We start from the raw sequence: 144,179 nt of genomic DNA on the forward strand, positions 1-144,179 counted from the left end.
CCATGAATTTCTGGTTTTGCCACAAGTAGTGCAAGATGAAGATTCTAGCTGTCCTCTACTGTCTCCATAATAGAAATCACTTAATATTCCTCCATGGCATCCATTTTTACCTCTTTACTCCTCAAAATAAAAACATAGTGTAATTAAATAATTCTATTCATAAATCATGCTCTTAGATCTTTCCTTTCAAAACCATAATAACCCAGATAGGTCTGATCTATCTCTTTTCAACTGGAATGAAAGCACCACATGAGGACACAGCAATAATAGTAATGACAACAGTTTGCTCTTTGTAACTATACCTGACCATAGTGTTACACAAGTTCCTCTTGAATTAGCAGTATTGACTGGCAGTTTTGCATGTCTGAAGGCTGCATGGTGTTTCATTTCCAGCTGGGCTTAAAACCACGACATAATCTCATTCAGAGAAGCAGAAGTAGCTGCATGAGCGGGTCATTGCAGTATTTTCAGAATTGGTAGTACAGGTATAAGCACTACTGCAAAGTACACGGGGAAATATGCAGTGAGTGGAGGACATCCGTGTCACTTTGAGCCCTCTGAGAGCTGGAGGATCAGCCTCTCTTCTTCACTGTCGTGCTCGGGCAATTATCAGCAGAGACTTTCCTTGCACATCTCTGTGAGGCTGTGTGACTGCAGTATCCTAAACACTGAAGGGATGTCAGAAGCACTTCCAGTGAGTCTTTCCACACCATAAATATATAATTGCTGGTCTCAGATTTCCCCAGGTTGAAATCCATTAACTGGAAGAGATATCACTTGAATATATACTTCTGAGGAAAAAAAAAAGTGTGCTTTGTGGACAAGGTCTGGGAATATTTTTCCAGTAAAAAGAAAGCTTTTTAAAGCTTGTTTATCCAAATTATTTCCTTTTGTTTAGAAGGGAAAAGAAAAAAAATGGAAAGAAAGTTCCCAATATATAGTTTTGGTTCTTTTTATTACACAGGTTCGATGGGAAACCAGAAAGCACCAATTCTACCTTTCAAAAGGAGGAAAAAAATAAGGTCAGCACTGCAGATTTTCTTGACGTATTGGGCGAGGAAAAACACATGAAGCTTTAGGGGTAGGAGGCACAGTGAAGCCCCATAGGGAATAGAAGTCAGTGGGGTGCACGGATGCTTCCTTTCAGAATGATCCCAAGGGGGTTAATGTCTGGCCTGGTGATAAAAACCTGGCATCTGTTACAGAAACACAATGAGCATTGTTGTCATTGAGAGAATGGCTCTGTTTTTCCTGGCATGAGTTGCTGTTTGGAAGCTGGTTTAAAATAGAAAAGAAAAAAAATCTCACTCCCCAAACTTAAAAATAAAGGGCTATGCCAGAATTGCGTTCTCCACTGTGTTTCTAGGAAGTGTTATTGGTTCATCATTCTGATAATATTATTTACATACCTTAAATGCAAACGCTGCTGAAATACACAGCAAACTGTCCAGGCTTTGACATAGGCACCAACTACTGTGCTGACTGTGCATATGCTCAGAAATACAGGCTAAGTCTTCCCAAAGGTTGGCTTCAGGCACAGGGCACGAGTGCTGCTGGGCTTTCTCCTTTGCCAGAGGAGAGACTGACTTCCCTCACGCAGGATTCAGAGCATCCAAATTAAGAGCCTCTTCTGATTATCCCCAGATAAGATTCTCTTTTGTTCTACTGGAGATTAGTCCATAAATAAAGTTGATCTCTCTAGATTTTCCTTTCAAATCATGCCAAGTAATGACATGTGAAATGGGATCATACCCTACCCTCTTCACTGAACTCTCATTTTTATGTGATTTTTTTTCTCCAAAGATGAAGAGACTTTCTTTCCACCTTCTTGTCCATATACATTAACAAGATATAAAATATATCCTTCTGCTATGACATAGCATCTTAGTTTACACCCAACCAGACCCTGCACTCACCGGTTTTGGTACCAAATGCAGGGGAAGTAGACAACAGACTTTTAATTTTTTCCTGCTCCATCTCTGTTCTGTTGCTCTATGCTATACATTGTCTATTAGATAAATAAACACAAGCAGGGGGAAAAGGTAAAACCAAACAGTTCTTAACCCTTGGCTTTGTTGTCATTGATTTCCATGGTATGAAACTTCAGACCTAATAATAAGAAAATAATCTCTGCAGGTGATGAGCAGAAAAGACAGCATCTGTTATTCCCAGGCTGCATCACTTGCCTCAGAACAATGCAGAGGATCCTGCTAGCTATGACCACAGTGTGCAATTAAAACATCTTTTTTCCTTTTCATTTCAGACAATGCTGCTAGTCTGACCCAACTACAGAAAGCCTAAGCTGTTCAAAAGATGCATCAAACTGCACCCTGTAGATTTGGTCAATAGCCAAGAACGCAGCAGCAGCCAGTGCTGTCCATGCTCTTTTTACTTCCTGGGAGGTGACAAAGGAACAGAGATGATAACTGAGCTCATGGTAGGATTCAGAGTACCAGAGAGCCTCTGCTACCACTCCTGGGTGCCACAGTGAGGAAAGTGTTGATGCAGGAAAGAGCACTACATAGAATCATAGAAGAATGGAATTGTTAAAGTTAGAAAAGATCTCTAAGGTCATCAAGGCCGAATGTTTACCCATCATCATCTGGTTATCACTAGACCTTGTCCCCAGATGCCATATCAACAAGTTTTTTTGAACACTTTATCACGCACAACCTCTCCAGCTGTAGCTAAGATATGCCCATGCCTCTGGTAAATCTGTGTCTGATTCAGTCAGTTCCTCAGCTCACACTGTTTACTTTACAGAAAGCTGAGACCCATTCCACAGTTTGTTGAAGCCCTCCTCAAAAGCTTTATCCAGCTTCTATATTGTCTCATATGAGAAGTAATACAGTAGGCCTGATGGGTAAGTCAAGAAAAGTTCAATGAATCTCTTTGCAACTGCAAAATGTTCTTTTAATTTTCTGTAGAGTTAAAACTGGAATTTTAATTAAAGAAATTGTGGGAGAAAACAAACAAAAAATACATTGACTAAACCAATTTAAAAACAAAGTAAGCCAAAAAAAAAGAACCACAAAGATACCCAAATGTTATTTTAAATTTCCTACAATGATTAATATTGTAGATAACAAATTTCATTAAGTTGTAATGCACAACAGCACAAAGATGTAACACAGTGGCAAAAAGCCTAGTTCAAATTGGTCTAGTTCTTCCAAAGTAATTTTTAAAGCCAGGAAGTTCAGAGTTATGATTAAATATATGGGAAATTTCAAATGTCATCTGCTTCATCCATTTTTACATGGGCAGAATGCATAAAAGGCTCTGGTAACCTTGAGCCACTATGGTTTCACCAGCACAGTGCCACAGGAGGCATACTTCAATCCTTTATCTGAAGTGTACAGAGATAACTAAATGTGCTTTGAACAGTTGGGATTCATCTGCAGATTCTCATCTCTGGGCACCCTAACTTGCCTCTGGAAACCTGGAGTCCCTCCCACCCCATGCACCCCATAACCTCTGCCAGAAAGGCCAGTCCTCATTTCAGTTCTGGCAGAGAACTGCCAGAAAAATCTTACACTGCAGCACTCGTTGGTTTCACAATAGTGCAGAGGGGATCACAAAGCCTTTATTGGTAGCTGTGGAGTATTGGAAGAAAGACATTGGCATCAGAAATGTGACAGACTGAGTTATGCTGTCAGCTAAGGCAAGGAGCTCTGCCAGGCAAGAAGCAGCCTCAGCACAAAGGTCTGTCTACTCATGACCCAGCATGAGTCATTTTCACAGAGACTACTTTGAACAAGATTTTGCCAGAGGTATCCCCACATGAACGTTTGTGGATATATTTCAAGCCATTCCCTGCCACCTGATCCTGTCTAGCAATGTGGAGCTTTGGATTGCTGCTGACAGCAGGTTCTCCAAAGCTAGTACAGCATGGTGGAGTTCTCCAGGTAAATAATCCCCAACTGATGATCCCCAGTCAAAGAATTTACTGCATCCTCTGTGTAAATGACAAGAAACTGCCAGTGAGCTTAGTGTGAGTAATCAGCTAACCAGTGTTGATTGGTTCAAGGTGTCAGAGGACTGTAACTTGCCCAAGGACATTTGCTAGTCAAACATCTTTCTTGTTTATTTGATCCATGAAAGTCTCTGATTTTGGTTCTGTAAGCCCTCTGTCAGCATAACAAAAGGTTATTGGTACCTACAGGCCATTACACGTGAGTTTCTCTTCACATGAGTGTTTATGGTCCATCAGAGAAAATGCATTAAACTGCATCCTTCTCTGGCAGCATCCACGGCTACACTGGGTCTGCCAGACCAAGAACACTCTTCTTGGCTGTGGCAATGTGCATTATCAAACAGCCATCAAGTACTCTCTTGGGCTGTAACTAACCTTTCCTATGAAGCCAAAAATCAGCTTGAAGCCATATTGGCATTCCTATAATGGGTCCTACACACTGGGAAGCTCCTTGTTTGAACACAGCCTCCCAGATGTGATGGTGTTAAATTTTGCCTCTGGTGAGATGACCTGGAGGGAATTGTTTAGAAGTGTTCCTGTGTTTGTTTGATGCTGTTCTCCTTTATTTCTCTTTTTTTTCCGTGTACTTTGTTTACTCTTGAGGAGCTCTTGTGTGACTCTGTACAAGACTGAAGCACCCACCATTTCCTCAGTTTTACCCGATCACTTCTTTGTGCAGTGTTCCATCCTTTTTTCCTGTGACTCTTCCCTCTGTGACAAAACCACTGTTAATTGCACAGCTTAGCTTCAAAGGTTTGGTGTTCAGATTTTTTCTCTTCAGGCATCTTTTTTTCTTTTTCTAATTATGATAAATTTGCAAAACCACTAACTACCGGATTGAATTGATTTTTTTCTTCTGTAAGTTGAGGGACAAAGGCTAATTGGGGAAATTCTTAATTGACTTTATCTCATGTTTTGGGAGGTTGATACATTTCATTGTATCATTAAAAATACAGTGATGGTTTTGAAGAGTGTTTACAGAGACCTACAGCTGGAAGCCTCACTGCTGAGAAAGGAAAGGCTGCCACTGTGTCACTTTTACCATTCATGAGTGATGAAACTGAACCACTCCAGGCACACAGTCTGTTTATACACATTTGCTGGGTTAAATGAAAAGACATGTTGTGTTCCTTGTCTATCAAAAATCTGTACATGCAGTCAGAGTGGACAGCTGGCATTTTGAAAAGCAGTTCTGGGCTTTTAAGAAAAAAAAATTATACTTAACTGGCAGGAGAGACTTCCATTTCAAACATTGATAAAGACAATGCTTGTGATGCTTGTGAGAATGCTTTGTTCCTCAAGGCAGCAAGGGCTGGGAGGTCCATGTGCACTTCCCAACCAAGTTCAGCCCTATTTTCTCATCTTTTATTAGATAACAAAAACAAGCAAAAAAAAAAAAAAAACGGGGGGGGGAGGGGAGAGGGAGCTGAGGGATATATTTTCCTATTTTAAACATGGTTTTACTCTTTTTCTTCCTTCAGAAATAAATTTCATCCATGATTCAGTTTTAGCAAGAAAAACTTCACAAATTGATTACAATTTGAGCAACTGTTTAACATTACACCTTGCCATGCTGGGCTAAAATAACCCCAGATTATTCCTGGAATTACAGAGTTACACTGAGTCACCTATGAAGTAAAAACTGTGTACATGAAAGTAGATATTACTAATGATGTATTTAAAACTTTCAGCCAAGGTAAAGAACTTAATGACACGGGGGTGGCAAAGATGAAGCTAGATAAAAGAATACCTTTTCACAGCATTATATTGATGTTATTTTTCTTATGTACAACCACTACAGAGCTTTCCTTGCCCTTAGGAGTATCCAATCAAAAAAGTGCAAAAATGGCAGATGACTAAGGCATCCTTAAAAACAAGCAGCATACCATGTGCTCGGTGTCTGCATCAGCTAATTAAAACAAAAGCTGACAGAATCAGCAACAGAAACATTACATGGCTTGCTTTTATGTAAGTTGGATTTATTTGTTGTTCAAGCTTACAGATAAACAGTTCATGATACAAGATACTGACTGTGTGTTGTCTGTTCATGCGATATTTTGCTTCTTGAAAGCTTCTCATGAATAAAAGAAAAAAAAAACAGAAAAAAAAAAAAAGAAAAGCCCTTCCTATAGCTACATCTTATCATCAAAGACAATTGGAGTGAAGAATTATGGCTTACTCACCCACACACTAAAGAAAATTGCATGTCATTCCTGCACCCTGATTGGCTGAAGATTACAAGGGATAGATATATTTTGTTTCTCCTTTTTTGTTGTTTCTTGTTCTTAGGAAAATTGAGCAAGCTCTTTTTTTGGTTTTCCTACTTGTCCATCCAAAACTTCTAATGCGATTTTACCAGAGGTGCTTGGGAACACTCCCAGACCATGTGAATTATTTTTTTGGTAATATTTCTGTTACCCAGATTTTTTTTGGTAATATTTCTGTTAACCAGATATTTTTTTAAATATAAAAGAAGCATCTTTTTCTGATTTTGTTTTTTGAGGCAGTGAGGAAGAAAGGCATTGAACAAACACATGGCATTAAAGTAATAAAATAACAAGTGAATTTCCTCTATATTTTAAGCTTATTATTTTTTCTACTTTGGTCACACACAGCTAAGAAGTATTTAAAGTGATGCAAATTATTAAAAAGTGTTATTACACAAATGACAGTTTCATCTGCCACTCTTCCACCAGACAATCATTTTTCCCCCTCAACCATCACTTTCAAGTTCTATAGCTTAGTTTAACCATTTTAACTTTTTTCTTTCTGGAAGGCATAAAGATAAACCATGCATGAATCAATACATGAATGAATCAGCCTCTGGTCTAGCTTACTGATGTACATATCATTTATATCCTTGCATAATTTACAGAAATTGAAACTGTACCTGGGCTTTGCATTAAGCTGAAGGTGGTTTGTTTACACAGTCCAGTACAGTTTCATGTTCTAAAAAAGCTAATTTTCAGGAATTGCTCAAGCAGGATGAAAACACCTAAAGCTTTGTGCTGAATAGATGCAGTTAAGAACCAAGATACCCCAGTACCTTAAGACAAAGTTTGGTAGGATCACCAGTCTCTTGGCTTCACTACGTGGTCTGACTAATCAAAGGGAGTTTTGGCTCCAGGATCCTGCAAGGCACTGACACCTCCCACATTCAGCTGCTCCCCAGCTCCTGGGCTTGTCCCTCAGATAGCCACGATTTAGTTTCTGGGACCACCACTGCCTAAGTAGCTGACTTTGGATCCTAAACTCAATTGTCCTCTGTCACCAACCTTAAAGAGAATAAGAATTGACGCCACAAAACAGTCACAGTAACTATTCTGAACCTTTTTTTTAAAAAAACTTCCTTACTATCAGCATGTTCCCTTTTCCTTTCTGTATCCTCTCCTGACATATATCATAGGGACAAGAACTAATGGGAGCACAATGACTGCCAAATTCCCCCAGAAAACTCCATGGGGAATGGTATTCTTCCTCCATTCACTCCCCTTCCTCACAAACACACCCTACAGTACTCCCAGGCACCAGTGGAAACAAGGAGCCCTTACAGACTCCACAGTCTCTTATTTTGGATTTCACTGGCCTTTGATAGGGCAACTCTGTTTCTATTGTCTCTCTTGGTTGCATTCTCCCAGGGATATATCTTTTATATTCTGAATTTTAAGTTTCCAGGGAAGAATTTGTGTCTCTCTCGAGTATTTGTTTGTTGTGCTCAGATTTAGGAGTTACAATTACAAAACAGTAGAAGCAGAGGAAAGACTTTTCTGGATTGGAAGGATATTTTCACTTTGATTGTTACTATCAAAGGGGATTTCACAGATATCCACATTACATCTCACCCATGCAGCTGACATCAGAGCAACCTTTGCTGCTCAAGTAAAAGGAGACTCGGGGAGATACTTTATTCAGTTTTACACAGAGAAGAAACAGAAAATGTATTTTCAGAAGCAGTCAAGAGCTCCACATTTAATAACATCTGTATTTAAAAAGAAACGCTGGAGCGTGGCCTTAATGAGTTATTGTTATTTCCTAAAGGCACAGATTAAATGTTTTGTTTTGGGAAAGTCAGAAATCTCAAAACAGCTGTGTCCCTTTAACACAGCACATCAAACATCACGAGCTGATCTTTAGTTCAGCTGAAGGCTGAGGATTTACATCCCTGACAACAGCCACGCATATGGTCACATACAGTCAGGAAATGAATAACTCTGCTTGAACCAAAGTGAGCAAGGGTGCAATAAAAACATATCCTGAAAAGGGATCTGAGAAGGGAAATGGGAGGAAAGCTGAGCTCACACGAGAATAACAAAGCCTGTCTCACTCTAGATCCCACTCCTCTGAAAAACACAGCACAGGAAAGGGCCTGAAGTTCAAAATACTACCAGGGAAACATTTCCAGGCCAGTAACTCAGCTTGCATGACAGTCTGTACCCAGGGTGCCAAAAGGACACCAAAAGGTCCTCCTTGTTCTGAGAAGCCTGACTTCTGAGCAGAGCCCAGTCCTGGAGTGCAGGATGCTGATGAATATGTTTGGGCTGTCACTGATGAATAAGTTTAGCTTGCCAGTAACGCAAATGGCCATGGTAACTAAGAGGTCAAGACTGCTTGCTCTATATCTGCTTGTGAAGTAAGAAACTGCATGTTTTATTTGGCTATGTCAAGCACAATTTTAATATTTGTTTCTATAACCACAGATGGATTTTGGAAACAGTTAAACAACAACCATGCACAGATAGTCTGGGAGAAAGTACAAGAGCATGCACTCTCAGTATTTCTGAAATTCCCAGAGACAAACAAGCACAGGAAAAAAAAAAAAAGTGTGAGTCCTTTATAATACACTATAATGCAGTGAGAAGAAGCTTAAATTCTGATTTAGTTTGGTGTGTGTCATGTGGTACTTTGCCCTCAGTGACTTCAATCTGTGACCTCAGGCACAAAGAAACTCCATTGACCTGCCTGGAAAGTGTTTCCAGAAAGGAACTAGTACCAGTCAGTCATTAAGAGGTTAAAAAGAAAATATACCTACTCTTGCTTAAACATTAAACAGCTTTGCATCATTACACTTTGGTGACTTTGGCTGTTTCAGTGACACAGAATGTCCAGTGATAACATGAGCATGCCCCACCTGTTTGCAGGGAGATGTTTGTGTTGTACAGACATATGCCTCGTTTATATCTTTGGCCACCTACCTTCTTGCATTGTCTGGTTAGTATTTTATCGATTTTTTGCATAATTAACATATCCATTCATATAGTAATTAAAATCAGAAGTATTTTATTGTGTGGATATCTGTACTGAGTTGTGACACCTGACCTAGGCAGTACACACGAACATCTCTTATTCATAAATTTTGTGACCTGGAAGTAGAATTCTTTTGAGTAATTAGCCACCACAGATGAGAACTAAATCAGATGAAAATTAAATGAAATAAAAAATAAAATTAATTCTTTCTTCTCTCAGACTGCCATTAAATGGCAAGAAACTTCAGTATGTTTGGCAGAGTACTCCACTTCCTTTTCTGAATATTTGTGTAAAATGAAAGGTACATTTTGTATTAATGTAGCTATATGATATCTAAAAATTAATACCTTGTGATCTCACCTTCATCCAGAATTAAAAGAGAGCAAATCTAAACTTGCATCTTCAGAAGAATGTAGATGGATGCTGAAGGCATGCAAACAGAAGAGATGCTTTGGCCACTCGGGCTAATGGTGCTATTTGCAGCACCAACTCAAAGTGCTCCGAAGTCAAGCACATAATTGGCCTTGATGTACTTCAAACCTTTGGTTCCTGTGACAAAAGTAAAAATTTGCTTGAACTAATCTGAGAATTTCAGTTTGCACTTGAATTTCAGTAAAGCAAATTATGTAATCTATATTTTCTTTAGTTTATAATAATGTATTTGTTGACAGCTGAGGAAGATGTAGATGAGATGTATAGTTGTATATTTTTGTTGAAGAAATCAGATGTCAGAGTAGAATTAAATGCTTGAAGACTGCTGACAGCAAAAGACAAATGGAGGCAAGACACACTGCACATTGCAGCAAAACCAGGCTGGGTATATTAAAAGCTTTTTATTGTACCTGTTCAAGAAGAAATCCTTGAAATAACTTTCAAGAAGCTAAGCCTCACAGCTAAATTAATGGCTCACATTATTTCAGCTAACTTTGGGATCCTAGATAACCATGTTAAATGAACATTTGCTTTTTGTATTTGGAGTTACCCATTTTGTGTGTCACCACACTTGTTGGGTGGTCCTACCTGCTGATCTTAGCTTCCTTCCCAAAGGATGTATAATTCTGGCTGCCAGCCACCATCAGGACATGCTGTTTCTCAGCTTGGAGCTTTGGTTGCAGAATCTGGAAAGAGGGGAACTGCCAGTCTGAGCCACAACTTTGCACTGCTACTCAGGGTCACACTGCAACAGGGACCCTGTGCCAGCCTTGGGTCTGCTGCCTCCACACAGCCCCTGTCTTCCCAAGGAGTGCATGGGGGCTGCCCACATATCCCTGAGATGCACGCAGGTAGGACTCCTGGGCCAGCCAGAGTTTCCACAGCCCAAATGGTGGTGGCAGCTCCCCAAGGTGGCCATGACCAAAGTCATGGATGCAGGAAGGAGCAGCCTCCCAGAGCATCTCCCTGCTGTGGGCAATGGTGCCTACAGCACTTCCCACACTTTGAAAAGTACAGCAGACAGTGGTTGTCTCATCCAGCCTCTCTGACCTTGCAACGACAAGAATATGGAGTAGTCACATGGCCATGCCAGGGGCAAAGAGGTTTAAAATCTGCTCCCAACTGTTTCCCAGAGGGTGTTTATTTCCTCCCAGCTGACAGGCATGACTGACTGTACAAACACTCCTTGCCCCTGTGAAGACAAAATAAAAAAAGTAAACCTTCAGCGGCAATTTAAGTTTGTGTGACTTTACTCTCAGACGCACTAGGCGTGATTATATGGCAGGCAGCTGCCTTTTAGCTGGGAGATGGTAACAAACAGCTGCGAGTTCAAAGACCAGCCAGAGTCACCTCTACAGTTATGATAATAACTAGGGTACAAATGATAACAGACTGTGGAACAGAATTGCCATTAGACTTAACAACAGATGGGCAATTGCTCCCAAATCCCTTCAATATTGAAACGTGCAAATCAATGATTTTAGCCCCATGTTAAGTAAACAGACTTGGGCTCTTCCAGGCAGGGAGCAGGTATGGGTTCAGAGAGAAGAGCAGCAAAACAGGGACCCACCCTGAGCAAAGATCCTACAGGGTAGCAGCAGCATCTGTCTGGTGCTCATTCCCCTCAGCAGGTCCTTTGCCTACATGAATAATGAACCCTAACTGGAGAATCACGGGAAGAAAATGAGATTAGCCATGAAAAAGGGATCACAAAACCTTAAAGAGGGAAAAAACCAAAAGAACAGAAAAGAGAAGACAAGTGGTATGTGGAAAAGAAAATCGTCCAGAAGAAGAAATACTGGTGATTGTCAGAGCATGGACATCTCACTCCTGCCAGCCTGTTCCCCACAGGAGGCAGGAATGCTGCAGGAAGGAGCAGGGTGACTCTGAGCACCACATCCTGTCCCTGAGCCAGGACTGAAGAAAGAACATGATGGAGGACTGACTGTATGGCATGAAGTGTTGGTACCTGGGTGAGACAAAAAGCCAAAGCCTTCTTTACTGTCTATGCATCAAAGCTCTTCTCCTGTTCGCGTCAGCAGAGCAGGATGTGACACCTGCTTTTCTGCCCAAATTTGAACCAGGTCATTTATTTTTTTCCCCTTCAGTGTACACAGTGTTTTGCTTTGTGGTGGCATTCACTGCTGCTGAGTGTCTCTAAATGCTACACCGTTGTTCTCCCTGATAGAAATAATGACTGAGGAAAATAATTTTACAGAAACCAACTATTTTTTCAATAATATTTTGGTTGAAAATGCTTATCTATCCTTATAGATTTACTACCTATGTCTCAGCTTCAATTCTGCAGCAAGACTTCCAGTAATCTCTCCAGTGAAACTTTGCTACACACAAATCAAATAAAATCAAATCAAGAGAAGCTTTTATTGATGTGAAATACAACAGAGAGAGCATTTCCCATGCCATATATCCTAATCAAATGGATTTTCCTTTCAAATTTCCAGCATGATTTAGATTTTTCACATGTTACTCTGCTGCAAAAATTGTTGTCATGCATGACCAAACTGCATTATGCTTTCAAAATGGTCACCATGTTGAAAGGAATATGGAATACCAATATCAGAGGTAATTCAGCTGCAGATCATTCTCCCTTGTGGGAAGAATTGGGTTTTGGCCAGCAGGACCAATCATCCATCTCTGCAATAAGATGCAAAGCAGCACATTAATGTATTTGGAGGATTTTGAACAACCAGTTCCACTTCATAGCAGCTGTTGGTAGTCTGGTGTTCTTAGACCTGTTATTCCACATTTATTAGCCATAAATTTATAGGCCAGATCTTTATCTGGCTTATGTGTGAACGGCTCTGTTGAGGTTGCTCCCGTGTATTACACAAGTTGCAATCCAACCTTAATATACTGATCATTTCCTAATGCTTCCACACTTATAAATAAGGTATTTGGAACAGAGAAGAGCACTCTTTAATGCTTTGCTTAGAAAGAAGAACACTGTATTTTTTTTTTACATGAGTGCATGAGAGGGGAAGGAATTGAGGACAGATAGTCACCAGTGGAAAATATAGCATTTGATTCTCTTGCATCCGTGAATAACTGATCCAAGGATTTTAGATATTTGAACCCAGTACTGTAGTGCTAGTGTAGTGCAGTGTAGCATAGTTAAGCACTACTTAGCACTGACAAAAGACCCCTGACAAAAAGGGATTGATTCAGAGCTGCAGAAACAAGACATATCAAATTCCTTTAGGTGTTCTCCCTTGAAAGAAACCTATTATGGGATACCGAGATTGACAAAATAATAAAATAACTAATTGAAGAAAATGCTTTTTGAACCAGAACATCTTAGTCCTCTGTCTGAGGACAGCCTTATCATCCAGCACTCCCAATGCAGGAATGAGCCACACAGACACCTGACATGAGTCAGTCCTGGATGACTCTGCTTGTGACTTTAGCTTAAATTTTCACAGACATCCCATTTAGGACCTGGGGCTAATCACTGGTACCCCTTAGCTGAGTACAGATTGCAGAGCAGGACTTGATAGGCCTGATGGACCAGCCTTGGTGCTGGTGAAACACCACAAATGATGCTGGTTGTGCACAGAGGCAATGGAGGAGCTGCCTGCCAGAGGGCTCTGATTTGAGCCAGAAAGGCATTCAGCAGGAATCCTAAGAAAACAAGCAAGGGCTGACTATGCTCCAAGCAAAAGAAAAGGAAGGAAAATTAATGCAGCTGTAATTGTTTTGGTTTAAAAATACATGTCATTAAATGCAAATTCAGTTATGCCTCTTTTTTTTTCCCCCCAGAGAAATCGGTTTTTAAATAAACCACAGTCCTCCCCCCCATCACAGCACTGTCGGATCATTTGTCACACACTGTGCTGGTCAGCTGGTCCACTTCCAGCCCCTATGCATGCTATTTTACCTCACTTTTTTGGATGGCCTGTCAGATCAGACGTCAGGAAAGGAGCATAACAGTATTTCCTGGCTTTGCACCAGGTCAGTGGTTTGCTAATGTTTCAGCCATGCCAGTGTGTGCCAAAATATTCTGTACCTTCTTTGAAAGAAACCTCATCATAAATTCAAATTAGCATGAAAAATGAATCATGGCATAATATTTTATAATCATCTACAAAGACCCTTTGGTTATAAACCAAACACTGAGCTTCTTTGCAGGAGAGTGTAAGTGGTCTGAGCAGACACAGATACCTCCATGGCTCCTGTTGCCACTTGCTCTCCAGCTTTGGAGGGGGCAAGAATGCACATTCCTTCACGCTCCCATTTGCTGGGTGATAACAGCACCAATGACAGCAGTGTTGACAAGGCAAGGCCATTTCTCAGTCTCTTGCCTGACCTCATTCAGAGCTCAGCTAGAGAGGAGCCTGATGTCACCAGGCACTGTCACCTGCCCACAGGGCTGCCAGCTCAGCTTCAATCCCACTTAGTCTCCACTTCAGAATGGGAAGCCTACCCTCCTTGGTTAGCTAAAAGGAACTGAGGTCCCTGTGCTGCTGCTTACATGGTCTTACCTCTCGCAGCACACATCAAATGTGGTCTTCAGAGATCTCTGTAAAGTAAATTAAACTAAAGGAGAAAATGCAGGTGGACCTACAAGTGCCATCAAGGAATGTGGCAATACCTGATCCTTCTCATCATAAAACCCTTTTTTTCAGCTGGCTAGAAATTCATCAGGCTCTGGGAAAGGCAAGAGAAAGTTTCTGATGCTATTTGTCTCCCCACAACTGAATTTTTTATTTAATTACTTGATAGAGTTTCAGCAAAGTGGTTTAGCCATTTCCAAGAATGAAACTGGGGGCAGGGAAAAGAGAGAGAAATGTTGTCAAGACAACAGTAATCCCATTATTTTTTACCTTTTGAGTGCCTGAGTAGGCAACCTTTATCCTCTTTTTATGTCTTCTTTATACATAATAGTAATAATGGTGGAGACAATTATTCTCATCTCTTAAAAAAAGAGCATGCCAGGGTAGTAAAGGGACAGTAAGACACACATTTGCAAACAGAACAAGCTGGCACCATCATATTGTTGGTTGCTGCATTTGCTGCTGCTGCTATTTTGAAAGCAAGCTTTCAGGGACTAAGTACTCTGTTAGCAACATCTCTTTAAATTGCCCTCTACCTGGACAAGGTCAAGACTCTCCTTTCCCTGGCCTGAACTGCAGTTGACAGCCTCCACGTGTTTGGGGCATATGTCAGTGCTCAGAAATCATTTCCCTCCAGATTTTAAGGCTCATTGTCATTTCTCACACAACAAAATGCTTTAATTGTGGAGAAAGGCTCTGTTTTATTCTTTGAGCAATGTCCCTGGAGAGAGGGTTTTAATTACTACAAGATGGGGGAGACTTTTAAATCATATTGCATCAGTTACTATTTGTCAGATAAGACGTGTTCTTACTATGAACTGGGCCTACAGCACATTTGTAAAGTGCATTAAGTGAAAGGAAAACAACAATAACAAAAAAAGAAAATAAAACCCCCAAAACAACTGGCCTCTCAGGAGTTCTGTTGTATTTTCATGTTTTTCTTTCATTCTCCTAGAGCAAGTGAAGTTAGTAAAAAATTTCAAGGGTTTGGTTTTGTTTTTTTTATTTGGTTGGGTTTTTTTAGTTGGAAAAATAGAGTCTGTCAACACTGGAAGTACACACAAGAATGTAGGTCAGATATTGTTTTAGGAAAAACAAGTGTAGTGCAAAGTGACAGTAACAACTGAATAGGTAATTTTGTGTGATAATACTTGTGTAATTTTTTTGTGTTACTAGAATAACATTTTGTGTTTCTAATACTTAGAAAATATTTTACTTCCAATTTTAGTTTACATTTGTCTATTTTTTTGTTATTTCCAGTATTTTAATATCGTTTCCCTGTATTTTTTACATTTTCACACTGCAAAATATGGACGCAACAATTCCTAGCATGCAGACTACTGAACTACAGCAAATAATACTTAATTCTGTGCAGCGTTTTGCCTCTGAACCTCTGGCCTCTATGTCAAGCCATTTTATTTCTGCTTCTCCATTCCCCAGGCCATGAAATGGGAATGATGTATAATCTCACTGATTAAGTAAATTGTTATCTATTACAAAGGCATTGTGGAAAAACTGGGGTATACTATTTGTATGTTATATATAAAATATATGTTTTATATATAACATATAACGTATTTATGTATTTTATATATAACATATATTTTATATATAAGTGTTTACCCATGCATAAGAAATCGGATAGGCACGAGAAGACACCAAACAAGTTATAGGAGACGTCAATACTATTGATTTTGTTCTTACTCAGACTGAATGGTCTCCAAAAGCAGGACTCTTTCCACTGCAAAGAAGTCTTCCCTGGCTTCTGCCCATGTTTTGCAGCACTCAGCAGGGCCTGTGTGTTTGGCTTGCCCTGCTGTGCTCCCTCCCACATCAGCAGAGCTTGTCACCTTTCTGCGATAGGAAGCTGATCACCCATTTCTTTTTCAAGGATGTTCTGACAACCTGTGCAGCTTTGTACCTTGCTAATAGATGCGTAGGGTATGAAATCCAATCCAGCAATGTACACCAATTAAGTAAGTGCACTTTGAGAACAGATGTGACATTTAAAAAAAGAATCACAGCAAAACCAATTCCAGCAAAACATCAATCAAAACATTAACAGTGCTATGAAGAATTTCTGAGAATATCAGGGACAATTTTACTACTGCAACAGCAACAACAACAAAAAAAAAAGCCATTGCAGGAAGAGGAAAATAAGCTTGTTAAATAACAGCCAAATCAGCCAGTGTGAAAATCTGTCGAGAAGTTACTGGCTGCAAAGGAGTACGTGTGCACACATCACACCAGCACAGAGATACAGGATGTTATCAATACAATGCAAACTCAGCTGTCATTAAACCACAGGCTGTGCTTGTCTTGGGTTGTTAAACTAATTTTGAGATGCATTTCACGGAATCAGCTGTTCTGCTGTATAACTTACACCACCTGCTCTCCACCTGACAGGATAAACTAAGCCATTTCTTGTCATGTGGCAGGGCAGAAGAAACAAAGCCACCTGTGCTTTCTCCTCTTCCCAGCCCTCTCAAAAACAGGGTGTTTCACTAGTGCTCTGAAAACTTAAACCCCACACCTGAAAATGCTTAAATGTGTATTGAATTTCACAGTTGGATTTCAGAGTTTGAGCTAGTGCAAGGTCTAACGCTGACTGTAATTCTAAAAATGTCAGGATTCCCACCATGAGGAAACCATGTTCTTGTGCTTTTGAAGGAATAGGAACGGGATTTTATCCCAGCAGATGTACACATGACTTTTCTCAATAACCATGCATTGATCAAACCCTCTGTTCCAAATAATAATAAAGTACACTGCATTCCCAAGTGGTGCAGGCAATGGTCAGCAGAGTTCATGCACTTATAAAATGATCGGTACAGAGTTTACTCTATATCTGTCATTGTAATTATTACCACAGTTTTGGCATGGTGGAGAAATTCACAGCTGTGAAACAGCAGCTGGCAGCTGCAGTATTCCTACTGTCAAAGAGGTGTACCACCTGATAGTGTTTTAGCTCTTCCAGATAAAGGAAGAAATATAAAATTTCTTTGCAAAGAGTGATTTAAGTCTTGTGATAGATATACACACGTATACAGGGACATCTCTTTAATTAAGGAGAAACTGAAGGTCAGACACAAGGAAATTAGAGGTCTTTCAAAACGATACAGTAACCAAAGCCAGAAATGGGTTACAGATCTCCTCTCTCACAGCCTTCCTTAGGACATTAGGACACAGTTTAAACAACAAAAAACAGCAAGTATGGCAGTATCAAGTAAGCATTAAATGGGCTTGATGAGCTGGGCTCCCAGGAATCCTGTGCAGTTTTTGGTCTGGTCTGCAACGTGCTGGAATGCCCCAGAGTTGCTCTCTTCTCAGCTCTGCAATATATCTGACCTTTCCATATCAATTCTTGTGCAATGTGGATAGCACGAGAGCTTTAACCAGGCAAGATAAATGCCAACATACATGATTGCAGTCACGTCATCTGTCTTGGATGCTTTTGCTCAGGGATTGCTCCAGCCTCATTTGCTGTATAGTGAATGAATGACACTTTTGCAGATTTAACCTTTGCTTTATGTTACTTCTCATTTCTCTGAGTCACAAGGAGTTTATTCTCTGTTCTTGGGCTCACTTGCAAAGAGCACAATTTCCTTTCTCTGCCACAACATGCACACACAGCATAGAGACACAAGAAACACTCTTATGGTTTCTCCTTGGGTGATTTTCAAGAGATCAAGCTGCTAAAAAGAGCAGTGTCTCTGTCTTGTTTACATTCCTGCTGAGCAGGTACAGGCAGGGCACAGATCCATATGTGTCTACCAGAGCACCACTGTGCACACACAAAAACTCCTCTAGAAACTGAAGCACTGCCAAAGGGAAGCTCAAGGGTCTTTTCAGTGTCTAAGGGGGGATTAAGACTTGCAATTGTGTGCAGCTTTTAATTTCCTTAGGGCAACACTTCTCATGCCATAGAGGCATAATTCTATGGTTTATTTTGCTTTTAGCTACTCATCATACCTCTCCTAAAAAGTGATATAGAGTGTTATCTTGATTTGCTCTTGCTGCTTTACGGGTCACTCTTTATCAGTAATGCCTTGTCCAGTCTGAGGACACTTTCAAAGCATTAGTCAAAAAGGACTGATTTCCACACTTCTGTACATCTGACAACAAGATTGATTTTTTCAGAGGCAGAATATAAGGACTTTTGCAAAATCAGGACTCTTAAGCCATTGCTTACACTAGACATTAGATTTAGACAGAACTCTGAAATCACAAATAAGTAGGTATTTTTGAAAATATTAGCAAAATTTTTAGTCTTTCTAGGGAGGCTTTTCAATGTCAAATGCTTAAAAAGTTAATTTTTTGCCCACCAATGGATCAGTGGAGCCACATGCAGTAAGTTTCAAAAGAACTCTGGTCTTTGTCCTTGTTCATAGAGATCTCCTTACATATAAATTTTCACATACTCATTTGTGGAGTCATTTGGAATCCATTAAAGGAAAGTGGCCCTCAAAATTGAGATGTTAGAAATATTTTGTTAGCTATGAATCCTCACTCCTTCCCTCCACCAAAAGTTTTCAAACCAAGATGTTGCTTTATATCTTATGTATTTTCCCCTAGATCAGCCTTCTGTGGGTCAGAAAAAATCACCATGGTCCGAACCCTCTAAGTCCCACATGTTGACAAAAAGGCTTGAGTGAGATGAGCCCTGTCTTCTTTCCAGAAAGGCCAGAGATTGACCTGCTGCTGCTGTTCATGAGCAGGATTTTGCACTGCACCCACACAAACAGCACCAGGGCCCAAAGGTGTAGTTAACAGGCAGGGATTTTTGAGCCAGGACAGTGACTTGAAGTCCCTATCCTGGTCATGCACAGTTGATTGCTCCACACACGAAGTGTGCACTTTGCTGCAGATGCTAAAAGGATGATGCACTTTGGATGGCTTTGCTGAGAACCAAAAATTTCCATGTCACCATCTGCAGAGGGACAAACCACCTCTGACTCGTGGGCAGCGTGTGCCAAGAGTGTGGACTTCACTGCTGGAAGGGAAGAGACAGGGAGAGCCAGGTCCATCCAGCAGGGAAGAAAGTAAACAAAGTGAGAAGGAAATAGGGCATCTTGGCAAACTGCAAACATCTTATCTAACAGGTTCAACACCACCAGTTTGGCACATTGCCACAGACATTTCTTCCAGTGGCCCCCGGTGTCATATGGCCCAGAATGCTTGCCTTCTCCTACCACACTGCCACATGCCTGCATTGCCATGGCACTTAAAAAAGCCCCAGCTGCATCTGTGCAATTCTCGTGAACTCCTGATTAGTGCCAACATGTTAATTCTCTTGGAAATGTTTGCGACATTTGAATCTAATTGGTCTTGGCAAGGAGGGACAGACACATTATTGCTATTCTGTCAGCAGCTTGCATTGCATCGCAGTGACTGGTTCAAACTTCTAGGGTTTAACGGGGAAAGAGGCTGAGGAACAAACACACTGGAGCTGTAACAGTTTCCAGTGATGCAATTAGTGTTTGCACAAAGCCTGTACCTAAAACTGCACTCTGGCCTTTGCTGGTCAATTGCTTGAAATTTTACACAGCCTTTACTGAGAACATTATTTTTCAAATAGTAATTTGAGTAACCAGAGGGTCATGACTTCTGCTGTTACATATTCACATCTAAGTTGAGATGCTGTTGCAATCTCCACTGAAGTGGAAAGCTACATGCAAGTGGGGAAGTGATGCCTGGATGAGCTGAAGTAACTTCCTAAATTTATGCATAAAATCTGTTGCTTCATCTAGGAAATGAGCTCAGAAATTGCAAGTTGTGATACAGTCCTTGTACGCACGCAGACAGTGGTCATGAATCATTTTGCCAAATGACAAACCTAAAGAGAAAAGAACTCTTCTGAGAAACAATGAAAACCAAGCTCAAAAAGGCAAACAAATCTTAGTGCCATAAAAACTTTCCATGGATGATGTGGAATGAGCACCTGTACATAGCCAGGATTAAGCAGACCCTAAAAAGAATTTTTGTCTCTAAACCAGAGCACTCCAGTGAATTCTGACTATGAACAAAGCCTCACAATACTGTGGGCAGCAACAAAACATCCTTGGCAGCTTCAGCTGTGCCAGAGACAGCTGTGCCTGCTCTCCTTGCAAATCAAGGAAGGAAGACTGGGAGGATGTCTACCTAGAAGCAGGTACAGTCATCCCCTGTCCTCCTGGAAGAAGTGAGAGAAGCAAACTGACTCTCCACAGGACTCCCCACCTCTCTCCATTCCATGCCCATTCTGCCTCTAATTTTACTTTCTGTCAGGAAGCAATTTTTTTGCATTATTGTTATTATATTTTAGGCATCACTGCCAAGAAGCCTTAAGCTGGCTCTGCAAAGCCAGTGAAATTTCAAAGAAAGGCATAATTCTGAGATTTCTGTTAGCTTTGGCTCAGGGATAAATCTCACCTGAAGCATCCAGATGGCCAGTTTCTGCATTCATTGGATCTACTGCAGCTTAAGAGAGCGTGTCCAAAGATATGTCTCAAGGTAGGTGTTGTCCAAACAGAAAACAAGTTCATGCACAAGCAGAGACCGTATCACATTCTCAACTACGTCTGTGTGACATGAGAAGCATTCTGTGCCTGGAAAGCAAAGGGCTGCAGCAGATGCCCCACTTCAACCCAGAGATCTTTCCTCTGAGGCCCCTGTCTTGCATTGCTCCAAGAATCACAGATTTATCCCCTCAGTGCACCAGCTCTTGGCAGACCTACCTAGTAAATATGCAAAACACAGTATGACCCCTTGACAGCTGCTCTGCACGGACATACCTTAAAGTCCTGTTACTATTCTTTTCAGCAGTAGCAGGGAAGCCTGAAGAACAGTTTCAGTAATGTTGGTGGGCACAAGCTCTGCTGACAGACTCCAGAAGGGCTCTACTTCCCCACACCACTGACAGAGTAACTATGTCTATTAATCTGTCAACATTTAATATATTACAAAAAACCCAAATGATTTAATGGTTTATTTAGCGGCAACTAAAACAATGGAAAAAATCAAACCAAACCAAAAAACCAGCCAAACGGAAAGAGCACTCTAATGGTTTGTACTCCACATGATTTTAACTTGTAGGTCACCTGCTGTCTTCCACTAGAGTGAATATTTTGAGAAATTTTATAAATGAAGGTCTAGCCTTTATGAATATGACTTTTATTTTTGGGACAGCTTTGGGACAGAAATGTGAAATGTTTTATTTTGTACTTAATTTCTCAAATATTTCTTTACCCCATAGACATAGACTACAACTTCTACATCAGTGAACCATAGACTATGTAAGAATATTTGCAACTGGGAGTAAGAGCATGCAGATTCATAGCTCTGAGTTTCTGCTGCAAGAGAAAAGGTTGAATAGTAGCTGTCACTGGAAATAGACTGGAAATAGAAAGTTGAAAAACCAAGGGTTCTTTGGCAAAAGTCTGAGAAAACATAGCAAATGTTAAGAATTCAGGTCACCTGCACTAGTATCTCACTGTCTTGCCTTCAGCTGATTTCTGTCAGCAAACCCACATGCATCCCACGTGAAATGAGCTTAGTGTTCCCCACATACATGTGAACAAACACAGAGTAGCCAACAAGACAACCATAAAATCTACCTGGCAAAATGCACAACAACTGGCAGGAGATATCTGGTTGCTGCTTGAAAGATAAATGGCAAACCACCGATATCCTTCATGCCTAGCCTCACACATCTTTGTTTATTATATACTATTTATGGGGCAGCACAGAGAAAATTCTACAATGATCATCCTCCATTTAATGTGGTAAAGTGTGCATGAAAGGAAAAAATGGAAATGACTATGTGAACCTCTTGCACCAAAAAGAGCCTGTGAGCAAATAATTCACACTCTAGAAGCTCTCATGCTGCCTACAGCCCTCACACAACAGGATAGTGTGAATTTATTTGTCCAGAAAGAAAGACTTATTGTCTCTTCAATTTTGACAGTGTGAAATTCAAGGATAAAAGTGTCTGGAAATGCTATCAGGAGGCATATTTGAGTAATGAAGATTTTAACGGGTACTTGTGTGCTGGGCTTCTCCACTCTTCATCTCATATCAAGGGTAGGCAACAACCTCCCAGCAAGCTGCTTTGAGACTCAGGGAGATCAGTCTGGATGGCTTTTACAAAAGATGGCAAATAAAAACTAAGGACTTACAGAGTACTGTGAATCTACTAAAACTGAGACAAATGCATGAAATGCTGGAAGAGAACAGGAAGGAAAAATATCCATCAAGGACTTGTCTATTCATATAGGTAACACTTTTATCTGCATTTTATGGACATATATGATATTGTGACACTTCTTTCCTTACGTTTGGAGGTATTGCTCCTTATGTTTGTGTATCACTCCTTATTGTTTCAAAACAATGGTGAGAAAATGAGGGAAAATATGTTGCTAGTAAAAATTTCTAAGCGTTTCCAGGAATGTTCGCTTTTCCTGGAGGGAAAAGTTCCAGTTACTATTTCAGTAACCCATCCTGTCACACTGTCAGCTTGTTTGCTCTCGTTTTTAGGAAAGCATTGTACAACAAGCACTAAAATCCTCTCCAGCACAGGGAGCAGCTATACAGCATAAAACTGCAACTAGTGCCTACTGAGTCAGACCACTGGCCCATGCTGCATGGTATTCTTTTTCAGTAGTGAGAAAACAGATGTGATTTGGGAAGTGCCTGTGAGCAAGGACACATTCTTCACCCCTTTACCTTGCTGGGGGTGCTAGAGGGCACCTCCTTGCCTATTACCTCTACTATTCACAGATGTGTCTTACCCCTCTCTGATCTGCTGGAAACATCTGCAGAAAGTTCCAGAAGTTTGATGCCCAGTGGAAAAAGAAATATTTCCTTGAATCTCTTGAACATTGTAGCTGCCCTTTTTCACCCTCACTAAATCCTCCTTAAGTTGAGAGACCAGGACTTCAGACAATACTCAAGATGAAGACACATGAGATTTCAAATAGCAGAAAATAAAGCATCTCCTGTTCTCAACATCCTTCCTGATGATGTCCAAGACGTTTTGAACTTATTTGTCTGTGCTGCACACTGAGTTGATTTTGGCAACAGCATCTCCAAGAGTTTTCCTGAGTTAGAATGACTATTTTCTAGGTCAGCATCATGTAAGGATGATTTAGATTATTAAATTACTCGTGCAAATACAGAACTCAAGCATATTTTGATATCTTGCCTAAAATTAAAATGCAAACCAGCCCTTTTTCCAGCCTTTGGAATATGGATTTATTTTATTATTTGAGAACTTTTACAGACTAAAATCCCGTAACAGTTTTCAGGTGAAAAGGTTCACAAAGTGTCTTAGAAAACTTAATTTTGTAGCATATTCTTGGTTGTCTGAAGCACAGCACGTTACTTTAAAAAAGGTCTGCTTACTTCTCAAGATTAAAATTTAGAGCAGACATCCTTCTAAGCTTGGTGAACACTTAGTCTTATGTTTTTATGTCTATTTGCATAAAGATTATAAATTGATTATAAAATTAAACTTATTAATTTGTTGAGAATTGATCGCATTAGGCATTGCACTTCTTGGAACTCATGTTACTCTTGTAACCCCACACAATATATAAATAAGTTATATACAATATAACTGCTTCCAAATATATTCCGTCGAAATATTGGATGTTATAGCTAAATTTAGCAGATAGTTTTAAGGGATAAAGGCAAAACCAAAGCAGGTCATAGGATCAAATTTCCTTATGTGCTGAAGATTGCTGTCAATGTAAAATACGTTCCAATTTTAAATGCTGTATTGGAGAAAATTCCAACTGTTGTAAACTGGAGTTATATATTTGTTTTGCAGATATTTTTAGCAGTTCCCTGGACTACTTTACATGTATATGGAAATCACCTGCCTCAGATGACTGCTTTTGCTCTACGTGGACTTAACTGTTTTGCTAAATCTGTTCCTTGTTTTCTATCAGGATGTTTTGGAAGTGGACTAGACAGCAGTCCCAACGATTGCTACAAAAACAGCATTTGCCAGACAGAGGAACTGATGCTTATGGATTTGTGCCAAAAACAATTGACCTGGTTATCCTGACTGGGTAAATACCAGTATATCACTTGTAAGGGTCTGAGAGAAGTGTATTCATGCCTGTGTCTAAAATTCTGTTCATTGATACTTTTGCTAAAGGGAATGAAAATAAACACACAGGATACTCACTGAAAAAAGCCCCCTAAAACACTGGATGCTTGTTCTACACTGTGTAAACTCCTGGGATATTTTTGGTCCTTGCCTCTTTATATGACTTCAGTCTACTAAAGCTTGTATGAGCTAAAGTCACCTGTTTAAAAGTGCTATACAGGCTGGAGAGAAGATTACCCACTTCAAATCAGCACAGTTCTGTCTCATAGTCCCAAAAAGAAACACCTAATCATTTTAGGTTTGTTATTTCCTTTCCTACCTTCTTCTCACATAACAGCCTGCCTGCTGCCTTCCCTACTGAGACCCTGAGCAAGCCCAAGATATGTAAACGAAATATTTTTTTCCCTCTTCTGTGCTGGGACCTTGAACCTTTTTGTTTCAATATTCAATGCTCTACGTCTGACAGAGAACTCTTGCCAGTTCTCATGCTAGAGGACTGTGTCTTTTCACATGAAGACAGCAGTGAGAAAAAAAAAAGCATAGGGAGATGGTGTCTCCCAGTTTGGTTTATAAGTTTGCCTGGGCCAGCAGGTCTGTGCTTTGCCCCTTCTTGTGGCTCAGACAAGGCCACTCATTACCTGTCTACTGTGTAAACGTTACAAGTTTTGGCTTGTGTTGTGTAAAAGTAAAGAGAAACTCTGCCAGAATATTCGTAAAATCCATTTGAAAAATCCCATTTTTGGGAACAATGCAGACAAGTCCATTGCCAAGATAATGCTTGATGAAGGAATATCCTTCACCTCAAGTACAAAGTTGTACAAGTGTCTCTCTTGGGTGAGACTGCTGCTGAAAGGGTTGGATGTGAGGGTGACAAGGAGATAGAATTATAAAATCAGAAAATCATAGAATTGCTTATGTTGGAAAATACCTTAAAACCATGAGGGACAACTGTTAAACCCTCACTGCCAAGTGCACCAACAAGCCATGTTCCTAAGCACCACATCTACCACGTCTTCTAAGTCACGTCTCCAGAGATGGTGACTCAACCACTTCCCTGGGCAGCCTGTTCCAGTGCTTGGCAACCCTTTTCATGAAGAGATTTTTCCTAATCTCCAATCCAAACCTCCTCTGCTGCAATTTGAGGCCACTTCCTCTTATTCTGTTGCTTGTCCCTTGCAAGAAGGGACTGACACCCCCCTGGCTATGACCCTCTTTCAGAGAGCAATTGTAGAGAGCAATAAGGTCTCTCCTGATCCTCCCCTTCTCCAGGATAAACATCCCCAGCTCCCTCACCCACTCCTCACAGGATTTGTGCTCTACATCTTCACCAGATCATTCTGATTCCCCTCGTCTCTAAACATGGATGGAGGATTTCAGCAGGGTTATCCAATGGTTTTATCCAACCCAGCAGTCTGTGGGGGCACCTCTGTGGTGGGAGGAAAGCACAGCTCTTTTAAGTTAGGATGTGACGCTGCCGGGAATCCAGAAGGTCATGTTCTATAACTGAAAACAAATTTCAAAAGCAGACTGATTCCTGCTTGATGTTTTCAGACATGTCAGCTTAAAGCTAATCAAGCAAAGTAATTTTTTCTAGTCCTCTGAGTTTTGAGCTAATGTATTTTTCTGGATAAAGGATTTGATATTAGCCCTACTGTAAACAGCCATGAAATCTGAGGTGTCTTTTGTCTCTTTGTGATTCATGCAGAGACCTGTAACATTTTAAGCCCAGCAATCAGTACAAAAACTTGACTTGATCAAGGTAAAAATCATGTTTTATTTATTGAAAATTAACTAGCTGTCAAAGAGCTGAGTAAAGTTGAAGAGTTAAAGAAAAGCTGTGCTAAAAAAAATGAAAAGAACAAAATGTAATTGCCATTCTCTCTTGTGTAAGAAGAGAAAATGTGACTTCTTCCTGATTTCTGTATCATCACCTGATGAGAAGCAGCCAGCCTCACTGCTGCTTTCATAGCAACATCAATCCCATTGATTCTGCTGGGAGCAACTCTGAGCACGAATGCCCTGAAACAACACTATGTGCACTTTCTCCCCACTCAGAACCTGGGACAAATAGTTGCCCCAGTGCTAGCAGGAGGACTGGCATGAGTGAAGGGGAAAAGATTTTGCTGGCTATTCACATACTTGAAATGAGCTTTTTTCCCCACATCTATGTGTATAGAAATGTAGAGCTCCTCCCTCTTTCCCAGGAAATTAGCATCTGTGTTCATCGGTTTCCACTTTCTCGGTTTCCAGGAAGAACCATAATCCAGGTACATTCATAGCCCCTCAGCCTTTAGTTTCCAGAGCAGTGCAGACTTCCAGACCCTCACAGCATTCCTTCTAACACATTGTCACTGCCCATGAGCACAGATCTACCATATCAGCCTGGCATCGCTCTCTGTAGCTGCACACTTGGCAGGAGGGGAGGAAGAGGAGGGCTGAGCAGACTGAACCAATAAAAAAACCCTGAGATACTCATCTCTCCTAGACTATGATGGGAAAGTTATTTGTCTCTTTTGAGCTCAGAGATGTCTTTGTCCTGAATTTAAAATTTAGAAAACATAATATCTGATCAGTTTAGGAAACCAGTTAAAATCTGAAATGTCATATGTATTTTAAATATCATGAAAGTACATCTGCTATTCTCCTCTCTGCCCAGCCCCAAGCTAACATCTGAGGGTGATTTCTATGGATTGCATCATGCCAGGTTACCTGGTTGTTACTGCTCCAGTTGATGTTTCATTGTCAGACTGCTGACTGTCAGCTTGTGTTTCTACCCTGCACAACAATGAAGGCAGACAGTTTGTGGGAATAAACCACTGGGAAGGGCACTGTTAGGAAAACAGCTGTTTAAACATTAAGAATCTCAATAGTTCCTGGCTGGAAGTTGATTTTTAAAAATCATATGGGTGTGGGGAGACACAAGCAAAATGTTGGAGCTATCCATTTATTATCATTCCAGTCTGCAAGTAGAAGTGTTAGCCAGAAAATGTCTTCTGATAGGAAAAGGTCTTTGAGTCAAAGAACAAGTCTAAAAAGTGTTGACCCACTCCTGAGTAAGGGTCAAGTCCTGCTTCATCCAAGGAAATTTTAGAAGGGGCTGAAAAAGTAACAGCCACGTGTGCTGGTCCAGGGCAAAGAGAAATAAATATTTCTCCTCAGGATCAGGTAAGGAGTATTTCCAAGAGGGCATGGTGAATGTTCATTCAGCAGCCAAAAAGAAAAAGAGGCATTAAGCAGCATCTCCCCTTCTCAGCAACAGCATTTTCAGGAAAATGGTAGACTTCTCACACGAAGGTGTGCAGCAGATGATTTTGTGGAGTTAAACATTAACTCTCTTCTTTTGGGCAAACCATCCTTCCCCTCCTCCTCTTCTCTTCTGCCACCAGCACCTGCCTGGTCAGGATTTGAGAGCAAAGGGCAGCCCCGAGCAAGCACAGCTGTTGCCAAGGAGAGACAGAGCACACTCCAGCCCTACAGCACGCAGGGGATGCCCCAGGGGCAGCACAGCCAAATCACACATCGTGGAGATATCTCTTTTTTTCCTAAGTAATCTGAAATCATGGATTAATTCGGTTCCATCTTTCAAACAGAGCTAAAATAATTCATTCAGAAAGATTCCTGCATAGCAGTGTGGGTATTACACCAATCCAAAAGAAGAGAAAATTACTGGTCACAGAGAGTAGGAATTAAAGGAGAAAGGAATGAGAGCAGGGAAATCTTAGATCAGCCTGCTCCCTCCCTCCTCAACCTACTGCTGCTTCTGAGTGTCTATAGTCCCAACTCCAGCTTAGATGTTACCCTGCAACCTTCTTTCTGTCGATGGTGGTTTCCTGCTGCAGGAAGTTACAGTTCCCCTTTGACTTCACCAAAATAAATCACCTCTTGCCCTTCACCTGCATTTTCAACAAAACAGATGAGTTATAATCTTCTGGGTATTTTGCTTAACAAAATGGTAGATAAAAATGCTGCCCTTTCATTGGGCTGTTTTATCTCCCATGCCATGCAAATAGCAGAAAGAAGAAAGCCCAGAAACTCACCAAAAGCAGAGCAGAGTTTTCACCATCTGTTGTGCTCTACAGTGAGATGGCAGCTGCTGCCCCACTGCTGCAGAGAACAAACCCTCGAAGTATGGGGACATGCCATAAGGGACTGAAACAGCTTATTCCACCCCCAAGTGCACGATCCCACATTTTTGTGTGTGTTTGGTTAGTTTTGTTTTAATTTCATAATTTCACAATCCACAAGTTTAAGTTTCACATTCAGATAATCTCTCAGATCCTTTTCATGAAATTTGCTGTTAGATGACAAAATTTATACACTTTCTTCTCATCCAGTTTTATTAGTCACTCCATGCCTCCCATTTTATCAAAATGTCTTGCAAGATTTCAGAAAATCTGGATTTTTTTTTTATGTCTAGTGAACAGGCCTGGCTTTCAGTTTGATGAGGGGAGATACACATACTGCAAGCTGAGATTCCTCACTGCTGTGCCCAGGACAAATTTGCAGCCCTGAGAATGGCACCCAAGGGCAGGTCCCAAGCTCACGCTTGTTGACAGTGGGAGAAGGAAATTTTTAATTCAATAGAATAGCCCAGTCTGAAGCATCAGATTTCCCCTACAAAACTGAAAGCAAGAGCAGTCATAAGAACTAGAAAAAGAACCAGTACCATGTTTTGTCCACTTTAGCCTTATTATACACCAAAATGAATATCTTAAGACCAATCAAGTGCCCCAAACATGACCAAGTAAAATTATGGCAAATATCAGAGGTCTTCTTAGCCTGATGTTGCCTCAAAATCATTCAGAGAGCCCAAAAGAGGAAACCCCTTTCAAAAGCACCAAAGTTTACTGGTCAGCCATGTCTTCTGTCAGAAACACTGGCATGAGCAGATAAGTAATGCCCTTGGTGTCCCTTTGTACAGCAGTTTTGTCCTGGTGCAAAGTGGTTCTCAGCTGTTTGTCATCAGTAGACCAACGTCAGTCTATGCCAGGAGTCCCCAACCACACTCCAGGTATGCCAGTGTAAGGGAATGTAACATCTAGGGTAGGGAGAGAAGAAAGGGAAAGTATTGCACAGCACCACAATATTGTGGCTATTCAGTTGAAAACACATGACAGCTATGGCAGTTTCATTCAGCTGTTTAAAGAGAGGGGAGGAAAAAAGGAAGAAAAAGAAATAAAAATACAAATGCTATTGATGCCTGTATGATGGACATTGTGTAAGAAAACTATTTGATGTAAAACACTGTAAAACACTGTGTTCTGAAGAGTATCAAGCAATGGCAATCACATCAAACTAGAGTGCTCTAAGGGCAGCAAAGATGCCAAGCAGACAAGAACAAGACAACTCCTCCACAGCCATGCATATAAAGAGCTGTTAGCAAAAGTGCAGGGATGTTTCCTTGGAAAAACAAATTACAAATATTGCCCAAACTGAAAGCATCATCCCATACCATGACAGTATTTTTCACTCTCAAAAGAATGAAAACAAAGGGGCTGGGAATGGGACAGTCAAGGACATGGAGATGCTTCACATCTCTGTGGTAGAGCAGGGGCTGGAAAGAGGTGGAAGTCCTGGATAAAACAAGCACAACACTTGGATTTCTGCTCTGCCCTCAGACTGTTCTCAGTACGTTGTGAGGAGCTGATGTCTTTATACTGCATGCATTTGGCAGGATGCAAGCATAAATGTTTGGCTTCCAAAAGGAGATAGACAATAATTTTGATACAGATTTCTAGGTTCTAGACAGTATGAGGTGTGTATTGGTTTTATGGGGACACTAAGGAGAGTGCTAAAGCCACTGGTCCCATTTTTAGATTGTTAAATTTCAATTTGGCGAATCCACCTGTAAATCATATATCTGTCCTATTACATCGCTGTACATACCTGCAACCTGTTAACATACCCTCAGGGCATCTAACACAAGGTTTTCAGCTCAGACATGGGGTACTTCAGCTCATGCATTTCTTTGAAGTGCCCTTCTCCACAGCTGTCCACGGCCTTGAAAAGCTCAAATTAAACATTGTCTTGGGCCTGGCACAAACAAGTGATAGTTTCAGCAAGCAAACTTACATGAATTCACAAGACTAGGAGGAACCTACACCAAGCTTATCACTGTTTCTGTGCACCCTAAATGCTATGAGCTGCCAGGTGCTGTGTTGCCAGCCCTCCCTTTGCTGCACCTCTCACTGACTGCTCTTCCTGCAGCAGGAGCTGCCAAGCCCTGTGTGGAGCACATGAGGAACGCAGGCAAGAAGAGAGTCCACTGCACATGGAGCCCTCAGCAAGGACAGTATGGTGCATGAAATTCCGTTATTCCCTAAATATGTGATGTAATCATATCAGCATGTATCCCACTGCAACAATCTCTTCCTGTTCTTACAGCTCTTAACGCTGCCAGCACTGAATGCTGGTTTACGGTTGCTGTGATAAACACCTGAGGAAGGACTTGTGATAGAACAGTGGTGTTCACCCACCAGAAATAGGAAGAAGACTTGCTCCCTTTTAAACTGTAGTTATTGCTTCACCATTGTCTACCCTATTGTTCCTTGTCAGTTGAATAGGAATTTAAAAGCAGAACTGAATTTTTTTATACATAAACATTTGCGGAAAGCAATGAGCCACAATAGTGTCGCAACCAAAACACAGTTGCTCAACGGCACCTGCTAGTGCAATTACTTTGACACAAAATGTGTTCTTTGCTGTTGTCTACAGGGAAATCCAGCAGCAGTCTGTTATCCTGCAGCTCCAGCTAGCAAAAAAAATTGTTACCTTGATCTTTCATCTTATTGCGGCTGAAAATAACAGAATTCCAGTGATTAAACTTGTTTTTCACTTATTATGAAGTGCATGCTATAGCCTGCAAGCAAATAAGCTTGAGAGACAAGACTAAAACAAGCTGCTAATTTATAGATAAATATTTTCATGGGACATGAGTATATGCATAAGGGAAAGCCTGCCTGAGGACATAGTTTTCCTTTATTTTTCTCTATGGCTGAATTAGTTCTACAGAGAAGGCAGTCTTAACAACAGTCATCTGTTTCTTTAAATGTTCTCACAAACCTTTCCACAATCCTAAGTCGGGGAAACTTCAAAAAAATGGCTAAAGTCAAAAGAATAATCATAAAATTAGAATCTGATCAGAAGTTCTGACAAGTTTCACCTAAAATAACTGTCACTGTAGAATTCTCAGTGGAGATGTTACCTATATATGTAGGGTTAAGCATTATTTTAAAGAGGTTTGTGAAAAATAACTGAAGTAAGAAAGAGCATTCCAGGCAGGTTTTAATTCACTGCAATGGGGAATGTAGCTCTTGTGGGAAAGGTGTACCGGACCATAAATTTACAAAATCGACAGTTTTGTGTTGGCCAGTGTGGAAGATCAAAAACACCCATCTTCTTAGCATATCTACAGGGAGCTTGATCCATAGGGACCATGTGAAATTGGGACATTTCTTCACATGGGCTATTGGAGCAGATTTTTATATATGTACAGGAAGCAACACAAGGAAATAGTTTAGTAGGCATGGGCTGTCCATCTTCTATGTAGAAATGCAGCACAAGTATAATAATTTGGCTCTGAAGGTGTCTCCACAGTTTTGACACCATTACAGCAATGTACAGTGCCTTACAGTCTATACAGCCATGCTAAAGCCAACTTTGTTGGAATAAAAACAGAAAAAAGTTGGGAAGCAAGCAGGCGGAGGGATAAAAAACGACTTCAGAGTGATGCACCAAATACTGAAAGTCAACATCCAAAATAAGCATGGTGTAAGTGTTCTTCTCATGGACATGCTCAATAGCCCACAAGATAAGGTCTTATTGTATGAATTATGATGGAGTGAGGTCTGCAGAGAAAGGCCTCATCCTACCATCTAACAGAAATGTTGGGGCTGGTACAATTTAGGCTGTGTCCCACAAAACCAAGGAGAATAGCATGAAAGCAATGTGCTGTAACAGATCTAAAGGAGGCTCAAATGAATGGCATCTGAGAAGCCTGAAAGTGGACACACAAATCTATGTTTGACATCTATTCACAGCAGTGAGTAGCAGACTAGGAAAGGCCTCTAAGCTTGTTAATTTTTCTATTTTTGTCTATTCTTTAAACGTGGAAAAGAATCTTTTTAAAAAAAGAGCAAAATGCAGAAAAAATGACACCTGAGTGGAAAAGATTGATCTTTGCAACTTGCAAAGCTAACATTGTCTAACAACAGGAGGGATAAATGTCAAAAAACCCAAAAACATTGTGTACAATGCTAGCAAAAGGGCATTACTCACAGCCTGATATAAACAAGTAACAACTCCCATCTGGCAACAAAAGTCTTTGCAAAGGGAAAGACACTGTAAGTCCTGCCGTTGATAACTGAGGTTTGTTATGGGAAGTGCCTGCAGGATCCAATTGTGATTGCTGCAGAAGGAAGGGAAGTGACATGTGCACGTCCAAAATAGCTTGGAGTCTGAGAGTATTTGAGGCACTTCAAAATAGCACACACTCAGAAATGAAAAGTGAGTAAAAGTGGACAATGGGTACCGAGCAGGCCAGCCAGTTGGACTCGGAGATTGCTCCTTACCCCTGACTTTTCATGATGAAATATCCACGTTACCATCAAGCCAAACACCCCTTTCAGAGGAGGGAAGAGCAGAACCAGGCAGTGGTGGTTCAAATTGAAAAAAACACAGGTAAAACACTTTGGCAAAATGAAGTCAGAAACTAAAAATCTTAAGGTTTTTTGATAATTCCAGAAAAGAAACTGTCATTCATGCAGAGCTTAAGCCACAGCCTACTGAGGCCAAAAACAGCCTTGCTGTGAGATTCAGTGGGCTTTGGCTCTTGTCCATCAGCTAAACACTTTCTCTGGCAAGTCTACAGAGTGATTCAGCCCCAAACTGCTCAGCACAGCCAATTTCAAACGTCCTATTCATATTCTAAAAAAGGCAACTGGACGTCATTCCACAGTCCCAGTTGCACAATTGTCTCCAAACAGGTGGCAGAAACAACATCCGTCACTGGCCAGAAAAGCAGAGAAAGTCTGGAGTCTGTGCTAGAGCAAGATTTTACATCTAACATTCGTACTATAGAACCAATTTGATATTTTCCATTGAGATTACTCTTTTTAAAGCACTGGTCAGGCTTTTTTCTTTTTTTTTTTTCCCCGATTTCACCGCAAAGCTAATATATTCATCTCCTCTTACAGGAAATCACATTAGCATGTGGAACTGATACAGCAAACAGTAGCAGGCATGGCAATATACTTGAGGGGCTTTCCATTACAGCAGGAAGAAAGATTCACAGAAATTAAACTAGCATTTTTAGACAAAGGCATTAGTAATAGCATTTTGGATAAAGGAGATTGGAGTACATCTCATAGAATAGGAATTTCTGGGGGAAAAAAAAAAAGCAGCTATTTTTACAGCTTTCCCAGGAAGGACACAAGTCAATAGACATAAAAATACATTATTTGGCCCATCTTTTGCAAACAGAGCTTTTTAAAATGATTCTGTCTCCCCACAATGCCCAGTCAATTTAAGAGAAGGAGAGAAATTCAAATTTTGCCAATCTGACAGCAGAAGCGATCATAAATTAACAGGAAAACATTTAAATAGTGACTACTGACATTACTATTATGATATTCTTAAAATTGAAAGGCTTGTTTAGACAAGGTGTTTATTTCAATATTTTCCTAAATGAAATTTTTACTGTTCCTTTCAAAATAACATTTTTATGCTGTAAACCAATCCAGCTGACAAGGAAAAGATATTGCAGATCCCACAAATTTAACTCTAGGTTTTGAATTTAGTTTAAAATTTGAGTAGCTTCACTTCTGCTGGACTGACTTCTCACCTCCCCTCTAGCTTTTCAGATTTGGGCCAATGAACACAATTATCTGTTGCTCAGGCATGTTGTTTGAGCAATGACATAGGGTGAGTCTGCAATGTGGTGGTACTGCAAGACAACAGGCAATATCTTGGCAAAGGAAAAGCTCTACTTATGAAAACAACACTGCTGAATTCCCTGTTGCCTTGTGCTTGTTGGAAGCAGTCCATGCAGGGTCAAAGCACACCTTCTCTCTCTTAGGGCAATGTTCCTTAGCCATTTGCAGCTGCTGAAAATACTACAGGACAAAACATCATCAGGGTTCACAGGTGCACATCATAAGAAAATGCTGGATAATATTGCAGCACACCGTTGTTCTAGAAGCCCCTTGATGAGATTCAGCAAAGAATAGAACTGACTTTCCAAAGAAATAAAAAGCCGGGTTTCCATCATCAGTGAAGAAAATTTGGCCATGCTTTATAGCATCAAAAACTTCAGAGAGACTTCAGACTCAGGAACAGAATTTTAAGAGAGTCTGCACCAGTCTCCCTATAGACAACTTATTTGCTTTTGTCTTGAACTTAATGTGGGAAGTTTTTTTTTTGCTTGCCGTTTTTTTGGTCTTTTTTTTTTTTTTTTTAAGTTTTGGGCAAAGACATGAGAAGGAAATCTCCATTCTGTAGTAATAGGTGCATGTAGGAACTTGCTGAGGAAGAAGAAATGAAGTGCATTCCTACTGAAATATTGCAGTATTTCTCAGCTGCAATTTCACTGTTCACATACTTCAAGCAGGAAAACATGAAGGATCATATAAGTATTCCCATTGGCACTCTGTCATTTCTTACCAAGAAAAGCATCTTGAAGAACTTGCCTCATGTTTGATGAAAAAAATCCAAAATTCATGATGTGATAAACATTCATATGTAATAGAGTTTACTACAACCCTTTGCAAAGGAAGAGAGGGAAAAAAACTAAAAAAAACCCCAAACCAAAAATTAAACCAAAACGAAACCAAAACCAAACTAATCCCCTCACAAAACAAAACAAAACAAACAGGCAGGGAACATGTCACTCAGCAATGCTCCAAATATTCCCAATGAGTTCTGCTACAGCTTGGCTCAATTAAAACAATTGGTTAAATCTGAGAATTGCTTCCCTTTTCCATTCCTCTTCCCTCCTCTTTGCCTGGGAGGAGAACAGGCAAACAGAAAAATTTCCCCTGGTGAACTGTAACCTGTGTTTGATAGCGAGGCCAAATTATACAACTGAATCAACATACTTTGATCTCTAACTATCACTTTTTTATCTTTTCACCACACATAACCCATTCAGCTTTCCTCACTGATTTTCTCCCATTCCCCTTGAAACACACCCATTTGCAAGCTGCTGCAGAGTGCTGACCTTGTCTTCAAGATCCCCCAACATGACAAAAGGCAAAAGAGCCTTGCCAAGGAAGAAGGACAAGGGCAGGTTGTGCAGGTTTGCTTTCCCAGGAGAATCTAGGTGTACAAGATATTTATAACTGAGAAGTTTAAACATGTTGTAAGAATATAAATATGCTGTATATATATAATGTAGTATATATGCTCACGTAATATGTCCTAACAGGAACGCTTGCAAAATGTTGCAAAATGTTTGGCAAACAACCAAATGGTATTAAAAGGCTGTCTTTCCTCACTCCACATTGTAATGTTTCAGTTCCTTGTTGTTAAATGAAATGAATACACCAAATAACAAAGGTTGAAAGGGTAAGGTGTACTGCAGAGCCTCCCTAAGCAGGAGTTATATCTGTAGAAAATTAATATCTGAGTAAGAGAATGTTTTGATTTTTTTAATCAAAGCAGATTATTCATTTTTGCTCCAAAATGAGTATGTTTCCTGTGTTTTTTTCACAAGTGAGAACTTTTTTTTTCCTCTTGAAAATTCAGTTATTGGAAAAGACAAATTCACTGTAAAGCACTTTTTATATAAATAAAATCATGAGTATCCATCACAATCCTGATACTCGGGAATAACAGAGAAATCTGAGGATGATGAACTTCAAGCAAGTCTAAACAAAATGGTTTGGAAATCTTCCCTGATTCCTCCTGCAGTTTACTTGGGCTGGTGTGAAAAAAAAAAATACACACCTTTTTCATGCAGAGATTGATCTACATGCTTAAGTTTACCATTTGTAAAGTCAGAAGATTAAATATGTGCACAAATCTTTGAAGAGGTTAGGCCTAACAATCTTTTGATAGAAAAACAGAGGAATATGCGTGATGGTGGATTACATCTTTTTCTCTCTAGATGCTATGAAAGCTAAGTGGAGTCTGCAGCACCTTACAGATTAATTATCAACTACCCACTAAGTTGTTCATTCCTTTCCTCATTTATTCATTCTAGCTGACAGCTGGTAGTTTTACTTTGTTCTTGCTTTGAGAGTGCCTACATTTTGCTGGTAATAAGTCCTTTCAAAGAACTATGCTTGGAGTTGCTTGCAGAACAGAGTGTCTTCCAATCAATCCCTTTTCATCTGTCAGAGAGTCTACAGATTTTAAGCAACTCACTCTGAGTGGATTAGAATAACAGAAATACTCTTGAAGACTTCTTTTGGAGAGGGCAGGTCTACTCTAGAGCACTTATAGCTCAAAGGCAATTACCACATATTTCCAGAAGGAATTCTGACTTGGCAGTGCAAAGGTACACTATCACACTGGTGTGAAAAGACATTCAGGATAATTTAAAAGGAAAAAAAAAAAAAGCAACAAAACCAACAACAACAAAAAAACATTCTATGTTGTTGCATTGGGTTTGGATTGGATTTTTTTAATGGACACTAGAAGTTATAGTTTTCAGATTTTTTTTTCCTTTGGAAATGAACCACCTAAGTGTGTTGTTTGTGAAGAAGACTATAAACTGCTTTGTGGACTCCAACAGATAAGATACTGTAATATAGTGATTCATAGATCCCCTGGTAAGTAGGCTAAATTCCCATGGAGGCTGCACTTTGAGGTCAGTACTACAGTGGATGTTGAGTCTTACTCCTGAGAGAAAGAAAACACATATCAAATGCCATGCACTTCTGACTGACTCAGGCTGGGAGACAAAACTCAAAATGCATGTAGAGAATAGGGCCTGATCCATTGAAGCAAGTCAGTGCACATCTCAGGAAACTAACTTTATTTAAGGTATGCACATTAAAACAACACAAAATCCTAAAGTAGAATTAGCATCGAGAGCACACAAAGGACCAAACAACCACCTATGCTTATAATCCAGTTATTAATATAACAGCTTCAATGGTTCAAAGAAACCTGCAGCAGAATGAAAGGGAGCTTGGAACGAGCTCAGGCCTCAAGAGACCATCGCTACATCACCCTAAAAAGAGTTTGACTCGCTCTGTGCATCACTTCAGCAACCCCAAACATCAAAATAATCACTTAAAACATTATAAAAGGTAAAGATGGTTGAGAGGACTAATAAAAGTGCAAATGGAAATGGCCAAAAATTCACAAAATATGAACAATGGAAATGAATCCACAAAGCCATTCAGTCAGAAGGTTAGAAAGCATGAGTCAGGAGAATTATGAATGTTGACATGCCATTGAAAAATGTGAGACAAATACTTTTATACTCAACTGGACAGAAATGACGCTAAAAAAGTCCATGTAGAACCGAGGGAACAAGTTTAGCTCTCACTGCAAAAAAAAAAAAAAAAGAAGTTAATCTACTGCTGGCAGCTGAAATGTGAAGAAGCAAGAGTAATTGTAACCTGAATTAGTTTATCAGGGATTACTCAGGAGATGAACACAATCACCACACACATATACTGTCTGTTATGAAAGATGTCATAATTAGAAAAACAAAATTTAATAACCAGGATCCCACCAGGGGGTACTTAACCATTCAAAATGGTATACAAAGAAGGGCAATAGTTAACAAGAAAATCAGTTTATTTATCTTCTTTATCAGCCTCAACACACATTATGTGGACACAGACTTGGGCAAATTCAATATTGGCTAGCATATCATAATGTTAGCATTCTTTGCCAAGAAATACATTTTTAAAATAACCCACTAAGTATGCATCAGTTAATTTGGGATCCCATAATTTAGACACTTAAGCTTTTATGTCAGCAGTGTTCTGCACTTAAACCTTTCCCCACTGGAGCTCCTGTTTTGAACACCCTGTCCTATTCCCAAAAAATTAAAATGCTTGCAGAGACCATTGGCTTTAGCTGTCTCTGTGGCCACTCAGCTTCTTGTGTGGCCAAGGTCCTGAAGCCTCAAGTATGAGAAATTGAAATGCAGTAACCTAAACTTTGCAAAATAACTGAAATTTGCTATGAATAATTGGTCTTTGGGGAATTTAGCTTAATCTGTGGCATATTCCAACCCTTCTCCTTCCTTCCCACTGACCCCTTAGCCCTAAAGAGAAATAAAACATATATTTGAAATGTATTAATAGGAAGAAAGTCCCATATCAGAGATTATTATGTGTAAATTGTAGGAAAGCTAACCCCCATTAAGGTTAAGGCATTGACAAAGCAAGTAAATGTAAACAGGCAGAATGCTCAATAACTGAAAAATAGTAAAACTTTGTTAATCACCCAAATCAAGACAGAAACCACTTTATTAACAGATATGAAAAGGACCAAAGTACATTTTGTGTAAATAAAATGTAACGAATCAGAGAGCTAAGAACAACAATGCCTTGGAAAGCAGTATATATTCAGGAAATACTGCTTATATCTTAAATATAACTTAATCTCATGCTCTAACTCTTGCAAAATAATGTTAGACAAATAGTCAGAAAGGTCGAGCTAGTTTCATATGTTCTGATACTTTAACTTATTTTATCCTTTTAGCAGATATATCTACACACACGCACACACACAAAAGGCTTGTAAGACATCACAGCCAAAGAATTAAAATGTTTTTTCTGAACTGTGAAGGCAAAAGTTCTATTGTAATTCACTTGAGGTTTTGGGGGAGCAGTTCACGAGTGGTTAATATTTTGCCTGACTCACTGAGAAGAACTAATAAAAGTAAAAGCTGTGCAGCTGCTCCTTCTAATCTGAAAATAAATCACAAAGGCAGGCACAAACAAAAGGCAGGTGAGTTCTCAACTGAACGATTAGGAGGCGAAAAAACGAGAGGGGAAAATAGGTCAAGTAATCCACCAACTTCTTCAACAAAAATTTAATCAGAAAAGTGGTTTAGAAAGGGGCGGTGAATCTACTGAAAACAAAGTTTCAAATAACAAACACCAATAAAAGTACAAAATAAATAATAGCCTCAAGGCCAAAGTCTAGAGATTAGCAGAGCAATCAAAATGAGCCAGAAACAAACAATCATAAGTCTGCGAAGCAGTCTGTCAAGCAAACAGCTCTCAAAACCAGATTTAGAAAACAAGCTCTGTGGAGGGAATGGTCGAAGGCTGACTGATAGAGCCAATATTTCCACCCTGGCTGGGATTTCTCAGTGAGTGCCAACTTAACGAAACAAAAAGAGTTTTCCTAAAAAGCAAGTACAGTTTGTGAGCATAAGGGATCATAAGGAACAGATCAAAAGTTTGCTGCCATAATCTTAGCATTAAAAAGAGCTATTCCCTCTTGACAGTGAAAAATTTTGGTGATAGTGACTTACATTTACTCTTAGGAAATATAGTGGAGCTTACTGCAGGATACAGTGTACATTAGCCCAAGTGCCAATAGTTAATACACCTTTGGCATACAGTCAATCAAAATACACATTGAGATTCAGCAGCCTTGCCCTGACTCTGGATCTGGGTACTTGTCTGGGTACTTTATATATAAGTATATAAAATGTCCCCTTTTTAATCTTCTGCATCCTCCTAAACAAATGAGATTTGGAAGCTACTACAGCTCTCAGACAATTGCGGACTTCTATATTGAGGGTTGAAGTGTCACAATGTGATCAGTTGGTCATACAAGAGCTTTGCCTGCAAGATCATAACACCCAAAAGAGTAATAGTTCAGAATATTTCCAGCCCTTGAATCTAGACTGTTGGCAAGTTGAATTTTATAATTGTGCATGCATGTTCCAAAATTTAACTATAAAAAAATAACAATTTTCTCCCAAATATTAAAAGTAAAAAAATTTTCTCTTTTTTTTGCCTAAATATTTATTCTGGTAAATTTTACTTTCACCACTTACTCTTTTATAGTGAGACTTTATTGCAAATCTCCTGTTGCACTCCTCCTGCTGAGACAGGCTGTTGCCCCATTTGGCAGGGGCAAGCCCCAAACTTGCAAAATCTGTGCATATTCTGAACTTTCTGGTGACAAACCTTGGCACTGAGGTCAGCAGAGCTAATGACATGCATGAAGATGAGTGCACATCTAATCAAGGATTTGCAGGGTCAGATCCCATTATAATATTATTAACACAGGATCATTTAACAGAGAGACCAGAAACTTTTCTTTGTGTCGGAGGAATAAATCCCCTACTGTTTTAAAGCTCCTGAACAAATAGGGTTTTCATATTTGTCCGTGTCTGCTGTCTATTTTGGATCTTTGTCATTTACCCTGGCCCACATTTAGGCCTGGAGCAGCTGAGAGAAAAGTCTGGATGTGTTTATTTTTTCATTGCCCATGGAACCGAGCCACGAGATAGTCCTGCCTGAAAGGAAACTAACCCTGATTGCATGACTGATGGGATTGTAGTGTAAAAAAAGTCCATTTTAAAGTTTGCCCAAGAGCAGTGTCTCTTCAAGTAGTGTGACCCTGTGGCTTCATTTAACGTTTCTAGGACAGAGTCTGCAAGGTTAATGTGTTAAGACAGTAAAAACTTTCCCTTTGCCTTGGGCACATCACTTCTATTCAGCAAGGCAAATAACACCCCACCTACAGCAGCCTGCCCAGAAGCCCAAATGCTGCACAGCAACAAGCCTCTGTTTCTTCCCGTCTCCTTGTCTCCTTGAGACTGACATTGCCTGGGTGCTGAATAGCCTGGTGGGAAGAGTTCAATGCAGGGTTTGCACTTTCCCAGCCATTAGCCAGCTGCCACCGCATTTCATTATCTTAGGGGGGGCTTTTATACATCAAAGGCACTTCCAAACAGTGAGATGAAGTGGAAGTAACTGAGCTTGGTCCACGTTGTAAGTTGTAGTATTATTTATTGTCGTTATTTTTTGCGCCCGTCTCATGCCATCTGGCCCGCTAACTGTAAAGGCTGGTAATGGAAAAAAGACTCAACACACCCCTCTCAATTTCTTGGAGTGAATCCTGCTGAACAACTAGGCCTTGGAGCAACTGCCTGTTGTTATCAGGACTTTTCATTGTTTTGCACAAGGAGCCCTCTAAAAAGCAGGAGGGAAAAAAAACAAAGGTAGCAGACAGGATCTCATGTGAAAACAAAGTAAGCAGAGCATGAAAAGCGTCACTGAGATGGCTTTTACTTTTCTTTCTTTCTGATGTAGCCAAGAAATAAAGAGTTGAAAAAGATTTTCTTTCAGTCTTCTAAAGAAGTTTCCTGTGAATAAACTAAGGTAGTGAGTTTTGCATAAGATCGCCTAAAATCATTGTTCAGCTGCTTTAACTTACTTCAGCTTTTGTCTTATTATGGCTTTCTTTTAATGACAAAAGCCCATATGGCTGGTGATTTATTGTACTTCTCCAGCATTTAAAACCTGCTTTCCATTACTGGAAACCTCTAATTGATATATTCATAAAATCTTTAGAATTACATTAAAAGGTGAGAAAAAGTGAAATCTCTCTATGTGTCACAGACTGCTTGTGAGTGGCTTAAACAAGAGTTGTCAGTGGATGTAGGATTAAGGTGCACTCTTACATAGTGGCTTGGTTTTACAGACCACAGAATAAACTACAGCAGATTTCTACTTTGTGCCTGCCTGCCACCCAAATGTCCTGCTGCCAGAAAAATAAGCTCAACAAGAAATGCTCAAACTTTCACACTGACATTTTATGACCTAGATATTTTGCCTAATGATTTCTTTTACTCTCCTTTAACCATTAACTTGAGACTTTAGAAACACAGTAGTTTGACTGTGAATGAGTAAGGGCAATTGACTGTGCAATGTCAAGGTACTATGGCTTAAAAAATATCGACTTGCTGACCATTATTTCTCTTTCTTATAAAATCACAATACTGTTTTCTGTTTTTATTTGCTTACCATGAAAATAAGCATTTGCTATAGTGAATTCTTGTGTGAAAGGCTCTGAAACCAAGTCACGGAGGTAAAGCTTTTGCTCACACAGTTTCTAAAGGTGAGTGTCCATAGAGTTTGCAGCATCAGGGTCACAAATTTGTGTGTCCTTTAGTAGGCTTGATTAACTTAATTTGATATTGGCAAGAATAGAAGCTGGGACAAGACATTTAATTTGGAACTCAAATCTCTTTCGAGTTTGCACTCACTGCAGATGACCTGTAGCTGTGAAATATCTCCCTGTAAGCCAGCAACTAGATTGCTATCCAAACTGACTTGGAAACAGTAGTCAGAGAAAGCAAGCTACTGGCAGCCAACATCAAAAACAAAAATCCCTGACCTTGACTGTTCTTAACACAAAAGCCCTTTTCCTGCTGTTTTTCAATGAATGAACGAACGAGAGCCAGCAAATTATATAGCAGACACTTTCTTCTGAAAAGATAAAGTAAATCTGCTTCACAAGCACAAAGACAGGAAGCAATATTGGGAAATTCTTAAAAATATGATTTGTGCTGGATAGAGTCTCTTCCTTCTCCTTTATATCACTTAGAACAAATAGTGAGCCAAGAATTTCCTGAACTTTTTGCAATTTGCTTGGAAAACATATTCTCCCATCCCTGCTACTGCTTTATGAAGAAAGAGTTTATTCCTAGTGGTACGTTATGAATTTAATTTAAAATAAAACTGCATTTTATATACTTTGCTCCAGCTCTCTCCTGCCATCCTGGCTTTTATTGCAATGGGATTGAACAGGTGCTGCAACACAGCTTTATTTTCAAGCTGTACACAGATAGTTGTCCCCATTTTAGAGCGTGGCCAGCATGCCTTCTTGAGCAACCAACCCTGCACCACACAAATGGAGAGAACAGTCACAAATAAATAAGTCCTTTGCTCAGTTTTAGAAATATGAGCAAGCCAGATGTATCCAGTAAGTCTTCACCAGGCAGATTTGTGTAGTACCCCAAATGAGCTGCCCACAGGAGGTCTAAGGCTCGTGGGACAGACATTTTTATGCGGCTGAACTAGGAACTGCTCAAAAGCAATATGGCCAATGCATGTAGGCTTCCCATCTGTTTCAGGCAATAGGATGGCACCTCCTTTGTCATTTCAATGAACATTTATTCCCCATTCAGGACCAAATGGGTAAAACAGGGTCCCCTGATAGGCTGGATGGGCAGCATTTTACCCCAGTGGCCCCACAAGCTGTCGTTTGGGCTATGGCACCTGGACAAGACACTGCTCGGGGAGGCATGCAGTGTCTTCTGCAGGGAGACGGGCAGGCTGCACAGCCCCACTCTTCCAGGGTTTGGGGGAGGGAAACAGTGGAGCAGCACAAAGTTACAGGGCACTGAGCAGCCCAGGGAGCAGAGGGAAAGGCTCCAGGAGAGGCTTGATCTCTGGAGACGTGAGTAGTTGGTCTTGGCATTACATTCATGTGGGGGGAGAGGCTAATTTCACCCTCTGATAAACTGGATTAGGGAAAAACTCCCTTAATTAGCCTTCAGGCTCCGTTCCTCAGCTGATGAAAGCAGGACCATGTTTCAGTGACCCAATGGAGCAGAGCAGCAGCTGAGGATGTGGCCCCCAGTGCTCTCTGCCCTCCTGCAGGGTGTGCCCTGGCAGCAAAGCCCTCAGACTCTGACTGCAGGCAGGTGCACTCGGAGGGCAGACTGCAGCTTGCCCAAAAACAGCTTCCCTGGAGAGTGTGCTCGTCTCCAGCCTCCACCTCCCCTTTGCCATTCTGCCCAGCTGTCAAATGGATGCTTTTCTTTGCCAGCTGGTTTGGAGCTGAACCCAAACTGCAACTACAGCAAGGCTCTGGAGCGGCAGGAAGGAGAAAGGTAGCTGGATCTGGTACTTCCTTGCTGCTATCGGGAAAACAGGAAAAATTAGAAAAAGAAAATGCAAATGGTACTGAATTCACAGGTTACCTATAGACCTTCCCTTGCAGGAGAAAGGGGAATGTGCAAACATGCTGCAGCTGTCAGGATTCCCTGTCAAAGCATGCAGCAGCACTTGCTGAGAACTGGTCAACTAGATCCTAAACCTGATGGTCAGAGGAAAATGGGAGTTTAAATTATGTATCCCATTCACCAAAACAATAATAGTAGGATCCCATGAGAAAACGTATTTCCTCTGCTTCAGAGTATCTTTAAATACCATGACAGCAAAGACTAAAGATAATAATAATTCTCACTTTGTTTCAGATACAGTAAAGTAAAATCAGCTTTCTTCAGATTTATATTTTATTAAAGGTCACCGTGAATTATGACTCTCTTCTGAACCACTCAGCTGTTACTATGCAAGGTCACTGTCTGGAAAACCCTTCCAACAAACCAACAGCTAATGAGCAATGACAATAAGTTATGAGGCACAATTCAAGGAAACAAAAAACAAAAATGGAAGGATATGAATTCTACAGAGCACACAAAGAAAAAATGGGTGGGATGCTCGTTTCCTCAAATTGTGTACCAACTTCATAAGTTAGCTACAAATTATCCCCCATTAAAGGATAAGGGTATCATCTTACATTCCACCTTTGTATTCTTTTTCCAGCACTCCACTGTTGATCCAGATCTTTGCTTCTTTTGTTTGAAGAACTGTAATGTTTTTACATGTTTTTGAAACATGGAGTATAGTTGCTGACATGATTCACATGCTGGTCTTGCAGTACAGAAATTCAACAGATGACTTCAAAATATCTGAAAAAAGAAAAAAGAATCACAGTGCAGACGTACACTAACTTATGCTCAAATGATAGTGCCTGAGCTATATTTAGCAAGACAACAAATAAAGGATGATTACAACATCATGAAAACAAAACAGATTTTTTCATACAAAATCTTGCAGCAGCTTTCAGACAGGATTAATCTGCATTTCTGAATGAGATATTTTTAACATATATTTTTTGAAAGCTCTGGGTTTAGTTTCTTATTACTTCATTGTCTCGTTTCCCACAAAAAAGCAACACTTCTTTTTTCTTTCTATGTTTTTTTATATAACATTTTAATCCAGTTGTTTAGTTTCTGTATTATCATTGCTGTCTTCTGCTTTCAATATGATACACACAGTAGCTAAAAATGCTGTTGTACTGTTACACTGTATGCAGTACACAGTGTACCAAGTGCATGTTTATTCTTAATCTTTAGCAGTTCTCAGTCATGAGCTAACAAAACAGAGCTCTTCTTTTTCCTTTTTTTCTTTTTTTTTTTTTTTTGGTTGTTTTGTTTGTTTTTATGGGGTTTTTTAAGGGAGAAATATGGAAAATCCTGTATCTATTTTAAGAAAGTATTTTCTCCTCTGGTATCAAGAGATTGGAAACTGTAAATCAGTATTTTTACATGGAATCAGTGATTCCATGTAAAAATACTGATTTACAGATCAAATTTATGCATCTTTTGCTTCACAAGTATGGAATTATAAAATAATTCCAAAATAAATGTGTTATATTTGTAAGGTGGCTTTTTCTAAGGAAATATTTATGTGCTTAGGAGACACTATATTTATGTTACTGTAAAACAGATTACTTAAATATCTCCTGACCCTTACAGCAAAGAATATGTTTGTTTATTTTTTTACATCAAATACACACTCTTTATATGAGGAAGAGTTGCACAGTATATATATACCGTGCACAAGCATGGGTCTATGTTAAAAGACAAAATAGCAAAACATGTAGTATAGTATTTTTCAAGACAAAGCAAAATAAACGAATATTTTTCCCATTGTTAGAATTTTACAGATTAGATGCACATTCAGAGTTAATAAAATCTAAAAAGAAACAAAACTGAAAGAGGATGTTCTTTAGCAAAGAAAACTTAGTTTGACAGTGTTAAATAGATAGCTGGGTTCTGCTGGGAATACCTACCTTGGTTTCATCTAATTGACCTCATATCATTGCTATGGTGCATAACTACACCTGACAGGTCATTGATTGTCAGTATGTAAAGCAGATCCTTGGGGAAATAACTTGGCAGAGAGCAGCTTCCCGTGTGTTTCACATTCCCACAGCAAAAATTCAAGTCCCTGCTCCAGCATTCACCATAAACAGAGAAGAAAGAAAAACAATGCCCTTACAAAAGGCTTTATAAATGACAAAGATGGTTAGCAACTGCCTCACATGTCAATTAACAGATTTCAAGCTCAGATCACAAATATGACAGAATAATGTTGATTTCAAACTTCAGAATGAAAAAAGCAATACATTTTTTCTCTCTTCAGCCCAGCTTTCACTCCACAACTCCAATAACTTTAACACTTTTCATGTTCAATCCTGCTTGATAATTTTGCCACAAGTATGCAGTGCACACACACGTGCACAATAAAAAAACCCCACAGATTAGAATGCTGTTTATTCTGCTGCCACAAAAGCAATTTTACTCTACTTTGTGTGACCAAATGTACCATAATGTTTTCATCACCAAGTTAAAGAGAGTACGCCTAATGGCTTATACAGTCCTACTACACAAGAGCCCTATTCAAACATTTGCTCAAGTCATGCATGGCTTTAGTCACATGCATAATAGCCTACAGACAAAAGACAAGAGACAAGGAGGGCTTTATGTATCAAAACCGAAAGTAGTATTTCCCTGTGCTGATACTATGTAAACATCAGAGAATCTGCAGGATGTCATATTAGTATGATTCTTTTGTCAGAGATAAAGAAAGATAAATCAATGCCTATAAATACAATACCTGTGTCTGGAAAGAATGAACACAAAGTCAAAAATTATAATGAGAAATTTAGATGTCAACCAAAAAAAAAAAAAAAAAAAAAGAAACAAAACCGCCCAAAAAACAACAACAAACCAAACCAATGGTTTTTACATGCATATATGTTTACAGCAAACTAAACTATAATACTTAATATAGATTAATCAAAAAGCCTTTTTGTCAGAATATAAAAGAGCCATTCTTTGAGGGTTTTATCAGCTAGATGGACATGCTCACAAATTCAGGAAGAGACATAAATAGGTAAAAACTCTTTATCTATGAGAGTGATAGCAGTGCTTGCATAAACATAAAGCCCTGCACATCAGAGTGGGGCTGCTGCTCTGCAGTCAACACCACCCATAGGGTGTCATCCCAAGAGACAAGGGTAGGGAGAGGGAAACTGTTGGACAAAATCATCAATTAATGTAAACTGATGGGACAACCCCTCACCTTCACAGCAGCCAAAGCTGCACTTCACAGGAGCAAACAAATACAACTACAAAACTGTGAGTGAAATCAGAGCAATCCGATCACAGATCACACATACAGACATACAGACATACAGACATACAGACATACAATTCTTCTATGAGTCTGGACAGTCAGCAGAGTCTCAAATCAGATGCTTATTCTGTAACACAGGATTATGATAAGCAATCAAGATAAGCTATGCCATTTTCCAAGCAAAACCAAAGGACCTGTAAGGGATGCAGTCCTATGGATCAAGTTCTTGTTTCCAGCAAGACAGCTAAATATACCTCTTCTACATGGTTCAATTATTTAAGAATGCCAATAAAATGAAATATTTAGAAAGATTCAATCTTTGAATCTCTTTAATAGACAATCTTGCCTTATAATATGCAGTGCATATAAATAGAATGCACCTGTAGAATTTCCATCTTACATTCTGAAGTAGGTTATGAAAGAGATCAGTATCAATATTCCCATTTTCAAATAGAAATCAAGATATAAGAAAAAGAGAAGCGAACTAGCCCCAGTCAGACACTTGAAAATGAATCAAATGCTTTCTAGACCAAAAATTTCTGAGTCCATGTCTCAAATCTACAAGAATGTGCTGTCTTCCCTAATACTGGGGCACCATTTGACAAAGACCTCACTATGGCTAAGAGTTGCATAATCCTATAAGTAAGTGTGAAATGGAAGTTCATTCCACAATGGGAAAAAAAATGGTAATTGATAGTAATGGAAACTTTTATAAGAATGGTTTTACTTTTGCTAAAATATTGAGGAAAAAAACAGTTGCTCAGGTCCAGAATAAAACTTTTAGACAAAAGGAATAAGAGAGCTGTCTGAAATAGTTTTGTAGTATAATCCCCAGGTACAGTGTATTTCCAAATTAATATTTTGTACTCAGTCAACCCGAAAAGACTGGTGATGTGAGGTTAATGGAAGAACTGTTTTGGCATATTTATATCTGGTGTGCTTGCGGCCCAGTGTCAGGAGAACTGAATTTCTGAGGTGATGTTTGTCAAATATTCTTCCAAATGTTAATTCCAGGTGATCTTATTCACTTCATGGTAATAAGAGGTGAACAAAATCCTTCCTCCAAAAAGAAGTCAAATAAGCAACAAAGCACACAAAAAAGCCATAAGGCCTTGCTGGGTAGACTGCAGGACGATGCACCCTGGGGAGGAAGCAGAGCTGCTGATCTGGCAGTTAGATACAGGCACTGCCCTTTGCAGTGTTTTGCAGGATAGTTATCTGGCTGCTGCACACACTGATACACCCACAGCTGTGGGAACATAGCTGTTCCTACACAATACATATTTTGCTTCTCATATCTTGTACATATGGCTACAAAACCTGAGCCTTGTTAAGAGACTATCTCCATTTACCACTGCAATGTAGCAGGCTATATTGCCAACATGTTTTTTCAGATTGTGTACACTAACATTTCTAAAATTAGAGAAAAACACAGGTGCAATGGCAGTACCTACAGACCAACTACACCCTCAGGAATTTAAAATATTAAAAAAGATTGAGCAATATTTGTCTGTGATCTCAAATAATTACTGCTCCCATCCTGAGACCCACCTTGTCAATATTACCTGCAAGACACTCCCAACAGTCTGCACTGGGTCACAGCTCAGGCACTGTGGTTGGGTTGAGACAGGTTTAAGCTCACACCAGAGCCACAAAGAAAATCTGGCACTCTCCAGTGCCCGTCAAGCCCATAATATTTTTCCTTTTTAGTTTCTAATTGGGAACAGTTGATAAGTGATGCACTGGCCAGGCATCAGGAGTAGATCTGAAGAAAAGGAAGGAAACTTTGACAGAATTCCAGATTTCTTCTCTTTTGTCCTGTGTCAGTTTGAACAAGGGTTATACCATGTGTAGACCTGAATCCTAACTCACTCACCAGGACTGATCCTTGGATGAACCTCACGCCACCATTTGGAGGATATAAGCCCATATAGAGTATTTGAATAAGGCAAATGGAAATGTGTTAAGGCTCAAAATTAAGATTTTGACCTTGACTTAAGATTTGTGACAACATATGCAGATACAGCAGGCAGTTCCTTTATTTAACACCATACAAGCTGTGCAGGTATATTAACATTAAATTTGCTCTTTTAGTACTGACAGAAGCAAACCACTTATGAATAAGTGAAATTTCCCATTAGTTTTTAACATTAAGGTCTATTGAGTGAAAATAGAGTCTCTTAAGGCCAGCAAAGAATCTGTCATAAGCTTTACAGGACTGATCTTTAGGTTATAAGAACTATGAAGTACTAGAAAAAGCTTTTTATTTTCTTAAGGGACTATGAAAAAAAGAGAGAACATAGATAAAATACAACTGAGGTTTTGTTGTTGCGATTCTTTTTCCCTGATTTGTTTGCAAAAGAAAATATAAACCACTTAGAAGTATCTTCCAGAGATAACAAAAATCTTTTGCAAATTTGGATTAAATTGAGTGGATGAATTTGACAGGTGGAAATGAGGGGGAAAAATCAGAAGTATTGAAAACTTTGTTTTCTATATTTGCTCGTCAAATCATGTAGGTTTCTGATTGTAGGATGTTTTCATCCAAAATGTTGCTAAAGCTTTGTACAAGCAGCAAGAATTTTAATGGGTTTTGTTTTTGAGCAATTTGAACAATTTTCTTCCATTGTGTGGTTTGATCCCTAAATATGTAATTTCCATAACTTTGATTCTTTAGATTATTTGTTATGACATAACATGTGTGCAACCCTGAGTAGCCAGCAAATCCATCTCTAATGTGAGCCTAACGCAGGAGCAGAATGGACAGGCTGGTTCCTCTCTCTGGCATTCACAGCCCTTTCAGAGGTTCCTCACCACTACCCAAAAGCTGTGCAGAACTCCAAAGTCCTGCATAGAAGGAGCATTCTAATGAGCCCGGGCTCTCTGGTGATGCAAATCTGGTGCAATACTTGTGCTGTTGCTCCTCAGGGCTGCTCCCAAGGCACATTTCTGTGGAAAGAGCCAGAATAAGGCACAAGATCATGGTTTCTAAGAGGACAAAGCTGCTGCTTCTTTCCCCACCAGCATGACAGTGCACCAGGCCTCAGGTCCCTAAAGTCCCTTTAATCAAGCATGTCAAACGTTTTCGGTATTACACTTATAATGCAATTTTTATTTGTAAATGGATATTTTCAGTATCACAGCAGTAGGACAGACACCAGCATAGGCATCAAGGAGCAGGACAGGACGTCCAGGACCTTTAGCTTCAACCCCTTTTCCCTCACAGGCTTGCAGGAACTATTTAATACAGTTTCTTTCACAAAAATTGTTGGAAATCTCTATGAGTGTTTTATTTAAGAAAAATAATAAAAATAAATATTCCTGGCAAAAAAAAATAAGGTAATTCTGAGCCACCTAAAGGCTTAAATATAATGTCAATGCTAAACCAAAATGCAGCTGTAAGCTTCCAAAATAACTGCTTCCCAATCATAACAATAAAATGCAGGGAAAACCATCCTTTGTTTATTAATGCAGTACCTGCATGTCTGACCACAGGGATCACTTCCATGGATCTGACTGACTCACAAAAATTTCTTGTAGAGGTTGAAAGAAATTAGGCTTGTTTAATAATGATTGACCAAGTATACAGCAAAATACAAAAATTCCTTATTCATTTAGGCTTCTTGTCTGAACCTGTGTTTAAGCAAAAAGAAATAAAAGATGAGTTCTGTAGCTGTTTAAGAAACACACCCCACAGTCAGATAGATGGATAACCTGTGTTCTCTTGTCCCCTACAGCACATCATACTATCATATTCTGGTCAACATATGCAGCATGCTACTGCTTTTCAATCACATTTATCAAGCTTTTATATTCCTTACTTGAGGGGCTCTCTCCTCATGGAATCTGGAGTACAATCTGTGTTTTAATTTCTAGTCACTGGTGTACTTATGAAAATAAAAGACAAGATCAATTAAACTTCTGTATTCCAGTACTGTGGCCCATCCTGAAATATTGTACTTCACATAGAAACAGCTCAAAGCCATGAGGAATCTGATGCAGGTAACTAATTTCCCACTAGGAAATGGCAACTGATGCTCTGCACTTCTGAGAGGTATTTGGGAGTCTAATACATGATTAAACATGCATTGAAATATCTGCTTAATTTAGTCATTCAGTCACTTTTTTCCTATAAACTTTGTCTATGCTTTTCTTTCCCTTTTTTTTATTTCCCTTATCCTCTACCCACTAAACTGTGAGCTCAAAATTATAACATAACCTAAGCAAAAAACAGGCACTGAAGCCACTAAAATATTACTTTTGAAAGGTCACAATTTCAACAGTATAGAAAGAGCAGTAAAAAAAAAAACGCCTTTGCCTTTCAAGATTCTTTGAGAAACTCTCCCCTTCCTCCAGGCTTCATATACCTGTTCAGGTGAACATACAGTGCTTCATTTCCAGTGCTTGTGCATATACTCCTCTATATCTCCCAGAGCAGAAGTTTTCTTACATTTCTTCACCTTCACAGTGACAGAAGTGTTGAGTGCACTCAGAAAAGTGGAGTACAACCAAGTATTTGAAAAGGCATTGTTTATTGGTACATACAAACTGTTTAATCATGCAAGTCTTTTAAAGAATCAGAGCTTAAACCAATTTAGTGAGCCTTGAAAACAAAAGAAGTGTCTCTAAAAGTGTATGTATAATTGATACTACTGGAAGGAGGGTCCTTCCTCTCTAAGAAAAAGCTGATCTCTAAATACTCATATGAAATATTTATGAGGGGTTTTTCTTTTTTGTTGTCAGGACAGCTGCATCAGGCTGAGCTTGGGAAGAAAGTACAAAAAACCTGCATACCTTTAATGAACCTTATATCCAAATGCAAAGAATAACTAACTACACAGCATGGTATGGCCAGTTACTGTTCAAGGAATGCAGGGAAAATGAGAAAATGGCCAAAATATAAAAGCTTAGATATTTGTAAACTCAGTCTAAGGATGGGGAAAAAATATATATAATTAAATATGTTATTAATTTTTCTATTGTTTCAACCTCTCTGGATATCCAGGTCTTCACGTTTCACACATTTTCAAATAACAAACTTACTAACTCATGTTTAACTTAGATATATTTCCCAGAAAATCACATGGCCTTGATACGCAGCCATCAGGAAATAGGGGTCTGATTCCTTTGGTGGGCTGCTCAAAGGATTAAACTCATTGTGAAAAATGTCTCTTCTACTTCCCAAAAGTGCCTCGATTCAGACATTTCCCAGACTTTCCATTATCTCCTTTCCATAAGGATGTAGGCTTCTTGGTCACCTAGTAATTGATATAGGAAGGGTTCTTACAGGTTGTTAAGTGGCTTCTCAGACCGGTCCTTTTGATATGCTAACCAGGACAGAGGGCTCTTTCAACCCTGATGTCACTCTGGTGGCACTGCTCAGCCCCCTCCCCAGTTTCTGAAGTCCTTACAAAAACATTGACACCAACACGAGAAGCAGCTTCCCAGCATCTGTCATGTCACATTTCAAAGTAAAATCACACCTTTCCTTTGCCCAATTGTTATACACCCAAGGGTCTCTCACTTTCTGCCCTAAAATTGTGTTGTTAGCTGCTACTCCTGCTCATCTGCCAAGCTGCAAATTCATGCCGGCCACTGCACAGCTTCCCATTGCACAGAGAGAGGACCTGTATTTCTTACTCCTAAGAGACTTTGAATAAGTTTTAATCAGGTCAACTATAACATAAACAGACTGTATAGATCACTCAGTATCAGCACTTTATTGCCCTTGTTTGTATTCCTCCAAACGGTGGCACACGGGCATTTTAAGAGCAGAGATTTTATATGAATTTTCAAAACGCTATTGAAAATCCTTAACAGCACTTTTACAGTGCTGGTCCCTGTAGAACATGACTGGAAGCATTTCCATTCAGTGATGAGTCTCCATTGACAGTCTTTCTGAGAACAGGCAGTTCTGCTCCATTTATTGTGTCCTATGATACATTATACAGTTCTTAACAAAGCTATTAAGATTGGAAAAAATACCCAAACAAATGAAAACTCTGCATGTTGGAGCACCAAGGGACAAATCCTCTTCTCTCTGAAATCAAGTAGAGCCTGAGAATGTTTTTTGTTGAGAGAGCAGACTTAAAAAACTTAAACCACAACGCACTCCTACATTGCCACATTCACAGAAGAAATTAATTTGCAGCAATCAACATCTTTCCCTCTAATCCAAGGAAACAATAATCTGTGTTATCTATGTAAAATATTTGCAATCTGAATATTTATCAAATATAAAAATATATATATTAGAATCTATCTAATGTGAACAAAAATCTACATAATATGAATAACATTAGTCAGCTGAGAAAGTTTTTAGTGGATTTAACTAAAACAACTATTAGTATTCACAGGTATAGACAAAAAAACCAAGGCTGAATAGCAACTTACTTTGAAAAATCAAACTAAGCAAAAGAAAGTGAGCTGTTATTATTTATTTCTAAGCCTATTATATTAAAGGTGTGATAAATTCATTCCATGACCATATCAACACATCATCGTGCAAAACCTGTGATATTCAGCTGACAGTGGATGTTTAAATATTATTGTGCAATAAAACACACAGCACAGGATAAAAACAAAGAGACTGCCTCCTACCTTTTAAAGGAAACACAAGTGAAAATCTAATGAGAAACAATGAAAGTCAAAGGGCTCATGTGCTGCTGTGAAGATGAGCCCACTTCCTGGCCCTTCTCACCATCACTCAGCTCAGAAGCTTTAGCTGAACAGGGAAACGGGAGTAGGAGGCAGCTTTATTTACAACACATTCAATAAAAGATCAGGTGGAGCTCAGTGGACCTAAAACAAGGAACATCTAAGAGGCTATCTACTGCTCTCTGCTCCTCTAGTGACCTTGGTTACTCTTCCTTCTGATGTCCAAGCATCCTCCAAGCCATGAGAAAGCCCTGTTTCACATGCCAATTCAACATGAACCTCACCCTAGACTCATGGAGAAAAAAAAAACCAAATAAACACTTTGGAGTGTGCTAGCAGTCTCCTAAAGTAAGAGAAGAGGGCAGCCACTGTTGTTACCAAAATTTATATCATATTTCATAATGATGATGTTAGAGTTGTCCCGGCTCCCTAGCCACTCTTCTGGACTTCAGAGCCCCAAAGCTTGGCAGCAGCACACCCCTCTTGTGCAAAAATGGACATGTGAGAAGACAAAGATAGTAATAATCCAGACCTATGTAAGAAAAATCAGTTTTTATCTTATTCTAATTCTTTATAGTTAACTGTTGATACCTCCCTTAGTGGGTTAGAAAAAAAGAGGTGAACAAGTATGTGACCTCTAGCTATTATACAAAAGTAGTGCCATTTAAGTCCCTTAAGATCCCCCAAGAAAGCAGCAGCAGTACTGGGAATGGCAGACACAATTTTTGCAAGACTGCAGAGCACTACAGGCAGCATCTATCACCCAGTGGGGTTTAACTCAACAAAACAACCATGTTAAACTGTCAGGAGAGTCCCTTCACCAGGCATGTTCCAGGATGCAATGAGCATACATCTCATGCACTTTGGTAGCCACTATCACACTATGCTTTTCTATTCCTCTGGGCTTGCAATGCCACCTGATAAAAGTAAAGAGCCCTGTCCTACCTGTGAAGCTTCAAGCTGTTTATTGCCAGCCTGCTATTCCTGTCACAACCCCACACAACTGAACTGAGGGTTCAATTTATCTGACAGGGCTACAGCTCCAACAGCCACCACCCATGAGCAGGAGCCCAGCTAAATTCCCTGTACACGACACAGGACTGCTGCCTGGCAGCTGGAATAAAAACAGGCCAGTCCAGTGTATTTTACATGTAAAGTCAGTGTAGCTTATGTAAAAAAAAAACAAAAAAAAAAAAAAAAAAAAAAACAGGAGTGTGTTTAAGTTGTATTAGAGTACTCTTTTCTCAAGGAAGCTTTACATAAAATGTCCAAAGAGCTTAACTTGATTAGCAATTAACTTTAACATCAATCTAAAGTTAATCCAATAATTTCCAGTTTACTTTGAAACAAAAAACAGCAGAATTTGTCCTCTTGTGTTCGGTAACTGACTTTTTAAAATCAAAAGAAACATGAGACGAGGACTAAAATAAATACTTATTTCTTCCCGACATCAAGAAAATAATACATATATGTTAGAGCATATACACTATTCCCTGGCAAAACGTGTGCATGCCCACAGTCACAGAGCACAGGAAGATGCCATGGGGTGAGCCAAACCCTGCAACTTCTCAGAAATAAATTTCCACTGTTCCAATTACTCGGGAACATGTTCCCGAAATTCAGGAAACACACTGCTAATTATTTCCTCTAAGGTACTGCAGTTCCAATGCATTTCAAAACGAACATGGGAGCAGAGTTAGCTATTCTTCACTTGGGGCACTAACAGCTAGCCAAATAGGTAGAGGTGTCTAAATCAATATACTGCAAGTTAAGGTACATTACATGTGGGACCATCAGAAGGAGAGGGTGAGACTCACCTAATGAGATACAGTCAGTGATATCTGAGCCAGCCCTCGCTCACTTCATATGAAGAGAATCCAGTGCTCACTCTAGAGCACATCCCTTCTAGCCTGGGACACTGACATCCATTTGAGGATTTTCCTGTGAAGGGTTTGTTTCTTCTCTTCATTGACCATCAGGAGAGTCTAGGGAACAGGTCTCGGGCTCAGGCATGGAAATTACCAGAGAGATTAATATTGTGAGAGAGGAGACAACAGGCCACAGAGAGGCATTCTCAGCTGGATACTGAGCACTAATAAGAGAGGTGAAAAGCCTCACTGAAATTATTTTCTTGCCCTGTGGATCACTCTCTCCAACTCCTGATAAAAAAACAACCAAATTACGTCAATTCAAACAACATGTATGTCACAGATAGTTCATAAAGGGGCATTGGTTCATGGCTCAAGCACTTTGCAATGACATTTAACACATCCTAACTTTAGACTTTCATTTGACTTTCCATCCTCCAGTTTCTCCCGTTCTCTCCTCTCACTGCCATTTCTCCAAAAGAAAGAACATCAGATAAAAAAACTTATGTATAATAACTCTCACCACATTTCCAGGGAGAAAAAGACAGGGGGTTTTCTCGCCCTTGGTTGAGCTCACCACTTTTTTTTATAAATATTTTTCAACAATAATTGCTTAACCATATCACGGTATTTACAGAAGCTTCTCTCACATTTTATGCCATTCCAGTATCTTCTTTCATAGAAATAATTTATGTTCTTGCATACTTGCATAGGTGCACCTCTACATACATGCAGCTTGTAAGTGACTGAACTGTTAAATATTTTAAGTCATGTGACCATACTTGAAAACGGAAGGTGGTGTGCAGACCCACCACAGGAACAGCCACTCAACCACAATTACCTCCCTCTGAATAACTTCTACTTTAAAGGGTCCTTTCTCTAGGAATCATTAGCCAAAAAAATATTTTTGTAGTTTATATTATATCCCACGACCACTACGAGCAGAATAACTGCCTTCTACATCACTGCAGCTGCCCTGGCTGCTGACTGTGTGTATCTGCAACACGGGCAGGATCCATACTGCCCACAGCTATGTCCAGAAAGCAACCTGCAGAGAAAACAATCACTTGAGACCTAATTCCAGCAAATCAGCACTGCCATTTATCTTGGACTGTAGTAACAACAGAGGCAGTCAAACACATACCAAACTCAAGGACCATGGGATGAAGGACAGGTTTATCCACCAAGTAGTGAATGTGCAATGCCAGCTCGCCAAAGCAGGGCTGCTGTGTTATTTGGAGAGCAGCACCCCACGTTCCCGTAGGTGTCTTTGTCTTAAAAACTGCTCTATAATGCTTGTAAGGTCTCTAGCAAGCACACTTATTCGTTCACAAGCAAAATTTGCCAAGCTTATTAGCAAAGCAGCCTGGGGCAATGAGAGTTAGAATAAATGGAAACTTTCAAATGCACACAAGAAAGAAGAGGTTAGCTAAAACTGAAAGCTGGCTGGATTTTTTTTCCCCTGTAAATTCCCTCGTTTGTCCTCAAGGACAGCATACAAATGTGTACATTGCAGCCCATGTGATCAGACACTCTCCCAAGAACTATATTAGTGTAGCTATGAATCATTATTAGGCTGGAATAGCATTCAGTTCTTTCCCACTGACTCACCATATGGATCATTTGTCTGGTCTTTCACCTTCCCCACTTCTCTCCACCCCCCACAGATCACACATGACCCCTTCCTGAAATTCCAGCATGGGAGCTTTGCTCAGCACATGCCAGCTCTCCAGGCAGGTGACAAGAGCAGCTCTCACGTACAGGTGCTGAGCTCATCCCGCTTCCAACACCCCCAGCTGTCTGCTGGGGCTGGCAGCTCCCCAGCACTGGGCTCCCACTGCGGCTCAGGCATTTCAGTCTGACGTGACACAAGTCTAGCGACCCTAACAACTTCAGCTAATTTTGAGCAAGAGTCAGAAAAGCCATTTCTGCCACCCCACCTACCAGAAGGGTAATTTCTCACAAAGTGGAGGAAGAAGTGGGTTTGGATAGTTACACACCTTAACCCACTGCAGCTAGGTCAGACTGAGCAATACATCAATCAAATCTTTCATCTTTCATTTAAAAGAGAAAGGTAAAGCCAGTTCCTAGCCTTCATGGTTGTAGAAAAAAAAAATGTGTTGAAGTTATGACTTCCAAATCTTCAAAGGCTGATCGTAAATAAAAGTGCTGACATTTATTGCTTTTAAGCAAATCACATACTGGAGTGTGACTCATGAACATTGGAACTGGCAAGCACCGAGGCAATCATGTTGAGAATGAGATCATGATGCAGTAGGTGTGCAGCATTCTCCTTTCAGCCTATTCACTATCTCCATTCCACAGTAATATAGAAGAAAGTTTCTTTTCAGTCAATAATAAAGATCTTAATGTGCCTTCCAGGGCCTATAGAAATAATAAAAAGTACATTTCTGCTACACTAAGAAAGCTTTTGACACATACATGATCTCATAAAGTACTGAAGGGCACATGAATAAGTCAAAAGGCTTGGTACTCATACCAGTAAAATTAAGAATGTGCAAAGGCTGAGGTCTTATATTTTAAAACATTGGAACGCCAATCATCATTTTATTGTTTGTAAACCACTTGCAAAGAGATGTTCCTGTAGAGAGAAGGGTGTAACAAAAGGGGCAAGAAAAAGAAATTAAATGTCTGTACTGCAGAATTAGTCATGGGGTTACATCAGTTTAATAATTCAGGAGACATTTTGTACACATATCAGGTTGGCTTGGAATTAGCTTCAACTTCAGTAAACTCTATGAATAGTGATTTCAAATTTGAATGACATGCACGTATTTTTCTACTGAATAATTGCAGAAACTATCACTTTCAGTATTCAGAGCCAGGGTTCTGCTGTTCACGATGCAGAGCTTGTCAATTCTGCAAGCAACAAGCTTTGAAGATAGTCACAGGAACATTTGGATAAACAATCAAGCAGATATATTTGTTCAGCTGTCCCTTCTAAAAAGTACTTACATATCTGAACATGATTTCCCTCAGTTGTATTACAAAAGCCTCACCTATGTTAAATGTATCCAGACAACAAAGAAAGTATGATAAATACCATCAAAATTCAGAGTCTGGTACCTTCATCACACAGACATAGGTCCTTTACAAACACAGAACTAAATTTATCGGTTTCTTTAATGTCATCATGATTCAGGCTGATACTGCCATTTCCACTGCCTCCTTTTTTTCCCTGCTGATCCACAAACAGAATGACCTCATGCTGCCTGCAAGTGAGGGAGTTAGACAATAGGCTGCAATGACAAAGGAAACGGGAAGAGAGGAGCTAAAAATTAAATTATAACAACAAAGGCTACATCTAGAGGTGGAACTACAAAGTTGGTAAATATCACTAGTACAACTTTATAGCATTGGATATGCCACAGGAACACTTTGATTTTATTTTGTAGTGAGGATATAGAATTTTTCACACCTGTAAACAAATACCTAACTCACACACTATAGTATGCAAATGTTACCATACAGAAGCAACTGTTCTGTTGCACCCATCTAGGGAAGAGCACCAGGCTCAACTAAACCGGACCTTTGGTTGATTGTTCAGCCACCTGCTTGCCAGAAACCAGAGAACTCTCTCTCCTATGTTACAAACTACTGGTATGAATATACAAAGTAAAAAAAAAGTATCTTTTCTCTTTTTCCTGTTAGCCCAGTATCACACTGACTAAAATGTTGCAAACATTCCTCTAGACAACTACAATTTGCCGTGGAACACAGAAAATTCTGAAAATCTATTCAACTGAGTAGCAAATTGAGTCAAACTGCAAATTCACATACCAAAAAAAGAGAAAAATAAGAATATATGTACCTGTTAATACCAATGTCTTAAGGCATAAAAAGAGAATAAGGATGATAATTGCCCCCCACCTGTGCAAAATTACAATCTTCAGAACACCTGCAGTGACTTGAATTAAATCACAGCCAGCAGGGACTTCAGGATGACCCAGTGAAAAAACAGTCTAATAATTAAATGTGCGTGTATATATACATTTATACAAGAAATTTATATATGTACCCCTATATACATATAAATAGATCTTTGTTTAAACTTCAGTGCAGAGAAGAAATATTGTGCTTTGATACTCTTTTTAACATACAAGAAACTCATTAAATTGTGCCCAGCAAAACCCACCAATTATTACATGTTCTTACGTTACAAAAAGCAATAATTGAACTTTACAGAACATAGAAAAGCAAGGACACACTGTTGGAAACACCTAATTACAGGCAATGTCATCAGACGATATCACTGGTAGTAGAAATCTGTCTTTAAGCTGACCTCTGAGTTAGAAGATGTACCCAAGCCTTAGCTCCATGTTAGAGCTCCTTAGGTAAGTGTTGCTCCCTGGAACTCAACTGGGAATGCTGGGCAGCAACGCCAGCCCTGACATCCTGACATTGTCCTTGGGCATTCCAGACACTGCTGCTCTTTGCATACATTCAAGGCTGCTCCAAGACTGAAGTTCTCCCTTGCATCCTTACCGTGCTAACAGGTTCATGTTTATCACTTTATTCAGTTATATAATCGGCATATAAAACAATCACACTGGATTTTGCAGTGTCCCAGAGAATCTAAAAGCTAGAAGTTTCCTGATATCTAAAAGGTAAAGCTACACCTCTCAAGAAAACATGAGAAGACTGTTGCAAGCCACGATGAGAGCCTGAGCAGCTGATCACAGGAATCACTTTGCTCTGCAAAAACATAATCAACATTCCCTCAGCCTGGGATTTTTCTCATCCAGTATCATCCTATTTCCTTTCCTCATATGTTGTCAGTGGTCGTTTTCAGTAAAGAAAACCTGAAAACTTGAAGATGCAGCATTTTACTTGTTTTCCTTAGTTGCGAGTCAATTCTCCTTGCCAGCTTTGCAGTCACAGAATTGCAATACTACAAGGGCAAACATCTGCTGTCAGGCATGCAGCACTACTGCTTCTGTGGATTTCTTCCCAGCAGCTGGGAGGAAATGCTCCTTCTTGTTTAGACAAAAATATCAAATGGTTAGGAAATAAGGAGTTAGGAAAAGCTGTATACAAGGTTCACGCTTGAGAAACACAAAAGCACAGCCTTAGCCACTAAGAAAATTCCACTAGACATGAAGTTAACAATAATTTAGATCTGTTCATTTATGGTAAGTCAGCCATTTTACTGTTGACCTACTTTGTATCAGCAATAATTTGTCACATTCTCCAACTGCTACTGAAAGAAAGGTTGAAACCATACATTAAGAGCATAGTGTCAAAGCAACTGATGTTAATTATAGCCCGCAATTCCTATGTTGATGAAATTGTCACTGCTAACTATTAATACAGCATTTATTGTCTAAGCCCAGCTTGCTCTACCAACCCCTGAAAGCCACTGAATTAACATCCTGCTTCTCAGTGTTCACATTGGAATGTAAATCTGAAACGTGTAAAAATAACCTCTGCTATTACACCAAGAATGTGTAAATACACATTCCTTTTTTGGGAGAACTATTTATCTCCAGTCTATACATGTTTCACTCTTTAAACTAAAAACAGCTTTAAAGTTCTTCAGTCAAGTGGCAGCTTTTGCCAATATAAACTATTTTCCCTTAAAATTATGGCATTAAGTAGAGGAAACTTTGTAAAATGTAGAGTACTACTTGATTTATGGAAATTCAGAAATAAGCTTTACACACACAAAAAAAAGAAAAGCAGCAATGTTCTTTGTTGTATTCATTGGTAACCTGCACAATGACAAGAGATCATATTCTCCCAGCATAAACAAACAAGGTTAATTAGTAAGGACACCTTATGCGTATTGAGTGTCCATGTTCTGTGACATCTGCTTAATTTGGTGACAAGCATAAGCACAAACCAACAGCTCCAGGAGCATTAACTGGATTCTTTATGGTTTGCACATCAGTAAACTGTTTTGTAAAGTTCTGCTGTTGCAGTACAGTTCCCCCTGCTTCTAAATCATCTCTCAAGCTTTTCCTTTATCCATTTAAATTGAAGGCAGTCAGAAACATACAGGCTTAATAATATCTAGCTTTCAAAAGTGTCATCTCTAAGCTACAGCATGAGACATACAGCTTGGTATGATCCAAGAAGTCTCATTTTGTGATGAATACAGAAGACTTTCTTATCCTATGAACTGATCCAATATAAGATACAACAAAAGTAAAAGCCAGGGATGGTATTTTCACATCAGAAAAGCACACCATGTTATTTCCAAATTCTCGTGTAGATTGATAGAACAAACCAATAAGAAAATCCTGTGGCATAGAGACGTGCCATATACAGACTTACTCATAAATATTTGCAGCAGAAAAGTGGAAAATTAAAATCAGCATTATTAGCAATCGAGTGAGAATCCTCCCATCTCTATTCAAATCTAAGAATGACACTAAGATCTACAGAAGGAAAAAAATTATGGTCCAAAGGGCTGCTAAAGCCAGATGTACATCTCCAGAACAAGCAAGAGAAAAACAGAACTGGAAAGAGAACAGAACAACAGAGCTTCTTACAGGATACATCTAATACAGCTCTCTATAGGAGGAGTATTATTACCAAACATAAAATACAAAAGTAGTATTGAGTGGTAGGATCTGATACCACACAGTAAGCAGCACAGTGGGAGAATATGCTGTCAGGAAAAAAAAAAAAAAAAGAAAAAAAAAAGAAAGAAAAAAAAAAGAAAAAAAAAAAGAGAAAAAAAAAGAACAAAAACCACATTGCTCACCTGGCATAAACTAGAAAGCAACTGTACACTTTATAAAAAGACATTCACTGAATGGTCAACAAGTCTGAGCAGACTGGCCCATCACTCTGAGAAGAGCTGTAACATCACAGCCACGTACAGCTGAGACTGCCCTCGGAACAACTACAGGACTATTCAGGGCTACTCAAGGAAAGTCAACTAATTTAACTAACGTGCACTGATCAAGCAGGTCTTGAATGTGTTCTCATCTTAACATTTGCATTAAAATAACAGCCTAGCCGGTTTCATAATGGCACCTTAAATGAAATTCAAAAGTGACAAGCGTTTAGCTTAGTGTGCTGTTTGTTCTACCTGCAGCAAAATACAGGATTGGCAACAGCCTACTCTTACAGACATACTCCACTTTTCTCAGGAGTCCTTATGCCCTGCTGCCACAGTATGCTAAGTACTTTCAAAATCAGACAAGGGCACATTGTGTGCACATTGGGGTATATTTAAATTCCAGTTGGAATAAATCCCAGCAACTCTGAGGACATGGGTAGTACAAATTACTTGTTACAGCTGCAGTTAAAAATTATGCCATGAATGAAAGCACCTTACCGTAAAAGGACTAAAATGTTAACCATCTAAAGGAGCAGGCTCACTCTTGGTTCAGTGTCACATGCCAGTCTCACAGATGGAACACTTGCTGCCTCACAAAGCTATGCTTAATTTACCAAAAAGAAAGTACTGACAGCTGATGCTTTCATAATGTGCACAGCTCACGTCCAACTATACAGCTACCCCTTCTGATGCTGTTCTTGCTGTGCAGCAGAAAAGACTGCAGGCAGCATCACAATACACCAAGCATAGTTCAGTCAGCAGTGAGCTTCATGAAAGTTTAATATAGCTTTAAAGCCAAGCTCAATGTTTTCTTTCTTTTCTCAGATACACTTCTGCTGTCTGCAGACATATAACACAACAGAAATGTCTTTGAGTACTACTACCAGTAGAATAAATTTCTTGCAGATTTAACAATTTAAAATGTCATCTTAAAAGTAAGAATTTTTACAGGTATCAAAATGTGAGCCTAAACTTTGACTCTAAGCATGAGTTACACCTGTACTTTACTATAACACAGGCACATTCTGAAGCTTTGGTAATACATCTTTTGTCAGATGCCTACAGAGTAAGGCCTTTAAAGTTCACTGATTCAGGAGCACTTATGCTTCCACCAGTTTATGCCAGAAAGCCATAGTGTCAGAGAAACCCTAGCAATACTTTGAAGTGCTGAATATTGCCATATGTATGTAGATCACGGTAAAAATCTTATCTGTAAAGCTGAACTTTCAAAAAACAGAGGGAAAGAAATTGGTAAAAAAAAAAAAAAAAAAGCTAGACAGGTCAGTCTTATGTTTTGCTTATATATAACTAGCTATATTACAGATCAGCTATATTACACAGACATGAACTGGAGATACAACACATTACTACTGTCTAATTGTAAAGGCTCATTCATAGTTGAGCAGGAGCTGCAACAACTGCTGGCAAGTCTGATGCTCAGTTCTCCCATAGCTTGAAAGCTTGGCTGGCAAGTACGGATGGCTTTTTTTCACTTAGAGCATCAACAGCAGTTCTTGTGACTGAAGTGACCAACGTGGGTAGGCCTTTTATTAAACACTCGCAGAACAAAGTACACAGGAGATAAGGAACAGAAAAGTCTTGAGTTTTACTCCAGCACTTAGTAAGTGTAAAGAGAGTGGTAAGGAATTTCTCTCAAGTGTATCTGCTGTGCTGTATACAAATGACAGTAGTGTGGTGCTTAAGTGAATCACATCTCTACATCATCCATTAACTATGAATACACATATAAATATGGGCTTCTCACTTCGCCTCAGCCAACCTTTTAAGTTTGGGAAAAAAGATCAACATACCTTTTGTTGAATCCAATCTTAATGATTTCTAAAGTGAAAGTCTTGCATCTGAAGAAAGCAAAAGGCAGCAAGCTGCTCTTAAGGCTAAGGGACACTTGTCCCAACTCTTATTGTGCAGGGAATCCATCAGGTAAGAACTGTGAACTCGTGAGCAAGTAGGTCAAAATGGACATTTAGGTTCGCTATATCCTTCATCAGGAAGCCAAGTAAACTTTAATCCTCTGGATTTATTCAAGTCATGTTTGGTGGATGTTATTTCTGTACCTTTTCCTCATATCCTGGAATTATTTGCCCTGGAGTTATTTCCACATTGACTGATTTTACAAGGTTTAAAGTGACATATACATCGTGTTCCCCTAAACTTCCCAAGCATTTATATGTGAGGTCTTCATTAATCCAGGTCTGTACCAAGTGTTTCCTAGCATCAGGGTGCCACTGATGTTCTTAAGCCTTTATAGTACCTATTTTATTTCTACTGTAAGACAAAAATAATTTAACTGATCCTACGTAATCACGACAAGAGATTAATTAAAATGCCAAGATAGGAAACAATTTATTATAGAGAGAAGAAAAATTTCTCATCCAAAATATAGAAATCTGTACAACTTTGCCACAATCAATATACATGAACTGTACAAATTTACACCAGTTCATAATTTACCAAATAAAAGATGACTAACAAAGTTCACAAAATAGATGGTGGTTTGTGGAAAAGACTTTTACCCAATTAAGAACAAGGAAATTACAAACCAGACCTCCACTTTCTAAAAATAAGAAGTTTACTCAGTCTTAGAAAACTACAAGCTAGCAAATGTACAGATAGCTGGCTGGTGCTAACACCACAGTTCAGACAGTGTCTTTATAAGGTCTTTTTAAAGCCTGTTGCCATGGCAGATTCTGATCACTTGCTACTTTTGAGGCCAATGTAAAGATCTGACCATTTCCCCAGGTCATTCTTACTTCTTTATCTTATGTACATTTATACATATTTGTAAGTGCTAGGTAAAAGTCTGAAAATTAAAATTTCCAGTACTATGGTGTTCATAAGTCTTGTTACTGAGCTGCCAAAAATGCTAACAATTAATAAATGTAATAGTGCAAATTTACTCTGCAAGACCTACTGCAGAGAATCACTTTATAAATACAGATCGGGGTTGAAAATTGGTGTAGAAATTAAGTCTTGGAGAAACTGACACTTCCTAGATCTTCTTACTCCCTAGCAAGCTGCAATCATTTTGACTCACAGGCTATTAAATCACTGAAAGGTACTGTCCAAACTATGGCACTGTCACTTTAAAGTATACCACTCTAACGTGTGCCAGATCTTCACAGCTGTGACATGGTTTAAATTCCATAATCCATCCCCAGAGGTGCCCACCCAAAGTAAAAACCAAATTTATCCATCCATTTTAAGGTGATCCATCCACAGACTATATCTTAACCTGATACAGTCATCATATTGTAGCTTTTGGAAGGGCTAGTTCTGCCCAAGAGAAGTTCCTCCTTACAGCTTATTCTGCTGTCTACCATTTGCATGTTGGTGTTACTTTGGCTACCTCCTGCTGGTGCAGCTTCGTACAGCACACAGATGGAGCCATCCTCTCCAATGCGATAGGACACTTCGTACGGGTCAACCCAGAGAGTGAGTTCGCTCGGAAGAAGCTGAAACAGTTCCTGACTGCTCAATCCAATCCGCTGTGCTGCCTGTCCAATGAGAGGATCCATTTTGTGGTTGATCCGGATACATCGGTAACCTGATCCCTTGCATGGCTTTTCTGGGAACCAGTGGTGTTTATAATGTTCTATAAAATAAAAAAAAAAAAGCAAAACACACATTATCCTCCTTGATTCCGTGTTGAAAGATACATTCAACTCTTATTGGTCTCTTGCAAATTTCACACCTCAAAATCTTAAAAAGCTTATTATTTGAGCATCAAATCACTTAAAAATCATTATAGGCTTTCTTTCTGCTGATGATTTACATAAGTGCAATGTCCCTTGGGAAGCACTCACACAAAGTTACTATTTTGTGCTGGAGAAGAACATCCACCACCAGAAAGGAGCGAAAAGCAACTTCCTGGCATTCAGAAAAACAAGTATAAACACAGAAATTATTACATACATAAAAGAAAAACTCAAGAACTTCAAAACATCATAAACCAGATAGGAAAAAAAGACTTTTTCCAGGATCCTTTTGAGATCACACCCATGCGTAGCTTCTCACATTCGAAGAACACCCAAAAATAACTAGGGAGGAAGCTGGGCAGCATTTACCGACTGACTCAGGCTGTATTTCACCACTGTTCTTCCCAGTCTGTTTTCCATGGCGAGAAACCAAGGACTTACCTCAGGAGTTTCATCCCACCCAAAACCCTATCAATCTGAGGATACTTGTAGCCACTATCGAGGCCACTGGGACGCAGGCTTGGGATTACAAAACCCACAGGGCACCGAAAGAACCCTCGGTATTTGTTCCTAAACGGGGCTGAGGGGCGGCTAAGAGACTCTTCCAGAAGAAAGGGGAACCAAGACTCCTCGTCCACCGCTGAATTTTACTTGACAAAAAAACCCAGCTTCGGAGCATTTTTCCTCCTGGAAACCGGGCGGTTGGAGCCCTTGGCGCAGAGCTCAAGTCCGGGCTGCTCGAATGCTTTGTCTACGGAGGCAAGGGCTGGGGGGAGAGCCGCCTGCGCGACGCCCGAGCCCCTTTTGTTTACAGCCCGCTCCTGCCTCCCACACCCGCCGGGGCCGGTCGGCACGGAGAGCCCCCGCAAAGGGCGAGCCACAGAGCCCCTGTCACCCCCACGGAAGGGCTCCAGTCCTTCGGAGGGGCTGACCTCTCCCTTTCCCCCTCTCTGGGCGCCTGCGGAGCGCGGTGCCGCCCGTAGCGCCGCCAGCCCTGCCCGGGCAGGCGGCCCGCGGCGGAGGAAGGGAGCGGCTCCCACCGCGCCCACGCCGCCCTCACCTGCCAGCAACTCCTGCAGGCACTGGCTGAAGGTCTGCAGCTGCCGCTCGTTCATCAGGCCCTTGGTCCGCAGGAACTTGGAGATGAAGCCTACAGCCGCGGCGATCTCACGTATCATGCTGGCCCGGGTGTACAGGGCGGGATGCATGGAGGCGGCGGCGGGCGGCAGCCAGCTCTCCGGGGCGGCCGGCGCTGGGGCGGGACGGGTCGGGATGGGGTGCGAGGCAAGCGGCGCGGGATGGGGGCAGCGCAGCTCTAACTGGGCGCGGAGCGGGCGGCAGAGCCCAGATCACATCCCGGGGGCGGCAGCCTCCGCCTCCTCTTCCTACGGCAGGGGGGCGGCAGCAGCAGCGGCGGCCGCGGCAGCGCTCCCCGCATTTCCTGCGGCGAGGGGCGAAGGGAGCTACCCGCCCTCCGCCGCCTCTTATAGCCGTCGCCAACCGGAAGTAGCGTCATGGCGCCGGGGGCGCGTCTCCGCCAATCCGGCGATCGCACCATCGTGACGGCTGTGGCGGGGCGGGGCCGGCCGGTGGGTGACGTAATCGGCTGTAAACAAATAGAGAGGGGGGCGCGCGCAGGGGTTGGCGCACGGGGGCTGCGTGTCCGCGCTGTGGGGAGCTGTGCGCGCGGGGGGCGGGGCGCGGGGCGTGCCCGCGCGGGTTCCCGCGCGCATCCGCGCCGTGCAGGGCGCGGCGGGGCCGCGCACGGACCCGGCAGAGCGGGCGGGGCCGCGGCCGCGCGCTGTCTCTGGGGAGCGCGGAGCCACGTCAGCGGCTGGGGTGGGCGGCGCGCGGGGAAGCGGGGGCGGGAGGGGCCGCTCTGGCGCTCGGCCCCGGCCCCGGTACCTCCCCACGCGAGGGCGGCCGCAGCAGGATAGCAGCGTGGGCGATCCCAGACCGGTGATGGCTGATGCCCGCAGGCGGCGGAGGTGGTGTGTCTGTCTGCGCCCGCTCGCCTTTCCTCGGAGCGCAGGGATGCTCCGGTGGCACGACGCAGTGCCCGGCGGTCCGGGAGCCCGAGCGCGGTGCTCCATCACATTTATAAACCGTGGCCTTCAGACCGCGTCCGCACCGGCGTCTCTGGCCGGGGAGCTCTGGGCAGAGCGAAGCCTCTCCCGGACAGCCGGCGGCCCCGGGCCCTTGTGCCCAGCGCGGCGAAGCCTTCTCAGGCCTCGGCCCTGGCTCTCTGCGGACATCCCAAAACACAGCGGCTGGCCCTGCGCCTTCCCCATCGCCCTGTGCGGCTGTCCTGTCACAAACCCCTGCGGGAGTAATGTGTCAGCTAATGACTGCCAAGAAAGTGTGTCAACACCAGGCCTTGCAGTGCTCTGTCTCCCTTTTTGCTAAACAAAAGGGGAGAGGAAAGAAACGGCGGAAAATTTCTGTTTGGTTACTTCGTTTGGGTTTTGTTTAAAAAGACGAAAGTGTAGGTTCTTTGATAGAAACCTTGTTCTTTGATAGAAACCTTGTTCTTTTCCAAGGGTTTGTGCCCTGCCCCCTTACAAAGCTTCAAGTGAAATGCAGACTGATACCTGATATTTGCATAAAGTTCTTACAGTCAACGATCAGAAATTAGCCCAACACAGGCACAAACAACACACGATTTTTTTTCAGTAAAAATAATTCACTAATTAAATATATAAAAATGTGTACGCGAAATCATTTGAATAAAAGATGAAAGTAAATATGGGGTTTTGTTTGTTTGTTTTTTGCTTAGCTGGTGTGAGAAATGTAACTGTATAGTGCTTTTGGTCTTTGTACATGGGATCTATCTTAGGCTGCCAGCCTCAGGGGGCTCTCTGACTGTAGACAAGGGAAATCTGCAAAACACCTTCAAAAAATAATCCCGAGAGCGCAAACTCACAGCTTTACTGCATACTAAAAATGTTGATGTGGGTTTCAGAGCTCAGACTCATCCATTTTTTCCCTATTAACTTCTGAGTATTACATTAACAATCATGAGCTGACCCTCCGTTCTGTGGGAAGGGAAGAGCTGCCAAACCTGGCCTGTGCTTTTGCTGCTCCTCAGGTGCCAGCCATCCTTTCTTCTCAGTGCTTCTGTGGCATGTGTGAGGTATATCCAGAGTTCCCATTTCTGCTCTGTTCACAGGTTGGAAAGTGCTGTGCTCTTTAAAACCTTGAAGCAGCAGATGCTTCTCTCTCAATTCACAGCAAGGTCCACCATCCTACTGGAAACTGTCACTTACCTTGTGCAAAACCGATGTTTGAGCATCACAATTACATTAAAATAGTTACTGGAAATACTTCAAAAAATAACAACAATACTTCAGAAAATAATATAATGTTTGCCACCTTTGCCTTGACTGGAGCTTTTTTATCTGGGCCACTTTCTTATCTCTTCTACATAATTCCATCCAGAATCAAATGCTCAGAAGTTTTAGGAACCCTCAAGTAGGTAAGTGGTCTTATATAGTAGCACCCCAAAACATGAGGCTCAAAAGCTGTCTCCCCAGCCGTAACTGCCATGGGCAGAAATGCTGCTCAGATTTGAATCATCCCCCTTGAGTTGTGCTTTTAAGAACATAATGTGGCAACATGTACTTCATGTCACACTCAGTGAGAGGGGGAGAACTTTAAAAGATCCTTTTCTATCTTTTTTTTTTTTAAAAAAAAAAAGAGCTTTCTGGACATGAAGGAGTTCCTCTCAAAAAAATCTTGTGAAAAATCTCTTGCAAGTCAATAAATTCAGGACTCTTTAGCAATCAAGTTTTCATAATTCTTATTGATTCCAAATAGTAGCAGCGTGTATAAAACAATCTTCTCTGTGGAAAGGATAAAATGCTGTGCATACAGATCCAGTCCACTGGTCCACCACTACCTTGGTGTTCACTGCTTGCAGTCACCAAGCTGTTCAAGTGTAACTTCAAGGCCAAGGCTTGAGATGCCTGCCAGGAGGATCTCATCCCTATCCATGGGTGTTAACAAGGTAACTGGAGCTTCTGATACTGTTGTCCCAGTCCAGGCAAGTCTACTTCCATCTCAGCGCTGTGGCGAGCAAAGGACCTGCTGCCATTTATGGCCTGTGAAATTCTCCCAAAGATCCTCATCTTTGAATTCTGCAGGTTCTTAATTGATGAGGAAGACTCTGGCATGCAGCTCACAACATTATTCAGAGTCAGCTTTTGATTGGACTGTAATGGAGAGTATCAAACAAATTAGCCACGCTGTAGGCTGTTGTTAGTTTGTAGCTTAGCTTCCTGGCAGTTGCCAGCATGTTTCACTGATCTACCATGCCACTCTGAACTTCTTCAGCGCTTCCACATTTTGGCTTATATGAAGTAGTTCTTTTTCTCTGGCCAGTTCCTAGCTGTCTACTCCTGTCTCTGCAGCTCCAGACACAGAAGAGGCAGTTTGCCTGCTTAATAGTGCAAGATGCTCACTGATACGTTAATGGCAGGGTGCTGAAAAAGGTAAATGTGAACATTTAAGAACTGCCTTATTCAGTCCATCTGATACTTTAAATGAAGCAGAGGCCCTAGGGAGAAAAATTAAAGAAGAAGGGTATGTGATCATGTAATTAAAGGCTGGATCATAATGGATATGCACAGAAGGGTTGAATTAAGGTTATACTGGCAGGCCAGCTTCTGATATTTCCTAACTTTCAAGGAATACAATGAAGCCTTAACAACATTTCTTTCACGTTGTTTTGGCAAAATCTATTTTTTGACATTGGTTTGGAGAGAGCCTAGCACTTTGTGAGTTCTGTCATAATGGAAGTAAGCAATAGAAATACATTTTTATCTATGCCACACACACACACATACATACCCTGCAACTATTGCAGCATGCTCTTTTCACAGCTTTTTCTGAAGGAAGCTACTGAGTGTTCTCTATGGTAAGTGGAAAGATTCTAGAGTTCAACAGAGAAGAATTAGAGTTACTTGATTTTTTAAAAAATTTGCTCTAGTCATAGGATCTGAGTTAGTATATATTTGCTTTTAAAAATAAATACACTACATGTTCATCATGGATACTTTTCCCTGTTTGAGAACTTATTCCTGACTGAATAAGGAAATACAAGAAAGTGTGAAAGCTTTATAGTCTTTTTATGTGGTATCTTATTGAAGCCTTTCAGTGTAGAAAAGTGTTAGGTCTCCTCTTCCTGTTTCACTGTCAAGTCTAGATAATTTTTTGCATTGTTTTGCGTTGACAAAATGAAGAAATAACAATTGATAAATAATTGGTATTTGTTTCCAAAAAACAGTATATATGCCTTAGATTGGCATAAGCTTTCTCTCAGCTGTAAGCTGAAGAGTACTGGTTGCAATACGTAAAATACAACAAGCCATTCTATGTAGAGTTTAATTTCAGTGTAGGTTGATGTCATTAAAATGCCACAGTATTTTCATCATTTACTAAGTGTTTGAAAATGTATAGGAAGAGGTTGCCTCTTTTTTTTTTTTTTTTTTTTTTTTTTAAATTTATGCAGAAGAAAGCTTTCCATTGGATGCTTTAAACATTTTTCAATGTTTTAGCCCTTTTTAGCCTTTGAATATTCAGTGGCAGCTGTAGTGACATTAAGTTGCTACTCCAAGAGGCAGATGCAGCCCGGACTCCCTGCATGCTCCTCAGGGGACCTCATGGCCTGATTGTGAGTTCCCACCTTGTTGTGTAAAGTTTTCAAGCAGACACTCCTCAAGCTACAGTGGTGATATGAGAGTCCTCCCTGGAAAAACTTTGGCTGCATGGCTTGGCTGTCGACACAGACCGCAGTAGCCAGCCCCTCTCGCTGCAGGTGAGTGCCCCTGTCTGCCTTCCAAGAGGAATGTTGGAAGTTCTAAGGCTTTTTTTCCCCTGGAGCCTTGAGAGCAGGCTGTCATTCCTATTGTGGTGGCACTAGAAATGTTTGGACTTGAGCTCAGGCTCAGATCTGGGCTCAGAAATGTTGCATGGATCCAGCCCACTGGCAATGCAGCACTCTGCAGTGAGGAGGGGGTAAGGGCTTTTCAGCTCCAAATGTAAGCCTGTCTCTCAACCCAGCATTGCAGCACTGCACATAACTGCAGCGTTGGAGCAGTGAGTGTTTCATCCTGAAAGTGTGGGGGTGAAGAAGTCAGTCATATATTCTTCCAAAATGGAGAAGTCTCGCATCTGAAAGGATAAGATAGACTGGTAGGAGTCAGAGAAAGGGCAAAAGTCTGACTTGTGACCACACTGGGAACTTCCCTCTCTTTTCAACATGCTCATGCTTACACACAAACCCACACGACTACAGTCTGCATTTCTAAATCGGTCTATCAGGCAATGAATTCCTCAAACCACTTCTCACTTAAATAAAGTCTTGTTTAAGCAAGTGGGACTAGTACCATAAGTCAGAATCCCATTCTACAGTCCAGGAGTTGTTTAACAAACATTTCTGCAGGAAGCTTAAGATGGGATGGAATGAACTTAGGAATTAAACAGGATAGAATAATCTAGATGAGATAAGCAGTCATTCATTGCAGTCCTGAATGGAAGTTGTTAACAATAATATTGAAGCAAAAGTAGCTTGTAAGTGAAAAGAATGATTCAACAGTTTGTTGTTGTGCTCTGCAATCAGATGTTGTCATCTCAAATTTCAAATTTTTACCTTTCCTGTAGTTTTTCATAGTAAATCTGGGATGGGAGGGATCATAAAGAAGTTTATAGCTTACAGAAGTTTATACTTCTGTTTCTCAGGGCTTTATTTTTTCTGGCCTGCTGTATAATTTTAGGAAGACCTGAAATAATTTCAAACACCCTTGTCTGTAGTGCCTGCATTATGGGCTCTTGCACTGCCTGGTGACTGCCAGAGCAGCCTGTGTTGGTCACCATGGGGATCACAGTCACACTATGATCAGGCAAAGCAAAAAACAGGAATTTTTTATGATACTTCTATAACAGTGTTTCCTGACTTTTAGAATTAAAACTGTGACTGTTTGCAGATTTTAAGTGAAAATTCCATTAAAATATTTAAAGATTTTAAGAAACCAATATGTTGGTCCTTCAAGTAATTTTTCCCCTTAGTATTTGCACCTCATGTACTTTGATTTATGATGTAGTTAAAAATCTAGACATATTTTAATAAATATCTGAGAAAAACCCCTTTCATTTATTTTCCAATGATGTCATAAAAATTTCTTAAGCAGCTCTATTAAGATTTGTGATTTGGAAATCAAATATGCTTTTAAATAGATGGCTCCTTTGGAGCAGTTATTAAGTAGTAGCAACCAAAGCTTCACCAAATCTGCTTGTCTCAAAATGCATCAAAATAGCAAGACATGGAGCTGTTTTAATGGTAACACTGGAGGTTTTAGGCCAGGTCTGCACAGACTACAAAGGATATTACCTACTACACACTTACCAAAACAGAAAAAAACCCCAGTAGAACAGTAATTGCAATATTTAGCTAGATATAAGCACCTGCCTCACTACATTCCCAACATCTCTTCACAAAAGCTGGACATGTGGGTTTTTTTGGCTTGTAAATCAGGTGTCTCTGCATGTGTTACATTCTGTGCAGGGTCTGGCTTTGGAGGTCAAATTATTTCATTTTAGCTGGGTTTTTTTTTTTGTCCTTTTGTTGTGGTCTGTCTATCTAAATTCTGCATATCAGTGCAGTGAATACTTTGCTGCAAGAACAGGCACTTATCTTTTTCCCCTCATTTTTTTTGCAGTCAACACTTGCCACAGCTTACTCTACTACTATCATTTGTAGTCATGGCACTGCTCCTGTTACAGCTTTTTTTCTCCTTGCAATGGTATTAACTCAGGCATTTTAATCAATCTCAGACAGAATTCTCAGGACAAAAAAATTAATTTAATTAGTTCTCTAGGACAGATTTGGTAGGGTGAAGGAACATCACAGAGAGATGTTTATCTTCCTTTGGGTACTGAGAGATTTTCTGGATATTATCAGGTGGGAAAAATAATTAAAATCACAGCTACACAGTCCTGAGTTGGTTGTGTAGCTTTATTTACAGTGCTGTTCAAATGCATTTACGTGTGAACACTTCAGTCATGCTCGTGTGGCAGTGTAGTCACTCATCCCTTTAACGGGATTGCAGTGCGTGTCGCATGCCAAAAATTAAACTGTTTGGCTGCTCCCCATGCAACCTGAATTCTTTCCCCAGATGTGATGAAGAAACCTGAGCACTCAATAACTTACTTCCTTGAATTCAGCCATGTGAGTAACGTTCCTGACAATGATGAGATTATCTTTATAATTGCAAATGAACAGGGTTGTGATTTTAGGGCCCATATCTCAAGACTTTGGATATCAGAGATCCCATTGGTTTTGCTTCTTTCTTAGACATGTGCCATAAATTGAGGAGCTTGCTTGGTCCTACAATGCCTATAAATTACCTATTCCTAAAAAACAAAAACAAAAAACCACAAAAAAACCCAAAACAAACAAACAAACAAACAAAAATAAATAAATAAATAAACCAACAAAACACAATCAAACAGAACTCCCTTCCCCCCCAACCCTAATCAACCACAACCAACCAAACAAAAGAAATAAAAGGAATAAAAGGTTCTTGTTTTTTAATGGTACTATTTTATAGGAAACAAGAGGCAGTAATCTAGTTATTTTACCAAAAGAGTAAAGGTTTTTTCCTCAATTTTTTTAAAGGAAATCAGAAAAAATTAACTAAAATAGAAACAAAAATCTTGACAGCAGAAACATACACTTCTATAAAATTAGACCATCGGTTCTGACTTAGATTAACCAAATATCTTAAACAAGCATGTAATGACAAAAAAGAAAATCACAGATTTTTAATTAAAAAAAAAACGTAAAAAAAATTATGCATAGCATCTGTGAATCAAAAAATCCCAGCCTTTTGATCTATGTCTTTTCATTTTCTGCTTCCAACAGCACCTTCAGTGACCGTTTTCCCCCGTGTTTGTCTCTGATGCATTTTCAGAGACAGAGGAACAAAAGCTGCTCGATACCACTCTTACAATAGCAAGGAGATGTGCCTGGCTGTGTGGGAGGAGCCACTCAATTCTTCCGTGTAGTGCTGGGTACACATGCTTCGAGCAGCATTAAGTGTTCCTGGGAACAGGGAACAGAGTGTTCCAGCAGGATCTAACGTACAGGCAAAGATAGAAAGCCATTTTCTTCACGACTATGAAGTGCATTAATACATGATCCCAAGCTTGCAAAGGACGAACCTACTGTTTCAGAACTTTTTCTTTTTCACATCTTAATTCACTTCTAAATTATTTAAGAAGACTCTCTGGGGATTTTTTTTTTTGAATCATGATTTTTTTAAAAATTCGCTGCTTTATGAAAGCCTGCTTATAAAAAATTACATAAGAGACATAGTAGTTGCATAATGCATCCCTTGAGGAACTTCATAAAATATCTTTGCAGCCACATTTTCCTCCCTTTGGGTTTTTGTGCCCCACAACTCAGCTAGCAGTCAGTGGAGAGGGAACAAATAGAAATTCATTTGAGATAACAGGAGAAAGGAGACCTAGAGTCATGTGCATCTACACTGCAGACTAAGAACACGAGGCTGTGCTCTACCAGAAGCAGGTGGAGTCCCACCAGCTGTCTCAGCCCTATCTGGTGCCACCTCACTGCAGCCACCTCAGGCCCCAAAACGGTGCTATTTCATGCCAAGAAACCAACATGTGCAAGGTCAAGGCAGGGAATGTGTGCCACACATTCCTTTCCTCCGTGTAGACATGTCTTTATTGTTTTGACTCAGTTTTGTTACCCTGGAGCTGTAGAATATTTCCTGTAGTCATCTCCTTCCACCAACTCAGAGCTTTAGTTTCATCTACCAGGGAGCATGGTTTCAGTAGAGCCATTCCAGAGCTAGTGATGCCACCACCCAAACACTTCTGTTTCACATAAGAGTCAAAGAACCAAACTAAACCAAAACAACAAAATTTCCCCATTGTCCCACTTGTGCTGAAATTTTCAGATCTGTTCAAAGCTACCTCCAAATGTGGGTGCATATCTCTGGATTTTCTATATTGATATCACAGAATAGAGATATTTATTAGGGATGTCCTGGAGTGATAAGAAAACTACTTCAGTTGCTACAGTCCCAGAGAAAATTACCTGTCCATCAGTTATGCAATTTCCTACTTTGCATCAAAAGTAGATTCAATAGTTTCTATAAAGAAGGCTTAGTAGTAGCTGACATTTCCTGAAGACTGGGCATATTTTTTGTTCTTAAGGTAGTGGAATGTACAGTAAGAAGTAGTCATTGTAACCTGAATTTGTCATGTACATGTTTTAAATTGCTAGACTAATGCAGTGATTTCAACATGAAACAGCCTTAGAAGGATGAACTGAGCCATACTTCACTGCTTTGTTGATTTATACTCAACATTTCACCCAATGGGCAAAAGTACAAGGATAAATTTCAATTGCTCAAGATCAGAACAGTAGTAGTTACTGCCTTCAGCCTAACACAACACCGATGAAGGTTCAATATGTCAAGAAGTTTTGATGGTATGAAGAATCCTACTTTCCATGGGTACAGGTGGAAATTTCACCTTCTGTCATGTTGGAGTGCATTAAATAGCTGGATCTCATTTCATTATTGATCTAATCTCAAATCTTTTTGACCCTGTGTTTCTAAGTACCAGAAGCTTGCTTTAGATCCCCCATTCCAGCCATAAAGCAGTTACAATGACCACAGAAATGCCAGTTTCATCGGTGGAGGTTTTAGAACAAAGGCAACAGCAGTTTTACTACTCCTGATGAAGGTTAACAGCCTTCTTTGTGAAGACAGATAAATAAAAGATTACGTGTAGTAAATAAAGTTATGGAAGGTCACATAAAAATGCAGCAATGTTGCTCATTAACTCCAAAGATTGGAGACCAAACAGTTGTTTAATGGAGAGTGGAAGAGAATTTTACTTGCACTCATTTGAAGCAAATGAAACAAAAGTAGTGGCATATTTTTGTTTTATAACTGCCATGAGTTCTCTCCAAGTATTTTTATACTTATCATAACTAAATTCTTCATTGATTATGTATCAGTCACACTAACTCCTTGAAAAGAAGTTTATTTATGCATACCTTCCTCTTCCAGAAGCATAAGGTCAACATATTTGTGTGCACAAATATCAGTTTTTCACTGGGGCATGCACATCCCAAATCCAACATGCTTTCTTCTGGCATCAGAGGAGTTTTGCCATGAAATTCTGTATAAAGATTTTTCATTATTTTGAAAGATTTAGGAACCTTGGCTTTAAAATTTACCAAGCCTATTTTCTTTTCTTTTCTTTCATTTGGTGGCTTTTAACCTGTTGACTGACTTTCATGATTGTTTTGTTTGTTGTTGGTTTGGGTTTTTTTCTCAGTTTTAACTGACAAAACATTCAGATTTTGGGAAATTGATGAATTCCTTCTTGCCAGTAGAAAAGTATGAGATCAGGAGCTGTGTAGAGACAGAGCCCAGAGGCTGCTTGTTCAGAGCTGTATCTTCTCAGTGGTCCTTTAACAGGTAGCTCTAAGGCCTGTGAATTGAGAACATTTGTTACCCTTTGCACATGACAAATGGGTTTAAAGGCTATCAGATGTATTGGAATACTGAAGGGTCACCTCAAAGGTACTTAGATACATACATTATTGAAAATGCAATTGTTTTCATTTCTAGGATGACTGAATGACCTGTTTTTACCTTGGAAATCAAACAACACAAACAGCAATCAATATCATCCCTATGCTGATTGGAATTATCTGAACCCCTCTACTAATACTAAAAAAACTAAGATCCATTTTTAAAAACTGGTCCCAAAATAGTTTGTTTTTAACAATATATTTTGTGGCAAAATCCAAGAAATTTTATTTTTTAAAAACTTGCAATTACCGTATGGATTACAGCACTCAAAAAACACACTTCAACAAACACTTTCTTCAACAGTTCGCTTGCAATTTAGATGCAAATAGAGTATTAAATGCTAAAGTAGTTTGAAAATGTTTTCAGTTATCAGAATTTAAAGTCTTTCTGTTAAACTGTGATGATTCTATTAACACAAATAGTCCCACTCCTTAAGAGAACTAAATACATTCCTACTTTTCATTTCATACACACAGGTACTACTTTCAAGAGAATCAAATATGTTCCCTGATATGAGAAAAATTATCAACCTGCCAGGACAGGAGTAAGGACAATGTATAACTGCAGATAGTGAAGCATTTCAAATTGATTTAGGTATGTCCTTTGTACATCCCCGAGCTCATAAAAAATGGGTAATTGTTTTCACGTCCACTAAGCAAAGCCTTTTTCCAAAAAGAAAAAATAAAAAAAAGAAGTCAGCCTCCTTTCAGATTCATGCATGCTCTCCCTTGCATCTTCTGCTTGGTCCCAGTTCTGTCTCCCCTCCAGAGATGAAAGGTTATTGGGCTGATAACCAAGGCCCCTGACCCCCTCTGGGAGAGCTGCAGAGGATTTAGATAATGCAAACATCATCCACAGAGGTGCCAGGAGAGTGTTTTTGTTCCTGTATTGTACCTGCTTAACTCCTGGGTAACTAACACTCCTTTAGGCTGTTGTGCATCTCCTCACCCTGAATTACAACCCATGGCTCTGTCCACAGGGTTACTGGGCCTGTGTGCTGTGACCCAAGAGAATAAAATCTGCAGAGCAAAATTTCTGTTGCTGAGGGCCCAGAACGCACAGTTCTGGTGCCTGGTGCTGTGGGCTGTGCGTGAGCCCCTCAGCTGGGACCCCCTGGGCCGTACACGCAGCAATGGATGGAGGCCGGGACCCCTTGGGCTGTACAAATGCAGCAGTGGATGGAGCACACAGCAGTGGATGGAGCACACAGCAATGGATGGAGCACACAGCAATGGATGGAGCACACAGCAGTGGATGGAGCACACAGCAGTGGATGGAGCACACAGCAGTGGATGGAGCACACAGCAATGGATGGAGCACACAGCAGTGGATGGAGCACACAGCAGTGGATGGAGCACACAGCAATGGATGGAGCACACAGCAGTGGATGGAGCACACAGCAGTGGATGGAGCACACAGCAGTGGATGGAGCACACAGCAATGGATGGAGCACACAGCAGTGGATGGAGCACACAGCAGTGGATGGAGCACACAGCAGTGGATGGAGCACACAGCAGTGGATGGAGCACACAGCAATGGATGGAGCACACAGCAATGGATGGAGCACACAGCAGTGGATGGAGCACACAGCAATGGATGGAGCACACAGCAGTGGATGGAGCACACAGCAATGGATGGAGCACACAGCAGTGGATGGAGCACACAGCAGTGGATGGAGCACACTGTGCACGCTGCTTCACTTGGACAGCGTGCATGGGGCTGCTGACATGTGTGGCCACAGACAAAGGCGTCCTGCAGGCCTCCAGAGAGGCCCAGTGTGGGGAGCCCCATGGCTGACAGGACACAGAGAAGTTGGCCACCTCGGAATATTTTTGCTGCCTGCTTGTGGCAGCTACCACTGCCATGGCATTGATGCAACAGAGGGTTTGGGCTCTCAGCAGCAATCAGCTCCCCCTTGCAGCTGATAATGTGGCTGTCTAAATATATCCGTGATTAGGGCTACCCTGCACAGATTAAAGTCACAGCTCTGTATCTCCCAGCTGAGGCACAACAGTTGGCCTGATGACAGCACAAACATGAACTTTATGACCTGTTTTTTCAAACTGTTTTTTAGAGCATGCTTTAAATATACTGGGTCACTGTCTGTAAGAGTGGATCGCAGCAAATGTAATCCCTTCTCCAAGGATGGCTTCCTTTAATTCTGTAAATTGAATTGGGGTGGAGCAGGCAACATGATTACGAGGTCATCTTTTAATGTTTCAGATGCCTCTAAGTGTGCCACCTTGTATTTTTAACAGAAAAAAAAAATCAAAACAAACAATAAAACTCACAAAAAAACACAAAAAAACTAAAAACAAAAACCAACAAAACCCCCCTACTTTTTTTTTTATTAAGTATCATCAAAAGCTTTAAGCAAAAGCTCATATTCAAGCATTTCATTTTATCACCACTAGAGTAATGATGCATAAGATACCCTGCTTTGATAATCCCACCTCCTCTTATACAGTGCTCTCTTTTATCTGTCTTATACATTTCAGGGGACGGAAATTGATCCTATGATCCTGAACAAGCCATTCTAATTATTTGTCTGTCCAGAGCTCAATTTAAGGCATTGCTGCCTTGATAAACGGGAGTCCCTTTGCTCTCCCTCAGAAATCCCCAGTATAATTATGGAAGATTCAATTCTTCATGCATTTTTCCCTAGGCAATGACCTGCTTTACTACTATGTCATAATCAACTGCAATTTTTTCATTCAGAGGATAACAAAGTTGCCTTATATTTTCCAAAGAAATGCAACTGGGAATTGGGAAACAAGAATAAAAAGACCTTATTCCTTTAGTTGTTCACTATTTTAGTATGAAGTTACACACAGGGGAGCCTTGAAACTTCTTCCATGTTCATACCCTTTAATTCAATTAAGGCCCTAAGCTAAAGCAAAGAGCTAGCAAAAGTCAGATACTATTGCTACTGATAATGTAACTGCCAAAAAATTAATGGCATATAAACAATTCAAGTAGTCTTTTTGTTATGAGATTCCCCTTCTTAAGCAGGTTAATTTGCCTAGGAAATGACAAAATTACTGATGAATTCCTGACTGAGTTTCTTCAATCCTTGATTTAAAATAGGCCACTGGATTTAAGCACTTGAGGTGCCATTGCCTTTTGTGGTCTGAAGAGATCAACAGCATATATTTTACTTGCATTGCCTATATTTGGAGCCTAGGGGGAAAACAAAAGCACAAAAAATTGATTGATTTAGCTGGAATTTGGAATTATAGTCTGAAGATTTCAGACTATATGTTTGGAGGATGTGTCAGAGGTCATGTAAAGATTCAGCGGTATGCAGGGTTTCTTGTTTGGTCAAAGTATTGGCTGCCAAATGTGGGACTTCAGGGAAAATAGAATTTAGGCTTAAAATCATTAGTGTATTCAAAAGGAAGGATCATCATCCTGATCCCAAGACTTAAGGAGTGAATAAAAAATAAACAATAGGAAACTAGAACAATATTTTATTGATAAATAAAGCACATGCACGTTACTTTTATACTGACACACATTCATGCAGTAACAAATAAAGAACTTTGCAATACCCGCTCTGACCCAGAGAAGGAAAAAAAACACATGACATGAAAAGATACTCAGAAAAATGTCTAACAAATCCTATCCCCTGAAACCCATGAAAATACCTAAATCTGCTAAAAATATGTGATGAAGTAGACTTCATGATCAAGAAAGATATTGAAATAATTGACACAGTGTATTTAAATACCTCTATTTTTTCAGGCCTTTTGTTTAATTAAATTGTGACAAAAAAAAAAAAAAGAAACATTGACAATATTGGCTGTATACATTTTGGATGATTGGACTAAAAAAGGCATTAAATTCTCACCTCCTATCAGGGGAAGTCAGGTAGCAGCTGTCACTCATGTATCTACATAGAGATCCTCTCTCACAACAGGGATTATCTTTATTTTCTGTCACTTTTCACTCTCCAACATCGATTAGGATCAAACGGATCAGAACATTCCCACGGAAGAACTTTGAATGGACTTGAAAGCAGTGATACATTGGCAAACTGGTTTGCTCATCATCTACTCAGAAACTCTTGAGTCACAGAATATCTCAAAGTATGAAGTGGGAGGAACCTTCTCCTTATGCAAATGTCCAACCTCCTTCTTAGGATAGCAGTGAGGGTCCTATATCTCATACAAGTTTCTTCTGCAGGAGCTTTGTATAAGAAGTAATTCACTTCTAGTGAAAAAGCTGACCCTTGGATTTTACTGCACTTCCTTAGCATGTCTATTGCCTGACCTCATTAATCTTGTTTTTCATGGTCACTGTACTGTGCAGTTATTCCATTAACATATTGTAGTGCTGCCTGAGGCTTCTTTAATGTATGTTCTATTTTTTATTTGCCTAATTTATTTAGGCATTTGTAGTGCATTGACCACTGTAGGGTTTCCCTTTCTATGGGCAAATGAGGAAAGCATATGGCATGAAACAGGGAGCTATTGACTGTGTTTGTGGGAAGCCCAGTAAAAGGGCATGGATACTCCAGAACAGAAATTCAACACACCAGCTCAATTTAAACAAAATATAAAATCAATCGTTTTCACATGGGCAGCCCTTTATATACATTTAGGCCTATGCATACCCTGTGCTGAAGAAAGGGAAGATTGAAGGCGCCTACAGCCTGTAATAGGTATTTAAACCCCCCACAACAAATTTGGGATCCAACTCAAAGAGTAGATGTTGCAGTGCTCAGAAGCAGATCATGTTATGTGGTAATGCATGGAGCAATGCACAATTCAATCACGGTACATTCTGGTTTCTGTTATTTTTAGGGGTAACAATAGAACTGGCCAGATTCAGCAAACAAAATAAAAAGCTATGACAAGGTGCTAACAGAAATAGGATTTCTTTCCATGAGATCATCTCTTCTGTATTTTACATATGTACATACATTTCCTTGCTTGGAAGTAAAGGTCCTAATTTTTTTAATACTTTTTTTGCTTGCTAAATGTACATGGTCTCTTTCTTTTGGTGCACAAAGAAGCTCAAGATGTCAACTGACAGGAGTTAAAAAGCATAAGAAAGCTCTTTCTAAACTACACTTAGGTTTAATGTATGTTGGTGGATGTTGGGAATCACATGTAAATTATTTTGATTTGCAAGAATACATAAGCGTAATCCATTATTAGAAATATTTTTAATATTGAATTGTTTCATATCCAGTCCTTAACAACATCTCAGTTTTATTATTAACTATACTTAGTTGAACAAAAGGGGAGAGAATACCTGATGTGTTACTGTTTCATTCTTTCATCATCAGTGTTTAAATTATGTTTAATAGATAATCATCAAACAGTACCTGTAGTACATTCTGAGCTGTTTTCCCTGTTTGAAGAAAAATATTATGGACTTCTGGTGACAATTTTCAGAAACGGCTGGTGTCTCTGCTTGCCAAATTTGAGACCTTTTCCTTTAACATCTGTTCCCATTGTTACTGTGAGTAGGGTTTACACACTAAAGAATGGCAGTAACAGTAAGAAAATCACTTACTCTGAGTCTTGGAAAAGTAAAGATCAGGCAGTGCCTTTTGCTTAAGCCTTAAAACATCCACTTATCTCCGAAGTAAGCCAGTACAGCACTGCTCAAAACAATGACAATCCAGCCCAAGCTTGCTCTAAGTACCTGTCACCCCTCTGTCGCTGTCATTACATGTTGCTGTAGGCACAGAGAAGACACGCTTTTAAACAAGGGAGCAGCTACCCCCTCACAGCCCTGCCTTGACCCTTGGTCCCTCATTAATGGCATAGGACAAGGCAATTGTGAAAACAGATCTGAGTTCTGCTAGAAGGGTAAGAATACCCTGGAAGGCTCAAAAGCTTGTTCAAATTGTTTTATGGCAACAAAGTAGCCTTTGAAACCGTTTGCCTTACAAAGAGTGAAAGTTTATTGTTAAACCAGTTATTGTTTTTGAACCATGGGGGGTATTTGAACAGGGAGAGAAGAGCTGGAGCCAGATGGAGGAGAGAGTTCTTACTTGCATGTTGCCTTCCTGGCATCCTAGGCAACCCAAGATCTGATATTTTCTGGGGAGAGCAGAGCCCTCAAATCTTCAAGACTTATTTGGTTACCAGGGCTGCTCAGTCTGGTGCTGAGCACAGGCTGCAAGGGAAGGAGGACACTATGGAAATATGAGAGGGGGGGATGTAGAAGTATTTACTTTCCTCCCCAGATGCATTTGCATCTGCAGTATCACACATGACTTCATCCTCCCACGTGATTCTGACTTCAGTGCTAGGTGGAGTTTCTGGAGGTGAGGACATATTGAGAAAGTGTTGAAAGACAGAAAGTAGTGTTTACATCGTGTATGTTCTGAGGAACTGAGTTCATCTTCTCATGGCTGTAAAACCTGGGTGCACATCACTGTGCTGGGCAGTACCTACACCACAGTTTTGCTGGAGGACTGATCCTTTCCACCGATTCAGGTCAAGAGAGAGAAAACACATCCTTTTGGGAAGAAGCTCCAGAAAGAATGTAAAAATTAATTTTGTGTAATGCACAGAGAAAGGACATTTAAAAACTGCTGTACATGTAGCTCCCATAACATGAATGACCAGATCTCCAGAGCTAATCAGCCAGTCCATCATGCCTTCTGTACTTCCAGCCTGAGACAGATTCTGGATCATCAGAGAACCCAAATACAGCCACTCGTCCCAATGATAGGAACAGATCAGCCTTAAGTCCCTGACTATAGGTGTGCAAGTTCATTCTTCTAACAGGAGAATGTTACTTATTCAGAAATTGATGTCCAGAAATTACATGGGTGCTGCCTGATCCAAGTAAAAAACTACTATTTGCAAGTTTGAATAATTGCCATATAGTTCTGCTGAGAGGACACATCATGAATAAAATTACTTCTTATTCCTGCTTCCAAACAAGCTGAAAGCACCTTATTAGGGCAACAAGTAACAACTTCAGTTCCAGATAGGATTTAGAGAAACCTACTCTGTGATGAAACACAGGAAAACCTGTATAACTGCATACACTGCACAAAGTAAATTAAGAATTTATAACTCGTTCACATTATGCAGATGCTCATAGTAGGAAGCAGACAGCAATACTGTTTTCACTGAAGCTTTAGAAAGATATTATTTTCACTCTGCTTACAACAGACAGTTGCTATCAATGGCCTAAAGGAAATTGTAAGTGTTAGCAAGCCTCACCATTGTGGACTGAACTCCCAGTTTTGTATCGTAGTAAGATTGTACATGCTTGCATGCACATCTAAATGTCAAACTCCTTACATGCCTTGGAACTCAACTGGGTCATGTTAATGAGATCATCAAAAGTGTGTCTTTAGGTATTCTGCCAGTCAAACCAGCTTTAATCTAAGTCTTTCCTCAGCTGCATTCTCTGTAACAATACATCTGTACTTTCCTCTTAAAACTTCAGTGTTGTCAGAGCTCTGGCTTGATGGTCTGGGATAAAATGTGTATGCACACATTCGCATGCAAAACAATACCGGCTCTTGTTTCATGAATGTCAGAGCATTTCTTTGGAAATTTGTTTGAGTTGCTTATTTCCTGTCTGAGCTTTGTGGAGGTGTCTCACAGTGTGACTTGGGGTGACCGAGTGATACTGAATGCAACAAATATATGCCCAGATCATTGGTATATTTGCAGACATGCCCATGCCCATGCCCAAAATGAAAGAACTTAGAACAAGTTAAACCTCTATTTCATGGACTTTGTATTTAGTTGTCTTTCACCTGAAGTTAAGCGGTAACAAAGTAAAAGCTGTATCCCTAGTGGAACTTAATTCAGAAATAAAGAATGTGACTACTTTCATGACACACTATTATTTTGCATGATCTTTAAGTTACTGAGTGATTATGCAAGAATTTAGACATTCATACAGTATTTGCCAAAATTATTTTCATACTGTTTTCTCTTTCTAACATCCAGTACATAAAGTAATTTATGACCTTATAAATGGCATACAAAAATATTATTTCCTGCCTTTTCCAAAGTTTAATCCAACAATCAAAGATGACAACAGTATAGATAAGCACAAATGTCAGCCAGCTGCAAACTAGCACAGACATATCTCATGGAGAAGGTGGTAAAACACTTTTTACTGAAGAAAGGCTGATGTAATGTTTGCTTTTGAGTATATGTGTTCTTAAGAGTTTTGTATTGATACATTTAAAACAAAATAAAACAACTGCTAACATGAAGACAAGCTTCAAGTGACCCTTTGTTTTTCTAGGTCACAGTTTGCTATCTTGACAAAACACATGCACTCATATCTGCTCTCACACGCAGAAGTAAACTTTCTAAATACTAGCAGATTTCCTAAGTGGTCAAATGCTGTTGTTACAAAGTCTGTTTTCTAAGACAGAAGGAATATTTCAAGACAAATGTAATGATTTTTCTTAAACTACACTGAAATTTTCCCCTCAGGGGCCAAGCACAGGGAAAGCATGGAAAGAGAAAAAATAAGGACTGCTCTTTGGGAAGGGGTGGCTGGCTTCCAAGGGCATAAAGGAATACATGTCAGAGCAGCTGCAAATGCTTGAACTGGGATTCAAACACATCAACCACAGCCCTCATGGTGATTAAGGAATAAGTTTACTCTCTGTAGAAAGATCTATTATTTATAATGTGCAGTGCTCAGCACTATACAACCAAAGAGGGAAGCACCGCCTCGGCTCCTTTTCTCCATTCTGACATTTATCAGAAGCTCGTGGATCGTTCCAAGTGCACACTGCACTTGAGCCTTAGACACCTGGTTATACCAGCTTTCTTAATCATGCATTTTAAATGTATTCCTCCTCTGATTTTATACTTTCAAACCAGTTCAGCTATTACCTGATTGCAGTTTATACACAACCCTAATCAACATATTACAGCTTGGGAACTGCTGTGCCATGTCATTCCATTTAAAGGAAATGAGCTGTTCCTGTAATGCATCTGATTGCCTGATCACACAACAAAGTTAAACTCTTAAAAAAAAAAAAAAAAGAAGAAGAAAGAAAGAGAGAAAGAGAGAAAGAGAGAAAGAGAGAAAGAGAGAAAGAGAGAAAGAGAGAAAGAAAGAAAGAAAGAAAGAAAGAAAGAAAGAAAGAAAGAAAGAAAGAAAGAAAGAAAGAAAGAAAGAAAGAAAGAAAGAAAGAAAGAAAGAAAGAAAGAAAGAAAGAAAGAAAGAAAGAAAGAAAGAAAGAAAGAAAGAAAGAAAGAAAGAAAGAAAGAAAGAAAACAGCAAATATCAAGCACTTTTTGAACCGTGCAGGCATATGAGGTTAAGCCTTTCCCACCCCCTGCATAATGCAGCTCACATTGTTCCTCTGGAAACCTGTCCAGGTGTGTATTCCACTACCTGGAATCCCTGGGTTGGTGAGACAGGATCTTGAAGCCACTGACATTGGCTTTCAATACACTCCTTATTCCCAAGTAAATATTCTGCAAGCGTGTGATTTTTTGGCACTGCTTTTACTATTGTGGCATTGCCCTGAAGGACAGACTAACCCAGTTTATAATAAGTGTATTTAATAGTGCAGAGCTCTATAGCTTGTCTAGTAGGACTTCAACCATGGCTTTGTAAATTATTTCAAAATCAAGTTGTAAAACAAAAAGAATTTATTCATTGGCTATTTTTTAGTAATAATTTGAAGACTGCTTTGCAGTTTGGTGGTTTTTGTGAAGTATATATGTTTATTTAACTGTAAGCATATTTGTGAAGGCATCAGATTTATTTTTTGGTTTTGAATCAGTTGAGCATAAGTTCCTGTTTAAACAAATATTTTTATATCGAGCTTCCTCAAAATATGTACAGAGACACAGAAACCCCATATACTATGGCTAGATCATAAATACTGTTTCAGAGGGAGGTCATTTCAACTTCTGTAGTTTATGTCCAGCACATTTGTTGTGTTTTATGTCAATGTCAATACACAACAGAAGGGAGATTCAAATGTTTAATGTCAAATACTTAGTTGTGTTCTTAGTAAAGGACTTCAGTTTTTAGTTTGTGTACTAATAATGGAACATGCTTTAAATACGTCTCTTACTGTGTCAGTGCTTTGACACAGTAGGAAAAATTACTGTCTTCAGGAAGAAATCAGCCCTGAAACTATTCAACATGGACAAAAATTACCCAAACAGTTCAAAGGGTTTCATAACAAAACCAAAATCATTTTCTTCTATAATAATTTCTTGAACTGGGCATGCTCTAAGGTCTATATACTTCTTTTAAAGATTCCACACTGGATTTTGGCTGTGTTTCTTGTCAGCCATTGCATAGCCAAATGTCGGGGAACCGTGGTTTTACAGTTTACGCAAAATTTAGTGATTTTGAAAAATTATGATACTAAAACTCAAAAAATTGGCCCAGGGTCAGTCTCCAAGTACAGAATGTTAAAGACCAGCATACCGCTTCCTGCTGAATACAAATTTCCCTCCCTTCCTATTCCTGGTGAATGACAGATAGAAAGTGATTTTGGAATCCAAGTTAAAGCAATCAAATATCATGTTTGTCACAGTAATCTTTTTTCCCAAACATTTTGTTCTGCTGGTAATGCTGTTCCAAGTCCCACAATAATCCTGCACTTTTGTGTCACTTCTGGAGCATGGACAATGAGCTAACCCCAAAGAACACAAAAGTACAAGTTTGTATATGCAAATCACTCTATTTTTGGTCATTGATAGTCTTTAAAACAGTAAAGAATGTCAATTCTTTATATATTATTTTGCTAGCATATTCATCTACAAAAACACAAGAATGAAACTGTTATTTAGATTACAAAAAGTAAAAGAAATATGCTAAACTGTCCCAATGTATGCAATTCTGTGTCGTGAATGCAAGGCACAAACTAAAAGTTGTTCTTAACTGGTCTTTGAATAAGACTTCTAAGGACTGTTAGAAGACTGCTGAAAGTCACTACAAATCCAAAATGGATTAAGCCAGTAAATCAAGAGAAAATAGGTTTTTCCTTGCAGACTGAACTTTGATGAACTAACATGTAACTTTGAGGTAATTATATTGGCCTAAGAATAGTCCTGAAAATTGAAAATGGTCCTCTTGCTAAGTGAGCATGGAGACTTTGCCTCTTTCTGTAAACAAAACCCCGTGGCAATTGCAGTATCAGAGCTCTGAGGCTCAAATACTTGGTAATGGTTATGGAGACAGTAAATAAGATGAGAGTTTGTTTACCCAGTATATTTGGATTTTTAAGGAAGAACTCAGGAGACAAGTGTCTGGACCAGGGCAACAGCACTAAGTGGCCATCTGACAAAGCTGATAATGCCAGCGTAGCCCCACTCAGGTCAGTCAGACAAAGCTTCACAAGATCCTAATTTTGCCTCATCAGAAAGATATTATTTGTGCCAGGACACAGACAGCAGAAAGGTGATACACAGATGGAAAGTGAGTGAACCAAAGGTGAGGAGATACAAGAGGAAGTGTGTAGTCACTCCTGCTTCTTGAGGTTAAGATTATCTGAAGTCATGCATTTTCAGTTGTTTATAGATGCATATTGCTATTTGGTTCAAATATTTACTAGACCTTATCAAATAATCAAGCAAGTGAAAATTGTTCCTGTTGGTTTCAAAGTTGATTACAAAGGACAGATATTGCTTGTTAATCTTTCCCATTCCTTGATTATACATTTAGAATATATACTCCTGTATCCCTTTTCAGAGCACAGATGCTGAAACCACAGGATATCATTTTAATCCTCATTTGCTGTCACAGCTATGGATCCAACTGGTTTTATTCCAGGCAAAGCACAGCCAACTGCAATATGTCTACTTGGGGTAGCTGTCATCTAAACAAATATTGTTTTACCTGACCCATGTACAAAATAAATCCCTCTCCTCTAGATATTAAGCTGATAGTCCCTTATCACTTTACATGGTGGGAGAGGTAAGGGGCAGATTAGGAAAAAGGTGGTTTAGTCAAGTTTTGGTAGCAGACTACAAAATGTGGAGCTTATGTGGCTTGCATGGAGCCAGCAGGGAAACACAGCTATTGCCAGAATTGCAGAATGTTTCAGCCTCCAAGCTGCAGTAAGTCTCAAGTATGCTGAAATAGCATCTTTATGTAGTTGATAGAGAGCAACTTTTATGATGGCAAGTGAGAATGCAAGAACCTTTAAAGCATTTGCTTCAATTTGGAAAGGAAACCTAAAGAATGTACTGCTTGGGTTCAAGTCCTTAAAGAAAATATTTATGGTGTATGGCTACAAATGGATAGCATATTTAAAAGTATTTCTTAAAATAGCAAGGGGGAACCAGCAGTTCAATTTATTTTTCATTCATTAACAGGGCCCTGGAAATAAAAGTGTTTGCCAACAAATAATTAAAAACGTATAAGCTAAACTCTTTTTTGAGCTTCAAGTATTTCTTCGATTTAAAACTATCTGATTAAAAAGATGACAAGCTGTATTAGAGCATCCCAGTTAAAACTGCAAGATTCACAGAAAGAAGAAATCTTCACTCTGTTAAGCACTGGAGGATGTCTATCAGCCAGCAGCACATGTGAGATTTTTCCGCTCCTACAGGTGTTCACAGAGTATGTTTCCCACAACAGCTGGCCAAACTGAAAGCACCCCAAACCTCCTGTGAGCCCGTATTTCTGCATAAGCACAAGCTGCACACATGTGCATAGGGGGCAGGTGCACACCTGCCCGCACACACCGCAGTGTTTGGCACTTGTTTGGCTTTCCATCACAAACCGGCTCACCATGGTGTGGGGAGTGAGTCCCCACACAAGGGGCTCCTTTCTGTGTAGTCTGCCAGGCAACAGAGCTGGCAGCTGCCACTTCAAGGGCAGTAGCCCTGTGCAAACACCCGGTTGTGATATGAGCACCACATACCCTGGGCATTAGTCACAGTGTGCCGTGGACTAGCATGTGTTCACACAAGCAGCATAAAAGCCAACAAATGCATATAAACCCTGCCCCTTGGTCTCAAGTGAATGCATCCCAACAGGAAGATCCATTTTCCATGGGAGAGGAGGGACTGCAGGACGGCTGCCAAGCTCCCTTTGGCCTTCCGGGGTGGCACTGGCTGCCATTGCCAAGCCCTCCCTGCTGAGCAGACCTGTGGAAAGGCTGGTCCTGAAGCCGCCCATGCCCTCCAGCACCAGCCCAGCCCTGAGTCCATTGAGGTAGAGTTGTGGGCCACACACAGAGCACTGCCTCAAGAAATTCCCAAGGACCAAATCAAAGAAGAAAGGGATGTTTCTGTTCAATTTTCCCCATACTGTTCATTGTGCAGAGACAGCATGGTATACTTGCTCCAAGAAATCACCATCTACACTGTGAACCTTTTTCCTTGTTTCCTCTCAGTCCCATCAGCATTGCTTTTTATCCTTTCCGTTGTGGACCACTTAACATTTCATGGACCAATCCACAGCAAAAAAAGAAACTTGAATTTCTTATAAGGTTGATGCAGTCCCCCAGATTTATTTCTACTGTAAATCAAACATCACTGAAGACCCTGGAGCAAAAAGAGTCCGAGAGATACTTTGCAGTCTTCTATTGGTGCAGGGTATTTCCTAGATAATATTTCTCCTGAGAAAAAAAGGTACAAACCAGGAACATAAATTAATTTACCACAGACAATTCATTAAAGCAACAACAAGCCATTGGAACTCTTTCATGAGCCTCCATGAGTCATGTCTAAACAGGCTGATAAAGTGATTCATCCTGCGGGAGAGTTGTGTTTAAATATGCTGCTGCTATCACAGTTCCATCCCCAGAACAGCCACTCCAATGGCTTTTCTCATCCTAAGAGACACCAGTCATCCAGACAAGGGGCAATACAAGTTCCTTCACACTTGCAAGCTTGACAGTAAGCAGACTGACACTACAAGGCAGAGGGATAAAACCAAATCAAAAGGATGCCGTTTACAACTGCTCTAGGTGATGGCAGGGGGGAGGAGGAGGAGGAAGAAGGAAGAGGTAACTGGGCTCACTCCTGTGCTTGTATTTGGGTGAGCCTTTTGTCCTTACACTTCACAGATCCCTGTGAAGTCATTCCACACAGACTTAGAAGTGCATCATGCAACAGATTTTATTTAGTCATGGAGACATTTAATAATTAGTAACAATACCACAGCTGGGAAATCTGTAGCCAAAACATGAATGTTTTAGACCTGTGTATCATTTTCAAGTGATGGAGAGATGGATACCTATTTTATCTCTCTTGATATGAAAAAAAAAGAAAAAGAGAAAGAAAAAGAAAAAAAAAAAGAAAAAGAAAAAGAAAAAGAAAAAGAAAAAGAAAAAGAAAAAGAAAAAGAAAAAGAAAAAGAAAAAGAAAAAGAAAAAGAAAAAGAAAAAGAAAAAGAAAAAGAAAAAGAAAAAGAAAATACTTAAAGTAGTACCAGCACTTATTTAATGCAGTTTTAAAATACTCTTATGTTTTATCCAGGATCTGTAACAAGACACATTTCCTGTACCTTTTCTGAGTATATTACTGTAGAGCAGGAGCAGGTAAGAATGACTGCATACTCAAGAAACTATGTTGTTTCAGCAGAACATTAATTAATTTTTTGACCCTTCAGTCTCTCTGATCCAGTTCTGAGAAGCTTATTGCTGTTGTCAGGTCAGAACTTGCTTCAAAAAGCTAAGTGTTAAATTCTCACTTACAGATTATGCTGGCAGGAATCTGTCTGCTTATGTAGGATATGTCTTTGTCCTTGGTCTGCATTGTTTCTATAGTTCTCTAGTGCAGGAGCAAGAAATTACCTTACAACACAATTTATAGATGACATGATCAGTGGAATAAAAATTCATAGCTGATTAGTTCTGTCTTCTTTAGGAGTTAAGGTGAAAAACTTTCCCTTTAATGGTCGGATAACAGAAAACAATGTTTTCTGGGAAATGGATAAAGTGATGTATTGCAAAAACAATATACAAAAGTGAAGTGCCTGAAAACCCATAGAAATTATAAGGTTCGGTAAATCGGATTGATAATCAGAGGCCCCTGGAATTCTAATATGCACCTACACACAAGCTTATTTGTTAAAAGAACTAAAACAGAAGATGGTAAAAGAAACCCTGTTCAGTCTTGTGGTGTGTTGTGGAAATTGAACCTTTAGCCTGTATGGAATATTATGAAGGAAAAACACGTTCGTAGAGTTTGCCTTTTATATGGGAGCATCAGTTGTAAATACTTGAAGCTTGTCTCAAAAGGCAAGAGAGTGAGTGATGCAGGCACAGGTAAAGGCATATGCCAAGTAGCTGTATTTTAGAGGTAACAAATATAGTTTTATGTTGCATTCAGTAACAACACCAATACCACCACCCCCAAAAAACCCACATCTAAGAAGCATGGTGCCAGTTAAGCCATTGCTTTCCAGAGGGAGCTCTCTGCATTCTCAGATACACTAAGCTCTCTTTAGAAGTGCCTCAATTTGGATCCCAGAAACTGAGGCACTTAGTAAGTTACAGATGTTGTTGAAACACAGACTGTGTTTAGCTCCATGTTTTGCATATGCTTTCTTTCCCCTTGCAGGCCAAAGAGATTTCTGTAGATGTGTTGTCATTAAAATAGTTACAGTGTGATTTGGAAAACTAGATTGTTTCATATAAAACAATTCTATTAGAGTCTATCTATCAATGTCATGAATGCTACTGATAAGTTAAATACAGCACTGGTCAGTTTAGCTTGTGATTCTATATTCAGCGTTACTTATATCAATTTTCTGCATCATTTCAAGTAAAATAGTGTTGCCTTTAGGAATTTGTACTTCCTTCAAGCCTGAAAGTGAAGGAACCGGTTTTTTGCAATTACTTCTGAGGGAAATCTAAAAATTAAGCTGCTGTACAGGAGTTGCATAGCAAAATAGAATTTCAGGGAGCACAGACCAGGAAAAAAGGCCAATGAGTTTACCTGAGGTTCAACAATACATCCCTATGTACCATATTAATCTTAGTAAAGGGTTTAATGAGCTCCTTGGACCCAGGAGTGAGATCATGCCAGATACAAAGTAAAAGCTGTTATTCTCTTCCAGAATGGCAATCTGTTCTGTTACTACTTTGCTTTCGGCTTCCCTGTGTCCCTGCTTCTTTCTATGTACAGTTTTTCATTGTTAGGCTAAAGCGCAGGTTCTGCTTAACCTGATCTCACTAAGAAAGTTGTGCCAAGTCAGCCTTTTCAGCTTTCATGTCTTTGGCCAAACTCATGAGCAGATCGGTTTGCTTGTATTTCTCCCCCAGGGATTTTGCTTACAATGGAGACCTAAAGATCTCATTTCTGAGGGGCATTCTTGCAAAGACAGTTGCCGCCTGACACAGCTGTTACAGGACACCAAGGAAATCACACCATGAAAATAATACTGCCACCTCTGGGTATAGAACGTATATATCATTCACACAGGGTTACAGGCATGATGGAATGGCACATGGGGGTAATTTTTAAGTCCACCTAGACTGTAAAATCATGCTCTCTTCCAGAAAGCAGGGCAGATTTGCATCTGTGTGCTTTGTGTCAGGGTAGGATGGGAAAGGCAGAAAACAATAAAATGTAAAAATAATAGCCCTCTTTAAAAAAAATGAACTTTATACCCCATATGGAAGCGGATCATTACACTGCTCTCACTGGGGCCTCTCTCTGCTCTGTTTGTTCTGAAGTCATCTACAGAGAGCAGGGAAGGGACTGGGTTAGCTGTGTGGCATGCTCCACACTGTCTTGGGAGCATTACTAATCTCATAACAATACCCACTGCAAGGCATCCCTCAGTGTAAGAGGGTGGGGAGTTAAAACAAAGAGAAGAAGGATCACTAGCATAAGATCGAGACAACAAAACAAGAAATGAAAGAGGATCAAGAGGCAGAAAAACCACAAAAGGAGAGAAATAGTAGAAGATGAGAAGTCAGAAAGGGTGCAAAGATAGGCACAAGAAAACAAACACAATTTTACACCAGATTAAAGAGCTCATGGCATGCCAAAGGGCCCCCTGATCTTTTGGCACCTTTTTGATGGCAGTAGGACTAGCCTCCAGTTTTTTGGCACCTTTTTGATGACAGTAGGACTAACTACTCTGTCACATCAGTGCTGAGCTGAAAATAGTCATCTCACAACGACTTTTAATCACTGACACCTCAGATTCAGAATGGCACAGCAAGAGAGCACCAAGAGGTCTGCATATCATACAGTGGCTATACAGGGACTTAATCACCTTCCCCTGGTGAATTTACAGAGCAGCTGCTCTATAAGCCCCCAGTGCTTAAGTATGAATAATATGGTTTTAGTGATATTGCTCAGTGCTGGGGAAGATTACCATGCATGTCCTTAGCCATGAACACTAGGAGATGAAAGAGCTGTTCTGCTTGACCTTTAATTCAGAGGAGAGAGAATTTTGGAAAGTAAAGTGTGATTGTTTGTATATCCCATTTTATAGCCTACACAATGCTTTTCCAGCTCATGCAGCTGTGTTTGTTAGAGAGAGAAGCTCTCAGACTTTACTGTAGCACTTTTTATACCTAAGGGAATGCAGTGTTGGCCTCCATGATGCAAATAAATGTCTGAAAAAGAAATTACCAAAGATTGCTTCCTCTTCCTTTGTTTCCTCTTAACTGACACATTTAACAAAAATATTAGAAAATATATACACTTTCTCCCTGTTCTGGTTATCATTGCTTAGGATCCTACAGAACTTTTGACAATTTATGAAAGTAGAAAAAGTCTTGCATGTAAAAAACAGCCTGTAGAGAAAGAAACTTTTTCCCACATATGTGCTGGGTTTTACACTTACCCAGAAAAATATTGGTACCTCCTTTGGGCTGAAAGAAGTGAGTTTCTGGTCTGATCATTCCTTTAGGTGGCAAGAAATAAGTTTTATCTAAATGTTTATGAGCATTGAATTTTGTTGGAAAAACTGCAGTAAAGAAATATACTGAGGATTCTTCTCTCAGTTTGTTTTACTGAGCTTCATAGCATGAGTTTCATAAATACCATGTAGGAAAACAAACCAGCAACTTTTTAGTTGTGTACATAGTAAAAATCCTTCATTTGCCTTCAGAAAACCAGACAAACAGATGAATGGAAGTTTAAAACATAGCATACATCAAAAATACATCCTGTCATGATTTGAGATTTGGAATGCTCAATACCACTTAAACTCAAACCCCAGAGATAGTGTTCCCGAAATGGTCTAGAAGCTTTAGTAGCAGTGTTACTAATTGGTAAAACAGGGCACTGAAAAACAAGGTCAATTTACCATTTAGAACAGCAGACTAGAAAGTGGGTAAACTCTTGGTAATGCCATATCTCAAATTTCTCTAAACCAAGGATTTTAAAACTCCTGTTTGAGACAAATAATTGAGCCTGCTCTTTAGGAAACGTTGGTGAATGGAAATAAGTCCTTTTGTATGATTCATAATGGAACATTCATTTTAAGAGCTGAAGCTGTCCTTTCTGTGTCTAAACTCTGTAATATTATAAAGACCTTCATAATTTAGTTTCCAAATAAGCACTGAATCAAGCTTTGCAGTCTCTTAGTCACAAGTTGTATCCAATTTCCAAAAGAAATTAAGGTAATGAAACTATTTACAGGGGGATGAGTAGCAGGGAAAGGTTTTAAATTAGAAGAGTCAGAGACATCTTAACAATTTTTATGCTACATTAAGCCAGAAAATTATTTCTATACTTGTCACGCTAAACTTATAGGGAAAGTTTCCGTGAATATGTAACATAACCATAGTTTTTTTAAAAAGCTTTAGAAACAGAAGTAAAATGAAAGAGCTCACAAACAGTCATTTTTTATCATTTTACTAAATAATAAATATATAATTTCATTTCAAGACTGGTATTTTCCCTACTGATCCAAGCACAAATGGAAAATATGACAGATAATATTTTGAAATTTCCAAAAATTAATATATCTAGATATTCTACCTATGGGTATTGCTAGGGAAAGCCAAGATTTGATCTTTATTTGTGTGTGAAGAAAATGAGGAATTATATCTGCAAACAGGCATGACTCTATATTATGAATAAATATTGTCAATTGAATAGATTAATTGTCATGACTAAGAATTTCTGGTTCAGGCATCGTGAGATACACCTACCACAAACAGCTTATAACAAGAACTGTTTGACCTAGATAGGAGAGAAAAAGAAGATGAGATGCCAGACACTGATAATGTGTTTTAAACCTCAAGAGACCTTAGCACACCAGACATCACTTTAGCCAGAATACCAGAACGAACAGCCCTGCTCTAAATGAAGATGCCCTGGTCTTTCTCATATCTCCCCTTTTGGGTCATCTAAATGACTTTGCCTATAGTACCACACTGTTGGAAGAAAAAGAAGAGTGATATTTTATTAACTTAGTCATCTAAGTGATGTGTCAGTTCCATGTAGAAACTTCCCTGCATAATTTCCCTGACCTGAGTTTTTGGTCAGAGCTGAACAAAACAATTTGTAAACATCTGTGGTACAAGTGAAAACCTTCTTCTGTTGTCAGCTGTCTGGATGAAGTGAGGATCAAAATATTTGCCATCCTTGCTTGCTTGCTTGCAGAAAAAAAGAGGACAGCACTACATGTGAGCTGGCCTACGTTAGTGCAGCTGTGTGCAAAAGGGTCATGGCAAAAATCCCCTCCAGCCTGTTGAAAACACCATCACTCTGAATTATGGATTAAATATATGACTGGGGGTATCTTGCACAATTCCACTGATTTCAACAGAGCTATGATGATCTATGCCATGAAAAATCAAGCTTTTTGGACTGCCATAGCTAAAATGATGCGCATGTACACAAAGGAAATAAAAATTAAAAAAAACCACCAACAACAAAAAAACCCAAACACATGAAAATTCACAATTTGGATTAAATTCAGAATACTTTTCTCCACTTTGAGGTGCATATGAGGATATTTTCCTGGTCTCCATGAGTTTTCTGGTGAGGAGCTGCCTCATCTTGCACTTAACCTTGCATGGGTGACAGTCTTACCATGATTGATTACCCCAGGGTCAACTTGAAACGCAAGCTATAGAGGCATTTGTTCATGCAATGACAGAGATCCATGTTCTTTTTTGTTATTATTTTTCAGCCCCTTAAGTGTTCTCAGTTCCTTTATTAGGAACCTTTACCTTTCATTTATTTCAAAGTAACATTTTCCCCTCTGTTATGTTAGTTATCCTTTGTCATCTATTACTCAGAAAGTATAAAAATAAAAATCACACTTCACAAATAATATACAACAGAGAAAAATAACAAACTTCTCAATTAATCATTGAATTATTTGCCTTCCTCAAATTGTCAACAACTTCTTGATGGAAATAATCTGTGATTCATTTCTTCCTTGACATCATCTCAGGGAATAATTTATTTGCTCTCTCTTTAGGATACAAAGCTCTCTCATTTGATAAGGGGCTAGTTGACTGATTTGGTATTGGATGCCATGCCACTGAAATACATTTGTAAGCAGACTATGTGATCGATTCTGTAAGAGAAGAAACATGAAGATCAATGATTTAAAATGTTCCACTTGGGATCAAGTGTGTGCCCCTAACTTGTGCCCTGTACCTCGGTACAAATGCATACCTGAAGTTTCAGTAGTTATGCCAAGCATTCAAGCTCAAAAATGCCTCTTTTTGCATATAAGTGTGAGAAACTCCAGACTTTTCAGTGGAGCTTTATTCACCTTTAATAACTTTTTGAAGATGTGAATTTTAAAATGCTTTATATACTTCATTTCAAAAACCATCCACATGAATTAACTAATTGGCACTGAGTTCTTTGGTGATGACTGGATTGTCATGTATTTTTACATACTGCCATTTGTCTGTGGCTGGTTAGTGTCAATAACCCTCGGGATAAATTATTTACCTTTAAATATTTTTATATCTACTTATATGTAGCTCCTGTAGATCAGTCATTATGAACACTTTGCAAATCTTTGCATTGGAATGGAGAAGTCTAAGTTTGCCCCTAACAATTCTTATGAGTAGCAACCCAGAAATTTCCCTTAGATATAACCAGATAACTATTTCCTTGAATTCTCTGTGAAAAAGACTGATTGGAGATTTTTTTGATGAAAGAAGATATACACAAACCCACTTAATAACAGATAGATTTTTGTGTTATTTTCTACTGAACAAAGAGCCCGTTTTCTGTTATCAGGTGAAAATGCAATCTAATTTTCCTAAGCATGACTTAGTGTCTTGTTTTTTTCAACAGAAATGAGGAGAACAGCAACATACAGCAGCACCACACCTAACAAAGACTGCTGAAATGCCACGATGCCTCTCCAGCTGCTGCTTTATTGAATCCTCTCTTTACAAGGCCTATTATCCATGCATCATACTACTCATTTCCTCTTCTTCACCAGCATCTTCCTTACCGCAGGTGGCCACTGCTGGCCCTGAATTGAAATTTTCTTGTGCAATAGACCCTGTAACCTCTCCTTTAAACTGCACAACCTCCATTCAGTTTGCAATATACTCAGAAATACTGCTCTTCCTTTCAATTATTGTGCCTTCAGCATTATATCTGGTCATCATTTCTCTCTTTCTTTTTCTTTGTTACCTCTTTAAAATCAGAAAATAGTGTCTCTGATCATTGCAGACAGGTAATCAGGACAATCAAAGGCAGTTCCTATTGGCTGCAAAGATAAATTTTAGAAAATCAGACCACCTAAATAGAAAAGTGTAATATAAATTAGTCTAATATAAATTAGGTAGTTTTAAACATGTTAAGATAGATGGTTCTAAGCATGTATCCTTAAATGGTGTAAATACAGGTTTCAGTAGATCCTTCAGACCACACGTTTTTAACACAAATTCTAAACCTGGTGAGACAGAAAACATAATATATGCTTATAATGCCAAGCATGGAAGTAGAAAACCCCTTTAGGCTGAAAACCAGAAAATACACATTCAAGAGCAGCTTTTGCTACATTTTTATTTCATTTATTGTGAAATAAAGAAGAATTTACTGTGCTACAAAACTACAACTATTCCACAGCTAGAGAAAGAGTGTGACCTGGCACTTGAACATCATTGGAATTTGGATGAAAATTATGTTTCTTTACAGAGTTTTCTGGACCAGACCACATTGCCTCAATAAGCAATATGAATAAATAGGAACATTTTTGCCTTTTGCAGTTTGCTTCATTTAAATATCTGTTGCATTTTGAAAGGATATAGGTTACAGTCACTAAATTTCTTACTTAAGGAACATGCAGAACATATGTAACAACACGTGTTGAATTTTTAGTTTAGTTTGAAATACGTCAAATCTGATTTGTGAACTATCCATTCTAGGGATGGCTTCTAAACCATTTTTCATATGGACTCTGTCAAATTAAGTCCAGAATGAAAAGATATTGGTTAATACAGACACAAATGAGACAAAACCCTTAAATTTAAGATTTCCCTTTGCAAAGTTTAAAACACGGCTCTTGAGTGATTATTTTAGCTATGGTCCAAGAGTACAATGCTAAACTTGCAGCTTTGCAGGAATCAGACTGTAAGCTTTGCAGAGCACTCCTCCACTTGTGTCAACCCACCACAGGAATATTTGGATAACTGAACATCTCTCAGACAGCTTCTTTTTTCCACCTTAACCGTCACAAAAAATAAATAAATAAATAAAGTGGTATGATGGAGTTGCCATCTTGCTGATGGTTAGCAAACATCTTTGTCTCAGCATGCTGCCTATTGTTTAGCTCTGGTTTTGAGAGAAGCAGATTGCCTGTATATCCTCCTTCAGCAGTGCTCCTCTCAGCCCCCAGTATCTCTGAGTCTGAGTGGACACAAATGTGAATAGGCACAAACTTGGCCCACCTGGCTGGAGACAGCAGTTCACAAAACACCTTTTGCTGTACCATGTTCCAAGCTGCAAGATTCTTAACCAAGAAAAATCTACTTCTCTATCCTTTTCTTGCCCATCATCCTCCAGCTCAAGATTAGCTAATGCATTTTCCTCAGAAATGTAAAATAAAATAGCATCATCTAAACTAAGACCAATTATTTCTGATCAGAAAGGAACAACATGAATAGTTCAAGTGCAAACCCAAGGATATATTCACACACATTGCCTCGGTATCATGTCTGCTTTGTCAACAACACTGTTTATTTAATAAGGATATTTTGGCAGAATCTAGTATTCCCAGTTATGGCTCAGATCTCATTTTGCTGTGGTTTGTGTGCAGAAAAAAATAATTCTTCTATTCAGATGTTGCAAATCCCATACTTACACGTAAATCCATGTATGAAACATGGTACATGTGCTATATATGAAGATAGTTTTTGCCGAGCTGCTGTGCTCCAAGATGTATATGAGATGAATGTGTTAGACTGATATTTGAGCATGCTGAAGATCATAAGACGTTTTATGGTGCATTAAAATCTCATAATAACAATTTCAGAGAGTTAGCATGATGTATTATTCAGAGTTAAGTACTGTCTTGAATGATAAGGGCTAACATGCCATCAGGCTATAATAAACTACAGCTTTGAAATATCAATTTTCATTTATCAGTAAGGTCATTTACATAACTAAACCAAGAACATAATGATGTAATTTTTTTCACTATCTTGGAGCAAAAAAAATTGGACTTCTTTTTCAACATCCAGAAAATGAAAAACACTGAGAAAACCGTTTTTAAGTCATTTAACCTTTCATACAAAATAAATTGTCATGGATTTTGTTATAAAACTACAAGTACGTGCATTCTGGTTTCTGATATTGAATGTAAGTAAACTAATTTAAACTCTAGGGGAAATACTGAATTCAGGCATAAATGTATTACTCTAACTGGGGGTTTGACAAATTGAACTTATTTATCTGTTATTTTTATAAGCGACACAGAAAACTCATGCAACCTTGCAGCATTGCTCTACAACTTGACCCTAAAGAGGAATTCATCAGCATGGGTTACTTAGTGCTGCTTATTGTCCTTAATCCACATACGAAACACTGTATTTTAAGGCCTTTAAGCTGATAAAAGGGTACACTCATACAGTTAATGGGGTGGAAGAGAGGGCAGCTGATATAAGAGATGGTGAAAGGGGCACCAGATTAAAAAGCACAATTATCCTCAATCTCACTCTAACCTCCTCCTTCCTCATGTGCTTGAAGAGATTCAGGAAGCACCGCTGTTCTGCCCACCACTCTGGAGAGATTCAGGCTACCTTCAGCTGCTCTGATGGCCAAAATTTCCATGTCACTAGCCATTCCTTCAAAAAACATGTGGCCAGACAAGGCCACAGACCACCAGGAATGCATCCAGACTGCCATGTGCATATGTGCCTTGGGCAAACCACAGCTTTGTGCACCCCATTTCCCATGCTGCCAATGTCTTTTTACTTGGCAATTAACTTTTGGCATGTAGAGCTAGTGAACATGTCAACCCTCCTCTGCTTTCAGCACAGAAACATAGGACATGGACACCTCTGGTCATGAGCCACAGCCCAGAAATGGACTTGGACTTGCACAAAGGTGCTAAAGCCATTGCTATGGGAATGCAGTAAGGCAAGATATGTCTGGTACAAGACACCATGCTGAGGGGGACACGAACCACTAGTCCAGGAACTTTATTATATTGCCTAGAAAAGATCAGAAATTCCTCTCCACCTGGCTGGTGTGGTCATATGCTTATGTGGTCATAGGGGACAGCCAGTGCAGAGGTGTTCCTGAAAATTCTGCTACAGAAGCTCTGGAGAAACAAACACCTCCTGGGCACAACAGGTCTGCACCCTTAGAGAGAGAGAGTGATGAGGCTTACCATCCACAGCAGCACTTCACCCACATCAAACCAGTCATCCTGAGTCATTTGTGCCAGGATGTGAACTAATGCAAAGTCTCCTTTATCCACTGTCTGCAGTGACATCTTTTGTGTTAGGACTACACTGTTATTTACACAATAAACTTTAATCATAACAGCAGATCTCAAGCAGTCACTTGGCACCAAGCTCTCAGAGTTAAGGAACACCTGGATGATACTCGTACATATATGACTTAGTTTTAGGTAGTCCTATGAGGAATAACAAATTGGACTCAGTGATCTTTATGAGTTTCTTCCAACTCAAGATTTCTGTGATTCCATGATTTAACTTGCTTCCAGGGCTTACTGCTTTTGACTTAAATGTAGAAATTCACCCATTTAGTCAATCTCTCTGAAGTGCGCACCTGAAAAACAATATTGTGCTATTCTGTTTGTTCCACCATACGAGAAATTCAAGGTCTGTCACAGTCAGTGTGGGTTTTGTAATGTGATTTTACAAAGCTCTCAGCTCCCAGGAAGCAGTCTATTGTATGTGCACAAAGTCCAGTCATTTAAATAAGTAGGCCACTCCAGAAGCAGTGGGAGCCCAGAATGCAACAGCTCCTGTATCCTGATTTTTGCTAAGATATTAGCTTTAAGTTCGATGACAAAGATCTGCATATTTTGCACCAAGGAGAATTCAATTCTAGAGTCAGGAAAATTTCTTGCCACCTACTGTCCTTTATCCACGACATCCATTGTTACCACCAAAGTTTCTTCTGTGCTGTGGTTTCCTTGGAATGCCTCGTCTTTCACTCATGAATAAGACCAGTTCTCTGCTCTTTCCTTTCTCTTTATTTCCTTTTCCTTTATTTTCTTTTCATCAACTGTTATATATAAGAGAGAGGAAGTGTAGATTTAGTATTTCAGATAAAAGATATTGCTAGGCTTTCTTAACGAATTTATCTTAAAATGTAATTGCACGTGCCAGTCACTTTTTACATGCTCTGTGGAGGTGACAAACAGGCCTTCAATAACAGAGCAAGTTTAAATTAGTATTTGAAAGGTACTTTCTTTCTGTACCTGTAAACCTTTAACCTCTTTTATTTTGTTCTGCTCTCGTTCCCCTTATATACATTGATATTGCTGGGGTTTTTTTTATTTTTATTTTGTTACTGGCCCTATTAACAATGTAGCAGAAAGAGACAGTGATGCGCCTGTATAGAATAAAAGGATGTTGTTAGGCTGGTGTCAGGTCAGATTGGACTTTGAGGAAAGAATCAAATAGTATCCTTTCGAAATGATTGATGCCTTCTTCAGGTTTAGCTTAATAATTTTGTGTACTCTTATCAACAGAATTGAGTCTGCTGCAGTGAAATTTCCAGCACTGCTCTTGTCATCCCTGCTGAAGTGGATTGTCAAGATTTTCCTTTGGCTTAGGCTAGTGCAGGGCACAGAGATTAAAACTCCTGTCAGCTCCTGCAAATTCCTCTCAGTGTTTCCAACCTACAAATGGAATATGCTGTGAGCAGGCAGAGGTAGTAACATCACTACTCTGAATTTAGTTCTGGGTGAAAATAAATATTCCTGATTTTAAAATACAAAGATATTACTCAAATCTACATTTAGTTAAGGGAATGTCGCAATTTTCAATAGTGCTTAGAATTACTAGGCATGAAGTACAGAAAAGAAGTTAAAAAACCACAAGTATTGAGATGCAGAATTAGAAGACAAATTCTTGCCAGCACTGTCAGGTCAGAACTCCACCCCAGCTCCAGGACAACCCTTGATATGGGTACCAGAAAAGTGACATCATGCTGTAGGATTTGATTTCATCTCATTTTTCAGACTCATTTGTCAACAACAAAAGACCAAAGTTCAAGCAAAATGCTAGGGTGTCATTTCTTTGGTAAGAATAGTGAGCAAGACTGAAGGCACATCCTGCAGATTAATGACTGGTTGGAACCAGCTAATCACCTCAAACCATTAACCCTAACTGTTATTGAGCTCTAGGAGCTAAACCGAGTCCTCAATCACTGTGGCTGCTATTCACTCCTCCTACTTACAGACCCATCCCCCAAATTCTTCCCTGAATCGCACTTCAAAAAATCAGCTCCAAATTTCATGTGAGAATTTGTGTTACATGTGTTCAGGGAACTAAAATCCACTTACACAGTTAACAAAGTGGTCCATTTTTCACCTATTTCAGAGTAATTTTAATTTCACATCACATGCCTGTCAGCACAAGGTACTTGTGGGCATTTAAAACCTGACATATTAGTTAATCAGGGTTCACTGGTCTTTCCACAGGGTAATTTAGTTTATAACATAGCAGGAAACAAGGGGAGCAGGACTGAGAGAAAGGAGCTGAGGGGAAGGGAAGCAGAAAATTGGGGGGAGGAAACCTTCAGGAGATAAATCCAACCATTCCGCATTCTCAAGAAGAACCTATTCATAAAGCTCATTCTTGATGGATTCTGATAGACTTTTGGTTTATTTTATAACCCTATTGTACAGTAGGCAGCCTGTTGTTTGCTCTGATCATCTGTTTCCATGACCTTCACCTTTATTGATTTAGTTTCCTTCTAGGTTTACTGCAGTCCCTGAGATTAAAGCCATTTTTCTCCAGGATGAGTTAGTTAATAGAAGATTTGTTTTAAGCAGCAGAAATCATTTGGATTAGCAAAAATATATATTTTTTGCACAGAAGGTATGTTTCAAGTAAATAAAACCTCTTTATAAAGATAAGCAATAGAGGGGGATTCTACCACATAAACATAGTATCATTTTTAAAGTCTGAAAAAGTGAGTGAAATAAATAGAAGTAGCATTCCTTATAGTATATTTATTACTCCTATGAAATACTGCAGATTTAAATATTAAGGTGCATAGGATTTTATTCTCCACACTCAGATGTTATTTTAATCAGGCTTATAGTTACAACAGGTAAAGAATTATACAAGGTGAAGTCATTTTCCCTAACAGTTATAGTAGTATAACTCAGTATTTTGCAAATATAGCTGTACAAATTATAAATCAAAACCAGAATTTATTGCAAGAATATAATAAACCAAATTCTTTACCATTTATGCTTCTGATTTGATTTTAGAGCTTATTTTCTTATCTTTATTACTGCACTAAACTCCCTCTTCCCTGGTGATACTTCATTCTCTAATGTCCACTCTCAACCTTCCATCACTCATTTTGATAAGAAAAGCACTCAGCTGTCTCTTGCACACAGTACATTAGACACTGCAAGCTGCCATTCCATAGTCACGTATACAGGGATCTGGTTCTGCAGCTCCTTTACCTCACTTGAAATCATAATGAATTATCAGAGAAAAACAGAATGAACCAAACCCACTGCAGTAAATGGAAAATCATCTGTTGACCTCGCAGGGCTTTGAACCATTCTTCCCCTGACAGCAGACATTCATTTCCTGCTCTCAGCCTATGCCACGGCAATACTAAAGTTATTACCCAACTCAGCTCTAGTGCTTAGTAGCAAAAAACAACCAAAAACATACAGTACAAATTAATATATTTATTTTACCATACATAAAATACAGATGGAAAAAGAATTGTAGTTACCCAAATTGAAAAAGAAACTTCAGATAAATCTTCACTAACAATTTTTCTCAAATAATGTTTTGACAATATTTTTCCATTACTATAGTAAAATTTCTTCTTAAAAAAGAAAAGACTCTCATTAATTAATTATACATTTATCTTATAAATATTTGAACTACGTATTGCTTTCTGTTAAAGTGGTACAGATTTACTGGAAGAGAAACCAAATGGCAGCTACAGAAACACACTTCCTGTTGATAACAAAACCTGAGCTCTGCATGCTTACAAATTATCATCTGTTGTCTAGAGCTTCCCCTGTATAGCTTCAGCTGTGTTTTCCCCAACTATTGTTTTGTTTTCATCCATGGGAGTTCTCTAGAATTTCTCTGAAACTGAACAACTGGGGGCAAAAATTATTGAATGTTATTATGGTACCAAACAAAAGAAAAATAAAACATAATTTAAGCAGACCAATGAATCAGGGCACAGACCAACACTCTGGTGCTTTTGTCCACAAGTAAAAGCAATCTGGGGGCCGATTTAAAGGTGTTTAATTCAGAGAATATATTAATAATGTACTCTTTTATTCAGAATTCAAAATTTTTCTCAGAAGCTGTAATGCATTATGTGTGGCATTAATTAGCACATAAATCTTTGTGTAATATATATCCTCCTTGGAGACTATTTTAAGACAACATCAAGGTCACATCATTGCATGCTCAAAAATCAAAGTCAAAACTAAAAGAAACTAACAGAAAAACAATTACAATTGCATATGAGCTTTTTCCCTCTTCACACACAAAAATCAAAGACTAATTATTCAGTCAAATGCCATTTCTTGTACTTGACAGCAGAAGAGGCCTTCTGGGTTAATGAGACTGATCCTCAGCTATTTCAAGCAACCACACTTGTATAACAACGATGTGAAAACACTGGACTCCTTAAAACACCTAAGAATTTTGCAATTATGATCCTGTCAAGAAGCTGTCCCAGAGCTTTAATCCTGTGATGTCTCTAAAACATCTTCCCATTTGCATTCAAGTTTATTTGTTGCCAGGTCTTATATATCCTTTTTTTCCCAGAGCAAGTACTGTCTTTATTTTAAAAGACTCCTCTCCCCCTTTGGTGTCTGAAGTACCATAACATAGTCATACAGAACCTTATTTTCCCTCCTCATTCTTTGTCCTATGAATCTAAACATTTGGGTTTGATCTTCTTTATTTCTAACATCTACTCTCCTTTCACTTATAGTCCTGCAGACTACAATCCTGTGACCCTCTTCAGTTGTTCCCATGTAATTCTATTCTCACTGAGTAGCAACAAAGTCTAGGTATGGTTGACCTGAACTGCATTTGATAGGATTAGTGAGTCTTTGACATGATTAGGAATAATTCCTCTGATAAATTACGGAAAACATCATCATACTATCCTCCTCTTAGGCTCTCTACCAATTAATGTGTGTTTGAAAACACCATGCGAAACTATGCTGGAAAGGAGTATGACAGCATTATATCTTTCCAAGGAAATTAGAACTGAGACTTTTAATTTATCTGGTTTTCATCTCTTCCCTTTACAGGGCAGTATATTTTATCAAAATATCTCTACCAAGTCAAATGACCTTTGTGAAACCCGTTTATCAGCCATCAAAAGTCTTTTTTGATCCTACAATCAGAAACACAAAAGAGAAGACATTTCTTTATTTAACATGATGATCACAATATGGAACCTCTACAAAGATAAAAACAAATCAAATAAAAATGTTTGATTCTAATTTTCAGATGCTTTGTTCACTATATATTCCATATGTGATACCCATGTTCATATGTGAATGATGATGTAGTAATTCTCAAACCCTCCTGTCTGCAGGAAAATCCCTGAGAAACAAGGGGCAGAAGATACAGAAGAGAAAAATAGGTTCTTTTGATGATAGGAGCTCATTAGAAGAGATACTGGCAGACTTCTGAATAGCTGAACTGTTTCCATCATCTTACTTGCAGAGAAAGCAAGCAAATAAAGCCTTGGGAATAATGGTCTATAAACAGCTTACTTTAAAAGTAATTGACAACCTTGATTGCTATGATACTTCAGTCTCAGGGGAAAGAAGCTGAAATGCTTTCAGCCCAGTGTTGGAAACCCTTTTTCCTTATTGACTGTGGGAACGGGTCGTACCTTATCCTCATGTTGCACATAACTATAAAGCAGGTGCAGCACAAACTGCTACAGTGGGGTTTAGAAATGGAGAGTAGATCTGATAGAGTTTTCACCAAAAAGCAAATTCTTTAAATCGAGTGTACATTTACATTCCTGCAATCATAAACACTTTGATAGGGAGTTAGTCTGTGAATATGATCAGCACTTTGGCTGATATATTTCTCTTTCAGAGCTGCAATTTAGAGTTGTGCAAAGCTACATAGTAGAGTATGGCAATTGACCACAATTGAGTTTAAAAACACAGTGCAGTAGCTCAATGTCACCTTGAAATAACACGGGGCTATGTGGGTAATGGAGCTGTATATTTGCAGTTTAGAGTTCATTTGGGAGTGATGCTAATGGCGTTAACAAAACTGGGCAAAGCATCAGCAAACGAGTTGTAAGATTTCCTTGCCTCGGTCAGGGTCTGTTTCACCCCTATTACTGCAGGCCAGGACAGAGACTCCCAGATGTGTCACTGCTGTGACAAGAGTTTCTAATGATCAACAAAGAGGAAAAGATGAAGCCAAACTCATTGTCTCATGTTTTCTCAGCTAGAATTTGGTTACAGGTGTCTAGAGAGGGAACCTAAATGAATAATAGCAAAGCATTTCTTGGCTGTAGGAAAGAAAACTCAAAAACACAAACTACTGCACCTCTGTATCACCGTTATGACATGATTAAACAGATATAATAACTTTTTTCTTTTTAATTAGTGTCCTAACTGTAGAGAAGAGCACTAAAAATCAATGAAAATCACAAACAGTAGCTCAAAGATGCAAAGGTAGGTCCAGTACCAAATCAAATAACACACTGGCACACAGCTGTCATCAGAGGTGAATGCATTTACCCCAGCAGAAGAGTTTATATAGGAATAAAAGAGCTGGCACAGCTCTAAAATAATGAGTATAAAAGCCAAGGAGTTGTTCTGCCAGCCCAACCTGTGAAAGCTACAGCGTCAACTGAGGAAGAGCTGATGGGCACATTCTGAAGGAGGAGCACACCAGCTCACAGCAGTTCCCTGGGCCACAGTGTGCTCCTGCCAGCAGATTGCTCTGAGCACAGAGGAGTTTGGGTGTTGCTATTCTGCAGACACCCACCACACTGCCTAATCAATAAGGCCCTAAGAATGTATAAATATGGTACTGCGCTAGAGCGAGGGAAAAAAGGACAGCAAGAACAGCAACACACATGGACCTCTTCAGGAAAAAACGCCAACTTTATTGAACGGACAGCCCGTATTTAAAGCATGTTACAGAGAGCTAAGACAGGACAGTAGCTCATTGGATAATTGGGAAAAACATCAGTGAGACCATACCTTAGAATGTGTCTCACAGAAAAACACCAAGTGTTAATCTTTATTGTGAATTCCATTCTGTTTTTCACCAGATTTCATGCTGTTTTGACCGGATTATCATCCTGGGAGAATTTCTCCCCAGCTGAAGCTAGACTCAGCTTATCAGCCTGGGAATGAAGCTGAAAAGCTCCAGCCTGAAATATTTTTCAGATTGTAATTTTTCTAGCTTTCTAACAGTGTGTCCACATATAAAGGTGTATCTTCAAAGACGGCCTTGTGACTCTTTCACCTGTTTCTGAATTTAAGAACTTTCAGGACACATGCTGGGTCTCCTGTGCTGCTACTCCAGCCTACAAATAATAAGAAGGGAAACCCTATTGCAATGTTTCATGATGATTTCAATGCTCTATTATTAGGAAGAGATGACTTTCCAAGCCTGAACATGACTCCTTTTTCAGAAAGGCAGTTCTTTAATTTGCAATACAAACCCCTCCTAAAGCTAGGAAAAAAATCTGGCTAATGGGTGATTTGTGTTTTGAATATGCAAAATTATAAAATTCTTCCACATCTACCAAGGGAGACAATTAAAACAAGGCTAATTTGATTTTTTTTTTTAAGTTTTTTCTTCATCTGCTAATGAGTGTTGAATTCATAAAATCATGAAGAATAGTCCTGGGGTTGCATTGATATTTCCTTGAAGCTGAATGCAGTCTTCGTCACATTTACCTTATACTTGTTTGCATTGCAATATTTACCACAGAAGTAGGGTTTTAATTCTACTCAGACCTGCTTAATCTGTGTCACTTATCCATATGTCTGGCAAGTTGAGAGACTTAAGTGGTAACTAATCTAAGCAACATATGTACCGCTGATTTACTCATCTAATTTGATATTAATGCAAGTGAAAAATGACCTTAGCATGTGTGCCGGATGAAGCAGGATTGATGAGTACTGTGTAAAAATCTAGAACTAAGTTGTCTTAATTGATCTACTTTGTTGGGTCTTTTCATTGCTTAATACTTAGACTCCATCCAGGGTAAAAAAAAAAAAAAAAAAAAGGAGCAAAAGCTGAAAAATCCTGTGTTTATACATATATATATACACATAGAGAGAGAGAGTGAGTTCTCCTATAAGGAGATGCAAAAAGCAGTAATTAAATTATATAAGTGATACAATACAACTCTGCAGCTTCATAAATTGGTTATAATACTGCAGAATGCTTTGCTGAACATGAAAAAAAGAAACCCTTAGTCAATCATAGATGTGTACTGAGCAAGAGAATGCTCTTGACCAGAGGTATGGCACACACTGAGACTTTAGTCCTGTAGTGTGGGCTGTTAAATACTAATCTACTCCCATAGAGGTGAAAACTCAGAATGAAGGGCAAAGCTAATCCTGCCTAGATTTTTTCCCATGGCTCTAAGGAAGAACAGTCATCTAAGACAGGAAAAGCAATACTACTATTTAGTAGTATTATTTTTCTTTGTTTATGTGCAAAATCTTTTTTTCACCCTGAATAAAATGCTTATTCAACTCTTTGCCTCGAATTTTTCCCCTTTCCCCACACCTATTCTTTGTACATGCTTCAGCTTAGTGCTTCTCAGTTTTATCTAGCCTAGGCATAAATCTGTTTTCTGAGGGTGGCATGTCTGCTATTCATGGGGAAACATTCTGGTCTCTCAAAATTCAAAGAGCATCTTTCTCGGTAAGAACAGTATTTGGAGAATGTACTTTAAAGTGTTTGTTCCATCTTTCAGGTTATGCATATAATCATCTAGTCCAACTCTAACCCCAGCACCACCATGCTCACCACTAAGCCATGTCCTTAAGCGTCACATCAACACTTTTTTTGAAGACTTCCAGAGGTGATAACCACTTCCTTGGGCAGCCTTCTTTAGGGCTTGAGAACTCTTTTGGTGAAGAATATCCCAATATGCAATCTAAAATCTCCCCAGGCCATTTGAGGCCATTTCCTATGGTCCTGTCACTTGTTACTTGGGAGTAGAGGTTTTCCTCCACCTGTCTACAATCTCCTTTCAGGTAGTTGTAGAGAGAGAAAAGGTCTCCCTTCAACTTTCTTTCCTCCAGGCTAAACAACCCCAGCTCCCTCAGCCGATACAGATCTACAGCTGATTTTTGTGATACAGATAGACATGTCTTCTCTAGCACTTTCCATACACTCCTCCCTTCCCTATCCAGTCTTGATAAAAAACTGACTCCAAAACTAATTTAAGAGAGGAATATGGACCTGCTGCTTTAGTAAGGTAGTGGACCTACTTACATTTAATGTGATGGATCTCAGTTTACCAGGATGCAGAAGCATACATTGGAGTGCTAACCTTCACTGCCCAAAATCCATCACTTCCAAGGTCATCTATCAGTAGAGGCAGAACCAATAAAGCACTTTCACTGCTTCTTCTGCCTTATTACAAGAATCTGAAAACGTGGGTCAGATGGATGTACCAGTGTCCTGCAAAATGCCTCATAGGGCAGCTGCTCCAGTTCAGCCTTGCTGAAGCCCATGCTCAAATATTAGTGATGTTATTTGTTTTTCTGAAGGCTCAGAGTGATGTTTTAGGGACCTGGTAGTTACCTGCTGGAAAGTGCTCAAGTCATAACACTGTACAATCTTATTTCAGTGAGAAACTCAGCTGTCCACAGCATTACCTCCCAAATTTTTGTAGTCTGCCAAAGATGCAAGATGCTGTTAAGGCAGAGAATAAATGCAAAACTGTTCCAGGCAAAGCCACAACAGATTAGAGTGAGTTATGGAAGTGTTTTCTAATGTAAATCCTTCATATTTTTAACCCTCTATTCTTGCAAATGCCTTCTTCATTCTGCCTCAAGCTTTCTGGGAAAAATAGGATCAGATGTGTGAAATTCAGACAGTTTTTGTTGGTTAGCTAGAAATGAAGGATGAGCCAAAATCAGGCATGAAATTGAAAACTGTTCTCTCAGTGATAAGGAACACTGTCAGATGCCTTGGATTAAATACTTGACCTAGCAGCCTTTCCATCTCTAATGTCATTGATTAAAGTGATCATTAACAATTTTCTTAATTATGCATATTATTTCTGGTTATCTGGTTTCTTGCTTTGTCCCCATCAAGTCCTTGCAGATCAATTTCATCTTTTCTTAGTTTATTGCTAAGTTTTAATATAAAAGATTAAAGATACAATTACCTTCACTGCATGTCTCTAGAGCACCAGTCTCCAAATTTGCCTTCAATCCACATGAAAATATTTTATATTTTCCTTCAATCCACAATTTAATATTTTATAGTATCTCCAATTTCACCTCCCCCAGTTATTCAATTCAACAACATCATAGCATTTGAAAAGAAGCATTAATATAAGCAATAAATTACTGGCAAATGCAGAGGATATGAGAAATGACCATGATAGGTTTTTCTAACCACAATAAGCTGAAAAGATTTGATGTATGCAGCTCATAAATGTCCTTTATACAGTTATTGGTCAGGGAAAACAAAGGCTGAACCACTGTGGCTATCAAGATGAGGCAAACAGTGTGGTGCTGAGATCCCCAAGCCAACAACAATCTGAGCCCCTTGGCTCACACACACAACAGCCACTGATATTCCAGGTTATTATTCTTCCTACAGACTGCAAGCCTCAGGCCAAAGATGCACTGCCTCAGTGGCAAGAGTTTATCCAGCCCCTTGTTTCTGCGGTGTCCTCTCTTCCAAAGTTGCAAGGACAGGGTGGATAGAGAAGGGGAAAGAAGGATAGCTAACTGGGGAAAAGTATTAAGGAGCAGTCCTTCCTAAAGAACAAATCAAATTAACAGCATTCTTTTTAATAAACTAATAAATGAATAAAATTCATAAATTAACATGTAGTGTGGGAAAGTTTGCTGTACCAAATCAATAAATATCTGTGTGCTTAACAAACTTGTGAAGTAATGCCACCCTTTGTCAGCCTTTGTATTTTCCTACAAAAAGTAATGGGGTATTGTCTGACCCACTTATTCAATGAACTCAATTTTAGCTATGTTTCAGTACTCAGTTCTCTACAGTCCTCAAAATCCCCATATGACATGGATGCCATGTGCTATGCTTGTTTTACCTAGAACAGCTGGTCCCTGCTGTGCTGGGATATCCTCTCTAAGCTGGATGCTAGCACTGAGCCACATTGCTCTTACAATTAAGCATCAAATACATGTCATCAGCCTGCTGCCTAACATTCTCTGCTCAGCTTTGGCAATTCCTTTAGGGACAGTTATATTCATTGATGGATACTGTGATGCCTTAAGTGGATGTTTCTCAGACATCTCTTTGCTCTTATCTCACTCTAGAAAACAACGCTAGCTGTTTGTCCCAATTTCATTAGCAGATAAACAAGTCATCTTCCCAAGATTTTGTCACATGTTGACAAATAGGTGTATGCCTTCAGTGGGGAGGCTGAGATGATGTATAACCAACTTTTTACTTCACTTCATTGGCCAGAACCACTTCGGTTTTGTCCAGCTATTTTTCATCAAAATCTTGCATAACCATTTTCACACTGTCATTTTATGGATGTGAAGATATTGGTTTTACCAAAATGCCTTTTCCATTCTCCTGATAACTACAATATGACTTTGTTTTGTCCTGGATCATAAACAATGACCACATTTTATCCTATGATTATTAAATGCTACTCTGTTCTACTGAGGTGTTGCTACGTCTCCTTCTCAATATGTTCTGAAATGCACTAATTTCATTTATCTCCACAATCTACCAGGTATTTGCTTAGTGATATTGCATTTTTATTACCATTTACAACTGTAACCTGTGGAAATGTTACTATAAACAAACCTAATTCCTCATTAATAGTAGCAAAAAAAAAGGCAGATTATTTTTCAAGATTTTACTTATGTTATTTTGGGATTTATGTTAATGCATATCTGCATTTAACAATCCAGTTTCTACACAGATACAGTAGAAGAGGGAAGCTATGACACTACATCAGCTTGTTTGCTAAGAAGCAATATTATCCAGGGACTTCAAATGGGAAAGTAACCTGTAAATGACAGCCATGAGAGACAGCTAGAGCAATAGCTCCCTGCCTCCCTCATTTCAGCAGCACTGGAACAGCTGAGATTGAACTGCCTTTGGGTGAGCCTGTGCTATAAGACTATCAGAAAAAACCCTCAGAAATGAAATGCACTCAGCACTAAAAGAAATTCAGCTATTTCAGTGGCACACACCAGTCTCTGCTCAGTTTAATGGACCCCCCCTACAAAAAGACAGGCTGGGAGATCTGCCAAATGAGGCTTGAAGAAAACAAAACTATTATGAAAGAAACCAAGAAAAGCACTATCATAAAAGGGATTCAAATTTTGCTTATACGTAGTTTACTACTCACATCTTGCAAGTTGTAATGGGTTGACTTGGGAAACCAAGACACAAGTACATTCCACAAATTATCTTATATAGAAAACAAAGTCAGTAGGATATTTTCTCAGCTTTTCAGACTCAAGGTTTTATACATTAGAGATGCATAATGTCAGATAATTCAGTGCCTCTGTTTCCTTCCTCGGCTGTTTTTCTCTTGATGCTCTGTTCTTCAGACACATGTAGCTTAGTGTGGGCTTTGTCTGCAAGGATACATCATGTGGGAACTGGTCAAATCTGTTACGGAAGAGACAATTCTCTACAAAAGACCAGGAGCACCATGACAAGGAAACCTCTCAAAATTTAAGTTTCTTTCCATGAACCCATGAAAGCATAATTTAAACACATGATGAATCCAAATTTAAAGTACTAAAAACACCATCTGTGGAGCCTCATTGATAGTGGGTATTGGAGAAATGTAGATGTTTACAATAAGTGTTTAAAAGTGTTCCTGAATCAAGGGGATGCCTGGGGGTGGGCTTAAAAGTAAGTGAAATTGATGTCTTTTCAAAAACAGGAAAAAAAATTAGATTAGGCAGCTGCCAACTAAAATGTATTAGAAGAAATGTTGTTTATATCTAATTAAGAAACACTTCAGAATTCACTGAAGAAACTGGCTGTAGCCTACTGCTCTTCATCAATTGTTTTCCATTTACCTGTGGATTTGATTGAAGAAATTCCTAATTTCCTGTAATTTTGGAGAAAGCTTTTTACAAAGGATCATCAGCTTGATGGGAGGAGAGGATGCATTATTTATTTCCCTTCTTACCCCGTCACTGTGATCTCAGGTCACATACATATGCATCTGAGAAGATAATCTCTAGACTTCCCTATGTCCAAGTCTTCCAACCATTGGGCTGTCAGCTGTGCTTTCTCCAAAAAAAAGCAGGGTAATTGCTGTCCCTTTTACATCCATATCATCTAATGCCTCCCTACCTTTTTCACACTATTCTCCATGTTTTCATAACTCTTCTCCAATTTCAGTAGCAATTTCATACTTCCTGACTTGCCTTCCTTGTTAATGCAGCCAAGATGCTGCCTTGACCCTGCCTGGCTTCTTTTTCCAGTCTACCTAGGTGATTCACATAAGTCCACAATCTTTTCATTGGAAATCAGCACAATGGTTTGATTCCTGTGGTGTCAAATGCTAAATTGTTGCTTTCCAGACTCCACAGAATTTATGTTACCTGCTGACATTCCCGTGTTGAGACCCTTAACTTGCTCACTCCTTTCATACACCCTTCGGACCTTTCTTCCACAAACCCTGTGCTGATAAAGGTGTGCTTGAAATGAGAGCCCAGTTCTGTGACCAAGTCTGCTTCTTCTGTCCAGGTCTCATCATAGAGCCCATTCCTTTCAACTGTGTCACTATTCCTTCACCTCCATTTATGCACTGTTTCACATTTATCTCATTAGCTATTTAGTAGGTAAATAATTTTTTTAAAAAAATAAAGAATACAAAATAAAAATGAAATTACTTTGTAGAAGAATCAAGCTAGCTAAAATTTCTCAAAAATTCCTGTAGAAGTTCTACCAGCCATTGGTCCACAGAGGTGATAATCTCTTCAGCACAAGGGCTTGTTCTTTTATTATATTATACTATACTAGTATAGTATATATTATATATACTATACATTTTTATTATTTTATAGTATATATATTTATATATTATATATTACTTATCTATATATAATATATTATTATACAGTATATATTTATTATTCTATACCAAAAGAGCCTCAGTCTCACTATAAATGTACATCAATAGCATTATAATACAGAAATTATAGATCTCAGAGGAAGCAAAAGATGAAGCCCAAGTAATGACCTGACATTCAGGGACTTTCAAATTGATTCAGGTTCTACCTGAATGTAAAACCATTGATGTGCCCAGATAAGTGACTTATGTTTCTGTGGCTCTCTGTGGTAGAACACTGAATTTCCCTGGCATCACTGTTCTGCCATCTCTACCATTTGCACTATGAACTACTCAGGCCTGAGTCCCCCTCACTACACATATGATGCCTGCAGCAAAGAAACTCCAGACTATTCTGGGCTCCTGAGCTTTAACATATTATAAGTGTTTCATTAAGAGTTTTCTAGTAATATCACAGTTACTGGTAATGATGAAAAATGCTTTTCTTTCTTTATTTTCTTTCTCACAGACATAGGCACACTCACCCCATTCACACAGGCTTTCTTTGGCTGCTATCACCACCACACACTGACCTTTGAAATATGGAAATAAAAGTGCTCAGAAATAAAGCTGGCAGCAACAGCAGCCTGACTGTCGTCATTTAAAATCTGAAACAAGTGGGGCCATAGTTTGCAAGCTGTCTTCATAATTACTTGAAGCAGTTGTCACTCTGGCTCTAGTTTGTTCATTACACCCCAAACAAACAGCTGATATTTGTTAAAGCACATAAGCCACTCTGTTGAGGCAGGGCTCTTTATTGTGAGGAACCCTGCAGCTGCAAGTCACATGCAGTTCATAGTATTTCCTGATTTCTTTTGCTTTATTTGCTTCCCTGCATTACCTTTACAGCAATATCTTTTTTACCAGAGTGAGAAAGTTAAAAAACCAAACACAATAAGGTAAACATTAGCTGACATAAAGGTTGATAGACTTAAGGTTTATGACCCAAATCTGGTTCCCATTAAACAAATACTTTTGCTGTTGTAAAGAATGCTTAGCAATAAGAAAGTCATGGATGGAATTCGAGACTTCTGCACTCTAATGAAACAACTGCCACTAAGAGTTCAGCACCCTCCCTCTGCAGTTGCCTGAAAGGGAAGTAAATGGATGGCATCAATCTGAGCAGAATTGGGTAATTTGAGGGAATTTCCTTTCTTTGCTGCTTTGCATCCTGAATATGGAGGCTGTGGCTATTCTCCAATAGTTTATGCTCAACTGGCTGATGGCTGTGATCTTCTCTGATGAGCTACTTGGTGAAAGATTCCCTTTCAGTCTGCAGTTGGCAGATCTCCATGGCTGCCGGTGGAGATGAAGGAATGGAGAAGGTGTGCAGAAAGCAGAATTGGTTTCCTCTGTGCTGTATGAGGGGAAAATCCTGTCTGATAAGACTGTTTTTGGGCTTGCTCTGGCAACATGAGCTTGAACTAATAAAAACAATAAATGTGCTCCAGTAGGCCAAAGAAGCTGACAGTCTTGTACAAGACTAAACTTAAAATGAGCTCTAGATGTGTGAACAGAGATCTCAGCCTGGTCATCTTCACAGCAATAGTCACTGAAAGAAATAATAATATTTCTTTTAAAGTAAAGAAGAAAAAACCAAAACAATGAAAGATATTAAATGTTACATATTTCATTTTGATAGCATCTCTTAATCCCTTTCTCATTACTTTCAAAGAATTTTAATATGCAAAACCTCTGCTTGGCAGTCTCAGATTTTATGAAAGATCTTATTGGTTGTCCTTGTTGGAGGGGAAGAATAACTGAGATGCTGTTACTGCAACCCTTTAAAATGTGCATAAGACAAACAGTCAAGACAAGAAAAGACTTGTAAATGGAGAAAATGTGATTTATTTCAATTCTGTTGAGTTGTAGGTCCAAGCTCTTTGGTGGAAACAGGAGTCTAGCACTTTATCTAGACTAACATTTGTTCATCCAGCAAATAAGTAGCAATACTGAGATATTTGAGATAATGCTCTTATCTTGACAGACAAAAGATGCATTCCTAGACTGCTAATTAATCTTTCCATTAAACAGGAGACAATGAGAAAGAAAGAAGGAAAGTGAGAGGCAGAGCAGGTGGTCTCATAGGTAAGGATGGTAAAGTCATGTATTACCTAAGAACTCCAAGAAGGCCAGGGAAGGATTGATGTGTTCTTCTCACAGGAAAGGGGTGAAAAAGTAAAGCTCAATGGAGTGAAACTGGGTAGGACATGGAGCACATTTTATGAAGTTTTCCATTCAGTCACTTCCAGTCTTCTGCTAAAAATCTATAAATATGCATTATGTGGAACAAGTTAGCTTTTCATTATTCACAATTTAGACCTTTAATTTCTCATTATCTTTCCTACATAGTGGCATATATAACTTGCTCTCTACAGAGCTTATTTTGTCTTTCTGCTCTTGTTTGAAGCTTTTATACTTTGCATATAAGGGGTCAAGTTAGACCTCTGCTATTTTGACAACCATCCAAAAAACCAAGAGTCTGAAAAAAAAAGAGAATTAACAATTCATAATCTTAGCCTAGAGTATTTGCAACAAATGCAGTAGAGTATTTGCTAAATGGAGATGTGTCTACAAAACATCCTTAAAGAGATGATGTTGAGAGAACTTCCCAGGTCACAGCTCTCAGCTCTGAAAGGTATTCTGGCCACTCCCTTACTCCACACTGAGATAAATCCCAAGGTGTGGAATGCCATCCTTCCATGCTTGCACTTTCTGGCAAAATAAAAAGGGAATCATGAGGCAAGAAGGGGAATTTCAAAATGTATAACCCATTCCCAGTCTACAGTGTTAGGGACAGGACTACAGGGAGTATCTGTGCCTTCCTGCTCTGCAGGCTAGACATGATCACTGTGACCTTGTCTCCGAGGGCACCAAGCCAGTGCTGCAGTGGGTTATCTGCCAGTACAGTCAGAGACAAATTGCTTTTCTCCTGATGGCAGTTTTCCATAATTCTGCTCAACCAAAAGAGTTTTGTTTTTTTTTTCTATTTCTACATAAGTTAATCCATGCTCAACACTAACCACACTGCAAGCATGCAGAAATAGCAATAACATCATGGGTTAAACTTGCAAAACTATTTTATTTGTTTAATGATTCCGCCCCAAGTATCAGTGAATTGTTTGTGGGAAGGGTGAGGTAGAAACATGATGCTTCAGTAGATAACTCAAGCTGAGTAATTTATTACAAGGCATGAGCTTCCACTTGCATCCATCCTGAGCTTCCTGGCTTTTTTATATGCATAAATAAAGCAAGTTTCATTGGAACTTTGGCAAGCCTGGCAAATTTTTCCAGCAGAAGATTTTCAAATTATTTTCCTTAGCAGCTCTGCCAGTAAGTGCAGTCACTGAAAAGATAGCAGTATGTTTGTGAGGAAAGGGTGACAGCAGAGTAGCAATCTCCTAATACCCTTCTCCAGACATGCCCTTCCGAAAACTTTTTATGCTGGGAAATTTTAAAAGCAGGGGATACAGCTGTTGAAGATGAAGGGGGACATGGCAGTGTAAAGAGCTGCCAGAAGAGAGAGGTACTGGACATAGAACTGATCACCAAGCTGAATCTTCTATAGAAAATTTAAGATTATTGATTGAAAGACTGAGGGCAGTACTGCCCAATTTCTTTCCTTTCCGTGTTTCCTTTGTCTCACTAATTGAACTGTCTGCTCATACTGAGAAAAACACCCTAGAACTGTTCCTACTTCTAGGTGGACCTAGAGCAGTCAAAAGTAAAAAGCATCTTAATAAAACAATACTGCAACCGGCGTGTATTGGACTCTTAGTATCTGGTTTATACTTGCATAAAATACATTTTAAGAGGCAAAGCTTGAAAAGCAAGTATCTAACAGGGAATTTATTTTTTCCCCTCATTTTCTCATTTCCCCTCTGTTTTCTGTATATATTGTATTAAATATCTTACAAGATAGACAAGTGTTGTCCCTCAATTTAAATCCTGGCAAAAGAGCATTAGGAAAAGTGACAAGACTATCATTCAAACGAAAGGGTCACACTAGTGTCTTGTTACTTCATTTTCATGACAAAGATTGCATATGACATTTAATACCCAACATCTTTCAAGAAATATAGTGAAGTGCTCCACCATTTTGACCTTTTCTTAGGTCTTTATTTCTGATTGGCTCATCCATTCCTCTCTTTCCCAGGCATTATGGCCCTATCAATCAAGGAAATAGAGATTACAGTCCACTCTGAAACAATGCATATTTAAAGGAGGAACCATCAGGTCCCACATCTTCTGCTGCTCAAAGTTGTTATAAATAGGTAGCTGGAAAATGTTTCCTTTTAATTATTCTTCTCCAGCCTATTGCAACAAATTATGCAATTAAATAAATAATAAAGTCTTCAGGATTGGCAGAGATATTGTGTCCACAGCACCTAACAACATCCCTAGGCAACGGGTTTGCATGTGGAATGGATTTGGCACGACTAAATCGAGAATGCTCACTGAGGGGCAGCGGCTTTTGTTCATTTCCAGATCAACCTTTGTGCTACACCAGATTTCTTTCTCTTTTGTTCTCACTCCTTTTCTGCCCTTTCTGTGTATATTTTGGGGGAGGGCAGGCAAAATTGAAATAACACTTTGAAAATATCCATCTGTAAAAAGTATTAATTAGAAACACCTAGTTCTTTGGTGGCAGTTTTCAACTGAAGATCTCAAAGGCACTTCCCAGAAGTGGGAAGGGGTATTTTTAGGAATTCACTTTATTTGATCCAGAGTCCACTGTGGAGCCAGGAATGGAATACAATGTTCCTCATTTCCCATGCTGAGTGCTACTCCCTAGGAACCAAAATCATTACTGAAATTGCACTGAAAAAAAACATGCCTTTGGGTTTGTAGGAAGGTAACAGGAAACAATGAGGATCACCACAGAGGACCACCTGCTTCTCCTTTATTCGCTGTTGCTGTATTTCCTCACAAAAGAAACAGTGAGTTGTAAACTGCAATTCACAGCAATGACAAATAGATCAAGGGGTTTATGGTCACTAGTGACTGGCATTAACTCTGAGCTGTCCTCTGTGGTGACCAAATTCTCAGCCACGACACTGAAGATATAGTGAAGTACGGTTGAAGTTACCAGCAGACAGTGCTCTGTTCAAACAGCTCAGCAAACAAATTGGATTACATTCACAGGGAGTAGGAAAGGAGCATAAAAATAGGAAATGGATAAATAAAAACTTCAGGGAGGGGATTTTCAAAAATGCACAGACAGCTATCAAGAAAGTCTGACTGGAAAACTTCAATCTGAAATAGGGAAAAAAAGAAACATCAGGTTTTTCATCATTGCCTATGCAGAGTCAGCAGCATGCACACGCCACGGATGCAACCTTGCAGTGAGGGCTGTACTGCATCTTTAGTCATCTCTTACATGTTGGACTCAGCACCTGGGGAGGTTTAAGGAAGCACAGGAAGCTGTATGATGTTGCAGGCTGTGATGTTGAATGAGAACAGCCACAGTTAGAGCAAGGGCAAGACCAAGAGAGTGCAGGGACTCTCTTCTGCTCTGTTGCTCAGTCTTTGCTACCCTGGTAGCACAAGAGTTGCTTCTTCCAGAAAATGCCAATACTGTTTATTGTGTCTTCTTTCCATCTGAGTTAGGGTGAAGATTCTCTAAGGATTACTTTTAAACTTGAACTTAACTAGAAATCTTGTTCTTCAAAAGCAATCTCTCTATGGAAACTTGTTAGCTCAGATTAAATGTTCAGCAGGAAAAGTTTTTAGAGTTCAAGTCAAGGGTTCAAGAGTTTCAAGAATTCAACACCAAAATACTCTTTATAGGGCACTCAGCTGAGATTTCGGAGATTTTAGTTCAAGGGTGTTAGCCCTGCTCGAAAAATAGAATTTTTAACTTAAATTATGGGATACAAACTAATCCTTGCTGATGTGTTGTCCTCCTCTTATCCTTCTCCACCAAAAAAAAAAAATAAATAGCCAAAGCCCAAAAAATACAACCCAAAATAATTATTTAAAATAATTATACACCTTATTCTCCATTCATTTAGTACTACTATGTGGCTGGTTTTGCTGCTGGATTTCCATAACCACTATGGGAACATTTTTGGGCACATTTTATGCACAGAACGAATGTTCTTATTCCTTGTTCATTTCTCAAGTTGATGGCAAATATCATCAGAAGTTCCAAAAATCATCACAGCCTTCAACACTGAACATTTTTTGTTTTCTCTCTGCTTCACATCCAGGAGCTATATTTTTATTAATATATTGCTTATTGTTCCCTAGGTAATAATATCTTAGTTCCTTCAAAAATAAAAAAAATAATCAGAGGAAATGTTAAAACTTTTCTTGGCCTTAGAAACAGCCAGTCCTTTTATTTTTCCATTGAAATACTGTTTAAGAGATGATTTAACTTCATTTCCTGAGGAGTACTTATTTTTTTTCATTGTTTCTTCTATATTTTCAGTGTTTCTGTTTGGTTGAGGTGTTTGCTGTGGGTGGTTTTCAGACCACTTTTTTCAGAGTGTGTAAACAAAGTAATCAATGTTGTGAGTGATAATCTTGTCATGAAAAGCTTTTCTCCAAAGAAGGTTTATGTGTCCTTCACTAGATAGGGGACTTAGCCTAACAGTGAGATGCCAGCTTAACCAAACTTTAGTTAAAATTCAGGCAATTGTTGTGGGAATTTATTCTAACTGGATCCCCTCAGCCAAGTGTGTTGGCTACCAGCTCTCCTGTATTTCTCTATGTGCTTTTTGAACCCCAGCTGTAGTAATCTCACGTATCCCACCATTCACCCATCAGGAAGGTTTAAGCTCATGATTCAGCTATTTTTAGGCCTCATTCTCCTGAACCTTGATTGCCACAGATCCTGGAGAAGTGTCCTGGGCAGGGCAAAGGCTTGGCAGAGCAGCAGCATGCCTACCCACCCCTGGAGCAGGGACAAGGGGAGCCTTTCCCAAAATGCCACACAGGAATAGATGATGAGCCTCTTCCCTGCAACTCCAACAGCCAAGGATAGAGCCTGTCTGGGCTCTGTGTAAAGCACAGACCCTTGCAGCATATTTTCATTTTCTTAGTTTGGATTTTGATTTGGTGTTTTAGGTTTTGTTTTGGTTTTTTTTAACTACAACATAATTTATGTGGAACACTCTGGGACTTGATAGCACTCAGCCTGCAGGCTCATGCCTGAGAATGCACCTAAGCATAAATTATTGCACAACAATTCAAGCCCTGTCTGGTCTTTTTGCTCTAAAAAATTAACTTTGTGATATGAACCAAAATGTCTTGAAATGAAATTGCACTTTTCCAAGGCTTCACCCAAAAGAAAAATAACCCAAACCACTCAACAAATAATACAAGTTTTTATGAGTGAGGTAAATATAACTCTCTTTCATCTCAAGACTTTCTTTTTTCCTTTTTTTAGAAGCCAGACATTTAGTTGCTTTTGTTCTGCAAGTAATGTGAGAAGCCTTTTAATACGTACTCTGGTTTCATCATTCAGAAGCAAAGCAAAACCAGAAAGTAGCACGTGTTCCTGGATTTTACCTTTAATGAAAAATACCTTTTCTACAGTATTTTGTAATGCTAGCAGTAAAAGGAATAGTACAGTGTTTAGAAGAAAATACCTAGGAGACAGGAACTTCTCTTCCACCCTCTTTTTAAAAAGTTCCCAATATTAAAGTGATGCAGGAGTTTCCCAGTGCTGTCTTGGTGACAAGCAAGGGGTCTCTGCTCCTCTTAAATTAAAATGTGTACAAATACACACCAGCACATAAGGAAACTCTAGGATTGTGCTGACAAGGAGTGTGAGGAAGACTGACTGAAGAAGCAGAGCCATGCAATATCATTTAGATCGACAGGAAGGTTTGAGAATTAAAGGTAGTAAAGCACTTGTGACAGGCAGCTTATTTGCTCTTTTATGTCTGCAGGAATGTGGAAAATCTGGCCTTTTACTGGAGAAGTCAGCCTCTCACAGGGTCCAAGTATACAGCCTTCTTCAGCTCAAGAAATTGTATTGGCTGCACAAAGACATTGATCAAGCAAACAGTTTCTCAGATGTATAACTTGCAACTAAAGCAACAGAAATTCCTTTCCATATCACTTCAATGGAAAAGATGTATTTAATTCCTAGGCTAAAGCTCCAAACCCATGTTCATAATTTTGGGTGTTTTTATTTCTTGACTGGAATGATCCTCTCTCTTGCCAGATAAACAGCGGTTACTGTACTCATACCAATTCATGTCAAGACAGGAAGATTATTTAAAACAATCTATGTCATGTTTAATACACTAAGCCTATGAGTGGTGCCATGGAGTTTATTTTGCAAATGCACAAAATCTGCTTGCAATAAAAAGACTGAGTCTGAAAGCAGATATTTATGAAGGTAGCCCTAAGGAACCACAACATAGTAACTACTGAGAAGTACAACACAAAAAATAAATAGATGTCTAGAAGTGCTACTGAGTGAAATTAAAAAAGCAAGGTTGTCCTTTTGTCAACCTTCTCTATGCACTGGAATGAAAAAAGTGCATTTGAATCAGAATCAAAGACGGAGAAACTGCTGGGTCTGCTCTCTACATGCCTTTGAACCAGCCTAAGCATGCCTCAGTCTAGATGGGAGTCATGCATATACTAGCTTGAGGATTTCACAATTTTGAAAACTAAGGAGCCTTTAGTTTGTGTATTTTGTTTAGTTAAATGTAGCACCATACATAACTTGTGAAAAAGGGTTTTGAAAAAATCTTCATGTAGCTTTCAAAAGCAGGATAGAGAAACACTGACTGGTTCATCTTTCCAGTCAAGACGCTAGGAAAACAAACTACTTTCTTTTAGGTGCTACTTTTTAAATGGGATCTTTTCAAGATCTACAAGATCTTGCTGTGGGCTTGCAATAATTCCCTAGTGAACAAGAACTATATGCACTAAAACGTCTTGGTCACCATTTTTGGGAGGTGCCATGATACAATTATTAGTATCCACTCTCAGGTCTGGAGACAGAGGAGCAACAGGGCAGTCAGTGCAACTCTGCAATACAAAATAGAAATAATATTCTAATACAAAACAGAAATAAAGGCACAATTTCCACAATGGAGAAGAGTCCAATGTGAGTAGATTGGAAAAAATCAAAAACCTTGAACAGAACGAAGAAAAGAATTAGGTCACTGAGTCTGAGCCAGGAAAAAATACACACAAGAGGAAATTAGAACAGCAGAAGTATTTCATATTAGCTCATCCAAAGATTTAACGTGCATGGGCAGCATTATGTTCTGTCTTCTGGAAAGCTATTATGGGCAGGAAAGATTGTTAGGAATTTCTATGCCATCTCCACAATGTAACCAGTCCTACCCAACAAATTATATATGTGGCAGTATACATATGATATGAAATAGCCTTTAAGCCTGAAAGCTGAATGCTGAACTTGCCTTAATGCGAAACAGCACAAAGCCTACTTGTTAACCCTTTTAATACTGTACATTACTCACAACCATCAAAACTGAAAATAAATACCCAACATTTTTATTCTCCTCACTGCACATGTGGAAATTTAATTGCATTAACATTTTAACACAATAAAATCCTTGCCTCAGATGCTGGAAAGAAGTTGCTGAGTTGCTGTTGTATCCAAGGATTTTATTTTTTTTTTTTTCCCAGAAAGTGGATGCAGTATAAGACATGATAACTAACTGCTTATAGAATCCTTTCCCTGGTGCATGAAGGGCAATAAAGGATTGGAAACAATCTGCACAGAATTACCAAAGGAAAATAGTGTTTGTTCAGCCTGATTGCCACCTGTGATGAAAGACTTGATAAGGCCAAGAACAGTAAATTTACCCTGATTTCCATAAGGCTATGGACATATTCTTTCACAGTGTCCTCAGAGCTGAGGAGATGTGAGGAAATGGATGGACACGAGGTTGGTGGGAAGAACTGCTGGACTGTTGTGTTTGAAGGGTTTTACTCAATGGTGCAAAATACAGCTGGGGGTCTATTATGAGTGTGTTCTGTGATTCAGTTCTGGGGCAGTGTATCTAAGAGCAGCCTGAATCATGTGAAGAAAGGCACCCTTAGCACCCTCATGGATGACACCAAACTGGAGGAAGCTGCTGACACGCTGGAAGGCAGGGTCATCTTTCAAAAGGAAACAAAGTCTGGAGAAATGAACTGGGCAGAAAGCCATGATGCTGAACAAAGGCAAGCACAAAGTCCCCCTGAGATGCAATAACCTCGTGCAGCACCAGAGGCTGGGACCTGCCTGGTTAGCATCTTTGCAGAAAATATTCTGGAGGATCACGGTGGACAAGACAAACATGAATGAGTGGATTATTATTGTAGCAGGAAGACAAGCAAGAAGTCAAAGGCAGCATTTATTTCCTTTTACTTATCACTCATGAGCTCTTACCCGGAATATTCCATATGGTTTGGGACCCATTCATACAAGGCAAATCAGAGAGAGTTCTCTGGAGGGCCAAAGAGAGAATAATGGCTCCAAATTATAGAAGAGACAAGCTAAGAGAATTGGAATTATTTCGTTGGAGAAAAAAGGCGTAAAGAGGACTGTCCTCCACTGCCTAAAAGGGATCGTAGAGGGCAATTCTCAGAGGTGCACAGTGTAAGGACAAAATGCAGTGAATGATCACACACTTCAGAAAGGGACATTTCAATAAGGGTAGTGGAGCACTTGATGAGGGGCCAGGAGAATAGTGGGTTCTCCTTTCTTTGAGATTCAAAGTATTCACCTGTACAAGGCCCTGAGCAAGCAGACCTAATTTAGGAAGCTGGCCCTGCCCTTAGTGGGAGATGGACTAGGGGATTACCTTCCGACCTAATTTTTTCTGTGGTTCTATGACACAAAATACTATGTGCCTAAAAAGCCTAAAGCCTGTATCACACACAAACTCAGCTTCAGTACCCTGGTGTATGGTTATGTCCCAGCAGAAAAACTCTTGCCATAGCTAGTATCTGGCGATTATGGGTATGCCCATGCTTTTGGGAAAAGCAACACCTATGAAGTGGTTGTAGTACTTCAAAGGCACTTTGAATTCACAAATCTTATCTTGCAGGAAATATTCTAGCCCCTGAGCAACTCACCTCAGTTCAAAAGAGAACTGCTCTGGAATTCATTTTCTGAAGCCTCTGTTGAAATAAGCCATCATACAAGAAAAAATGTAAGAACTGTACAGGCAATAAAACAAGCAAGTACAAACTGACTCTGTAGTCAATAGATTAAGGGACTGAAGTAAGTGAAAAAAGAATTGGTGACAATTAGAAAAGAGTCAGATGAGAAGGTCTCTGCTCCCCTGCACTTTCACGTGTTTCATATGTGAGAATCATCAATTAAGTTATTCAGGGAGAACAGAAAAACACCTACGTCTTCTCTTCCAGCTGAGAGAATTTTTGTACCTGCTCACCAGTCAATAATAAGGGAAAGAAATGGAAAGAAAATGAGAACTTATGCTGAAGAGGCAGGAGAATTGAATCTGTCCCTTTTTCAGCCATAGACTATCGATATGATACAGGGTCTGTCCCTCAAATCAACATTTCACAGGCAGTGAGCCATAACAAGAGTCCTTTGCTTGACACTCTGAGATCTAGTACAGAGAACACTGGTCCATTTCCAAGTGCGACTGGAGCCAGTGGGAGCTGTGTTGTGAATACAGGCTACAGCTGTTTAGTGCTCCCAGGACCACTGACCTACTGCATGGAGTAATCTGTCCATTAGCTTCCAAAAGAGCATGGCATTCTCCACAGTTTCTGCTGGGACTAGTTCCTGGCCTAGCTTGACTCTGTGCTCAGGAATTGCCAGAGGAATTGGGATGGGCCAAAACAATGTCAGGAACCATTTTAAGAATTCAGAACAGGGTTTCAGCGATTACCAGAGCATAAGGCTTATGGCTACACATGGAACAATAAGGAAAAGTAAAATATTAAATAAAGATTGTGACACAAATGCTGTCCTCCTCAGTTAGTAAACATGCCTTTCCTCTGCTACCCTTCTAAGTTAGGCCTTCAAATCTTCCCTCTTTCCTTTCTTTTCTGAGCTGTTTAGTAGGTGCATGAGACAAGATCTCTGCATTACGGTTCAAAATCAGTAAGATTCCCCATTAATCCTCCTGCCTGTCTTTATCTGTTGCAGCATTTTAAGCTTCTATTCCAAACTCTTTGTGTAAGGACTCACTTCATCTCATATTTTATAGCATGAAATCCAGTCAGGACCCAACCCAGGCTAGAACTGCTTTATATTGAAGAATGTCAAAAGTGATAACATTTTTGAACAACCATATGTGTTTTTAAGACAGATGTCTTGCTTTAAATTATCCCATTATTTTATTTATGTTTAGTTTTGTTTCTCAGTTCATGAAGTCTGTCATATATTTTTAATGCTGATTTAGATCATAAAACAGGAAAAAACCTTGCAGTTCCCTAATTTGGAGGATCTAGGACCAGACAGTGATTGAACCATCACTGAGAATTCTCTGATTTGTACCATTTTAGTAACAATTCCTATGAAGCAAAAGGAGATATCCAGAAACACCAGCTTCTCGGCAGACCTCAAGTCTTTATGCTCCCGTTTTTACCAGAATATATTCTTCTTGGAGCTGGCACAGGCCCAGGAACAATGGACCACTTCATGCTTGTGTTACAGCTCCTTGATGCTAACCTGCAATGAGAAAACTGATAGGGCACACATATGTTGAATTAAGGGTGTGGACACACACATTTAGAGAGCTAGGGAATTACAGCTTGGAAATTCTTTTTCAGGCCTGGATTTCTCCTGACTCTCAGGTCCATTCCCAGGCTGACAAGCTGACTATAGCTTCAGTTAGGGAGGAAGTCTCCCAGGGTAATAATATGGTGAAAAACAGAGTGGAATTCATAATAAATATTAACACCTGGTGTCTTTCCCGTGGGATACATCCTGAGGTACTGTTCCATGGATGTTTTTCCCAATTATCCAATGAGCTACTGTCCTGTCCTAGTTCCACGTAACATACTTTAAATATGGACTGTCCGTACAATAAAGTTGGCCTTTTTTCCCTAAAGAAGTCCGTGTGTGTTACTGTCCTTTCTCTCTTTTTTTAGCACAGTTACCACATCAGGGCTATCATTTATTGCTCTGTAAAAGCCATATTTTACTGTAACTGTAGACCTGCCAAAACTCAGACACTGAGCATTCTTGCTTCAGCTCCACACTTTAACATCCCAACTTGGAGGCCTGAGAGACCCAGCACACACGTCCCCAGTACCTCACACACCACAATGGAAGAGCATTCTTCCCTAGGTCAGAAATGCCCCATTCTGGAAGAAGAATCTTGCTTGTGGATGGCGTAATGGAAAACCCTTCTGTCATTAAAAAATGCCAAATTTTTGACAAAAGTAATTTTCAAAAAATGGTTTGGAAAAAAATCTCAATCATCCAGACTGCTGGCTACTGTGAAATCAACAGAGGTGTGAGCCAAGTAGCTGAGGAGCCATCAATTCAGAAATCAGGAATGTGTCAGCCTCAGAAGCTGGACATACCAGGGAGCCTTGAGAAATAGAAGCCAGGCAGCTCAGGAGACCTAGCTGGCAGAAAGCATTGGCTTCTTTATTGTCAACATTTTTTTTCAGTAAAAAATACCTTTCAGCATGTTTTTGACACAATCTAATCCTCATAAACCCACCAGAGACACGACTAAGTCACCCCAATTGTGCCAGATGTGAACATCAGTTGGAAAATGGTGGGAGAGAGGAAGGCTGGGGGAGCTGCTGTGTCTCAAGGAAAGCAAAATATTGCCAATAGGTCTTAAGTGCTCTTTTATATTCACAGTATTGCAGCGAAATCGCTTCTTAGTAGCAGATTTTTTTTTCCAGGGACTAAGAGGACCACAGTAGAACAAAGTAGGATGACCTACATGGCTCCATTTGCCAGCCCAGGCTAGATGCAACTGCACTGATATGGGAGGTGACCTCACTGCAGTTTAGGACATTCACAGCTCAGGGCAGAGGTGAATGAAGGGGTGCATAACAGCTGAGCATTTGTAACTCTGTTCCAGTTAATGAGCTCGTGATTTTTTATGTCCATCTTTCCTTCACAGAAGTTCCCCTACCCTGCATGTTGACTCAGAGCTGCTACCAGGTCAAAGCACAGTGTGTGCCTGAAGGAGGATTTTTTTTTTCCCTCAGATTGGACAGAAGCCAAACCAGTTTTGTTGGAATCTAAGAGTCCAAACTTTGGTGTTACTGTAAACTGGCAAGATGACAGATTGTTTCAGGTGTTGAAAGAAGAAGGCCTTGAAGAAGGCATTTCTTCAGTGAGATAGGACACAGGTTTGCCATGTATGACCACAACTTGAACAAGTCCTTTAAGGCTTGACCTCACATTCCTTCCTTCTGTTTTGCTTTTCATCCTGATTTCTCCTTCCTCCCTGGCCCATGATTCTCTCTAGACATCATCTTGTACCCCAAGAATCGTTCTTTGTCTCCATCTCAGACTGTCTCAGTTCTTTCTATGGTTGCAGCCTCTATGAATTCACATTATTCCCCATTTTAAGCCAAGGGAAGGCCTGAAGCTCAAAAATCAATAGGGAAGTGCAAGAAAAGTAGCACAATCCAGACCTAGCCACAGGCAGCTCCTTTTATCTTCCTGAGATGAAATGTTATTTCTGTAGAGAATGCCTTTTCATTTGGAATCCATCTTTTCAATGATGAAATAACACTTCTAAAAGCACTGCATCAGAGAGGATGGTTCTTTGGGGATGCAGTGATAATAAGCAGCAAGTGACAGAGGATAATCTCAGCAAGCATTTAGTAAGGTAGGAAGCACAATACCTATTCAGCCTTTGATTGGGAAGAAAACTTCAAACTGGGATTAAGCCGAATCTCTAGCATCCATGACATCTCTAAAAAAGGCAACCAGCTGCTGGGCCATAAAAGAGCTACCATCAGATATTCAGAGACTCCAAAAGGCTCTGCATATTTTTCCTCCAGAAATACTAGTCTTGGCCAAAAAATTTGCATACAGTTAATTGTTTTACTATAAATAAACAGTTCTGCCATCAGCTGCCATCAAGCATTATGATTCATTTTCAGAGTCACAGCACACCTGGGTGACTTATGTTTCCTTTTAATTTCCTTGCAATTCCTGAAAAATAATACGTCTCATTATGCTCTGCAAAACAGTATCATTTCTGTAAGATACTCCAAAGTATCAAATCATCACAATACTTTCGGTTTTTTTCTTCACTAAAAGGAACAGACAGGAACAGCAGATATTTAGCTTTTAAAAGAACAGCTGGCATTCAAAATTTAAAATGCTTCTATTATTTCAGATAAGATGATTAATAGGAAACAACAGTTGTCTGGCATATTGCATTTAAACTGTACTATGGAACACATCCTCAATTACTGTGAAACAAACAGTAGACCAGGAATATACCATTAAATACATTTCAGTCGGGGAAAGAGCTGTTAAAATTTAAGACACTTGTGAAAAGTCCAGATAATACTGGCATCATGGGAGCATGTTGTGGGGCTGTGCTGTACATTATTATGTAAGAGAGGCCTTCAGTTTCAAATGCACAGCAAATGGGGTACATATAAATGAGACACTGAAGGGAATTAGCTGCAGAAAATTAATGCCAGGTGAGCCCATTCTAAACACAACATGCCCTAATGCCTTGTCTGAAAAACAATAAAGCTGGAAGTAGATATTCATTCATAATGTTAAATTACATGGTTGTATGTGTGATCTCTGCTTTCAGCCATCACACACAGCCATGCATACACTCACATACACACACACAGGGAGCTATGTAGTTCAAATGCATATATATAAAAACATGCCACTCGCTGGTCCCTCACCACGCATGTTAAATGGGTCAAAATAATGAAAGCACATACGTGAGAAAGCACATGAACAGCTATGCATGCCAGATATCTAACAAGCATAGGAGTGTGGAGATAAAGCACTAGTCTGCACTGCCACAAAACCAAGTGAAAAGGCAAAGAAATTACACTTAGGATTTCACAATTTATCATTTGATATTCCAGTCCCATAAAGTCATTTGTGTGTATCTATGTGTATGGTTAGAGACATTTCTAGATACCCCAGATCATATTATCCCCATAGATAAAATATTTAATTTACCTTTTACTCATCTATATTTCAATTTATAGTGATACTTCTTTAACAAGAAAAGCAATGTATGCCACTGCTAGCATTAGTAAACTGTGAAAAATCTAGTTTCTAACTAATTTCTAACTGAAAAAGCTTTTGTTGTTGTATTGCAAGTAAGATGAAAAGTAACACACTATCAGAGATACAAGAGCTGTAACCAGAATCACTGATTGGCAAGATATTGTTAGATATGGTTAAGAAAATCTGTGTATTGCATAGAGTTATAAAGAATTTAAGAACTGGAATTTCAGTCTGGAGAATGGAAATTCTTAATTGCAACAATTTGTGACAATTTTATGACCTCAGATATAGTGTTATAACATTAGAACTGATAATTAATGACTATATTCAGAAATAGTTGAATTTTCTTAGCTTGTTCATGCTTGCTTATCAGTTGTGAGTACATCTTCCTAGCTACTCAGCATCCAAATATATTGGAAGTATACTATAGGAACACAAAGGGCAGATGCTATGACTTATTAACATAGTATTAAATGTGGGGAAATAGGCCTCAAGTTTGAAGATGATTTCAAGGAATTTTGTGGGTAGAATACATGTACATATATACCTCTTGATGTTAAAGTTCAGTATCTGCCATTAATGAGACAGATTGTTAAATACATATTTTGATCAAACTGTGAAGACAACTTCAGGGTTTTTAACACAATATATTAAAAGACATGAAAGTACAAAAAACTAATGCTCTAGAATTTAAAAATAACAATTTAATTTCAGAGGGTTGACCACTTTGGCATAGGACAGAAGGAGAAGGTGAGAGAGCATTTAATGACAGAATTATTAGACAGATCTACAGTTAAGATACATAAATAATTCATCTCCACACCAGAAATGTCTTTCTGAAAATCTACTGCGTATCTTTCCTCTGTGACAAACCTGTTACACGCTATTATCTCAACGTTAATTGCAGCGGAGACCAGATAGAGGAGCTCAGAGTGCCTACTGTGCAAGGGAAAACTGTTTGCCCTATTCAAAATCATTAGTGCTTGACGTGGTAAAGGCTAAATACCATAAAGAACAGTGAATGGCTTTCAGTCTTTAGTGCTGACAAACAAGTCTATTGTTTACTTTTGGAATTAAAGCTAACCCATTCCTGTTAAACCTAGATATGCGTCAATCCATTGCTATAAATAAAGGAAGATGCTATGTCACTTAGACCAACAGGAGAAAAAGACCAAAGAGCATTTAATCCATGTGGCCTCAAAAGTTCTCACCGGATTGGAAAATTAGTGAGCTTGCGTAAGAAGCTTTTCTGAGTATTGTTCTTATTTTTTTTTTTTTTCTCTGAGACAAAGAAGAGATTTGAAATTATTTATTACACTGGAAGTTTGTTTGGGATTGCTGAAAGTGAAGTGGCAAGTGCTGGAGAGACAGGCCTCTTTTCATCTAGGTACAGGTGAGACCTGGAAAGCAGCACTTCATGCTTGAAGTCAGCTGTGTAAGGACAACAAACCAGATCTGCAGGCTGGCTGAAACGAAATGAAATGAAATTAAATGAAATGAAATGAAGATCAGGACTGCTATTTAGCAAAACAATTCATTTTTAATCAGTTCTTGGATATGACTGTGCCAGTGCCCCTGCCCCAGCTTCACCATATCTCAAAGGAGTCCTTGAGCCTTTCTCTGCCCTTGTTCCTCTGTTCTTGATTTATGCTCTAGAACACTCAGGTCAATACACATACACAGACATTTTCCTTTTTCAAATACTACTGAATAAAATCTGGTTCTTTCTGGTCATCCCAACAGACCACTAAATATCATTCCCCACCCCCCAAAAACTTTCCTTGTTTGTTTTCTGTGTGGCACCCTTATCAGCTCCATCACATGATCCAAATCTTTTGTTTATGACCTCTGGTTGCTGGGGAAGCTGGTTAGGAGGCTGCTCTGTATCCAGGTTGCCATCCCTTTGTACACATGGGCTGCCACGTGAGCTGGTGATCATCCCCCCCTTTGAATTTCTGTCCCTTCTTAATATGTAATGCAGAGAAGGCAAATGATACTCAGGGCTGAAAGGGGGGCTGCAGCTTGCAGCAGCTGCACACAATAGAGATCCTAATAGAAAATAGAAATGACAGAAAAACACCATCATCTCTTCATTGCTACAGTACAACAATAGAAAGCAATTCAGTTGGGGGTACATGAACCGAATGTGAATAGCATTGTTACAGCAGTGTGGTGCACATGGCTCCTGCCTCAGCTACATTATGAAAACATTGTCATGCTTATGAAGCCCCTGTGAGGTGTTCGCTAATTTTATCAATGTAAAGGAAGAATGAACTGGTATCAAGAGATATATTTCAGGGTTATAGTCCCCAGAAGGTTATTCTTCAGTGTATTCATCAGGCATTATGAATTTGAAGACAAAACCAACCAACCTAACTGGGTCCAGAACACAAAATCTAGATTTCAGAGAATTTGAAACTTTAAATTCTAAAAATCCGGGAAATTCTGAATTCTGGGCAAGTTTCTTTTCAGTTCTTAGATGAGGGGTTTTTACAGTAGCAGTAAAAAATTACCAGTTCTGTTATTTATGTCTGCAGTTCACTCTGAGCTAGGATAGGTGCTTTTAAGCTAGGCTTACTTCCTTCAGTTTCGTATTCTGGGGATTTTCCTGAATTACCACCAGCATGTGTATTTATAGGTGACTCCCGTAAAGTCACTGGTTACTTTTAAATTACTTACTGTGCTCAAGACTGCAATTGGAACCTCATACTACTTCCATTCCTGTCTTACAAGTCATTGAGAAGCTCTTTTACTCAGCCCCATACACCAGCTCCTGTGTTACGAGTTTTATGTTCTGTTATCTTTTACATACTTAATTTCAAATTTGAAAGGCCCCTTTAATACACAGTTTGTATTCCATAACATTACAAGAAATTTCTTTTCAATTTTTACTTTCCAGCTGGAGAGTATTTTCCATAGGATTGTTTGCAATTTTGTTTTCAGTTTGCACATAGCATCACGACGCATCTGCTCTTCATAGTTCTCAGCAAGTGTTTCAATGGAAATAAACATGATCTCTTACAAGAAAAAGTCCTAGGAAAATGAGACTGCAAAGGACAGCTGTGACCTGGATGAAAAACATCTTGTGAGGGAATTCCTCTTGCAGCCTTAGGTCTCCCTTAAGAGTCTTTGGACTAGTGCCCTCAGCTGGACCCCTATGCTTTGTCTCCCTGTTGCCTCAACTCTAATCCTAGGGGTGGGTTGGGCATTACTGAAGGATCTCCAGATGCAGGAGGATGACAGCAGGACATGCTTCTCAGCACAGCAGCATGTGAGAACAGGGGTCCAAATCCAGCAGACTGCCTGCTACTCTCTCCATTTCTGTGTCTCAGGTCTGTCACTTTGAGAGATCACTGAATTCTGGGTCTTTTTGGAGATCTCTAGCAGAGCTGAGCTCTTGGGCTGCATAGCCACTTCATAAGGCCCCACCTGGTAAAACATCCCAGATCCTCAGCCAGAAGTAGTTGAAGCTATGGATGGAAAGAAGATGCCTGGAAAATGTGATTGCCATCTCCTGGAAAGGTCATGTTTGAGGAAAAAATATTATCTGGGAAGTAGCACAAGGCAAAAAAAAAGATCATGTCATGGAGAAAGAACTATGAAAATTATATTTGTTTGCAAATTACAGTCTTTCACCTTGCTGAGAGAGGTATTTGCATGAGTGCTTTTGCTTTTCTTGGCAACATCTTTTCAGACTAGCTACAGGGATCTACCTGTCAGTTGTCTCTATTTTCCTGGAGGAAAATAAGGTTTGCTTTTTCCCTTGAGGAAACTCCCCCTTTCACTTTTGCAGGGAGGACAGTTCCTGTGGGTGAATTGCTGCTGCAGGGGCCGTGCTGTCTCTGCCCTCAGTGGGGACTGCCCTGGTGCACAGCTGTCCCTGCCCTACCCCTGCTGTTCTGCACCTGCTGCCTGGCCCTGGCTTCCTCGCTGCAGGGAGAACCTTGTGTAGGGGGGAATGCAGACAAGAGGGGAACGAGCAGAAGGAGAAGTATGAAAGCATGTCTGCATAAGTTTTCAGCTGGTACAGAAGGTGAGCACAGGGGTAGAAATTTGTCTTGGATCCAGCTATACAGACCTAGGCAAAAAGTGTTAAGGACCTTGCTGGTGAGACTCCCACATTAATAGACAGGGTGCCTCTCGAACTCTGCTCTGCCTCTCTTCACAGCTCCCAGCACCTGATGACATCAGCCTTGACCCCTTTCATTTGAAATTGGTTACAAGGAGAAATTATATTGGGACAGTACTTATACTTCTTTTAAACTACCTCAGCAACTGGCAATAGTGGCAGTAGGATGTGACCAACGAACCCACAAATAAATACTCCCTTGGACAAATGTTAAAAAACTCTGGGTAGTGGCACTTTGCAGGCAATCATATAGAAAAAAAACGTTAAAGGTGACTTAAAAAGCTTGCAGTTCTGGAACATCTGAGCTTGTAGTTTTACTTGTCACATAAACTATGAATAGGGACAATTGAATTGAAAGTCCTTCTGTTTCCTTTGCCTTTATATATAGCTTTTTCCACTGGAAGAATACACTTTGGGCTCTTAATCACTTCTCCAATATCACAGAATGTCAGTTTTATTTAGCAAAGTGATACATATTTCAGCAACAAGACTTTGCGGGCATATTTACATTTTCTTTTTCTGTTTAGCTAGGTGGGTTTTTTAATCACAAGGGTTCCTTGATGGATGAAGATATTTTTCTTGGAGACTAGAATAAATTGTTTGGATAGAAACCAAACAGCTCTGCTGGAATGCATTTTTAAACTTATATTTTTTATAGAAGTTATTTTTTTGTTTGTTAATAGCCTTTATGCATTTTACTGATTATGTTGTGCACTGAATCCTGTGGACAAAGACCACACTGCTATCCAACTGAAGAACTGTATCATAGCACACACATGCAAGGGATTGATTACAGCTTCAAAGGAAGTAATTGTTTTAACATTTCCTAGTTTCTCACTTCCTCTGTTTGCAATCTTGAATAAAATCCCTGTTAACAGAGCTGGCTTAATACAATTTCTTAATTTTTTCTTTTCTGATCAATTAAAAGGAGGAATAAACTGTACTGTATGCAATAATCTCCTCTTCCCAATGTATGTTGCCATCAAGAGATACACTCATATTTTTAAACCCTAAAAACAAAGTCCTCCTTCACTTCATCTATAGGACTAAGAGTATCACTGGGTATCCTGGCCTCAGGATGAACTCTACCTTTCCCTTCCTTCTGTGCACATGCTTGAGAGATGACAGGCTGCGCTTCCTTTACATCTTTAACTGTGGCAACCAGCACTTTAGGCTGGATTGCTGGGTGAATATATTACAACCTCTGATGAAATCTTCCCCTTTTTTCTGCCTGACTGATGTGGCAGGGCCAGCTGTGTTTGCCACACATCAGAAATTTTCCTTTTGCTGTCCCAGCCTGCAGCAGACTAGCACATGGAGAAAATATGGGAATTGGAGCCATTCCTCTGCCACACCAAAAACTCCCCAGACTCACACGCCCTCCTCCCTGGCCTCCACATGCACCAGTGACTTGCTGGGACCTACAGAGTCCTCCACCCTGCTCACAAGCCAGATGGGACAGGCTCACCCTCTCAACTAGAATCCCACCAACAAATCAAACCCCTGCTTCCACCAGTGACCTGGGAATCTATTGCATCTTCCCACATCACAGACCCCTTGCCTTTTTCAGAAAACACTTCCTATAGATGTGACAACGGACTGCAGATTTAAACAACTCAGTTTCTTACAGAGAAACCATTCTGACTCAGGCCACAGTGTGCAGGAACAGAAAAAATGTGCAAGCTCAGTATTCCTATTCATTTTGTTATTTCTCACTCCCCTTGAGGCAGTGTAGTTGTGGACACAATGTTGTGCTTTTATCACCTGTACTATAGGAAGCTGCTGCCTCTCAAGCTCTACCTTTATCTCACTTTACTTCAGACTTTCTAAACTGAATTGATAAATGTTTAAGTTTGATCAGTTTGTTTCAGTTTGAGCCTTAGCAAATAGCCCGTGCAGCCCTGCTTGGCACCTAGAATGAACATTCTCCCAGTCAATTGCTTGACCGTTGTTTAACTTTTGACGTTATACCCAAAGATGCCTTATCTCCCTGCCATTGTCTCACTTCCTTCTTGACAGTACTTGCAGTTCCCTTTGGTTCAAGTTAATCTTGGCAAGCACAATTACATCCCAAAAGTGAAATGAGGCATAGCATCCAACCCACCTTAAGCAAACTGGTTAAAGTTCCATATTCAATCAGCAAAGAGAGCAAGATGCCTTTGGAGGCCTGCTGAAGGGTATCTGGTCCATCTTACTGAGAATTCACCAAATCATATGTGGACTGTGGGAAAGTGGCAAATGCCTCTATTTAACTGCCTACTTCACTTCTGCAGAGAGACACTGAAAGGTGCAGAGAAGGATGTGCTACTTACCCATTACTTCTATGCCAGTGTTTAGTTTCATGAACATCATGATAAGGCAATATTTTTACACCTCTGTGTAAAGAGATTTTCATCTCTTCCTTTACTCTGAGCCACCATGAAGCCAGGCAGGAATCCTGCAGCCAGCTGGAAAACACAAGAATTCTCTTAGTTTTATACTGGTCACTAGGAAACTCTTCAGGCTGATATAGACAACATTGCACCTTGACAGAAATCCTTTAACCTTAGATTTCTTTCCTAAATGTTAAAACGATGGGAAAGGTCATCATACAAAAAAGTGGACTGCCACCACTTCCTACAGTGAGGTTTGTTATACTCCTGACCACACCTCATCTCCTTCAGGCTTCCTCTGGGATCTTAGGAAGGCTTTGTGTGCCCATCCATATTCACACCAGGATCACAGCAGAGCATGTGCAGGAAGATTGATTTCCATTCCACACCACATGGGGACAGGCACAATGAAGTACCAAAGGAAAGAGGCAGACACCTGACAATGGGCTGCCTACAGGGACAGGCAGTCCAGTGGAGCAGGCAGGCTGGATTACTGTCTAGACCCTGGCAGCACTGCAGGTGATCGTGAATACAAAATTCAGACAGACAGGGTCACACCAGTGTAATTCATAAACTATTGCAGATATCTTCATTGTCCTATGCACTTGGCAAAAAAAAGGGAAGATATTGTCTCAAACTGTAGGAACAGACTGTTATAGCCAATGCTGAATCTTTTCAGCTGGGTTTCTGAGGGGCAGAAAAATTATTTTCATAAGATGGTCTGTTTCCAGTTATCTTCCTGAGGATGTCAGCCTTTGGTTTCCAGGCAGCTGTTGCCACTGCTGCTTTTCCCTTGGTGGTATTTTTTAACCCAGCTATTTAAAATGTTTGTGTACACTTCTTTTGTTCAGGATACTAACATTTCTCTGAAGATCATAAGTATGAGACAAGAAACAGTGATTTCTAGCAACTTATATCTCTGCTAAACTTCTCTGGAATTGCATGGGAGCAAGAAAAGATACATCTGTAGCCCAAGGCCCTCTCCCTTCTGAATTCAAAGCCTGTCACAAACAATAAAAGCATTAAAACTTTTTTTAATGAAAAGATGAGTAAATGCTTTGGAACTTAGAGTGTAAGGCAATATGTATGTTTATATTACCATGTACACTCAGAGTTTATCAACATTCCCAGTGAAGCTTCAGATTTATAAATTTTATCACCCAAATGAATTCAACAAAAGTTTAGCAGGAAAGCAAGGAGTTATTAGTTGGTCAGTAAAATTTTACTAGCTAAATAGGCTCCAAGAAAAGAGATCACTACAGTAGTACAAGCAGAACTAAAAATAAACCATTAGGTCACAAACACAAAATTGCTGAGAGTCAATAGCCTGAGGTAGGCAGCAGGATGCAGAGCACCAGCCACTGTACATGAAACACACTAATAGCTGCAGAGAAGCTGTCCAATAAAATAGACCAGTGACTCAGAGTCCAGGAGATTTAATCTGACACCATTCCAGGGATATCAGCATATGACTTCAAACACTGCATTAAGAGATAGAAAGCTTAATAGCTGCTTTCTGGTTTAGTACAATGCCTGGTGATAATATTCCTGAATTTAGAACTCATCAAATATCTGTCGCCTCCAGCAGCAATATCTCACTACTTTACTGAGATCAAGTCCTTTACTGAAGTGTGTCAAATAGGCCAGAGGCAGATGACAGTACATGAGAAGGGACACCACCTCCATAAAAGCATTTATAGGAAACAGAATATATAAGGCCAGGAGAGATATTTGGGAGCACAAATATTCATGACTCTAAAAGACATTTTCAAGCCTTCTGAATCTCTGGTCATATATTCTATCCAGTACTTTCAGAAACTAAAGTGAAAACCAGACTGGCAAACATAGGCAGATGTGGAAAGCTGAATAAAACTACCAAGCATATATGAGAAAATGGAATGCCACTGATTTGGATCTACTACTTTCATGCAGTGAAATGGCCAGGCAGTAAAGAGGGTCTCACTGGCCAGCTCCTGGAAACTAGCTCTTTTGAACAGGACATTTTCCTAGTAGAGTAAGCAATTTCATTTCACTTCCAGATCTTTTTTACCTTCAGGTGATGGTGCTATGCAGCAGCAAACAAGCAACTCAAGTAACACTACTCCTTTATCTTCGACACCAAACCTTTATCTAAGAAAAGGTGGAGACTATTAACCTTTGGAGCCTGAGCTCCAGCTAGAAATTAATTTTGCTTTACTCCTCATCTTTGTATGAAAACTACTTGGGATTTGAATATTTACAGCAGTAATGGCCTTTGAAAAAGGGTTACACTGAAAATATGAGAACAATGGATCTCACTTATTCATCATATATATTCTGTATAATAACTACGGGATAAACCTCTCCCAGCTGTGTTTGACTGAGATCAAATGTAATAAAAGACTGATCATAAATGCTGATGTGCTATAGAAGAATCTGAGCTGAAGTTCTCCTTGCATGAATAAACTGAAATCAAGACTGCACTCTACACTACACTTGTAGAATTTGGAAGCAGCAAGTTGAGAGATCTGTGAAGATTAATCTGTAATAATTCAACAATCTTTTATACTTTTAAACAAGGCTCTACAAAACAAGGTCACAAAGGACATTCCTCATTGTTCATTAAAGCTGCTATTTCCTTGTATATGGTACTGCAGGGTGGAGTGCAACTACTTTCTGCAAATTAACCGAGAAAGCTATCAGAATACAATAAAATTCAAATATGCATTCTTATCAGATCCTTCTCTAAGAGTTAAATATTTTCATTTTGACTGCATTATGTCAGATAATTTAATTCCAAGGAAAATATTTTACTACTCATTATTCACTATGGATTTTGTCTCTGAGTATTCTGCTGTTTTTATACTGTAATCCATATTGAAATGCTGGGATATGCTACCAGTTTTTTGTTACACCATATGTACCATATGTTACACACATATTTCACATGTGAAATTATGCTAGTTCACCACTAGGTGAGCTGGCCATTCTAGATTTAGGGCTAGGTTGTAGGCCATGGCAGCAATAGGTGGGACTAAGTTTAGGCCAAAGGAAAACAGGAGATTTCTTAAGGTAGTAACCTTCTTTCTTCTTCTTTTGCTTCTCCAGCCAGAAGACTGACTGCCCTGGAAACTCACTGGCACTCTCAAGCCTGGTGCTCCTGAGGGACAGGCAGAAGCAGTGTCCACTTACACCAGATCATTGGTTTCCTTTACCTCCCTGGACACATCCCAAACCCAGACTACTGGAAATATGAGACACTTTCTAGCTATTTTCAGGTCTCTTACTTTGCTGTAACTTCCCTAGACCAGGTCCCTTGACCTCTGCTGGTTTTCCCAGTTCTTGCTCCACTAACTGCTCTCTAAGCCTCAGCTGGTCACCCTAGACACAGGAAGAAGGAGAGACCAAAATTCATTCTAATCTGCAGAGAAAATTTAGAATAGCCTTGGCTAGACTGATCCCAGGTGATATGGTCTGCAAATGCAATCTGGACATTTTCTACCCCAAGAGTCACCTGAATTCTGTAAACAGGAATGCACAGAAACTTCTGAATGCAGTCATTTAAACTTACACCCATTATACATATATAAACTGAATTAATTTAATTATCATGGTCCTAAGTACAGAGATGCTTCAGCATATATTTCCCACTTCAACACGTCACGAGTGCTGGCAGCATAAAAGCAGCAGTTAGTGGGTTATGACCACACTCATTAAGGTGTGTGGGCCAGGGCAGGTGGCTTCAGGGAGGCATAGAGGCAGATATTCTTATTTGAATGCATACATTTAAAATAATTATATAGATTCATGAAACTTCCAAGAAACCAATTTTATCCTATTCTATATCGTTTTTATGAAAAATTTAGTGATAGAGGGATTTAAGACATTCTTCAGTCCTTGTCTAAATTTTTCCTACAGTTTAACATGTAGTTACTTGTCCTGTTTCATTCTACATATTCCTGCATCTTAAGCAATGAAGTTCCTACCACTTCCCCTAGAGAAATATTCCATAACTTGCAATTTCGCACTTGTCAGGAAATTTTCTCACACCAGCTTGCATGCTTCCTGTACTAATTTTTTCCAGTTCTGCTAGCAGTATCCTCATTTACTACTTCTAGCAAGAGCAGCAATGTACATTGCTGTTACTACTCTTGTACTATTCCAGTAGCTACAGGATGCCCCCAGTACTGGTGTAATCTAACAAAGATTCCTGTCCCAAAGTAGTAAAACACATGAATTAACATTTTGGCAATCTCATGGGAATTCATTACACATGAAACATTTCCTCTCTTTTTCAGTGACACATAGATGCAGCCAATGTTTGTATTTTGAAATGCAGAAGTGTACCTTTTGGGTTTGGCAAGAACCAGTGAGTCTACAACTTTGTATAAAGTGTGAAAACTTACCTGAAAAAATCAGTTTACCAAAACACAGCATGGCTGTAAATTTTAAGGGCAACAGTTGCAGCTGAGCTTTGGTGAATACAGCAACATCCATGAAAGGCAAGGTA

At 39.5% G+C, this 144,179-nt stretch overlaps 1 protein-coding gene and 1 long non-coding RNA gene across 3 annotated transcripts; both read right to left on the reverse strand.

Moving 5' to 3' along the window:
* Positions 1-10,035: 10,035 nt before the first annotated feature.
* LOC148223587 (uncharacterized) lies at positions 10,036-62,714 on the reverse strand. Of its 2 annotated transcripts, none has more exons than XR_015803807.1 (5): positions 54,118-62,714; positions 46,169-46,326; positions 44,831-45,002; positions 37,749-37,807; positions 10,036-10,841 (listed from the first exon to the last, which is right to left on the reverse strand). It is a non-coding gene; the product is annotated as an uncharacterized LOC148223587 (long non-coding RNA). The 2 variants fall into 2 exon arrangements; XR_015803808.1 differs by lacking the exon at positions 54,118-62,714 and adding an exon at positions 46,505-47,049.
* Positions 62,715-65,192: 2,478 nt separating this feature from the next.
* BTG1 (BTG anti-proliferation factor 1) lies at positions 65,193-68,036 on the reverse strand. The gene is made up of 2 exons (XM_014889097.2): positions 67,630-68,036; positions 65,193-66,466 (listed from the first exon to the last, which is right to left on the reverse strand). Exons 1-2 carry the CDS (start codon positions 67,775-67,777, stop codon positions 66,102-66,104), a joined length of 513 nt encoding a protein of 170 aa, XP_014744583.1. The 5' UTR covers positions 67,778-68,036; the 3' UTR covers positions 65,193-66,101.
* Positions 68,037-144,179: the final 76,143 nt, after the last annotated feature.

This window comes from Sturnus vulgaris, chromosome 5 (assembly GCF_052056855.1).
Source record: "Sturnus vulgaris isolate bStuVul1 chromosome 5, bStuVul1.hap1, whole genome shotgun sequence".
NCBI lineage: Eukaryota > Metazoa > Chordata > Aves > Passeriformes > Sturnidae > Sturnus > Sturnus vulgaris.

Bases quoted from the DNA above. Each gene is read 5' to 3' on its own strand.
- BTG1 (XM_014889097.2), bottom strand. From the start codon at position 67,777: ATGCATCCCGCCCTGTACACCCGGGCCAGCATGATACGTGAGATCGCC. The intron at 66,467-67,629 runs GTGAGGGCGGCG...TTTATTTTATAG, and splicing joins CCTGCAGGAGTTGCTGGCAG to AACATTATAAACACCACTGG.